The sequence below is a fragment of the Lytechinus pictus genome, chromosome 17, assembly GCF_037042905.1.
Source record: "Lytechinus pictus isolate F3 Inbred chromosome 17, Lp3.0, whole genome shotgun sequence".
In the NCBI taxonomy this organism is placed as follows: domain Eukaryota; kingdom Metazoa; phylum Echinodermata; class Echinoidea; order Temnopleuroida; family Toxopneustidae; genus Lytechinus; species Lytechinus pictus.
The window spans coordinates 11,289,420-11,418,694 of record NC_087261.1 but is presented as its reverse complement, the minus strand read 5'-3'; the positions used below and the strand labels follow the sequence as shown (position 1 = coordinate 11,418,694).

Sequence of the window (129,275 nt, the reverse complement as noted above, 5' to 3'; positions counted from 1 at the left end):
ATACAAATACAATCCTAATGGAATAGAAATCAACCTTGTTATCATTCTTTAGAGTTATAGCTATTTTTAAAGTATGAAAATTGTTGTCAAAATTGCAGTCAGATCTGTCAGAATTAGTCCTGTCATCATATAACAATAATCTTTACATAATCATGATTACTATCATTATTATTAGTATTGTCATTATCATCATTAGTCATGATTACAACACATTACCAATAAATAATGTTAGTTTTCATCACTGCTGTTTTCTTTGTTACATATCTTGATAATTCTTGATGGTGACAATTACATTTGATAGCACTGCTAGTACACTTACTACTGGTGCTGCTACTGCTGAGTGATAGTATTGACCATTATAATGTCACTAAATATACAGGACAAATGAAACATTTATAATTACTTATATAAAAACAATGCCTTAAAAAGCCTTGAAATTGCCTTGAATTTCAAGGCTCAAATTCCTCAAGGCCAAGGCCCTCTCAAGGCCAAGGCTTGAATGTTCAAGGCCAAGTAGGCCTTAAGGCGTCTTAAGGCCAAGGCCGAGCATCAAGGCACCACAACACTGAAACTTATTGATTTGAAAGAGGAAGAAAATAAAATATTATTTAAAACACAAAAAAGGATGCTCTAGGCTAAAGATATTTATGACTCAATAAATAGAGTAATATTAACAAAGCGGTGCCAGGTAAAAATGGCAGAGGTAAAAATGGCAGAGGTAATAACGGCACAGGTAATAATGGCAGAGGTAAAAATGGCAGAAGTAATAATGGCAGAGGTAAAAATGGCAGAGGTAAATATAACCATAGGTGTTTCTTAGGTACCATTCTATCGACCTGTTTTGAAGAAGTTCACCCTGACAAATGGTTTACTGTAAAAATAGCAGAAAAAAATATATTGGTGAAGGTTTGAGGAAAAGCCATCATAGATTACGAAAGTTATTATGAATATTAGTTTTTTTTTTTATCTGTGACGTCATATACAAGCAGCTGCCCCGTATTTTATGCACCAAAATGTATACTTTTCAATTTATTAATCAGTGGGTCATGATTGCTAAAAAATCATTCAGGAACGGATGTGAAATGATTTGTATGTTGATATACTTAAGGTATAATCAAAAACTTTTTTTTTTGAAAATGACATTTCATTGATATTTTTATTACACCATATATGGGAAAAAACTGAACGCAAATTACGTCACCATTAAAATATAAAATTCTAATAGCTTTTTAAATCTTTGATGGATTCCCTAAAACCCTCACCAACATAATTTTAATCATTTTATGCTATTTTTACAATAAAATTTATGTCAGGGTGAATTTCCCCTTTAGTGAATTAAGTACAATACTTGGGATCCAAAGTGTGCTTCAAATTTAAATATCAGAGGAGCGATTTGATATGAGAAGGCCGTGCATGTAAGTCGAGGATAAAAAATGGAAATACCAACTCAAGTGTTATCAATTTGGTGCAGAAGATCTACAATGTGATTTAAAAATGCTACCCTTTCAAATTCAAATTCAATTCAAATTTATTTATTTCACTTCCATCAATTGTACATACATGAATTGTATACCATATATAAACATAAATATTTGTATACGTTGCAAAAAAAGAAAATAATGATACATATGTTGTGAAAAAAAAAAAACACTTAGACAATTTGGGCAACACATTGTAGGTTTTAAATAAGTATACTATTTTTCAATAGAAATTAAATTAAGATGGAAATGGAGGGACCCACTAAAAAGCAATGCTTGTACAATATGGGCCCCTCAAAAAATAGATAACACAACAAATAACAAAATAGCAAAGTATAAATACAGATAATCAAATGAGAAAAAAATCAATAACTGAGAGGGAAATACTCACAAAATAAATACAAAGTTATCAAAAATATACAGTTAGATAAAGGACAAAACAACCCGTCCTAAAAATATCCACCCTTCCCCACCCCACCCCCCCCCCCCCAGAAAAAGAGAAGGAAAAAAAAAGAAAAAAAAAAGAAAAAAAAAGGGGAGAATGCCCTGAGAAGATGGATGGGTGTTGTTGTATGTAGATAGAACACATGCCGTCGTGGACTCAAGCAAACTGGATTCAATGATGTGTATAAAAGGAGAAAAAGTATATAAAATAACCTGGAAAGAATATAATGCACGAAAAATGTGATTGATGCCGTAAACAAATAACCGGTAGGAAGGCGGATAAGCGGACAGGAGAGGAGAAAATAGAGGAGAGGATAGACACAATAATGTATGAGGTTCAATAATGAGCACATCGGAGAAGGACTTGTGTCAGATTTTTTTTTAATAAAAAAAGGATAATAATTATTTTATGTTTTAATTGTAGTCTTTAAAGTAATAATGATGACTTGACAGAGATGATGAATTAAACTTAATTTGGGAGTATATTATAAGGTTTTCCATTAGTTCAACATTATAAATCTAATTTTCTTCTCAGAACATTTATTTAATCTACTTTACATGGAGGGGCTTTTGGATTTTTTTTGCATGGGGGTTTAAGACTGGTCATTTATACCTCTGTCATTTTACCGCTGTCATTTATACTTCTGCCATTTTTACCTCTGCCATTTTTACCTTTGCCATTTTTACCTTTGCCATTTTTACCTCTGCCATTTATACCTTTGTCATTTTTACCTCTGCCATTTTTACCTCTGCCATTTTTACCTCTGCCATTTATACCTTTGTCATTTTTACCTCTGCCATTTTTACACCGAGAAAACAAAGCAAAATGCAGAAAATTTGATCAAAATCGGATAACAAACATGACAAATAACGAAGTTATTGAATTTTAGGTGAAACAGTTCTAGGCATGTCTTCATGAATATTCATTAGGTGGGTTGATGATGTCATATCCCCACTTGTTCTTTTGTATTTTGTTATATGAAATAATAATAATAATGATAACAATAATACCATATAAATAGTCTCTAAGCGTTTATCCAAAATTTTCTACCAAGAACTAAAACAATTGGATTGACAATTGATAAAGTGCATTAATTATTTATTGCTGCAATATATTTCATCATAATGGAGACACATCAGTGTATGAAAAAAATGAAACAATTATGATTTCATATAATAACATAAGAAAAAGGAAAGTGGGAATGTGACATCATCAGCCCACCTAATGAATATTCATGACGACGTGCATAAATAACTGTTTTTCACAAAATATTGCTAAACTTTAAAATTCAATAACTTTATTATTTGTTATCCGATTTTTACGAAATTTTTAGCATTTTGCTCTATGAATTTTTATTATATTTATTTAAATATAAATATGTTCAGCCGGAGCATCCCTTTAAACTTTCTATACCAAACGTACTGAGGTAACAAGAAAAGTATATTATAAATATACGGCCCAATCTGGCAAAAAGGGGTCTAAGTGCAACGTTTCATGTTTTTCAGTTGATACTTAGGGTTTTTATGTCAAAACTTTGATCTGGTCAACTCTCAGTTGGTCTTGGACTATCGTTCTCGAGATACCAGAGGCTACCGGAATCAAATGTCATCATACATTAGGCATCTGTACTGCAAAACGGCACCGGTATTAATGTAACATTAAGCCGATAGCTAGGCCTATATCTATATATAACGGTAAACACCAGAGAAAAAGTGTTGTAAAAAACGCCAGTTAAGATTCGAACCCATAATTTTTTAGCACTAATTGGTATTGCTTAAATGTCTATCTAGTTTGAGTCTAACGCCAGTATTGTGCTGTTTCGACGCATATCAGTTTCCTATACCGGGCTGGTGTTTAATTAACACCAGCATTTTTGCAGTGTGGCAAAAAGGGTGTATATCTGCTCACAAATATATTTTTTGATCGGATCGATAAATCCATTACTAAAATTAAATGCAACTTAAAATGGCAAGGCAGTGTTAAACCCGATCCTTGTATTGATGGCATATAAATTTAATTCTTCAAGTTAATTCAACTGCACCAAATATCATGTGTTTTGTGATTGCGGCCTTAATCAAATACGACTACACTCTACAAAATAGGACTGTACTCAACGGAAGAAGAAGAGGAAGAAGAAGAAGAAGGAGAAGAGGAAGAACAAGAACAAGAACAAGAAGAAGGAGAAGAGGAAGAAGAGGAAGAAGAAGAAGAAGTACCCAATAATGCCAATTTATTTCAAATAATTTGATCCAAAAGGTCAGATTCAATGGTTTCCTTATCCAATCCATAAAATAAACATATTTAACTCCAATTCAATTTAATTGATTAATGCAAGCAAAGTAAATTCAAATGGAATTCAATCGAATTCATTTTGTGCATATTACTTCCGATCCGATTCCATTTCATTAATTCCTTCATTCCATTTAAATTCAATCTTTTCAAATTCAACCTAGTTAAATTCAATCCTCTCGAACACAATTCAACTCAATCCATGCCGATCTCATTAAATCCGGTCCAATTCTATTCAGTCAAATTTAATCATACTGCTAGTGCGACCACGCAGAAAAAGAAAACTCACGATTAAACTTCACAATGATAAAAAAAAATGAATTGCAAATTTGACACCCATAGTAAAAGTGACATATATTTTCTTTGATTTTGAGACCAAAATCGTTCACGTTGGCAGATCAAAAACCAATGAATATTGTGGCATGTCAAAAACGATAATCGCAGCAACACAAGCCTGAATCCAATTCCACTCTCATATGGTTAGAGAAACTTAATAGAGAATAATAATAAAAAAAATTCTATGATGACTCAATAGTGTGGTCAGATTTAAACCAAACCTTCACACATTTTCCTGCGCAATTTAGAAATTTGAAATTTAAACTTCCAACTTTTCTTGCTCATCTATATGCGTGATTTATAATATCAGATTCATATTCATAATAACGAGGAAAATCATAAGTTTATGATGATTTTTTGAAATATATATTTAAAAAAATATATCAGTATGTTTTATTGAGTAATCAAAACAAATTACAGATTAATATCCAGTTTATATATTTTATGATGATATTAATGAAATACCAACATATAAACCATTTGATAATATTGTTTAAAAAAATAATATAACAGGGAGCCCCCGTTTTTTTTTTAAACTTTTCCTGTGACGTATATACGTTTAACACAATATTATAACATTCTAAACACAGGCTCGCCTATGCGGCCTGTCTAATAATAAAATTAGTCCGTGTTTCTTGTTTATGTTACGAGAAGAAAAAAAGCTTAATGAGAATTCGAGAAAAGGATAAAAAGGGAAAATAGGGAAATTGAAGATGAATTACGAAAAGCAATCATGCATCCTTATAATTCTTTAAAAAAAAATCAATGTGAAAGCGTTTCCTTGTATGGAAATTAGCGTATTTCAGCATCGACTTCGCAGACGCTTTCTGCAACGTTCAGAACCTATTGAAAATGCCCGTTAAATCACAATGGACAGATTGAGGGTCATTGTCGAAAGTTGGTGGACCGGGACAGCACTGCATCTTAAGATTCGGACCGGACAACAAAAAATGCAAAATGCCGTTTGTCCAGAGTACAGGACGACTCTGCTGTTTTGATTCACCGATTTTCGACAAAGGCTGCTTTGTTATGAAAGGCTTTTAACAAAAAATTCTCTGCGTTATAGAAAGCGTCTGCGAAATGATTGCTACAATGCCCTATTATCGAGATGAACAAGAACATATTGATTTATCCTAGTTACAACAATGCTTAATTCGAGCAGATTGCAAATCTATTGATTCCGCATGGTTATACAACATGTGAATGAATGCTGATGCGACAAAAAATGGGTGCCGTATATTGATTTCAGCATAAGGTATCGTAGTCATGGCAACAGTTGTTGAACGAATCACATTGGCTGTTACACTGGCATGGGTTAGCGGGATCATAAGATTGGCCACAACGTGAGCTGCACGAGGAAGATCCACCTATCACGTTATAATCAAGAAAATTAAAAAACTTTCAAGTTTAAAGAATGATCGATATATTCTAATTTAACAGAATATTTCGCATGATGATTTAAAACCAGTACTACTTAAAGCAGTTTGTTGTATAGAATTTCGAGCTATTGACCAATTTATTTAATCCATGATTATATCTAGTGTTTCACAATTAAAGAAAAATGATATGTGCCTGTCAGATCACATGCATCCCATATTTTTAAGAATTGCTTTTTCATAAGTTCATTCAATACCGACACCATTAACATGATTAATATTATTCCAAAATTGGCAAGAAAGAAATAAAACGTTTACAATGACGTATTCTGGCACGAATAGGCCTATAGGCCTATCTTACTTCGGATTATGTTAAAATTGAATGAATTTGAAACATAACGGAATATATTTGATCACTGAATCAAAATTTGTAATGGCCCGAGTAGTTTCTGTCACATGGAAATTCCTAAGGGTAAAAGAACATACAGTAATAATACTATACAACACATGGGGCCGGTTCATAAAGCTGTTCGTAAGTTAAGAGTGACTTTAAGAACGACTGGTGAACCTCTCTTCCGCACATAACCATCGCCAATAAATATACCATTTACCACAAGAAAGGATCACCAGTCGTTTCTAAAGTCGCTCTTAACCTACGAACAGCTTTATGAAACACCCACCTGGGCATGCAGTCTGGTAATCAATACAGCAATCTCCGTGCGTTAAGCATTGACTATTGCACTGGCATGGTTTGGTTGCGTCAAATCCACATCTCCCGACACATGAATGGTCAGCGGCTGTCACGTTACCGGAAATAGAAATAAAGTTATTAAAAAAAAGAAGAAAGAAAAAAAAACACGCTAATAATGACGCCTTGGGTCACAACGCCTCCTGTGCGTGTTTTTTCCCCTTAGTTGAACCCCCCATTTTTTTTTGCTTGTCAAATTTTTCCTCGGGAAAATGTGCCCCCCCCCTTTCGAAAAAATCCTGGATCCACCCCTGATGTCGAGTCGGACCTTTTAACACTAACAGCTGATATTGTGATACATATAAATTATGACAATATCTTTGGGTAATTATCAATGGACACTGGAGTCTATGTGGTGATAAGTAGGCCCATTAATTGGTGAATAGCAGCAGGTTATCTATTGAACGAATACACCCTTAAGGCCTAAAAATACAAACAGAAACAAAACGACTATCATTAGGATATCATTTACAGACCTAGTGTCGTGGAGGCCGGGGTTGTAGTTTCTGCTACAGTCTTGAGATGTTCAGTAATCTCCGTAGTAGTTGTAGCAGGTACAGTCGTTTCTTCTTCTGTTGTCTGCAATGATTCTGTAGTCGCTTCTTCTTCTCCTTCTTCTGTTGTCGTGTTTGTTGTCTGTAATGATTCTGTACTAGTCCTTTCTCCTGTTGAGATTGTCGTATGCGTAGATGATTTTCCTTCTGTTGTTGTGGCTGCTGTTGTTGTCTGTAGGCCTAACGTTTTTGTAGTTGATTCCTCGGTAGTTGAGTCGTTGGTGATATCGACTTGAAAATGATGAAGAAATGGTATACTAGTACACATTTAACCAACTGCATAAAATTTAAGTTACTACTGTGTCAACTTTACTATCCAGTGCTACTATACATTTTTGTAAAAATGCTTGACAGCCAATCATGATCATGAAGTTAAGCGATTAAAAAATACTGTTGGCAAAGTTATACAATTAGTAAAGCTTTAAACGGGACCAGGGTTTTTTTTGTGAATAAAAGGGAATTTCATTGTACTGTAAACTATAATGAACATTAATACAGAAGCAGAAAAATCAATGAAAGAAGCTGAAATAATTATTTCCAAGGCTATATCAGTAGGCCGAATATGGATACAGGAAATCATGGGATTTCCTTCCTACACTCTAAAAAAGGTTTACACAATATTGGGTTAATTGGGTACATGCATGCTGGTTGGGTAAAAAGATTTTACGCAATGTTGTGTTGAAATAGCCCAATATGGGGTGAAAAAATACCCAGCAAACATGCATGTTCCCTTTTTACTCAATATTGGGTAGAATTTTACTCAGTGTTTTTAGAGTGTAGATGGATTGGCCAACACTGCCTTTCATTAGACATGTTAGACCTAACAAATATACTTGTTTTTGCCATGGTTGAAAACACAATATTAAAGCCAGAGTGGTATCAATCATAGACAATACCAAAGTTGTCTAATACTACTAAAAATTATTATAAAGAACTAACCCCTGATTGATGTCAAGGTTGCAGCAGTACTGACAGGTGAAGTCGTGTATTGATTGGTTGAAATATCAGTAAGAGTCGTCGAATCGCTGACGGTTGTCCGGTGTGGCGTTCCTGTTGTAGCAGCTTCCGTCGTCAAGTTGGTGATGCTGGTGGCTTCAGCTGTAGACGAAGAATAGATGATACATAGAACTAGCAATAATAGTATGATAATAATATCCAAAGTCATTTGCAAGCAAATATAAACGTTATGTTATAAAATGATATGCATTATACATGCAGTAACTGTGTATTGTTGTTAATACCCATAATATCAAAGGTAAAGGTGGATTTTTTCCCCAATTTCAATTCAAAATTTATTTCAATCAATCAATTATAAAAATGCAGGTATATACAATTTTTCCATCGAAAATGGAAACAGAAGAGAGTATGAGGATGTAAGCCTGCATTTCGACAAGATTGGCAGAGTAAAATTTAGCAGGCTTTCAGAATTAGAGAAATTAGGGTGATGAGATGAAACGGTATAGCATATGTATTAGAAGAGTTTATAGGAATCAAAGGAAATGTCTGGAATCAACAATGACACTCACTTTGGGTTGAAACGTGTGTCGATGTCAGCGAAACAGACGTAGGTTGTCCTGTCCCAGAAGTTTTAGTTTGTTCTCTTGATGTTATTGTGTTTGATTTGGTTGTTGTTGTTGTTGGTGGTGACGTATTTCCTGTCTTCGTTCTTGCAATATTATTATTTTCAGCCCCACCTGCAAAAAAATTACTGTTATAAAATCATTACACTATATATAGCCAGCCATATGTCGGATGGGGAAGTGGTACCTTTGCAAGTAATTATGATATAGTTGTATCCGTCTGTCAATTAAATGGGCTAAAGATTATACTTCTTCCAGTTAAGGTTAAAAAAATTCTACAATTACATTACTAAATAGTATTAAGATGTAAATAGTCAAAAGAGGTCAATATGGTAGTTCTCATCGCATTGTGTACCATGACATTAACCGACTGTAAGTTTTAGTATAGTCCTTGATGATTTTACAAAACATGTCATACACCTAATATCTGGTCTCGTGACATGAATGAAAAAATATTTGCAATGAAGTTAATTAGTTTTTATCTTTCTATTTGTCTGCATTTCTAAGTAAAGAAAATAATAGACATTTGCAAAACATATATGATTCGAGACCACAATAACAGCAACAAATTAGATTACCGTTTTCACACTGGTCACCGTGGAAACCGTCCACACATGCGCAGTTGAATCCAGTCCTTAACTCCGTGCAGGTTCCTCCATTTTGGCAGGGTTCTGATAAACATGCTATAGAAGTATGAATCAAAGACATGGAAGTCAGTAGCTACCACGCCGCAACAACAATAAAAACAACAATAGGTTCGGATAGACAATATAAAAATCAGTAGCTCGTGGCTGCCACACTGCAACAAAAATAACAACATCATCAACAACAACAATGGGTTCGGATGAAAATGCTAGCAAGGGAAGCAAATGTCTATTTACGACTTACCAGGTAAGGTACAGTATTCCTGTCTGACTCCTTTGATATTTCTTACCACCCCAGGCTGTCCTTTTGGTAGAATCATAATGTTCTCTGGCGGTATGATTTTCTTCACCAGTTTAATGACGTCACCAGATGAGGGGAGCTTCAGGTATGAACAGCGTGGCCTCAGATCGAGACCTTCTTCCTGCCCAAAAGAAATTGCTGGCAGAATTTCAAACATTAGACAGTGTGAATTTTGATCAGAATTAAATCATAAAAAAAAAATCAAAGTGTAAAGTAAAAAGAAATTCACTCATACAATAATTCATATGATATTAATATAAGCTTATCATATATCCATGGTATAATTTGTTTATTAAAATCAGAAAATCCTTGTATTCCTTATTATTATCATTATTATTATTATTATCATTATTACTATTATATTTTCATTATTATTATTATAATTGTTATCATCATCTTGTTTCAAGCCTACCTGAAATTTCTAGAAGAATAAGAAAAGGAAAGACTAATCTCTCTTGAAGTCGCATCTGTAAGAGACAGACAAATGATGATTTTATGACTGAAATGCCGACATCATGAAAGGGCTCTTCAATGAAAACATATAAATAAATTACAGGGGTCGAGGGGGTGAACCCCATGATGCTATATTTAATACGAAACCTTTTAATCGGCCCACACTGATATACAGTGCGTATCAAAAAAAAGTTTACACTTTGAAAAAGCCCTGGGAATTAAAAAATATACAACATGTGGGTATTTTTTCACATATAATCTTGGGTTTCGGTCTCATCTCTATCTAATGAATGTAAAAGTTTTGACAGAATGTTACACTTGAGTGAGCACTGTCCATTTTTGTATACCTCGCAGAAATCTGTTTGCGCAGAAATGCTCGTTTGTACGCTGTGTCAAGGGGAAAGGGCGAAATCAAACTTACCCTGCGAAACATTTCTCATACATTTCCCTTGCACTTTTAGTCAATTGAAATAAAACGGATACATTCAAGCATTTTCTAACAATTTTGCCACCCAAATTGAAATTTCAACACTTAATAAACACAACCTTTACCCTTTTTGTGCCAGCTGAATCTGAGGACATAACTGAATCTGAACAAAAGTTTATAACAGACATCTCTAGCATTTTTTCACAAAGTGTTTATCATTTAAAGTAGGTTTACATTTCATTTTTCATTTAATACTTGTTTCTCCACACTTTTCCCAAGCTTGACAATAATTAACAAAATGAAAATCAGGCCTAAGCCATTTTATGTAAATCACAGCTCAGTGTAAAGCAAATATCGTAACAATGCCCTCGGTGTGTGGGGGAGTGGGGTGGGGCGCAATGCACTCCTCGAAGTGGTTTGGGCAAAGAAACAAGTTAAAAAAGGTAAAAGATATCTTCAAATCAATTTTACTAGCTAAATTCCACGTGTACTTTATTCATGATCAAGGTCTACTTTTATTCGCATAACTATTTCAAAGTTCTCCTCTGATTCTTAGATTTTCAATTAATATGTACACAAATCAGGCACTACAGGTAAAATGGGGAAGTCAAAAGTCTACTAAGTTTTCTGTAAGTAACGGAGTAAAACAAGCAGGAGTATTATCTCCCATTCTGTTTTCTGTTTATGTGAATGATCTTATTGTAAAACTTGAAGAAGAAGGAATTGGTTGTAGAATTGGTAATTATTTTGCGGGATGCTTAGCATATGCTGATGATATCACTCTTATGTCACCAACAAAGAAAGGATTATAAAACATGATAAAAATATGTGAGAACTTTGCCACAGATTTTGATATTACTTTCAATGGATCTAAAAGTCAATTTCTTGTCTTTCCAACTGGTGGCGACAACAATTCAAGAGAATATCCTGTTGTTATTAATGATACTAATGTGTCAAATATCAATAGTGGGGTTCACTTAGGTCACCATATTTCAACTATTGACAAGAATAGCTTGGTTTCATCAGCTACTGCTAAATTCTGGAAAAGTTTCAATATCATTGTGATCTGGTAGCTTTACTGTCTGATTGTCAACCTCTTGAGAATGCTTTAAGATATAGATTTCAAAAGTTTAATAACATAATTGTGAAGACTGGTTCGGGATTTATAAGAATGGTTTTGAAATATGCCAAAAGGAACCCTTTTTCAACTTTTTGTGATAATTTAAATGAGGTGCAATATTTTCTCAGTGAATGTAATAAGAGTAAGGACTGTGATGTCCCGGCTTGTAAAGAACTGGATGTGAATGTTCTGAAAGAACTTATAGCAGTAAGAGATCAGGAAAGTATCTGCAACACATTAACAAGGGAAGAAGTGGGTCAGTTGATTGAATTCCTATGTATTTCTTAGCTTCAATTTAATCTATCTTCTCTCCCTTTATTTTATTAATTGTGATTTATTGTGTACAATTTTTTCTCTCTTTTTATAGAAGTGCCACATATATGTTACATGTATATTATTTGGTGAATAAAGATGATATATATATATATATATATATATATAGATCTAATCAAAATTCAAAACATTTTTAAAATATTTACTTTCATTTTTGATCCACTGCACTAGAGTTTAAACTCTGATTTCATTAGCCATAAAGAGAGAAAGATATGATTAGAGAGAACGAAAGGAAGAATAGAAGGAAAGAAAAAATAAATAAAATGAAGGGAAAAGAAAGAAGGAACAAAGAAAGAATGGAGGTAAGGAAGAAAGGAAGGATGAAAGATAGGAATAAAGAAGAAAGGAATGTAGGAATGAAGGAAAAAAGAAAAACACTGAAGAAAGAAAGAAAGAAAAAAAGGGGGAAAAAAAAGAAAGAAAAAATAACGAAAAAGGAGGAAAGGAAGAAACTAGAAAGAAGCCGAAGAAAGGAAGAAAAGAATGAAAGATAATAAACAGAAAGAAAGAAGAATGGCGAAAGGAAGAAAGAAACAAGTTAAGAAAGAAGTCGAAAGAAGGAAGGAATGAAGGTAAGAAAGAAAGAAAGCTTAGAAGAGAGAGGGAAAGAAAGAAACAAGAAAGAAAGGCATAAATAAAAGAAAGAAAGAAAGAAAGAAAGAAAGAAAGAAAGAGAGAAATAAATGAATGAATAAAAAAGAAAGAAAGAGAAGTAGAATTCAGCCTATCATTAGTATCGTGTTGCAATTCGTCCGTGTTTTATACGCATCACTTGAACGCATATTTGCAACAACACGTTCTGCACTCGAAAATATGAAAGTGCATGGGGAACTCAAATATTAATTTCTGTTAAAATATCATAATACAAACAAATTAAAAAAGAGAAAACTATTCATGAGAGCCTCATTAGAAGATAAAGGCTACATGATCTGATAAACCGTACATGCGAGCTTGTACAGCATATGGATTAATTATGAACAATTATTGGAGCAATGCTCCATTAGTTATGTTAGTTCAATGAGAGTAAATAGCGTAACGTTTGCGTACTATTCTAATAAATATCAAGGTGAAGTATTATTCCAAAAATCCGATAACATTTCACATTGTAAGCATGTGTCTTTATTACAATCAGTCTAGAAATAAACTATGCCCTAGTTCATTTAATAAAAGGTAAATCTTCAATATCATGTTAATTGAACAAAATTCTTCCACTGAAGGTTATGGTTTCAGAACTTGTTTGTTCCCAGGAATATAATAAAACTTTAATATTTACTGCTATACACCCATCTCGTTATTAATAAAATCAAGATTTAACCAAACGTCTGCTCCCTTCTGCCACATATAGAACTACAAATATACGAATTGATATAGTTTTATAAATAATCTAGCTCCTTTACTTGTGTGTGTGAAAAAGAATGATGATGATGAGAAACCCATCATGATAATGATAGATAACAACAACAAAATAGTGATGATGATGATAACATTGGCGTAGGCCTACTTACCCAAACGTTCGATGAGACACAGTATTGCGGCTGCGCATATGGGGCAAAATTTCCAAAAAGTCTTTATAGAACGAGCGAAGCGAGTTAGCGAAAATTTGCACCTTTTTTTGGAATGAAAATCTAATTTTGTGGACCAAACGAAGTTTCATGTTTGCCCAAAGCCCCTCCCCCATCTCCAAGCAAGTGGATGGCAATAGTAGTAGTAATAATAAAGATACCAATGATAACATGATTTGAATAATATCAATAATCGTACTTCTACTTCTACTACCACTACTACTACTACTACTATTTCTACTACTACTACTACTACTACTACTACTACTACTACTGCTACTACTACTACTACTACTACTACTACTACTGCTACTACTACTACTACTATACCTGTAGTAGTAGTAGCAGTAGCAGTGACGTTAACAATGTTAATCCCTCTATCAAACATGATATTAATAATTGTAGAAGCAATCTAACTTAATTAATACATCTACTTGTTGATGTTTTTCAGAAGCTATGTTTTTTTTGTCAATGGACACATGTTTATCATTCCCGATTTATTCAACAGATATCTAAAAGGCACGTGCATATGCACAAGAACTGTATGAAAACATATACGTACCTTCTATCTCCGAGAATGCAAATTGAGTGGGTGCTGAAACAGGCTGGTAGCGAAGTCAGTTGCTGTGCTAACGTCGTTGTTAGAATAAATTTAAACCTGGGGAGTGTTTCATGAAAGGAATGACGGGTGTTTTATCGACAAGTCCCGTTTTATCCGACGGTTACCATAGTAACACTGATTCTCAGCCAATAAGAATCAAGGAGAGATGTCAGATCTGACAACTTGTCGGACAAAAATGTTAATGAAACGCACCCAGAACTTGAAATAGACAACGATGGTCGTAATATAGTGTCAGCCGATCTCATTGGTCAATTATGCAGCGGCATCTGGCCAATGAGCATTGAGAAAGGGGAGGATCGAGTGAATGATCGAACGCTGACGTGGTTAAAATTAACGTTGAAATTAATTAACACATCGATCTTGTATCGACCAACTTAGTAATTAATCTAATAAAGACATCTGCCCCTTTTACAATGAGCTTTTCCTTATGTGCCCTTCTCTCATACCATTCTCTCTCTATCTCTCTCCTTTTTTTTTCTTTCTTTCTTTCCTTCTTTTTTTCTGTTTTCTTTCTTTCTTTCTTTCTCTTTCTTTTTCCCCTTTCTTTCTTTCTTTCTTTCTATATATCTTTCTTTCTTCCTTCCTTTTTATCTTGTTTTTCTTTCATCAGCAGACTGCAGAATTTTTCATGCATGCATTAATTGTAAAATCAGCTCTTCGTTCAAATTGTGTGTTCCTCGGCTTTTATTTTAACATTACCTAAAATAAAATAATAAACCATGGCCAGCACCTCTTTGATAAAAATTTAAAAAGAATATAATTTAATCATCATCAATTTCTTCCACTTTCATTTTTATTACATGTATTTCTTAACGTATCGCTTGATAGTACATGATGTAAGATTGTGAATCGCATGTGAAACAAAATGCACTTAATATATTAAAAAGATGAACAAACTTGTAGTCGATATTCACAACAGAAATTATCCATCATCAATGGCCTTCAATTTATGTTCTACAAAAACGAAACGTGACTGGTCAGAGAATTGATTCAGATTAATTTCATGGTCGATTTGCCCATTATATTCCCTCGTGTTTCAACAGAATGGTATGCATGTTATATCACGATCAAATCAATCCGTGCTATATTCATTAGGCAAGCGTAACCTATATTCATATTTACTTGTTTGTCTTATTTCACAATGGACAACAAACTTCAGCAGTTACATTTCTTACCTTGAAAAATATATCAAAATTTGGACATTTTTTACCTTGTCAAAATCTATTAAAAAAATCGATTTCTGTATGAGATAAAATACAATTCTAGCTCGCTCACTGCACTTCGCACAATCGCAGCTAGTGCCCCGTACGCCAAGCTTCTGTCACAGGTTCATTGCGCTACTGATGGCCTGTTTTAATATTGATAATCACTAGCTTGTACCACCAACATGAATAGTTCCACTTACTGATAATTAGTTGTAAATTATATCTTTAGATACTAGTAAGTATTTTTTTCAAAAATATTTTTTTGCTCACATACTCTCTATATTTTGAACCAGTCCCAGTCTCCATGCACATTATATCAAAAGTGTAACCGCTGAATGTGTGATCATAGTTACTTAATAGGCATGCACTGGTCCCGGCACTGGTGTGGGCGGTGGCGGAGGTTGCCCCCCCCCCTCAAAGTACACAAAACTTGGTCCCATATTTAGCACTGTCAGTAACTCTTGTTTTTTTTGTCTGCACCAGGCTCGCACCGGGCTCGCACTCATGATAGTCCGCACCACATTTTCGAAAACTGGCTTTTGGCGAAGAATAGCGCCGCCCAGGTGAAAAGAAAACAATTTGCATGAAACCAGCAGTGAATTTTAACTGGTTTCAACTGGATGAAACTGGTATCAGTTGAACCCAGTTGGCACAACCAGTGTCGTACGCAGGATTTCTGAAAGAGGGGGGGGGGGGTTCGAGTTGACTGAAAATTTGACAAGCTCCCCCCCCCCCAAAAAAAAAAAAAAAAAAAAAAAAAAAGTTTTCACCAAAAAATAGAAAAATTAGATCTTTTCGTAACAAAAAAAATTGACAAGCAAAAAAATCAGGGGGGTAAACTCCCATTACACCAGTATATTCTAGTTGAAACTCGATCATTGACCCAACTGGCACATGCTGGAAACATCCTAGTTGATTCCAGTTTAAACCAATCATACTGGCATAAATCAGTACACCAGTTAACAGCAATCATGCCAATAGCTAGGCCTTAGTTTATCTATACCAGTAGATTCCAGTTTAAAACCCATAAACCAAACTGGACCATTTGATGCCAGTTGGAACCCATATAAAATCAATCGCCCGTATTCTGAAGTCAGGTATAACTTAGACCATGGTCTAACACTGTGTGAAAATTATGGGAAGCCAAAAGTGTCAAAATTGTTATTAAGTTGTATGTTTCTTGTATTTATGTGCTCTTTCCAATGGTGAAGACAATCATCTAATTATATTAAGTTAAGCCCGACTTCAGAATACGGGCAAATGGGTGTATTTACCGTCTGATTCCACTTGAAACCCATTTATCTTACTGGTACATCATTAATTCAGGTGATACCAGTTAGAACCAATAGGCCTTACTGGTATAACTACCAGTTGATTCCAGTTTAAAACCCATAAAGCAATCTGGACCAGATGATACCATTATTTGGAACCCATATAAACTCAATGGGTGTATTTACCATTTGATTCCACTTGAAACCCATTAACCATACTGGAATATCATTAAACCAATTGATACCAGTTAGAGCAAATACGCCTCACTGGTCATGCTGGTATGTCTACCAGTTGATTCCAGTTGAAATCCGTTGGTCAAATTAGACCGTCTGATACCAGTTGATTCCAGATGAAACACAACAAGTGTGTTTACCTGTAGATATTCCACTTGAAATCCATCAACCATACTGGTATATCATTAGACCAATAGATACCAGTTGAAATCGACAGGCCTTTGATTACTTGTATCTACCAGTTGATTCGAGTTGAAACCCATTGATCAAATTAGACAATCTGATACCATTTGGCCTTTCTGGTTTACCTACCAGCTGATTCCAGTTGAACCAATTTGTCAAACTGAACCATTAGATACCAGTTCATTCTAGTTGGAGAACATTGAAACCCGATGGCCCGTATTCTGAAGTCGGGTTTAAGTTAAATTCAGGTTTACAGTTGTGGTTTAAGTATGGGAAGCCAAAAGTATAAAATTTGTTATTAAGTTGTATGTTTCTTATGTTTACTGTGCTCTTTCCTGATTCATCGATGGTGAAGCCAATAATCTTTTTATACTTCCTAGACAATTATGAATGATTTGAGAGCCAAATGAGCTGAAGTATGATATCTCTACTGTTAGTGATTTATGTAACAATTGGCTCGCCATACTTAAACCACAACTTTAAACCTGAGTTTAAGTTAAACCCGACTTCAGAATACGGGCCAATAGGTGTATCTACTACTTGAATCCACATGAAACCCATTAAACATATATCACTTGACCAGTTGAAACCAATATACATGGAACCTATAGCTCCCGTCCTTTCCTTTTTATGTTACGGTTTTCTTTTCACTTTTTCATTTCCCTTTCCCTTTTTACCTTTCCTCTTTTTCTTCCTTTTCTTTTCCTTGACCTTATTTTCTCCCTTTTCCGTTTTCTTTTTATTTTCCCTATGATCGATCTGCCGGGGGGCCCGGGGGGGGCAGCCCCCCGCATGCAGCCCCGCCGGCTATATAATAACACGCCACTTCTATAGGCTACGTCTTGCTCAAGAGCAAAAGTGCTGTGAAAGGCTTTGAACCGCGAACTTTAGTGTTTGCATCACTGGCGTAAATCCCGGGGGGGGGGGGATGGGGGGATATATCCCCCACTTTTCGAGGAGGGGGGATGGCCTGTACAAACATCCCCCCACTTTTTACGAAAGAAATGGAAAAAAAATCACAAGAGATAATTGTATTATTGATGAAAATTCTTCCTAAAATACCGCTTAACAAATAAAACAATATTATTGAATCATAAAATGCAAATAAAGAGCCATTTCACCATTTCCAAACGAAATACTTATGTCCTTAAATAACATTGAAGAGAAACCCCCTTTTTCTTCCAATTCATCAATGTTGTGGACTTTGGGAAGGGATTAAGATGGAATGTCAAAAATTTTTGAATGTAATCTCTAATAAAACCATTAAACCATCATGGGGTAAAAAAGATAATTATATTGGAGGGGTATTTGCCATATGGACATACAGTGGCGTAACTAAGGGGGGCATGGGGGGCACATCCCCCCCCCCCCCCCATCGGCTGACCAAAAAAAAACGGGGAAAGGGGGAAAAGGAGAAAAAAGGGAGAAAGGAAGAGAAACGTAGTGGGAAAGAAGAAAATAGTATTCATTATAATGTTATATTATATTATAATTATGTTATGTTACATTACAACTTTATGAAACATAATTTGCCCAGGGCCTACGTCTTTTTTTTTTATTGTTCCTGGTGCTCGCATTGTCTATTTAACGAGATATATAATCCTGTTGTACTAAAACATCCCGTTTTCAAGTCAATATAAACCAAATATATTTCCTAGCACTTGAGTTATCATTGTTTTATATAGTGACATATCCTGGACATATGCTTCTTTTTCATGACTCAAAAGTGATTGCCCCATGTTAAGGTCTTCGTATATATGAAACATTTCCTGTCCGTGATTACGTTCGCATTAGTGGATTGGTGAGATATGTCTGCTCTTCATGAATTTCTAAAATCAGTCCTTAAAATGTCCCTTCTTCTGATCTGAATATCAAAAATTTTCAGCTCGTGCTTCGCGCTCGCATCATTTGGTTAATGAAATACGTATGGTCCTAGTTAATTCCTACAAAGAAACCTAGAATGCCCCACTTCCCAGGTCTGAATTATCTAAGTTTTCAGCTCGCGCTTCGCGCTCGCATTGTTTAGCGAGACAGGTACCTATCATGATTACACAAATTTGATTATATTGTCCCTTTTATAGGTGTGAATATACAAAAAATTCAGCTCGCGCTTCGCGCTCGCATTATTTGATCAGTGAGATACATATCCGTTTATGACATTGTCCTTAAAATGTCTCTATTAGGTCAGTATAACTGGCAACTTAGCGCGCTCACTAGCGCACTCACTTAGTGATTAAAAAATGGTGCCCCCCCTCCCCAATGCTGTGACCCACGGTTCGTAATAGATATTTAAGTCATCCCCCCCCACCCATCAACACGGATTTACGCCAGTGGTTTGCATTCTACTAACGGGGCAGTGAAGTCTGTGCCCCTTAAATTTTTAGACCAGAGTTTAGACTGTCAGAATTAAATGCCTTGTTATACCTCGGTCACATTTGCTCTACGGCGGCCGTACGGCGAGTCAAAAACAGCCGTTTTAACATTTTTGTAGCAGCTACATATCGATTGTTTGAATTAGAAGGTCATTTTCGTACTTCCAAAGACAGGGTTTAAACATAAATGATTTTCATTTGATAGAGTCAATTTATAAAACTTTTCCAGTCAGCTGGAAACGAAATATGAAAATAGATAGCGAAGAGGCTTCTCTTAGGGAAGAAATATCATTTATATCTGGAAAAAGAATTTTGTCAATAGAGGAGTTAGTATCTAAAAACATTTATGCAAATTTTATGAAATGTAACTTCGCAATACCTGATGTTTTCGAAAGGTTAAAGAACAAATATAGTTTTTCTTATGAAAAGATTGAACACATTTTTATGAGACCAAGACAATGTACTAGCTCTGAACAGTAGATTAAGAGAGTTTCAGTTTAAAATGTTACACGGCATTGCTTATACAAATCATCACTTGTTCCGTTTTAAAATCTCACAGAATAATCTTTGTTGTTATTGTAAAAACGAGGAGGAAACATATCGCCATCTATTTTTGGAATGGGAATGTGCTTGTCTGGTTTGGGATAATTGTAAGGAGATGTTTGGTTTTATTTCGACGGGCAATTTAAGCTGGGAGGAAATTCTTGTAGGAGTAGAATTAAAGGACGAAGGAAAGGAACGTTTAGTCAATCATTTTCTAATCTTTGTTAAATTTTTAATCTTCAAAGGGAGGGAAAAGGGTGCACTTATAACCATGGATGAAATTAAAAGGAAATTTAAAGAAGAAGAATGGGAAGAAAGAAGGCTGGCGCTAGGTAGAGGTAAGATGTCTCTACAGTTAAGGAAATGGGAAAATCTGAATTAAAAGAATATATAGGGAGAGTGAGGCAAAAGTATATATACAACGAGAGACAAAACCACACAAAAAAAATGAAAAAATAAATAAATACGGAGAATTGTAGTCCCTTCCATGTAGAGTAGGCATAAAAAGGGGAGGGTGCTCCTAACCTGGGGACGGGGGGGGGGGGGGGGGGTGGGAGGTAGAACAACACTTTCTTTCTTTTTTTTCTCTCTCTTATCATTCATACATCTTGTTAATATTTCATTTTGTAATTGCTGAAACGCATTAGTATTAATTTCTAGTATCTTTGAAGTTTGATGTATAATTTGTATAATTATATTTGTTATGGATTTATTGTATAATTTATAATCATGTTTCAAATAGTTTGTACAACTTGCTTATGGAATGTGAATGTTCATTTTGATTTGAAAGAATACAATAAAACATCCTTTAAAAAAGAATTAATAAAACGGCTGATTTCGACTCGTAGGGCCGCCGTAGAACAAATGTGACCGAGTTAAAACTAGAATATTGGCGACACCCTATTAAACTCACCGGCAATTAATTCGGCGGACATTTGAAGTGATTGAAACTGAATCAGTGAATGCCATGAATCAGCCTTAAAAATGAGTAAAAGTGGAAGGAAACCGGACAAATCCCATGAAGCTCCAAGAGCATTTAGATTATAAGTATAATTTGTGTGTTATTTTTGTTCTTCAATGTCAGTTTATTTGTCAGAATTAATATCGGTTTACAACAAATAGAATTTCACTTCAGTCCCAGACATTGACCATCACGTTGGGTAAATTACAGCCCCTGTCTAGTCTCTCGTCTCGCCAGTGTTTATTTTTAATTTTAGGCGGGAGAGAAAGATCATTTTGATCAGGAGAAAATACACCTTTTTTAGCGAGAGACACAGATTCAGGCAGGAGAATGGGAGATCTTTTACAAAATGAGCTTTTGCCTTTGGCACGGGGTCTCATGAATTCTGGCCTGCATCACTCCTAGTAGTAGTACCAATGAGGTCCAACATTACATGTATGGACCTCAGTCATAGGCGACATCAGTAGTATTTTTGGTTAGAAATCTCTGAGAACAGGATATTTAAACATTATATCACAAGTACAAGCTATAATTCCTTTCTCTTATTTAAATTATAATTTTATACTAGTGTAAATGCATCGTTAGCAACAACAAAAAATGAAAGAAATGAAGGGGAACTTACATTTTCACGGCTTTTTCCTGATTTTCTGGGCAGCTGCTCTTCTCTTCTGACTCGCGATCGAAGCTGATATGAAGATCACGTGATTCGCGTTCTCGTCAGCTGATCGGTTGGTTATTCTTTTCGTCAGACGTTAATAATATATATTTTATAATGCTAGCATTCATCGCTAATTTAGGTGAAAGAGATTGAAGTTAAACAGCGCCAGGTCGGAATCATAATTATTTTGGAAGAGTGTATTTATACACTCGATCTCATACCTGACGTAGACGGCGCTATTCAACAAATGCACAATCTTCAATATAAAAAATAAAACAGAAAGAACGCCTTGAACACAGGCCAAAATGCCTAACGATTTCTCCGCGGCATTAACAACTATCGTAAAGGGCGCTCCATTTATCAATAAAGATGGACGCTAAGCTGTCTATGGCGACAAAATTTGCCGCAAATATTTACGAAGAATTGTGAGAAATGGTCTGAAAATGCAACAAAAGAACCGGTGAGTACCGATTAAACATTATTAAATTTGTAAATAGATTATACATACCTTGTACATTTAGTTTTTAAGGTGATATTAGTGCTTAGTTCTAAGCTAGGGAGGCCCAAACGCGCGTGAGTGGAGTCCCAGTTTATTAGCACGGGTAAGTATTGGGGTGTCGCCTAGAGTGGCCTGCATAGACTGTCTGAGACTGTAGTGTAGACAGCCGTCTGTTTCGAGGAGTTTTCTTAACATTTTTGATTTTTTTAATTTCTCCTCGTACACAGACGGCTCACTATTGTGCAGCCACCATTAGGGGGTTAACAATGCAAAATCCTCCCGACGGGGCTCATTCAAGACTCATTGATTTTTGTCTTTATTTCATAAAAATATATAAAAAATAACTACCATAAAAGTACCAAAATAAAGATTATTATTCCATTTTAGCCTGAAATGCACCAAACGGGGAAAAATAAACTTGAAATGGGGAAAAAACGATGACTTACTTCGGCTGTCGCGCAACTTCACTTCCTGTTTTATCGGAACATAATACAAAAACATATGACCATTGAGTCCCTGTACAGATCGAGCTAGAACTTCGGTCTCTGTTTGGTGAGTGGAGCCAACGGAGTTCAGCGGAACAACCAACTGACCAACATAACAGAGACCGAAGGCGAAGCTTTTGGTCTAGGCCTGCGGAGCTGAGCCAAGACCAACCCCCGAGTCCTGCAATTTGCAAATCAGCAATTGCAGCGGAGAGAATTCTTAAAGTTAAAACTCTAATCTTGATCCCGTCTCTTTAGTTTGAAAAAAAAAATCAGTATTTCTGTGCCTAGCTGTACATAGACTCTACTTGCATTGTGAGCCTCGATAATATTGGTTTGATGTGTTTTTAAACAAATTTACTGATGTGTATACAATTAATTATACTAATAGATATAATTCAATTTAAAAAAATAAATTTTGATTAATTGTAATTTCTAGATTATATCGGAAAATTTGCAATATTTTCTCAGTGGTTTTCCGTGAGGGCTCGCATGCCTCTTGGCAACAGTATTGAATTTTATTTTTGCAAGCCCTGGCCCATGGAAATCCATTTTCTTTCTTTTCTTTCATTTTACTTATTTTTCATGTTTAGACTTTATATTCAATTATTCACAATTATTCAAAATCAAATTGTATAATTTTTGTATTGTACAATTTCTTTTTTTTGCTGAATAATAACAATGAAAAATGTGAATGGGAAAAAGTATAACACATTTGAGACACAAATCACAAATTAATACCACTCATTCAATGAACAAGGTTATGATTTAACCTTGTTCTCTCTTAGTACTCCATGACTATGTGTGGCAAAATAAGGTTGGCAATGTTTGTCTTATTTTCTCCTTTTCTTTAGAACAAATGCTTGATAGTATGACACTGTCAGTTTCCAGTACAGCTAATCATCATAGAACTTGGCTCTTAAGAAAAAAAGATTATTGTAAAAATAGCAGAAAAAATAATAAAAAATTTTGTTGAAGGTTTGAGAAAAATTCATCAAAGAATGCAAAAGTTAACAGAATTATACTTATTTGATTTGTGACGTCATATGCGAGCAGCTTTCCTACATATCGTATGGCAAAAAATCAATGAAATGTCATTTTCTCAGAAAATTGAAACTGATTTATTACTGTACCTTTGGTATATCAATAACAGACAATCATTTCATTCCCATTTCAAAAAAGAAAACCCAAATAAGTCATCACGAATGATTACACAATTGAAATTCATGCATTTCATATTAGATCTACATGATATATGGGGCAGCTGCTCTTTTATGACGTCACAAATCCAAAACTTGAATTCTAATATCTTTCTTAATCTTTGATAGATTTTCCTCGAACCTTCACCAATGCTTCTTTTGATTTTTTCTGCTATTTTTTTAACAAACTTTTTTCAGGGTGTACTTCACTATTAATGCTAGCCACCCTTACCAAAAAGAAAAATAATAGTACATCATAAGGCCATATACCCAGTCACCATGTCAGTGACCAAGTTCAGTTTCTTGTTTGTATCACTGGCGAATTCAGGGGGGGGGGGCAAAGCTGGCCCGTACCCCCTTTTGAGAGGCACAATTAAAATCTGTATTGTTAAAATGCCATTAAAACAGAAGTGTGCCCCCCTATCGAAAGTGAAGACCTTTTTTTTTTTTTGCTTGTCAAACTTTTTCTTGGTCGAAATGTCCTAAATTTTGGTTAAAACCCTTTTTTTTTTGCTTGTCAAAGTTTTACTCGGGAAAAGGTGCCCCCCCCCCTTTGAAAAAACGTGGATCCACCCCTGGTTTGTATTGTAAAAATTCACTATTGTGTGGTTTGATTTCAATAGAATAAACGCTATTGTCAATATTTATAGCTAAGAATATTCTTAATATTGGCCATAGAGAGTGGGATTTGAATGTGTGTCGTACAACAATGCAGTGGGTTTGAGCATGATGTGTGTGCCACTAACGAGTGCAACTTCTGGGTTGCATATCATTTACAGAGCAAGTCAGTGGCTCTCACTGTAGTCTCACACCCATGAACTTTTTAAACAATGGGATGAGCAATGCGGTGAGGGCTGTCGAATCACAGCCTTAAACTTTTCAATATATTTTAAGATTTTATGAAATATTGAGATGTAAGTTGAATTCTGTATATTACTGGAAATAATATTTAGTGAAAGGAGAGTTGAGATTAAAAAAAAATATTTCAGAAAATTTTAACCTCTCAAATCTTGGGCAGTTTAAGATTTTGCTTATTTTTACTTCATGAAATATTATTTGTGTTTGTATTTTTCTTTACGAGCCACCAGATATTATGCATAACAGCGATCAACTTCAACCGGAGGTCCATTGTTGTAAGTATACTATCTGAAACCTACACCAGTAATCTTTTGTAGAGTACAGTCGTATGTGATCTGTGTGATGAACCAATTAGCGGTCTCTGAATCGCTGCTGTGAGCTGTGCGGAGCTCAGCTGTTTGTGCTACACAGCCAATGGGCAACATTTATATGTGCGGTATACTCTACAAATACTTAAATTCCTAGTTGCTTCACCGCATTGGACTGTGGTCTGGCGCAGAAAAAAACTATTAAAAAATCAATTGCAAGCCAAGGCCCAAATATGTGTACTATCAGTAGGTTGAAAGTCAGGTTATGTTTGATTTTTGGAGATGCAATTGATCATAACTCTTTTCTGTCACATGCCCAAGATCACAACAGAGGACAACTGGGGCCCGTCTTACATAGAGTTGCGATTGATCCAATCAATCGCAAGTATGGAAAGCCAGTCAAGTCAACAGACAAAATGCATGCTTGTTCAAACAAAAATCGAGATGAATGTATATCCATAAATTCCTTGATTTCTTGACAATTTGGTGTGTTCTCCTTTGTTTACAAAGGACATTTTGCAAATTTCCTGTAGAAAAAATCATGACACTCATGGATTTCCATAGAGTTACGATTGATTGAATCAATCATAACTCTTTGTAAGACTGGGCCCAGGAATACATGTAGAATATCACATGCATGTTGGCACCTGAACTGACAGCACCAAAAGTGTAAATAATGAAATATGCGATACAAATGTGTAGTAGGTTAGATTTGGGTAATTTTTCCAGGCATATCTCCATTATTGTGGATAAATTGTTCTTTTATGCTACCCCATTAAGATTTTATTACTTTTGTTGATATTTTAAAGATTTTTTTATTAACAGTAATAGAAGGTATATGTATTATAATTTATCATAGTGTTACCAATGTGCTCTATTTCTTTTTTGTGTGTGTATTAGGGATACACCGAGTTACATCTACTGCCTTTGAGAGCTGGAGCAAACCGGATTAAACTAAACTGCAAACAATGCAATATCCTTTGAAATTATTTATCTTCATCACCATCATCATCATCATTTTCATCATCATCACCTCATCATCATCATCATATTCATCATCTTCTTCTTTTTCTTTATCATCATCATCATCTTCATCATCATTATCATCATTATCGTCATCATCATCATTATTGTCATCACTATCATCATTATTGTCATCATCGTCATCATCATCATTTGTTATTCCTGTTAAAGTGAATCATAAGGCAGACTAAAATTTTGTTTGTTGCTTTACACATTAATGATTGACAAATGTTATATTACTGTATTTTGGTTTATATCATCAAAATTCTTGAATTTCTGTAAAAACGATCCTTGACCCTTGACCTGGGGTTTCTTGAGCACTGGTTTACAGGGTTGTAATCAATGACCACTGGGATGTGACCAAGACCATCAGCTACAACGACCCAACCCTCTCAATATGCCAACATGAGATGAAACAGTAAGTCATCACACTTCTACTTTTGAAATGATTCTGAAAATAATGATAGTGTTTTGTTCTGGGACCTGTAACATAAAGCTTAGCAATTCGACATTTTGTAGTTCCATTCTGCGCACGATCAGAAGAAGATCATTGGTATTAAAGTGAAATGGTAGTCTATCATTTAATGAGATAATCACCATCTTTGATGTCTTGATTATTTCTTTTGAATTGTGTTTTTCATTAAATCCACTAGCAATGGTTGTTTCCATCTTTCTCATACATTTTGTTTATCCTTAAAAGGCAATGGCAGCTTTCGATTTGTGAAGCTAGGTGACGCATAATCATCCATTTTGTAAATCTGCTATAGATTTTGTGAAGAAGCAATTAATATAGTATTGTCCTACACTGTATTTTGCAAGGAGGATTTCTTTGCACATGTCCATGTGTTTAAAGTGATCATTTCACTTTGTTCTGATTTAAAAAATTCTCCTTTTGGTTCCTGAAAATGGGCTAAACATTAGGCTTATAGTGTAAAAATACCATCCCAAAAGTTTCAAAGTATTATATTTACAGGATCAATTTTAAAACCTTGGAGATGTAAACCAAAGTTTGAAATAATTGGGAGTTGGTTTCAATGACTATGTGTATACAGGGAATCTGTGCACCACAACACATTAATTCTAGATGAACACAGCATGACCTACATACAGTGTGTACAAGGTATACACTGAATGTACAGTGCAGCTAATAGTGTGTGTATATGAGATACACACAACAGAAGGCAGTCAAAATAGCCAACAGACTTTTTTAATTGGAGAAAACTGGTCATAAGCTGAACCTGTCTACTAGACGGTTCTCAAAATCAGGCTAATAAATTGCTACTTGCATCTAGATTAGAGTTTTTCATCCTATATTGTGGTCTGTTTCAGGGTTTTTGAGGACAAATACAGGCACTCATACTCACGCTTCAACTCAGTTTGAGAATTTTTTAAATCAGCTGCTCACAAAGTTAAACGATCCCTTTAGTATAAATTCAGCAAGTGTAAACCAGTTTAAAATGCATGTAAAGGCTTTTTTCCTTTTGGGAAATACAGTGTAGCCAACGCAATGAATTCAGTCCATACTAAATAGACAGATTTATTTCCTGGATGATTTTAATAGCATAGATTTTTAATATTTTTAATTCCCAATTCTGTATCGTGCTCATGTAGGGGACAGCGCATTTCACTTCAAACAAATTAGATGAAAACAAATTCAATATTGCTTATAATGCTCAGAAAACACGATTTGTAAATCCTACTACCGATAATCATACATATCTTTATTTCATTCTTTTTTTTTGTTTCCTTCTAGACGGAATCTGGTATTCTTCTCGAACCGCCACCAGGAGGCAGTAGCGTCTGTTTCATCAGATCGTGGATATGGAGAGCTCATCGTTAAGATCCCCAAGGCAGCCATGCATCTAGTCAATGGTGAGCTCTATACAGTGTAATTAAAGGAATAATTTTCCTGGTATCACCTCGCAGTTTGCGCCACATTTTTATCGACTGCTATGCGAAAGAAATTTGGTGTAGTAATTTATTTTTTAAATAGAACTGTACAGAATGTAGTTGAAAGCTTTCCTCTTAATACCAGAAATGCTCATCAAATTTGAGAAGATAAATTGTTCCCAAGTACTGTGTTGAAAGCTTGTTTAAGCAATCCGCTAACACCACCATCCAGCCACAACGTTGATAGACAAAGGATTGACCTCAGATCAGATGACATATTTCCAGCAGTTCGCATTAGGAGCTGGTATTGAATGTTGTCTGCTGAACCAAGTATTTCAATTAATGTTGATGGTCAACATGTAACTTCCTTTAAAAATTCAAATTTTATTGCTAATTTCATCAATTTGGACTCCTGCTATCCATTATTATATGGTTGTAAGTATAAGATTAAATAGAAATCTTTAATTGTTGCCAATTAAAAGATAAAATTGAATAGAAATATTTTCTATTTTTGCCAATTTAAGGATGAAATTCAGGGAATAATTTTCCTGGTACGCATCGCAATTTGCTCCACATTTTTTAAAGACTGCCACGCATAAAGCCTTTTGTATAGCATATTTTTACATAGGACTGTACATTATTTAGTTGAGAGCTTCCTATTTATGACCAAAAATGCTATTCAAATTTGTAAAGCAAAATTATTCGCTGAAATTGAATTGAATATTTTCTATTGTTGCCAATTTCATGATGAAATTAAATAGAAATATTTTCTATTGCTGCCAATTTAAGGATGAAATTAAATAGAAATATTTTCAATTGTTGCCAACTTGAGGATGAAATTAAATAGAAATAGTTTCTATTGTTGCCAATTTTAGGAACAAATGCTAATTAAATCTTGATATCATGAAAGATGTGAACCTCTTTGCAATTGCATGTATTGCAATTTGGGAAAACATTGGATTTCACCTTTATATAATAGTGACTGTAATCAATGTTTTATCCTCCATTCAGATTACAAGACGATAAGAGTGAGCATTGAGTTCTCATTGGAGAATCCGTCCGGTGGTATTCACTTTGTGGTACCTGATGAGGAAGACACGACGGCTGAGGTAAGCCCGAGTGTTTATCATAAATTTACATCTCTACCTGTAGTTGCATTCATCCTGTCTTTAGTTTCCCCTCTGTGGACTCTTACTCTGAATCTTATACATGGAAACTTGTGTTCTTACATCGGTGTTCTCTCAGATATTTCACTTTCTTATTCTAACCTCACCTCTAGAGGGCAGCACACACATTCACATACAGCCATGAGAATTCCCCTCGTCTTTGGTTCCCCTGTGTGGACTCGTTCTCCAAACCTTGCACATGGAGACTTGAGTTTACAGATCAGGGATTAATGTCTTAGAAATTTAATTTTCTCATTCTAACCTGTAGAGGGCAGCACACATGTTCACTTACAGCCATGAGAACTCATCTCGTCTTTGGTTTCCCTGCGTGGACTCGTTCTCCGAACCTTGCACGTGGAAACTGGAGTTCACTGTAGACTCTGCCATGATGGCCGTATCCAGCGGTGAACTGATCGAGACGGTCTACACCCCAGACATGCTGAAGAAGACATACCATTACATCCTCAATGTGCCCACGTCTGCGTCAAATATTGCCCTCGCCGTTGGGTGAGTGTAAACATGAGGCCTGATATTTCTATAGACTTTATGCATATGATGTAATAATCTCATAGCGCCCTCCCTTAGAGGATATAGGAATATGTGTGAACAGAGTTGTCAGAGATGCACCAGCTGTAGATCAACGACCTGTGCAATGCAATGTCCTTAGCCTATAAGGTGGCGGCGAGTGGACATCATTGCAGAAGGTCTATTAATAAGCAAATGATTACTGTTAAGTTGCCGGGACAAACTATCACATCCCAGGCGATTTGGTTGTGAATATCTTTCGCTCATTTCAACTTACTGGTGAAAGGCAGTAAAAGGTGGCAAAAGGCACAGTTTGAAAGGCATAAGCCACAGGTGAAAAACTGTTGATCAGCTTTCAAGGATATTATAATTCATCTTCTTCGTTTGTGCTTTTCAATCAATTAATTGTACTAGAAAGATGTTTATTCATTATATCTACTTTAAGGCCATTTGAGATTGTAGTGGACCCAACGATGCATGAGATAACACACTTCTGCCTACCCCAACTCAAACCACTACTGGAACATACAACAGTGTTCTTTCATGAGGTAAGTGGACGTCCTTATTTAGATCCAGTTTTTGTACGTCTGAACAAGACAGTCATTTCATCAACTCTGCGATCAGTACTACGTGATTTGTTAGAAAGTAATATGAGACAACAATGCATAAACTTTCACAATTATTTCTGCTATTTGATGTATGTATGTTGAGAAAATTCAGATCAAATGTTGTGTTTCTCTCTTTTTCAGTGTCCAGACATCGGATCTCCCATCCAACCATTCTTATTCTACTCCATAATCCTTTTTCTTGTCTGTACCTTCACAATCATGACCTGTACATGTATATTTCTAAGATGGTGATATGGATCCTGATAGAATGATTGGCTGAATCCTATCATGTGACCAGTGTTTTAGTTTGCCTAACATAGCAATTAATTATCCAGTTGTCAATAGGAGCTTTCAGAGATCTAAGTTCCTGCTTGTAAGCAATGGTTCTTGTTCCATATAAGTAATGAGTAACTTTATCACGCAGTTTTAACTACAATGATGATGATGCTAATCTATGAGATTTGTGTGTATTATTTAGTGCCAATGGGCGAAAGCGTCACCTAAATATTTCCCTTGGGGTGAAACATGTTATTTTCTGTCATTGCAGGTGATAGAGTTCTATGAGGAGACTGTTGGGACTAGCTTCCCTTACACATGCTACAAGCAGGTCTTTGTTGATGAGGCGTATGACGACAGCCAAGCGTATGCTTCCATGGCAATATTCAGGTAACACTCTTCTCAGGGTCATGATGTTTGCTTCCCTGGAGAGTAGGGAGTTTCGCTCTGCGACGTACGGAGGGTTCAAGAAATAAAGAAATGTATCGTCAAATGCTCTTCATGACAAAGAACAACCCTAGAAGTCTTTAATAGCCCTTCCTCAGGTTCTTTTCTGCCTTCCACATTGTTTAAGAAATGCGAGGTTCAGTGATGTGATACACTTGCCAGACTCCTGTGTGAAAGACACTTCTCAGACTTCTGTTTAGTTAACTTAGTGTTTATGACTCAATTTTTGCAAGTTGGACCCTTATCTTTCGTATATTTTGAGAGCTTATGCTGATTATAGATATAATCCTAGTGGAAATTTCTTCCTAACATGAGTAAGCTGTGAATGGCTATTCGACCCTCCCTCTCCTAGAATATATTCAATACCTAATATCCTTTAGCATCATTACAATACACATATTTTTCCAATTGTGAGAGTCTTCACATCCCATTATATGACCAATCTTTTTCCTTTTATAATTCTTAGCACCAACCTGCTTCACTCTGCACGCATCATTGACCAGACCTTCGAGACGCGACGTCTGCTTGCCGAGGCCCTGGCCAGTCAGTTCTTCGGCTGTTACATCTGCCCCGAGACGTGGGCCGATGCTTGGCTGACAAAGGGTATTACCAGATACCTGACAGGACTTTGCCTGAGGAAGATGTTCGGAACCAATGAGTACCGGTCTCAGATATATTCTGTAAGTAGGAGGCTTCTGGACCCATTTACAAAAAAGATGCAATCAATCGTACAATTAATCGTAACTGTATGTCTATAATAATGATAATAATAATGGTATATTTACCCAGGGTAGCCACATCAGTTCCGAAAACTGTTCTCCCAGCGGGCCCTGCTATTATGGCAAACCATGTACAAAAAGTTACAAGAAATTACACTTGAAAAATACCTTTAAGGCCAATAACAATCTGAATCACTTCATATAGTCGCAAACAGCCACTGGTTGACATATTTCGCCCAGTCCACCCTCACTTTGTGGTATTATACACCTCATCATATCTCTTATTTTTCCACCGTAGGAGCTAAAAGAGCTCTGCAAGTACGAGCAGGAAACAGGAGGCGTGGTCCTCCACCCCTACCCCATGGAAGAGACATCAACCGGTACCAAAGCTTCCGCGGATTCAGGGGGTGATGGAGCCACGCCCTCTTCCTCCAACACCACCCCGTCCTCGGCCAAGGGCAAGCCACTGGTGTGGGGCGGGAACCTGCACTTCCCCTGTGCTCAACCGCATACGGTCTCTTGGAGACATTGGAAGATGGTCAAGATGAAGTCCCATTTCATCATGAGGCTCATTGAGATTAGGATTGGACAGGAGCTCCTCCTCAAGGTTTGTTCACTTAACTATTCTCTTCTGGAACCACAGGGTTCCTGTGTAAAGCCTATGGGAATCAAAGAATTCGGTAGTTAGTGAGTGAATAAATTTCAAGTGATGAAGGCGTTACTCACTCACGATGATGTTGATTGTGGTCATGTGTAGTTGAAGTTGGATTTGGGGTTCAATCCCTGAGTAACTTATGCCCTTGAGCAAGGCACTTAATTAACAGTGCTCTTCATCCTACATTCAAATAAATGGAAATGCTATATGCATTCTTGGTAAATATGTGTACACATGTTTTTTTTTATTTTTTATTACTAATCTGTAATGTTATTGACTTGATTTTTTCATATCGTTTACTTTAATATCTTTTTTCCAGGTCTTCAACAAACTTCTGTCCCTTGCGACTTCAGCATCTCATCAAAAGTTCATGAGTTGTGCGTGGAGCAACATGCTAATCTCAACATCAGGGGTACTTCAAATAATTCTCTTATAAGCTACCGTAGTGACTGTAAATGAGGATTACATTATTAAAGAGGTTTTTAAAATGACACTGAATAAAGACTTGCACGTGAAATGGAAGCTCATATATGAAGGAAATGGGCAAAAAAATTATTGACTCTGATTGGTAATCAGATGGTACATGTATCAGAAAATCTAGACTTAGTGGCCAACATATATGTACATGTATAGTGGAGCAAATTTTGATGCACTGGCTAACCACGGTGAGAAGGTACATGTACTACACCAAATTGAATTAAGTTGATACCCTTGAATAGAGTCTGTTACATGTATTTATGTCGCCTCGTATATGCACAAAGAGGTTTTGTGTCCATTGATTGTGTTGCATGTTATGATAACTGTTCAATATGTGAGTCAGGATTTCATTACTAGCTAAATTAAGGTTTGCTGCAGAAATTGTTGGTGTTGAAACTGTGGTCAATTTAGAAAATTAAAGCAATTTACTGATAATATAGATACACTTTACTAAGGTAGAGACTTTACACCAATTATCTTTCATTGTCACGTGTTTGGTCAACAAAAGGACCACCCAAACTTCATATTCTTGAAGTATGTTCTTTCTGTCTGATTCTGAAAATGCAAAGAACATACTTGCCTGAACGACAAAATTGGGTGGTCATTTTCAGGACCAAAGAAATGTCCGAGAAGCCATGGAGCCTCATATGTTGATTTGTTCTTGAACCTTGAAGAAGCACTCTCCCCAAAAAGCGTACACGCTGTCCTGGAGAGGAAACCTCTGCCATGGAAACCTTTCAAAGTTATTTAATATGGATACTATCTTAAAACTTCCAGTTCTTGAAGTCGATCTCAACGGTATCAGGCAAGGACCTGAAGCTGTTCATCAATCGATGGGTGTGTCAGGGTGGGATGGCACAGTTCAGAGGTAACTTCCATTTCAACAGGAAAAGAAACATCGTAGAGCTAGAACTTAGACAGGATCCATGTAGGCCGGGAATCATCAAATATGTGGTAAGCTGTTGTACTGAAAATTAATCCATGATGTTGATTTTAAACCCTGCTTCAGTATGAAAATGTTGGGTTTCGGATAGACACCCGACTCAACCCTAGAAATTTCTTCGGTTTCTTAGAACTGAATTTCTTAGTACTTCAGTCAGCACCATGAAGAAGTGTCCATGCTGACCTTTTCAGACCTTGAGAGCAGAGGTTTGGCAAGGGGAAATCTAGGGAAGCTTTTGAAAACTGCAGAATATCCTATGGTCAATTATATTGTTGTGGTGTTGCTGATGTCTTTACCTGAGCAAAGAGAGTAGATTTAAATTCTTGTTTTCAGCCAGCATTCAAATGCAAGATTTAATTATCAAGAATAGATGGGAATTATAGAAAGTTCAGTCCCATTATATTAAAACAGGGAAACACAAGATAAATCATTTAGTGCAAGAAAGGACCACAAATTGTGTGAAAAATCATGCACAACCTACAAACAGCTTTATGAAATGCCCCCCCCCCCCCCAAGCCGTGACTAGCAGTGATCCACAATATCAAACGTAATGGTGAGGAAGGTATGTATGCTCATCAGATTCTGAAAATATACTCCTTTGGGAACCCCTGAATAGCCTGAGCAGTGTCTTTCCTCAGGATACCTGGATGTGGCTTTTCATTATCAATCCTCTGATTTGATTTCACCAAAGACAAAGTGATGGGGAAAGGCCAGTATAAAAATATGCATAGGGACTTTTAGAGGAGGATTTCTGCTAAAAGGCGTGACAAGGTGCCTTATTTAGTGCCTTTCCCACAGTAAAAAATGTGTGTAGCTTTTCACTAACAATGGGGGATGGGGGAGAGCCTCTATGAAAAGTTGCATAGGGACTTTATAGATGTATTTCCTGCTAAAAGACATAGTAAGAGGTGCCTTCTTTAGCGCCTTTTCCACAGGAAACATGCATGTGCCTTTTCATTGCCAATCTTTGCTTCTCAGTGCAGACAAAAGAATGCAGAATGGGGGAAATAAAAGCCTCTACGAAGGACACTTAGGGACTGTTATAGGATTTTTGCTAAAAGATGTGACAAGGTGACATTTCCCACAGGAAACCTGCATGCAGCTTTTCACTACCAATCCTAACATTTCACCTTAGAGAAAGCAATGGGGGATGGGGGAAAGCTCGATGAAAAGATGCATAGGGACTTTATAGATGGATTTCCTGCTAAAAGACATTGCAAGAGCAGACCTGCCAACCAGTACGTTTTAGCCGTATTTAGTATGTTTTTGCAACCAAAATACGGCAGTACGTTTTTTCTTTGAAAAATACGTTTTTTGTAAAAAAAATAAAAAAAAAAAACATTTTTTTATTTTTTTTATTTTAAGAACTAAATCGTAATTTATTGAGAAAAATATTCTCTTCATGTCTCTATTTCATAAAACGTGCACAAATATGGTTATTAGATCAATGTAATTTCAGGTAACTTGTTTTTTTTTAAAATCATTTTGTTCAAACCAGGGTGAAGATATACACATGTTTTAATGTTTTTTTTTTCATCTGCAAGAGCAGTGCGCATTTTAGCTTGCATGCAGCTTGAACGCCGCGATGAGCGAGTGCGCTAAGCATTTTATTATGAAATACACTTTTTGGGGGAAAAATACATTTTTTTTAATCACAGAATACAGTTTTTCATTCCCAGAGGTTGGCAGGTCTGCAAGAGGTGCCTTCTTTAGTGTCTTTCCCACAGGAAACCTGCATACGCCTTTTCATTGCCAATCTTCGCTTTTCAGTGCAGAGAAAACAATGCAGAATGGGGGAAATAAAAGCCTCTCTGAAGGGCACGTAGGGACTTCTTGATAGAAGAACTTGAGAAGGTGCCTTATTTAGTGCCTTTCCCATAAGAAACCTACATTCAACTTTTCATTTAATAGCAATCCTAACATTTCACCGTAGAGAAAATAATGGTGGATGGGGAAAGCCTCTACGAATGACACATTGGGCTTTTATAGGAGGATTTCATACTAAGAGATGTTTGACGAGGTGCCTTTTTTTTTTTTTAGGGTCCTTTAAAGGTCACCATCCAAGAGCTTGATGGATCGTTTGACCATACGCTTCAGGTTGAGGACAACCTAACCAAGGGAGAGATCACCTGCCATTCAAAAAGCAGAAGGTAACCTGGGCCCCAGTCTTACAAAGAGTTGCGATCGATCCAATCTTCTACAAATATGGAAAGCCAGCAATGCATGTTTGTTCAAAATGCTTTCTAGATATGTATATTCCAGGGGTGTGAGAGTTCAGATTTTTATCTGATTTCAGATTTTTTTTGTTTTGATTTTCAGCTTAATTTCAGCTTATTTTTGGCCTTCCTCTATACAAAAAGTATGGGAGCTCTTTCTATTTCAGACTTTTTCAACACTCTTCAGCTTTTTTCAGATCTTTTTATTCGTGACCACTCACACCCCTGGTATATTCATTCATTCACCATTTTCTCTACAATTCATTATGCCCCTCTTTGTTTACAAAAGGACATTGTGCACATTTCTTGAAGGAAAAATTATGACATTGATGGATTTACATGTAGTTGAGGTTGACTGGATCAATCACAACTTTGTACGATGGGATCCAGAAGTTGATGAGCGTAGAGACCTAATTGGTCTGAAGTACTGGATAAATGAAAGATTGTATTGGGGTGCTAATCCATATATGCAACGAAAAGTGAGCAACAAAATCTTACAAGAATATCCAATTTTTTATAGGAAGCCAGTGCAGAGTAATAAAAATAGGAGTTATATGAGAGCGTTTATTTGACGGCGTGTTGATACGAGCCACAGCATTTTGAGCTTCTGAAGCTTTTATAACTGATTCTGGGGTAAATTGAACAAAAGGACGTATTTGCACAAATCAAGACAGGAGGAAATCAAGGCATGTACTCTTTTCTCTGTGGCAGACTTTGACAAATATTTCTGGATAAAACCGATATTTCACGATTTGTACCTTATTGATTTAGAGATACACTTACTTGTATCGGATATTTGAGGAGAAATCGTCAGTTTGAGACAAATTAATTGTATGCCCAGAAAATGAAAACCAATTGACATTCATTTTATTAACCTGCACTTTAGAGCCCAACAAAAAGGTATGATATAAAAGTGGGGGGGGGGGGGGCTGTATCCCCTGACCGCTAGGTCTGGGCCACCAAGCAAACCCTAGACCCCACACTACTACGTTTCACTTGTCTCGCTCAACTTTACATAATAGACAATGGCACAGTGCAGGAGTGTGTTAAAAAAATGTTGGCACCTTTACAAAACCTATTTCAAAGCACCCGATTTAACCCATTGCTTACTGGATCCAAGTGGTCCCTGTAGATAGTCTACGGTAATACATAATCCAGTAGTCCATGGGTTAATGAATTTACTTTTTTCTTTCACCAGGCACAAAAATAATAATAATAATAATATAGGGTATTTATATTGCGCACATATCCACCTTGTTAGGTGCTCAAGGCGCTCCTATATTACCCGGCTAAGCTAGGCGTTCATAGCGCACAGCTTTTTAAGGAATTACTTCCTACCGGTACCCATTTACCTCACCTGGGTTGAGTGCAGCACACTGTGGATCAGTTTCTTGCTGAAGGAAATTACGCCATGGCTGGGATTCGAACCCACGACCCTCTGTTTCAAAAAGAAGAAGATTCCATTGAAGAATGGTAAAGAGATAGATATGGACCTCAGTAATACATAATCCAGTAGTCCATGGGTTAATGAATTTACTTTTTTCTTTCACCAGGCACAAAAAGAAGAAGATTCCATTGAAGAATGGTGAAGAGATAGATATGGACCTCAGTAAGATGGAGTAAGTATGCAGCTTTTGAAGACCTGATTACTATTTTGGATAATTACAGAGAACCTTGCATTATGACTTATTGTTAGTTTAACCCTATCTAGGCCGGGGTATTTTGGGAGTTCATGTGGCCGGGGGGGGGGGGGGGGGGGGGGGGGCTCCCAGGCCCCATCTTGAGATCTCGGCCGTCGACTGCGCGATCGCGCCGAAAATTGGCACGCAGGTTGTCTGGGATATAATCTACAAAATTGTATAGTAATTTATTTCATGCGAATTGTAATTAAGTAATTATGCTAATTTATGCGTAATTAGTATGCGAAATCATACTTTTTCCTCTAACTCCCTAAATAAAGCTCCAAATGTTCTAATTTTTGGCATAGAAACTCTTTGTGGTATTCTTAGCAAGGTTACATGAAAAAAATTGTGATATCAGATCAATTTCTTATGTATTATATTGTTTTTTGCAATTTCTTATGTATTTCTTTGTTTTTTGGACCCTTTGATTGTCATTGTTTTTTCAATGAAATTCGTTGGGGACTCTTCTAAGATCATAAACAGCATAACATACATACATTTAGACCAGCAAAACTAAAAATAATCATACATTTATGATTTTTGGTTGAAAACACAATTTACATTGACTTTGTACACGAAATCACGTTTTTGAGCAATTTTTGGTCTGACATGCACCTACATAACGTTGCTTAATTTTGGAACCGCGTGTCGCAAAATTGGTCTCAAAAGTTACGGAAGACTTAAAAGTAAAAAGTCAGCGAGCAGCGCGGTCAATAAAATTTGAGCGGCGAAAATATCGCGCGACTCGTTGAGGGGGGGCCTCGGAGGCCCCCCCCCCCCCCGGCCTAGATAGGGTTAAAAGCGGTTTTCCATATATGTACATGAATTTAGCAAATGAATGCTTGTGAAACTGTATAAACAGAAATACAACTACATGATACACTTGTGGAAGTAATTGATAAGACAAACAAAAACAGTTTCAATGAGTAACTTCTATTACTATTGGAGCAATCATTCACAATTGCATGGAGTGGAACATTCCATGAATATATTAGGAGTGTAAGTTTGCCTTTTAATGCTCTAAGTTAACTGTTGTTGTTGTTGATATTTTGAATAGGCAAATTAGTCAGTTTTGACTATTGTAGCCTTGTTGATTTGCTTTCCTTTTTTTTCAAAAACAGAATAATTTCTTTGTTGAATCTATATCAGTTAGAAAAAGTAAAGGAAAAAGAGGAAAGAAAAGTTCTTAGGAAATTGTGCAAGACCACCTCTCCTGCCCTGCATAGCACGTTATCCTGACAAGCCTGCCCGTTCTAACAGGGAACTCAGGGCTTATATTGATCCAAGGTCATGGATGCCCTTTTGACCCGCCACAATACCTTGCTCAATGTACTTATAGATTTGTTTGACCTTTCCCTGAAAATACTGAAATTTAAGACCTGGAACTTGTGCTTATTTCTAGTCCCGATTCTCCAGTTCTATGGATCCGGATCGACACTGAGATGACCCTTCTGAGGGAGGTCATCTTCGACCAGCCCGACTACCAGTGGCAGTGTCAGCTGAGATATGAGAGAGATATCGTAGCACAACTGGAGGTGAGATTACTAATTTAGATTTATTTGCGATCCATTTCATACCTTCATGTTAAATACTTGAAGCAGAAACATTGATAAATCATTTCCCCATCTTACAAAGAATCACGATTGGTCCGATCAATCTCAAGTATACGGAAATCCATCAATGTCATAATTTTTTTCTTTTGGAAATTTTCTCAATGTCCTTTGAAAACAAATACAAGCATTCTGAATTGTCAAGAAAACGGTGAATGTATGAAAATACATCATATGTAGGAAATATTTTGAACAAATTTGCATGTTAAATGTTGATGTTGCTGGCCGTCCATAGTTGTTATTGATTGGATCAATTGCAAATCTTTGTACGATGGGGCCCAGGATTTTCTCAGATATTGGGGGTCAGGAGTACATAATAAGTTGAATTGACCTCATTAGGCAGTAGGAGCATGTCAAAAATCTGTACCGAATTTTTTAGCAGGAATATCACTGTGAAGGTGCTATGTTTTTTTCTTAGCGGGTATCCAGCATTCCAATTGCTTTGTCTGTGTAGGGACAGTGATTTTCCGTTTAAAAAAATTGCCTTTTCCGTTTCAGAAAATCTTCCGTTTCAGCATGTCTGGAAACGGAAATTCCTTTTCCCCATAGACTTTGTGTACATGAATAAGTGACAATTACGTTTACATAAAAAAATCAATACGCATTGCATTGAGAAGCAATGTCACAATACTCGCGCTGGCCAAAATTTGTATCTGCTTTAAAAGCCGCATTCATCAATTCTCGCTACCCCAAATAGGAACAAAAATCTCATAATGCGCGAGACGAGATAATTTTCACTCCGTCGGGTCGTCATCACCACTTCCGGTTCAGAGTCATGCTCGCGCGAGATTCGCGATACTGAGTTTTCCACCACGCTGAAATCGATGCCAATCTGCGTAATATGTACAGATTATAATACATGTACTTTTTATTCAATTTGGTCAGTTTTGATTCCATTTGAATTATAAATAAAAATGAAAAATATATTTCACGTCAAAATAATTTTATTCATGTTTTTATTTGGTTATAAAAAAATTAAACAAAAAATGAATATCTTAAAATTTTGCATTTAGCGATCGGCCTGACATCACGATCGTATTCGACTAGACGCTAAATATATACAGCATTCATTCCGTTCAATTTTTCGTCGACCACAAAATGGATAAAAAATCAGTTTCGGAACTTAAAAAAATCTTAACTGACAGAGGAATACCTTGCAATGGAAAGCTTCGGGCAGAATTAGTGACTTAATTAAGCAGAAAAGGCCGTTAAACTGTACCGTGAAAGAGAGGGTGTGATCACGAACTTTCCGAGCGAAAGCAACGTTGTGTTGTGCATGACGGCACTGTTGATCTGAATGGCAAAACAGTGCATTGGACTTCCGAACAGGAAGTTGTAATACCGAAAAGCTATCCCATAATGCAATGCGCATTACAGGGATTTTCCCGGATCTCGGGGAAATCGCTATTTGGGGTAGCGAGAATTCTATATGAGTACATAAAAGATTTTTAGAAACATATTTAGCATGTATACATCCTCACCTTTCAAGTTATTATGTGCTTGCGTCGTGGTCTAGTGGTTCTGACTCGCCTTTCAAACAGAGAGTCGTGGGTTCGAATCCTAGCCATGGCGTGTTTTCCTTCAGCAAGAAATTTATCCACACTGTGCTGCACTCGACCCAGGTGAGGTAAATGGGTATCGGCAGGAAGTAATTCCTCAAAAGCTGTGCGCACCAGAATCGGTAGACTAGCTTAGCCGGGGTAATATAGGAGCGCCTTGAGCACCTAGCAAGGTGGATACGTGCGCAATACAATCCTATTTTATTTATTTAGCATTATTTAAGGGTTGGATGAAATTCTATCGATAATTTCGGGGCTTTTTGGACATCGTTCTGAGCAGTCAACGACTTTCTCATATCCGCCATTTTGGATTTGAGTACCGCGATATCGTACTGCTACATCTTCGAACGTAGAGGGCAGCAATACACGGCAGTATTGCTGCCTTCTACGTTAGTTGGTACTTGTTTTGGTCGCTAAATTCAGCTTGCGCTTGTGAATTTGTTTGATACGATCGAATGATGATGTCGAATGCAGTCATGATGTTTGGTTTGTCATGATTGTAGCGAAGTGAGGTCGTGTTTTGTGGCCAGTAAGTATTTGTATTTTGTTATTAAAGATTTTGGAGTAATTTCTGTACCTTTTCTGTGCATTTTTAGGAAAAATATATTTTCCTTGATTTTCTGTTTGAAAAGCCACTTTCCATTTCAAAAGGCCGTTTCCGTGAATTCCGTCAGTTTTCCGCAATCGCGGATAATCACTGTCCCTATCTGCGGTGAATTGTGAGGATCGGTAATCAATGATAAGTCGCTATTTGGTTCCCTGCATCAAAGATTCTGCCCTGACTTGAAAATGTTCCTTATTAAAGTCAGTTTTCATGGGGAGTTGATAATTATATTTGCTGGCCCCAGACTTTGTGAAAAGCATTTGAAATGCCTACATGTATAATAGAGACATCGTTAGGGGGAAAGCAAACTCGATGCACCAACAAGAAAGTCTTTGGCCAAGCCTGCTTAGCTTCGGGCAGCTGTCATGCAAGGGAAATGACTTTTCCATAAGGCGATTTCCAGCAGCATTACATAATGTCTGCTAGTCATAAAGTTTTTTCTACTCTGAGTGATTTATATCCAAGTGGGATCAAATTCCCCATGAAAACACACAATAATCTCCCTTTAACTTAATTATTGTTACCTGTGACCATTCCCTCTCCTTTAGGCTTTAGAATTTTAGTAAATGTATTGGAAGAAGTGTACAAGATCCTGTTGGGAAAGACTCTGCTCAGACTATTATTTCCAACTGTATTGATTATCTATTTGTAGTTTTTGTCTCGCCTGCATAGCGGCGGCGGTGTCGTCAACATTGAAATCTAAACCAAGGTTAAGTTTTTGAAATGACATCATAACTTAGAAAGTATATGGACCTAGTTCATGAAACTTGGACATAAGGTTAATCAAGTATTACTGAACATCCTGCCTGAGTTTCAGGTCACATGACCAAGGTCAAAGGTCATTTAGGGTCAATGAACTTGGACCATGTTAGGGGAATCAATATTGAAATCTTAACCAAGGTTAAGTTTTTGAAATGTCGTCATAACTTCGGAAGTATATGGACCTAGTTCATGAAACTTGGACATAAGGTTAATCAAGTATTACTGAACATCCTGCCTGAGTTTCAGGTCACATGACCAAGGTCAAAGGTCAAAGGTCATTTAGGGTCAATGAACTTAGACCATGTTAGGGGAATCAATATTGAAATCTTAACCAAGGTTAAGTTTTTGAAATGTCGTCATAACTTCGGAAGTATATGGACCTAGTTCATGAAACTTGGACATAAGGGTGATAGTGTATCATTGAAGATCCTGTTTAAGTTTCAGGTCACATGACCAAGGTCAAAGGTCACTTAGGGTCAATGAACTTTGACCATGTTGGGGGTATTTGTGGAATCGTCATCATAACTTTGAAATTTTATGGATCTAGTTGATGAAACTTGGACATAAGAGCAATTATGTAACCCTGAAAATCCTGTGCGATTTTCAGGTCACATGACCAAGGTCAAAGGTCATTTAGGGTCAACGAACTTTGATAATTATGGGGGTATTTGTGGAATTATCATCATAACTTTAAAAGTTTATAGATCTAGTTCATAGATATTTGGGACATAAAAGTAACCATGTATCCCTAAATATTTTGTGTGTGTTTCAGGTCACATGACCGAAATCAAAGGTCATTTAGGATCAACGAACTTTGATAATGTTGGGGATATTTGTTGAATTGGCATCATAACTTAGAAAGTTTATGGATCTACACATGTAGTTCATGAAACATAGACATAAGGGTTATGGTGGTGTTTTGCACATGTCTGAGGTCACATGGTTGCTTGCTTACAAGCATTCATGCTTTCTTAGCAATCAGGTAAAAAAATCACCACCAATCAATGATCATGGTCAAAGGTCATGTTGGGTAAATGGACATAGTATTTTATTATCATATGAGTGTATTCGTTTATGAGTAATTATTTAATAGCTGTTTTCAAAGTCAGCACTGCTGGTATATCAGATCGCGTAATGCATGCAGGCGAGACTGCCAGAGGCGTTCCACTTGTATGTACAGTGTATGATCTAATTAATAAAAATTTTCCACATTTACTGCTACAATATTGTTCACTAATTCAACATAGATACAAGGCAAAAGGAAGATGAGAATCTGTATGTACCAAAGGTTAGGACAAGCTTGGGAAAGGAGTGTTTATCTTATGTAGGCACAACTTCTTGGAATGAGCTACCAATCAAAATCAGAAAGAAACCATCAAGATCAAGCTTTCGTAAAGCTGTTGTTGAACATCTGTTGGAAAAATGAATTTTGTTATCATCTATACGGTATTTTTGTTATCATCTAGATATTTTTCCTTTGTAAATACTGTTAACTTTTGTTAAATTGTTATGTAGTCATTGTTTATATATATTACAGAGTATATTTAGTAGACTCACGATTGTTCATTCTTAACTAACAAGTAAAGAAACATGTTTCTATCTATCTAGACTAGAAGGGACCAGACTTGACTAGCATTCGTGCTATTTTCTGGTTGCTATTATCCTTGCTTTTATAAACTCCTATCATATTTTAATGTGACCAATCATTCTCCTGTAGGCTGTAGATTATCTAAAGAAGTTTGCCAGCTTGGATACTAATAGTGCATTGAGTGATATCATACTCCAGTCTGGGTGTTACTACAAGGTCAGAATACAGGCGGCTTTCTGCTATGCACAGGTACGTGTAGGTGTTATCTTTGCCAATCAGATGGAAGTATTTCAGTAGCTTGTAATAAGGGTCAGTGAGATCCTCTGAGAAATGACTTTATGAAACACCTGGGGCCTGTTGCATAAAACTTTTTACCTGAGAAAACTCTGGTAAAAACTGAAAAGTAAGGTTAGTCTGATTTCTGCCATTGACTTTAACACACGGCAAAAACTCTGATAAAAACAACCTGAGTTTTCTCAGGTAAAAAGTTTTATGCAACGGGCCCCTGTGATATTATCAGGAAACATTTTGGAACTGTTTTCACAAACCGACTTTGAGACGAAGAAATAAATGTACGAACGTGATACTGAACGAGCGGTGTCACCACTTCCGGTGAACTAGGACTACGTTGCAGTCGCAGACAATCGAAAGCTCCTTAATAATAATACACTGTCCCACATGTGCTTATCTGTGTTGGTCATCTTCGGTGTGATTGTTTTCCAGCTTAGATTTCATAATCTCCATGTAACTGTACCACATCTAGATCTAGGATGATACAGAGCTGCAAACTATTAAGCAAAAGTCATAATTATTCAGATTTTCATTTCAAATTATGCCATTATGCTTTTGACCTTAATTATGACACTTTTGAGTGCAAATAAGTGTGTTAACATTTATTATTCTTCTTCTTTTTATTTTCATAATGATAGGTCCCAATGAATGTTGTAATGTAACCTCTTGAGAGAGTTTCATAAAGTATATGGATTATCACTGATGCTGGGATTTCAGTAGATTGTAACAGTTGGTCTTCTGAAACCACCAACTGATTCTTTCATGAAGTGTTCCCCCCCCCCCCATTGGAATTGTCTACCCTGCTGTGAACTTGGAGTAAACCTGAACCCTATCTAGGCCGGGGTATTTTGGGAGTTCATATGGCCGGAAGGTTGAGATCTTGGCCGTCGACCGCGCGATCGCACCGAAAATTGGCACGCAGGTTGTCTGGGATATAATCTACAAAACTGTATAGTAATTTATTTCATGCGAATCGTTATTAAGTAATTATGCTAATTTATGTGTAATTAGTATGTGAAATTATACTTTTTCCTCTAACTCGATAGATAAAGCTCCAAATGTTCAAATTTTTGGCATAGAAACTCTTTGTGGTGTTCTTAGCAAGTTTACATGAAAAAAATTGTTTTTTATTGTTTTTTCAATGAATTTCGTTGGGGACTCTTCAAAGATCATAAACAGCATAAAATACATACATTTAGACCAGCAAAGCTAAAAATAATCATACATTTATGATTTTTGGTTGAAAACACAAATTTACATTGACTTTGTACACGAAATCACGTTTTTGAGCAATTTTTGGTCTGACATGCACTTACATAACGTTGCATAATTTCGGAACTGCGTACCCGGGTGATGCAAAATTGGTCTCAAAAGTTGCGCAAGACTTGAAAGTAAAAAGTCAGTGAGCAGCGCGGTCAAAAAATTTGCGCGGCGAAAATATCACGCGACTCGTTGAGGGGGGACCTCGGAGGCCCCCCCCCCCCCCCGGCCTAGATAGGGTTAATGGCTTTATTTCTCCTGAAAGGCAAACTTTGTCAATGCTATGCATCAGAAAATGCTAATAAAGATTACAAAAATTGGTGTGCAAGGAGTTCATCAAAATTGATCTTTTTCCTTCCAGGTATCCAACGAGCTTGCTGAAACATTCAGTGGTCACACCGCCCTCATCGCCATGTTCAAGAAACTCTTCAGTTCTTTCTCTTCAGAGGACATCGTCAGGCGGAACAACTTCATGGACTTTAGGACCTACCTCATCCAGAAGGTAGATTTTGATATCTATTTCTCTCTATCGCCAATAACCAAAGTTCTCGGTTGTAGTGCACAGCATGAAATTGTCATTCACTTTGTGCATTGAACTAGAAATTCCTCTTCTTCTTCTTCATTGATGTATGACCCAACAACTTCTGGGGGGCGTTTCATCAAACAATTAGTCGGTGGTTTTCTCCGACTAAATGTGATTTTCACCGACTAATTTCATTTTCACCGACAATTTTGCCATCACCGACTAAATTCCATTTCATGAAAATTTGTCGGTGATTTTCTCCGACAAATTATTGGAAACCACCGACTAATTTTGTCGGTGGCCTTCACCTACCGACAAAACTTATTTTCACCGACTAATCAGCCTTTTGAGGGCCTTTGCAGCTAAAATCGATCAATTTCAGTTGATTTTGAATGTAACATTTTAATAAATTGCTTATTTTTCATTTCATTGAGAAAATTCATAGAAAATGTATTTATTTTTAGTCAATGACAAATAAAAAGTAGACATTTCAAGAATAATATTTTCATCTTTAAAACTATATTATATCAATCAATACATAGGAAACATCTTCAAATGTACACATTTTTTCAAACATAATTTTCTTTAACCCAAATAAATCATTGTGCATTTTTTAATCAATAATGTCTGATAATGTCTGAAAAATGCGACCTCATTGACTTTTGTACAAGTTTTTTCAATGTTCATTAGTGTTGTTGGTGTTGCTGCTGCTGTTGTCATCGTGATTGCTGGAATTGCTGTTTGTTTTTGCTGCTCTTGGTGTTGTGGGTGTGGTTGTTGCATCTCCTGGTGCAATTAGTTATTTTTGCTACTGATGTTGCTCAAGGTGGTGCCTGTGTGGTTGCTGTTGTCATCGCTGCTACTGCTGCTGTTTACGAGTGTGGCTGTTGCATCTCCTGAGGCATCTATTGATGTTGTCGCTTGTGTTGTTGCTTGTATGATTGCTTGTTAGAATCCTTGCTGTTTGCTTTGTTTCTACTGTCGTTGTTGCTACTGCTGTTGATGTTTACCACTGTGGTTGTTGCATCTCTTGATGAAGTTATTTATGTTGCGCCCGATGTTCCCTGCATGATTGTTGGAGCTCCTGCTGCTGTTGATGTTGTCGGTGTGGTTGTTGCATCTCTTACTGCAGTTGTAGTTTCAGCTGCTGATGCTGTTGTTGCTCCTGCTGCTGTCCATGTTCATGGAAGTAACTGAAATGGATTTAATTTATAGAGCATGTGATATTTTATTAATAAAGATATCAATTTCCATCATTATTGATATCAGTCATTTATTCTTAATTTAATTATCATTGTTAAAACATTTTTTTATTTCTAATGTTTGAAATAAGAACTTTAAGTTCTAAATGGTTAAAATATTGTCACCAAAGCCTTATTAAACAATGAAAACAAAAAAGTTAATAACAAAGAAATGCATAAGAAAATGATTAAAATTTCCTCTTTTTTTATACACAATTGATTTTAATGACTTGGGTTTTTCTCATTGGTTTACAAAAGAAAGGGAGTCAAAATCCAAAATTATCACATTTGGTCTTTATTTCTTGAGCCAAATGCTGATTTCATGCAAGAGTCATGTTATCATATTAAATTTAAAAAAAAACAACATCAGGAACAGCAGCATGATTTCTGAAGCGAGTGCACAATCAACAGGCAAGATCCTGAGGCACCCCCCCCCCTACCAAGATCATTTGAATTAATGAGGTTTCATGACTGCTTTTGTAGGCATTAAATTTATACAGGCCTACAAGAGATATAATTTTTTTTTTTTTTTTTTTTTTTTTGGGGGGGTAATCTTCCAGTGTTACTCCCATACAAAGCAGATGGTGATGGGGCGGGGGGGGGGGGTCTAATAGGAATGCAGAACAATGGAACATTCATTTACTACTTTGGCAATAGAAAGCAAGTCACACCATCTAGCATTGATTGATATTGGTTGTTTTACAACTGTCCAATAAATATCACCATTAATCAATTAAGCATCTAAGCACTTATAGATGTCATTGTTTTCAAATATTTGAGTAGAACAAATAAAGAAGAGAGCAGTACCAGTAATTTAATATTTTTTTTAATGTGACTTTACTTTCTTCGCCAAAGTGAGGCAGTCATAATTAAGAGTGTTTTAACTTACAAGTGACATCACATTTCCTGCCTTCTTGTCTGGCTCTCCTAAACCTTCAACCATTTATACTTGTGTAACTTTGTATCTCATGTCTGTCTGAAAAGTTTGGTTGAAGCCTCCACCTGAAGGAAAAATAGTATTGAAATAACTAATTAAAATATTTGCCATAATCTGGTATTTCTTCTCACATGTATATGTACATGTCTAAAAACAGGAAATAAAACATCTTTTGATTACCAGGTTTCATATAGAAGGGGGTAAATAAAGGGTTCAAGTTTTTATTATGTTAATAAAAAATACAAACAATAGTAAAAATGACATATGCTCTGGCTGAGAAACTTAAAAAGTGAAATTATTCCTCACAATGTAGCTTGTATGTACATACACATGAGCAAGTAGTGCTAAATGGATTGAGGGGTGAGAGCAGGGGCTCCGGAAACCGGCGGGGGGGGGGGGGTGCATGTTAGCTGCAGGGTCAGCGGAACGGTTTTTACAGTGAACGGGCTGACCATGCAAAAAATCGTAACCAGATGGTCATTTCATATTTTTCAGCCCCCGCACTGTTTTCCAAAACCATGTACAAAAATGTAAAATTGACCATCTGCTTATGATTTTTTGCATTGGTCAGCCCCCCCCCCCCCCTTTCGGCTCAGCCCCCTCACTTTCAAAACCATTCTGCTGACCCTGCAGCTAACATGCAAAATATATTGAATCTATTATGTCTTTCATGCTTATGTAATGTTTGCATTTCAAACTGACTTTAAATAGAAAATCCGGTCACAGTCCGATTTCATTGTCATTGATGTGGGTTTTTATGATTTTACATTCTGCAACCAAAACAATATCCTTCATTATTTTTTAATCATTATCGCATTTTACTAGTCTACATGTTACCTGTGGTTGCATTTCAATCTCAGTATTTCTTCACCCATTGCCAAATCTTCTGTCACATGTTCATCAAATTGGCCGCTGGCACATTCCTTGCTGTAGTAGACCAGTCAGAGCCTTGCTTTCTAGTTCCAGATCCGTCTTCTTCTGCATACTGTTCAAATGTCCATAGTCTGAAATTAAAATATTAATAATATCACATTGTTATACATGTAGCAAAGAAAATATGTAGATTTACAGTGATCATTGAAAAATACTGCACTTTCAATGAATATTGTTGACATTTCATAAAGGGGAATGATCGAATATACCAATCATTTTTCTTCTTTTATTATCCTGAAATTTATAGAATTTACCAACAATCGGTCAACAATTTATCCTTGTTAATTCATATAATTTTCACTTGATTATAAACAAGACGGTAATTAACACATTAACCATACAAAATAGTAAAACAGCTTTTTCAATAATTTTTTTTTTTAATTAAAAAATAAAAATAAAAGTTTTTTTCTAACTCAATAGCACTTGGATACCTTGCTGGTTAAAAGCCACAATCAAATTAATAAAAAATATGAATAGGCTCCTAATTCATAACTGCAGCAAATTGCATCCCCATCAAACCATCAAACTGTCAACTATTTCTGGACTGTGACCTTTGTTCAATGGAACTTTAATATGAGATTCAAGGCAGAAAAATACTTGGGATTGATGAGATCCATTCCATATTCTCCTATATTTTTTTCTAATGAAGAGACCTTTAACCTTTACATGCTATTTAAGGTTAGGTATGACTAGACTCTAACTTTATGTGGTACGACAGTATTTTTCAAAAAATAGATTAAGAGACATTATCAACAATAATTTAATTTATTTACCCCAATAACACCGATGCTATTGCAGATTCATGCTAAATAGTAATTTGTCTAAAAAATTGACTTAGAAAAATAAAAGCCAAACAAACTTCATAATCGCACACAAATGAAGAGCATTATTTCGTCTCCCCCAAATTGGACGATCAATATTTTTTTTTAAAGGGAGCTATGAAATGGCTCATTTCACTTGGGTGCGCAAAGTCAAAGATAATTTAAGATAGATCTAGGCGGTAGGCCTATAAGCTATACCAGTACGGCCACGGGCCGGTTGCACTATTTAAAACTTAGATCTAATAATTTTTTTATATCTAGATTTTAATTTTTATTGGGTGTGAACGCACCTCTGCCACAATCGCATCACCCCCCCCCCCCCCGCCCGAATCCTCGACAGCTGTCGAGAGCCTTCACTTCATTCGACTTGTGACTTGCTAAGGCTAAGCCTACATTAATAGTTGAGAACATCCACTTTACAAATTTACCACTCACACTATTACCATGTGATTTAGCTCCTGTTCAATTCCAATTTCTGTAACACAGAATTAGGATGGCCCCATTGGATATGTGTACATTTACAATTGCACACGCTGGTTTGCCTGGTGATCAAGCCAATCTCCGACTACACCGAGCAACAAAATTATTACAAAACCAAAGGCAAAGGAAATGAAAAAATATGATTTGCAACATAGAATGACATAAAGGTAGAACAATATAAAGAATTCTCTTTGCAAAATTTATAACATTGCAGCCATGTGCGGATCATAAAAACGTGACAGCCGTGAGCCGTGTCGTTAGTTTGGACCTGAGATAGTTCTACAGACACAGAAACACGGGTATGGGACTAGACTGGATTTTGTACTGTCAAGTTCACCGATCGTATCGACAGGGGTCCTGCCAGAAGATCCTCTTTTCTTGTAATTCATTTGATAATCACGCACAACGAATAATTCAATCACCTTACATACAATATGAACGACATTTTGAAGGGTTTTACTTACGGTAAAATCCTCATTCACCTCTACGAGGACCTTCGCTTCTTCTCATTTCTTCGTTTCATTTCGAATCGTCGTGGCGAAAACATCAATCAATTTTACCTTTTTTTCACGACTTTGGGAGTGGGCGTGGCCTAATTAGTCAGCGAACCTCGTTCAAGACGATTTGTAAAATAAAAATTCTCTGACAATAGTCAGAGGAGCTCCGAGAGTTTGATGAAACGAATTTTTGTCAGCGCTGACTAAATTGTCAGCGCTGACAATTTTAGTCAGCGCTGACAGTTGTCGGACGAAAATATTGATGAAACACCCCCCAGGTCTACTCGTACCGTAGCTAGCGCAAGTCTAGTTGCATCTGCTTTCACACAGCGTTCTCAGTCTCTTCACATTTTGAGAAGGAATCGTCAGAAAAGTTGCTACTTGTGTTATCCCTCTTGCTGTATACTTTTCATACCTTCAAGCTAGGGGAAGTTACCTGGGGCCTGTTGCATAAAACTTTTTACCTGAGAAAACTCAGGTTGTTTTTACTGGAGTTTTTGCCGTGTGTTAAAGTCAATGGCAGAAATCAGACTAACCTTAGTTTTCAGTTTTTACCAGAGTTTTCTCAGGTAAAAGGTTTTATGCAACAGGCCCCTGGTCACACAAATAAACGGTGTGAGCTGCATCCTGGAACTTCTGGTTATTGTCGATGGCGAGAATTACTTTTGGCATTTCATAATTCTATAACAAACTTACCATCAGCCAATCAGAAAGAAGGATTTCAGTAGCCTTTAACCGTTATTGAAAATCTGTTATTTTAACAGTGTATCTCATATCTGAGCTGACACTGCCACTGGTAGTCAGGCTGGTCGAAGATGACCTCCCTCAGAAGGGTCATCTCAGTGTCGATCCGGATCCATAGGACTGGAGAATCAGGACTGGAAATAAGGGCAATAAGTTGTGCCCTTACTGTGACGTCACCTATTCACATTAATCCTGAGAGTTTGTTTGAAAACAGTGTACTCAATAGCATGCGTTTATCACAGTTTTTCTACTTCAAAGTAATTACCAACCTCATTTAAACAAACATTACAATTTTCTTGAGATCTCACTTATGGTTCTATTGATTAATTATACCTATTCTCCCCGTGCTTTGGATTCATTATTGACTTAAATTATATTTCTTTAATTTTTGAAAAATTTTGATGCATGCATTTTTGCATGGTAGTGGGATACATGAAAAAAGTTGAATGTCACATGATGTGTTTTGACCTATAATGATACTTGAAATTATATACTTGTATTTTTTTGCAGGCCATACCGAAAGCCATCGGTCTGATACGGAACATCCATACCATGTGTCCGAGAGAAAGCTTAGCGTTCTTGGTTGATCTCATCAAGTATAATGACAATGCCAAAAATAAGGTGAGGAAATGTATGAACTCATGTTTACTTGCATTATGTCTATGTTTTCTTATTGCTGGCCTAAGTGGCAGAAAACAGCATGTAAACATGTACATGAAATATGAAAATTGTTTGAGATTTCATGATTAAGGATGATTTAATATACATTATTCATGTAGATTGACTTTTTGTGGTATTACAGCTAGCGAGAATTAGATATCAATATAAGTGATAGCAAACAGCCTCACTCCAGTGGGTCGTCCATAACTTCAGTTATCCGCCTAGCTCGCAAATCTTACTTTTCTGATAAAATTGAAAATAACAAAGATAATAAAAATTCATTATGGAAATCTGTAAATGAGATATTAGGTAAGAAAAAAGAAAGCTATGATAACATTAATTTCGTAGAAAATGGTCAACACTTGCGAAACCCAAGTGATGTTGCTAATGCCTTTAATAATTTCTTCAATAATATCGGTCCAAATTTAGCTTCAAAAATAGTATCTAATGATAATGACTTTTCTGAGTACTTAAACGATTTTCCGGAAAATTCTTTATTTTTTAATCCGACTAATACTCATGAGATCTTAGAAATTGTTAGGTTTTTGAAACCGACTAAATCTTCAGGGCATGATGGAATAAGTGTCTATTTATTAAAACAAATAATTCACTTTATAGCTTCACCGCTCATGCATATTTTTAACCTTTCTCTGTATCATGGCATTGTTCCCGATCCACTTAAGATTGCAAAAATAATACCAATATATAAGAAAGATGATCCATGTCTTACTTCCAACTACCGACCAATATCTTTATTACCAAGTATCTCTAAAATTCTTGAAAAAATAGTTTACAAGCGATTGTATTCTTTTTTTAACAATAATAATATATTAATTCCAAATCAATATGGTTTTAGAGAGAATCATTCAACCGATTATGCTATTTTACAATTATTCGACAAAATATCTGATTCTCTCTCTAAAAAAGAACACACTGTTGGGATTTTTATGGATCTATCGAAAGCATTCGATACAATGGATCACCGCATTTTACTTTGTAAATTAAAGAGATATGGAATCAGGGGGGTGGTTTTCACTTGGTTCAAAGATTACTTAAGTAATCGACGCCATTATGTTTCTTTCAAATCAAAAACATCCAATATTTGTACAATGAATTGTGGAGTACCACAAGGATCGATTTTAGGTCCATTGCTATTTTTTATTTATATGAATGATATTGTAAATGCATCTCGAGAATTAACTTACGTTTTATTTGCAGACGATACAAATGTCTTTTATTCCCACAAAGACTTAAATATACTCGTCCCGACACTTAATTTCGAATTAAAGAAATTATCAAAATGGTTTAAAGCTAATAAACTCTCCCTAAATATAAGCAAAACAAATTTTATGTATTTTAAACACATTCAAACTAAACACATGTTCCTTAATATATACATAGATGACATACCTATCATTGAAAAACAAGAAACCAAATTTTTAGGTGTATGGATTGACTCAAATTTAACGTGGAACAGTCACATTCACAATATTTGCATGATGGCATCCAGAGGAATAGGAATTTTGTTTAGATTAAAATATCATCTCTCCAAAAAATCATTATTTATGCTTTATAATTCGTTCGTTTTATCCCACTTATCTTACTGCAACTTAGTATGGGGGTATAGTAGTAAGGTAAAAATAGAAACAATTTTCCGTCTCCAAAAGAAAGCACTCCGCATATGTACTCATTCACATTTCATTGCACATACTGATCCAATATTTCACAACTTAAAGACATTGAAAATTGAAGATATTAACATTTATCAAACGGCCATATTTATGTTTAAATTTTCATCCAATATTATCCCGATTCCATTTCGCAATTTTTTTGTTTACAACAAAGACATTCACAAATATCCAACACGACATTCAATAGATCTTCACTTAACCAACCCAAGAATATTACTCGCTCATAAGACAATACGCCACCATGGCCCAGATATTTGGAATGCATTGCCACAGAATATTAAACAATGTACATCTCTCTATTCGTTTAAAGCTTCGTTGAAAAAATTTCTTATTTCTAAGTATACCTAATTTGATTCACCTGCACTCACCCACATGCACACACTTGCACTTCTTTTTACCATTTTTTTCTACCAATATATATATATTTTTTAATCTTATATTTCGTGACGATCAATTTATCAAATATGATTTATGATGGTTTTCATGTAGCCCCCTCTCCTGGCTGCTATTGCTTCAAGCACCTCTGTGCTTATAATAGCTGGCCCCTGTATTTTACCGAACTTTATCACATGCTTAGGTATGATTTAATTATCAGTCTTTTCTGTATTATTTACAATGTATCTCTTTAATTGTCACATTTAAATTGTATTCATTCAATTATGTGAACATGTTAATTTATCATTGATTTATGAATAAAATGCAGAAACTCCTGCAAAAAAAAAAAAAAAATAAGCTACGCACATCTTTAGGCACGACGATCAACCCTTAGTGATAAATTGGATACCCCAATTTTGCTGTTTCTGATAAATACTTCAACCAATGTGAACACCTAAACAATTGTAATTGTATTCAAACGTCAATAATCTCGTCTTCATACAAAGTCTTCTGATTTCTAAACTCTGATCATGTCATTAGTTTTACTTTATTCAATAATGGATTGTTCCCAGTGTCACATGTGTATTTCTTGATAGCACATGACTCATCCTCTGTCGTACAATCGCTGTTATTAATGCCAAACAAAAAAGGGAACAGAAACACTTCCTTGAGGGAGGCCTACCTTTGTTGTAATAAAGGAAAAACTATGGAAATGATCATAAGAATCACTATGTATAAGTTGAGAAAATTGACGTTTGTAACTAATATTTGGTTACTCATACTGATTGAAGTAATTTTGTTGAGCTATGCCACTGGACTGATTCAGATTCATCTCCTTATGCTTATCTCCTTCATGCTCTGATAACTTTTGTCACTTTTTTTGTTCTGTATGAATTTTTTCAGTTCTCTGACTGTTACTACCGAGCTGGTCTGATTGACGCTCTGTCTAATACCATCACTCCTGCCGTGGCCATGGTCAATACCAGTGTAGAAAACCTCTCCCCTGAAACAAAGGTATGTCAGTGCATTTTGTTCTGAAGTCTAGTCTAAAGGTAAATGCCAGTTGTGGTAACGATTTCATAATGAAGTCATACAGAATCCACTAAAATGATCACCCAAGTGATTGTATGCATGAATAAAAATATGTGCTAAAGGATTCTGGAAAAACTTGTAATTGCTGAGAAATATGGAAAATAAGCACGACATTTCACCAATACATGTATGATGGGTCTTTTTCCAAGCGATAATAATACACTGTCCCACATGTGCTTATCTGTGCTGGTCATCTTCAGTGTGATTGTTTTCCAGCTTAGATTTCATAAGTTCATAATATTCATGTAACTGTACCAAATCTAGATCTAGGATGGTACAGAGCTGCCAACTATTAAGAAAAAGTCATAATTATTCAGATTTTCATTTCAAATTATGCCATTATGCTTTTGACCTTAATTATGACACTTTTGAGTGCAAATAAGTGTTTTAACATTTATTCTTATTATTATTAGAGAGTCAAAAGGGGCCTAAGCTTTCAATCATAGCAGAATCTTCGTCGGAGGCAAAATGACAAACATATAAAGTGGAACAAACATAATATAGACCATAGACATGCAACAGCAACACTAGAAACAAGGAGACAAAAAGGGCATTAGAGAGTTGTGATGATTATTATTATTATTATACATTGGCAGTGGTGAACTCATTTGAAGTTGGCCAATGATGCTCATTATTTGCATGATTATGTATCTTTGTTTTATCGCTCTGAATGTTGTCATTACATGCCTAGATACTGACTCTGTCTTGTGGTTTTTCTTCCTCCTGGATTTACATGTATAATAGATTTACGCAAAAGAGAGAGTACCAGAAATGATTCTGAATCTGAGCCTTAAAAGAAAGAGGATTCATTTCTTTTTAAAGAATCTGTTCTTTATGATTACTTCTTCAAAGAATTTTATGATACTGCGTGGCACATATATAATTATAACTTTTATGCCAAAATTATGACTTTTTAGCTTCTGGATTACTACTTTTTACTTTCAAAGGTTGGCAACTCTTATGATATGTTCACAGTTAACCTTGGTTTTACTGACGATCATGAAATCAGTGTTTACTGCAACTACTTTCATTTATCTTTGAGTTCTGTCCAGCGATGATTTATGAAAGACTTTGCCATTATTTCCTAGATGGTTTTGGAGGAGGTAACCCGATGTTTGAACCTTGAGAAGCTCTTGCCTTGCTACCAGCACACCGTCACAATCAGCTGCCTCAGGAACATCCGTCTTCTGCAGAAGAACAGCCACCTACCCAGTGAACCAACGCTCTTCCAGACCTACGCTCAGTATGGCCATTTTACCAAGGTCCGATTGGCTGCACTAGAAGCTCTGGTGGACTATGTCAAAGGTATTAGTTTTATTAATGAAACAAAATATACATATATGTGATTATAATAAGAACAGCCACCTACCCAGTGAACCAACGCTCTTCCAGACCTACGCTCAGTATGGCCATTTTACCAAGGTCCGATTGGCAGCACTAGAAGCTCTGGTGGACTATGTCAAAGGTATTTATTATTGTTTTATTATTGATATGAAATGTATGTGATTTTAATAAGAACAGAACCAACCTAGCGAACAATGCTCTTCCAGACCCATACTCATTATGGCCATTTTACCAAGATCAGGCTGGCAGCACGAGAGGCTCTCGTGTCAAAGATATACCCAAAGCACATCTCATTTTAGTCTTTAGTTTGATGATTAGCTAAGTGAAATGTATTTGATTTTTGGTGAAAAAAAATAGTCACCTACCCAGTGAGCCTACATTCTTCTACACTTTTGCTCAGTATGGCCATTTTACCAAGGTTAGACTGGCTGCACTAGAAGCTCTGGTGGACGGTGTCAAGGTATACCCAAAGCATATCTCATTCCATTTATACGTTTGAATATTTTTAAGAAATACATGTATATGGTCCGAACAAAACGTCACCTGCCCAATGAGCCAATGCTCTTCCAGACCTATGCTCAGTATGGCCAATTTACCAATGTCTGATCAGCAGCACCAGAAGCTCTCGTAGACTAAGAGTAGAGTAAGAGTTACACCTTGCATTCCATTAGATTTGTGTGTTGTTTTGGTCATTTATTGTATAATGAAAGGGTGGTCTAGTTTTCTTCCCTCCCCCTTATTATCAAGTTTTCACTGATGTTAACATCAGAATAAAAATCGTTCGCCGGAGATGAATCATAAGGTTTTCATTTCATTACCCATCCTGTCAATCCTTTAGATATAACTGATAATTGTCATTGGATACCGGGGAGGATCCAGGATTTTCCGAAAGGGGGGGGGGCACATTTTCCTGAAGAAAATTTGACAAGCAAAAAATAAAAGGTTTTCACGAAAATTGTTGGTCATTTCGTCCACGTAAAATTTGAAAAGCAATGAAAAAAAAGGTCCTCACTTGTGTATGAAGGACATATTATTATTAAAAATATATGCTGTGACTTTTAAGGGGTGGGGGGCATACTCGTATAAGAATGGCATATTTACATTAAGAATTGATTGTCGCTCTCAAAAGGGGGGGGGGGGGGCACGAGCCGGGTGTGCCCTCCCCTGGATCCGCCAGTGATTGGATAGCACAACTTTTCAAACATTTGAGCCTTATACATGTAATATTGTCTGACATACATGTAATCCGCAAGCGATTCTGTGAAACAGTACTTGTAAATTTCTTCAATTTGCTGGGTTAGCTGTCCAAGCAAACGATGTCTGGATATAATACTTGTTTGTATACCCATTGTTAAAAGCTCACACCTGCCAACCAGTACGTTTAGGCGTATTTATTACGTTTTTGCAACCGAAATACGGCAGTACGTTTTTTTCTTTTAAAAATACGATTTTGTAAAAAAAATTATAATTTTTTTATTTTTTATTTTTACAAAATCGTTATTTATTGAGAAAAATCATCTCTATATGTCTCTATTTTATAAAACGTACACAAATATGGTTATTGGATCAATGTAATTTCAGGTAACTTGTTTTTTTTTTTCAATCATTTTGTTAAAACCAGGGTGAAGTTTTTTTTTTCATCTGCAAGAGCAGTGCGCATTTTATCTTGCATGCAGCTTGAGCACCGCGATGAGCGAGTGCGCCAAGCATTTTATTATGAAGTACACTTTTGGGGGGAAAATACATTTTTTTTATCACAGAATACAGTTTTTCATTCCCAGAGGTTGGCAGGTCTGAAAGCTGTTGTTAAAGGGAAGCTCCGGGATGAAGATATTTATATCTAAATATATAGAGTAAAATTCACAAAGCGAAATGCTGAAAATGTCATCGAAGTCGGATAACAAATAATGAAGTTATTGCATTTGAAAGATTTGCATTATTCTGATGAAACAGTTCTAGGCATGTCTTCAAGAATATTCATTAGGTGGGCTGATGATGTCACATCCCCACTTTCCTTTTTCTTATGTTATTACATGAAATCATAATTGTTTCATTTTTTCATAAATGTGTAAATGATGTGTCTCCATTATGATGAAATAAGTTGGAGCAAGAAATAGCTAATGCACTCAATCAGTTGTCAATCCAATTGTTTTAGTTCTTGGTGGAAAAATTTTGAATAAACCTAATTTCATGTAATAAAATACGAAAGAACAAGTGGGGATATGACATTATCAGCCCACCTAATGAATGTTCATGAAGACATGCCTTTAACTGTTTCACTGGAATAATGCAAATCTTTAGAATTCAATAACTTTGTTATTTGTTATCCGATTATGATCAAATTTTGAGCGTTTTGCTCTGTGAATTTTACTCTATTTATTGAGATATAAATATCTTCGGCCCGGAGCATCCCTTTAACCCCAGTGGGTTAATCAGTACAATGATGTGAAGTATTTTTTGTGATTTTCTTGTTTGTTGCAGTTGAAGCCAGTGCTGACATCTTTTCTTGGTTGCTAGACATCGTAGAACAAGATCCTGTGCCAGTTATCAAGTAAGCAATCCTCATTTTATTCCAGCCAAACATTGTTTTTTTTTTCAGTGATGCAAAAGACTATCACAGCTTCAAGATTTCTTGTAATTTTCAACTTTTCATTGTGCACTCTACATGTATTTGTTTAACTCCTACCAAATTTACAAGTAAGGCATTTGCAAATATGTAGTGGAATACCACCCCCCCCCCCAAAAAAAAAAAAAACACCCAAAACTCTTGATTGTTTCTATATTCAAATGTTCCCATATTTAATGTTTGTGAATATTTTTTTTCATGGTCCAGATAATAAAATAATGATATTGATAATAATAATAATAATGATGATGATGATGATGATGATGATGATGATGATGATGATGATGATGATAATAATAATAATAATGGTGGCTACTTATATAGTGCACAGGTCCACCCTTCGGTGCTCATGGCGCTTATGTAAATGGTGAGTTGATGGATGATGGGGGGGGGGGTGGGAAAGGGAACAGAATCAATCTCTAGTTAGTAACATGTCAAGATATTCTTGTATGATTAGGTTAAAGACTGAAATTTCATATTGAATGTGTGAATAGATATAGAGATAATGCTAGGATGGTTAAAACAGATGAATGCATGAAATTATGCTCTACTTTTAAAACATTTTCGATGGACATGAACATGGCTTTAACTTGTCAAATATCTTTTCCAGGCACAAGTTGCTGCGGATGCTCATAGCCAACCCACCATTCAAGTACAAGGAACAATCCAAGCTCAGCACAGAAGAACTGATAGAAAGACTCTGGGCTTATATGAAGTAAGTGTCATGGGAGGGCTTTCACAAAGCTGTTTGTAAGTTATGCACAAATTTATGCATTATGGATGACCTGTTCTTTTGGTACCTTTTTTCCCTGTTTTGAATTGGAAGTGCACTCTGACGATAAGTTGGTTTTAATAAAAGCAGAAAAAATATATATTATATTAGATATTGGTCAAGGTTTGATGAAATTCAATTCAATTAAAAAACGGTCTTTATTGATAATCAAATATGTTAACAATCATACATGAAAAAACAGCAGGAGCTGGAAAAATCATGTTTACAAGTTGGTGTTGGCACAATTAAAAACATAGTAAAAAACATAGTAAAATGCATTAAAAAGGCTATTCCTTTAAGAGTTAATACAATTTAGATAAAGCATAAAAGGCAATGAAAGAATGAATGTAACATGATAATGGCAGACTTGAAGGAGAGGAGACTGACACTTATTTAAATGACAAAAATAATTGTATTGTGGCTTGGGGATGATCATTTTGCATTGCCTTTCCTTGTCAGCACACTCATCTTTTGTTGAGTATGTCAACCAAAAAAGGCAATGGACTGTTTTTAACTCTTCTTGTTCTTATTGGAAATTGTTGATAGTTGTTTGTACAACAAAGAGATATGTTTGTATGTTTTTTCCGAAGTAGCCATGTCTTAAACAGAAGATGAGTTGAAAGTGATTTTGCAAATTTTTACACAGTGCCAGTCTTCTCTCCTCGATTGTTGGTAAATTACATACCTAACATGCATTTGTGTATGTGATGTAATTATGTCCTAAGATAATTTTACATACTCCCCGTTGTATTCTTTCAATAGTATTATTTTGTTTTGCTGTAAGACTGCTATGGAAAACTGGAGCACAATATTCTAAAATTGGTTGTATATAACCCATATATATTGTCACTAGATCCTTCAAAGGTAAATTGAACTTTTTCAGTTTCCTTAACATATATCATTTTCTATTGCACCTTTTAACCAAGTCATTGACATGTAAATTCCATTTTAAATCAAATTTATGCATTCAGTCAAAAAATAAGAGTTATGTTTTTTTATAGTTTTGAATTTGTGACGTCTTAAGCAAAATTGAGAAAACGGTCCATCCTCATTAGCAAAAATATCAATATACAGCATATTGAATTCAGGGTGCGAACTGATTTCAGTTGAACCACAGTGCTAATTGTTAATGTTTGCATAGTTATTCCATTTTCTGTTGGTTTCTTTGTTTCAGCTCTGGTACATCTCATGATGCCAGGCTTCGTTGTGACGTGGTGGATTTCTTCTACTGCCTCTACGGGAAGACCAGACCCGCTTGTCTACCATTGCCTGAGGTAAATAATATAGGGTATTTGTACAGCGCACCTATCCACCTCATGCTCGGGGAGCTCCTACATTACCCTAGCTAAGTACCGACTCCTCAGAATTACTTCCTGCCGGTATCATATACCTCATCTGGGTTGAGTGTAGCGTATTGTGGGTCAGTGTCTTGCGGGGATTCGAACCCACGACCCTCTGCTTCAAAGTCTGAACAATAATCCACTGGGCCATAATGCTCCACAAAATTTCCTATGTCTTTTAAAATGAACAAAGAGTGACTTGAAGTCATGCTGAAGTACTGTTAAGGCGACCGCACACCTTACGATCGGTCTGCGACTCAATTTTGGAATAAGACGTAGTAGAATTTGATGCTAATATTGAGACTTGGAATATCCTATTGTGTAATGTTCGAAATCATCGTACGAATACCTATTTCCAAATCTGTGACTATGCTATCATTCTTCTTAGAATAAAAGCAAATTTAATATTTAGTCGTTATGACGTCATAGCAGTCGTACGATTGGCTACGATTTGAAACTAATTTGGCCTTTACTCCAAAAAAAAGGCTTACAATCTTACAAAATGGTTTTATTAGTATTCTTTCAATTAATTTTAACCTTGAGTAAAATGATATGTTCCATTCACATTTTCAGAAAATGAGCAAAATACGATTTGTTCCAAAATCGGATCGCGAACAGTAGTAAGGTGTGCGGTGGCCTTTACACACATGGTATTTAATACGTAATCACATTGGTTGATACATGTACTCGGTAGCATGGCTGTATCCCCTGAGCTTGGTTTGATCAATGTACAATTTATACTCCACGGAACTGCATTGGAATTTAATTGTGACTTTTTGTCGCACTGAAATCTTTGTGAAGCGCCCCCAGGGGAGCGTTTCATTAACATTTTTGTCTGACATGTTGTCAGATCTGGCATCTTTCCTGGATCTCGATTGTCTGAGAGGCATTGTTACTTACGTAACTTTCGGATAAAACGCCTGACAAATCCTTTCATGAAACGCTCCTCAGAGGTCTGAAGTAGATAACACAAATTGTTCAGATGTCTGACCCAGTCAAACTAAAGAAGAAAAAGTACTTTTTTTAAAAGAATTTGGCCAGTGGAAAATGTAGTTTTTCAAGGATTTTATCCATGGAGAAATAAGTACAATTCCACCAAAAATACAGAAAATACAGTGCTAGCATAATGATTTTGATGACAATAGCAAAATATTAACCTTTTCAGCATTCAGAGAAATGAGCATGTATTAGGGACTTATGTATGGAATATTATTATTTATTTTTGTAGCTTGGTTTTGTGGTGAATCTCAAGGAGAGAACAACGGCGGTAAATCCAGCCATCATGCCTGACGAAGCCGATGAAGAAAACTTTGATGACGATGACGATATGGATAGTGTAAGTATTAAATGGTTGGTTTGGGAATGGTATTTGCATGTATTGGCGTTAGGATATGCCGGGGGATGGAGTACTTGCATGCATTGGCATATATGGGATGTGCCTCCCTTAATTGGTCACTTTTTGGTGAAAAAAGCCTTAAAAATGGAGTATGGTTTTTGAGCTGGAATATCCCTAATCATACATTCCCATTTATTTTTATCTTGACTGATGTCCTTTGTCCGTGCTTGTCAATTTTATTTTTTGCTTTAGGAATAACTGGAATATTTTAAATTTTGGTGTAAGTATCCTTAAACAGTGGTCCTTTTTGGGAGAAAATCCTAAATAATTGGTACTACCCTTTTCTTGAAAAAAATCCCCATAAACCTAGATTTTGGTTTTTTTATGGGTTGCCTGGAGTTCGAAGTGAATCCCAGCACATCTGTCTTCTATCTTAATCAAGGCAAATGTAAAACATCACAAATGAATTATTCCCTAGTTTCACATATACACCTGTATTGACCTATAGGACAATCAAGGGGACTCCTTCGTTGAGATAGAAGGCATGAGTGATCCGTTGGGCGCGGACCGAAGCTTATCTCCAGACATGCTATCTCCCAGGATACTTAAAAGAGAGTCTTCATCTCCGATCCACGTGGATGTCGAAGGCGAAGATGATTTTGCCTCCTTGATAAAGGTATGTTCATCTTTTTATATAACAGTAAATAACCATGCAAATAAATGCCTCTCCAAAGGGCACTAGCACACCTAGTGTTAATCAAATCCGGGTCATCGGAATCCGAAACCCCCGCTGTACCGACTGAGCTATCGCGCCTCCTATTGTGGCTTGAGCACCCTGCAAATGAAATATATGAAAGTTATAATTTTGTGACCTTCCATCTTATATTTCTTTGTTTCCTTCCTTTTAATTTCATTTTTCAGAGGGAGAGACGAGGTAGCGAGGAAGGTGAATTTGACCCTTCACCCCTCGATCCTGTTAAGGTCAAGGGTGAGATCAAAGAAGAGGAATCTCCACTGTCACCCTTAGAACCTGGTAAGAATCATCTAGATTGATTACATGTACCCATCACTATTTTTATTTATTGATTGATTATTATGAGTGAGTATATCCTCGAGCAGTAGTGATGTCAAGAATAGAAAATATAATATATGTGTCTCATTGGAAAGAATTTACTTCTTGAAATAAAATCACTCCCCCAAATTAAATGCATTGGAAATTCCAGATATAATCTTTGTGACTTAATGATTTGCAATGATTTTGTACGATGGGTTGCTTGAAGGTCCCCTTTTAAGAGAAAACAATAACAATATTACCCAGAGAGATTGCAATATACCAGGAGGTCAAAATTCAAATTTTAACTAAGTATCAATGGTTCAAAAAGATTCAGCAGCCACTGCAGTATTGTAAGATTGTTACATGATACTTGTGTATACATGTAAGTCACATTACCTTTTATGACCCTTTCCCAAAGGTGGTGTGGGGCTTTTGAACCTATACATGTAATTCACCTATATTTTATCATATGTTTTTTTTTCCTTTAGGTGAGGTGGATGACAGTTCCAGAGACAGCTTCTCTGGCGTTGCCAAGGATACGTCCATTCCCGGTTCCCCATCCTCCTCCTCCCATGCAAGCCTGCAGAGAGATGACTCTCGCTCCTCATTATTCAGCGATCCGGGCAAGATGTCTTCTCATCAGCATCATAAGAAGAAGAAAAACAAGCACAAGCACCGGCATAAACACCGGCATGAGAAACCTGAGAGAGAATTACAGCGATCCACCACTCTGTGATTTTGAGCTCATCCCTACTCTAGAGAGGACAGCTTAGTTACACATGGATGAAAGACTTAGAGCAATTCATCAGCGAGATTTTGAGCTGATCTCCATCATCGAGCATTGAGGGGACAATAGGCGTACAGCAATTCATCAACTTGTGATTTTGAGCTGACCTGTATTGTAGTTGAGAATGTCACACATGGACTGTACATGTAGATTTACTGCAATCCAAATTGTTCAAGCATATCCCTATCATAGAGAGGACAGATCACACATGGACTGTGGACTTACAGCAATCCATCAACTTGTGATTTTGAGTTTATCCCTACCATAAAGAGGACACCCAGATCACACATGGACTGTTGACTTACCGTAATCCATCAACTTGTGATTTTGAGCTGATCCATATCGTAGTTTGGAAGATCACAGAGGGACTAAAGAATTACAGCGATTCATTAACTTGTGATTTTAAGCTCATCCCTACCAGAGATGGGCCAGCTCACAGGGACGAAAGACTTTCAGCATTCTTTTAGCAATCAATGGCTTGTCATTTGCAGACCTGCCAACCAGTACGTTTTTGGCGTATTTAGTACTTTTTTGCAACCAAATTATATGGCAGTACGTTTTTTTTGTTTTTTTTTACAAAATCGTAATTCATTGAGAAAAATCATCTCTATATGTCTCTATTTCATAAAACTTACACAAATACATGTATGGTTATTAGATCAATGTAATTTCAGGTAACTTATTTTTTTCAATCATTTTGTTAAAACCAGGGTGAGATATACACATGTTTCAATGTTTTTTTTCATCTGCAAGAGCAGTGCGCATTTTAGCTTGCATGCAGCTTGAGCGTCGCGATGAGCGAGTGCGCCATGCATTTTATTATGAAATACACTTTTTGGGGGGAAAATTTTTAATCACAGAATACAATTTTTCATTCCCAGAGGTTGGCAGGTATGCATTTGAGCTTATCTCTATCATAGAGGGGACAGCTTCCAGCAATCCACCAATTTGAGCTGATCCCTAGTATAGAGGGAGAGCTCACACAGGAACAAAGACTAAACAGCAATCCATCAACTTGCAATTTTGAGCTTATTCCTACCATAGAGCGGATAGCTCACACAGGGACGATAGAGCAATCCATCAATTTGAGATTTTAAGCTGTTCCCCATCATAGCTCACACATATGGACTGTAGACTTTAATACCGCAACTCTTCATCTAGTGAGTTTGAGCTTATCCCTATCATAGAGAGGACAGCTCACACATATGGACTGTAGACTTTAATACCGCAACTCTTCATCTAGTGAGTTTTAGCTTATCCCTATCATAGAGGGGACAGTGCACACAGGGACTAATGAATTACAGCAATCGACTACATTGTTATTTTGAACATATCCCTATCATAGATAGGACAGCGCAGACAAGGGCATATGACATGCTGCAAGAGTGGTGATTGATCCAATCGATCACAACTATGAAAAGCCAGTGACCCCAACATCTATAATGCATCATACTTTCAAAGTGTACTCTGAATATGTCGTGCATGTATCAATATCCTGACAAACCAGTTTGCTGTGGTTTGTTTACAAAGGGACTATGTCTACTTATTGGCCCGTATTAAACTCAGGTTTAAAGTTGTGGTTTAAGTATGGATAGCCAATTGTTCCATAAATCATTAACAGTAGAAATATCATATTTCAGCTCATTTGGCTCTCAAATCATTCAGAATAATAGGAAGTATAAATATATGATTGTCTTCACCATTGAAGAATAAGGAAAGAGCACAGAAATTATAAGAAATATACAACTTAATAAAAATGTTGACACTTTTGGCTTCCCATAATTCTAGTACAGAGTTGGACCATGGTCTAAGTTAAACCTGACTACAGAATACGGGCCATTGAGCGGAAGTGCCGTGGTGTAGCGGTTCTGACTCTCGCCTTGTAATCAGAGGGTCGTGTGTTCGAATCGCAACATGGCTTGGCGTCCTTTGGCGGGGCATCAATCCACACTTTGCTACTCCCACCCAGGTGGGAAACCGTCATTGTGGTTGGTTTAGCAAGTGGGCGCCTAACAGGCTTCTAAAAGCTACATGTACATGTACCTGTATGAATCCAGTGACCTGATAGTAATAATTGTGAAGTGTTTTGAGCATTCCTAGATTATTATTATTATTCTATTTGAAGAAATATGACATACAGGTACATGGATTTCCATGTTTGAGAATGATCAGATTAATCACATCTCTTTGTGAGAGAAAGCCCTGCTTTACCATCCCATTGCATTGATATTATCAAAGAAAAGATGAATTAATAATCATAAGACATGCTGACATGATTCTTGGCAATACTTTGGGCAGTAGAGGGGTTATTGTTGTACCCTTCCTTTGAATGAAACTGTTTTTATGATCAGTATCAATGTTCCCACGAGAATGCAGGCAAGAGCACATTAACGAGATGTTTTCCTACAACTGTCATCACCATCATCGTCATCAGCATAATAATAATAATAATAGGCATTTATATAGCGCCATCTATGTAGAAATGTTCTATTCCGAGGCGCGTTCTTATTATCATATCATTAGCATCATCATGAGCATCATTATCACCATCATGACCATCTTCATCGTCACCATCATTGTAAATGAGACCTTTACTACAATAATCAGTCATCACTAATTCAGACAATTTCCACACCTTTTCTCTCACTGCATGGAACCAGGACCCCATCTTACAAAGAGTTACAATTGATCCGATCAATCACGACTATGGAAAGCCAGCAAAGTCAACATATAAAATGCATGTTTGTTCAATAAAAATTCTAGTTATGAATGTATATCCATAAATTCATTGACTTCTTGACAATTTGGTGTGTTCTCCTTTGTTTACAAAAGACATTTTGAAAATTTCCTGTAGAAAAAATTATGACACTGTTGGATTTCCATAGAGTTACGATTGATCCAATCAATCGTAACTCTTTGTAAGACTGGGCCCAGTTCTCTTCCAGTTAGCATTATTTGTTATCTTTTCATCAATACACCACTTTACTTCTGTACTTTTTCTGGGCCCTGTGTCATAAAAGATGTGATTTATTTTATCAATCATTCAATTAACCCTATCAATCAGGTCTGGAAAGCAAGCAGTGACTCAACCCTAATGGCCCGTATTCTCAAAAGAGGTTTTAATTGTACCATGGTACAAAACCACAGACTATGCAGATTTATTTCATTAACATACTTAATTTTACGCGCACTTTGCCCAAAGCGCACATTCAATTGGATTTAGCTTTGTGTACGCGATGAAATAAGCGTAATTATGTTTACAAATCTGCATAGTTCATGGTTTTGTACCATGGATTCAGCCCCCATTGACATTTCTCAGGGTAAATCTGCCGCCAAATTTTTTGACCGTGTCACTCTCTGGCTTACAAGTTTCGCGCAACTTTTGAGACCAAAATTTGGACCCCCGGGTACGCGGTTCCAAAATTATACAAAATTGCACAAAACATGAATTTGTGTATGAATCCAATGCAAAAAGTGTTTTTAGCCCAAAAATTTATAAATGTCTCCTTATTTTTCCTTTTACTGGTTGAAATCAATTAATTTCATCTTGTTTATGGTCAAAATAAATTCCCGACAATTTTCATCGGAAAAGTTGAAAAACAAAGAAATTTAGAAAACAATAAAATACATAAGAAAATAAATGTGATGTTGAAATTTGTTTAAAGTACATGTAGGTGAATGCACTTATCTGTTTGTACACAAAAAGGATCACACAGAGGAACCAAAATGATAACAATTTGTCATATTTAGAGGATAAGATTTCAAAGTGCATACCAGACGGTGGTGTTGGAGGCTTTCCATAGATTAAGATTAATTTGATCAATCACAACTTTGTGAAATGGGGCCTTGGCATTTCTTCTTGCTCCCATTCTCAACGTGAAAATAAGATGGAATAATGGAGTAATGTCTGCAGTAATTACATGAATAGTCTCTTGGATATTTATTTATTCGAAAATAACCATCATATGTACCACCAGGCACCGGCAAAATATGAAAATCACATTTAAAAAAACAATCACATAGATATCATCATTAAATATAATGTACACAGAGAAAGAAATGATCAGTAGTACGTAGTCAATATCATTGGTATGTGTAATTAAGTACAAATATACTAAATGAAGTACTTTATAATTGTGTCAATTTTTGGTCATCATAGAAAAAACAATGGAAGTCAGTGTTTGAAAGGCAAATAAAACACACAAAAATCATGATGCATTCATTATACATATCTTTTTTATGTACAAGATCAATTCAATGTTATTTCTGAGGAGTTGTTCCATGGTTTTTTATCCCAACTATGAGTATAGCATGGTCTATGCTTAATAGTAACAGGTTGATAAAATCACTATTACCTATCCAATTAAGACATGCACTTACTTGCACTGCTTTAAGGAAACGTGACATCGCTGCCCTGGGGGCCATTTCATAAAGATGTTCGTAAGAGCGACTTTAAGAACGACTGGTGATCTTTTCTTGTGGTAATTGATTTACCATTAAATGTGCATTGGCGATGGTTTAGCGCATAAGAAAGGATCACCAGTCTTTCTTAAAGTCGCTCTTAACTTACGAACAGCTTTATGAAACGGCCCCCAGATGAATTGTCGGGTGTATGCCCTTTGATAAACAACCTTTGCATGAAGGCAATTCCATGAAGAATGAATGTCTGATTCGCTTTCTAGTTCATACCAAAATATATACTGCTTTCAAACTCTAAAGGCTTTAGCAATCCATGAAGTCAGTGGCGGACCGTGACCCGGAGGAAACAAAGAATTGGAGGGGCACAGCATTTTTCACAAACAATACAGTGCCCCTCCAATCATTGTCTGTTCCGGGTCACGGTCTGTCACTGCATGAAGTTAAAAAAAAAGGGGAATGGGGTGATTGGTTAGTAGATGGAATTGCCCAAAATATTCCTAAATGGCTCACAGAATCGATACTTGTTTCAAATTGATCCTTTTTCAAAGTCACCTGACCTGAAGTCATGTTTGTGAACTAAGATTTTTTTTCGACCTCGGAGAGTACTGTCTATATACCGTATCGTCGTAAACGATTAAGGTAGGAGAGGGTAGTCGCGTTTAAAAACAGCCACTTCGTGCTTACTCTATTGATCACTACAAGTACTTGGGTGTGACAATATCAAGGGATCTACGGTGGAATACACACTGTCAGCAAATCAGAAATCAAGCAAGTCGCACGCTGGGCTTTCTCAGGAGGACTCTATCACCTTGCTCCAGAGAAATAAAGATCAGAGCCTACCAAGCACTTGTGAGACCCCAGCTAGGATACGGAGCTGAGGTCTGGAACCCTCACACAACCACCAGTGTTGAAGATCTGGAAAGGGGACAGAAGGCTGCTGCACGCTTCATCAACCAAGATTACAGGAAGAGCACATCTTCATCACAACTAGCCTCCACCCTCAACCCTGATTTACTCCACTCTAGCCGTCTTTATGCACAATCAAATATGGTCTTCAAAATCTATCATAAAATTGTGGATATTCCACTCCCGATCAACATTACAGCAGCTCCCTTCATAGGCAGACGAGATCATCCTCTCAAGCTCACCATACCTGATGCTTCCGTAGACGCTTTCAAATACTCCTATCCTCGTACTGTTAGAATCTGGAACAGACTTCCCTATGCAGCTATCAACACACCTTCCCTCACTACATGTACCTTCCAGGCGGCTCACTGCCTTCCCAGTTATCAGAAGTTTGCAGCCACCTACTGGACTTCGGTTATTGTAAACTGAATGGCCATGATTTTACTTGCACCCTCCACTTTTTATTGTAAATAACCTCCAACGTCACTGTCGGCCATTGACTGCACATGCACCCATCCCAGTTTAGCTTCCAGTATGAGCTGCAAAAGGGATTATTACTTCAAGGTTCAAGGTATACGAGTTGTGTCTGCAGGCTGTAGCAGAGCTGTTGATAGTGTAGTCTTTCATGAATGTGATATTGATTCCAAGCTCTTTCCCTCAGAATCATCAATTCAGACATCCATTTCCACCCTGGCCTGGGTCACGCTAAAAACCAATTCGTGTGAAAGTTGAGATTCTGGCGGAAATTTTGATACCCATCTCATTCTTGCTCAACAATAACGAAAATGGTGAAAAACTGCTCCAAAGTTGACGATATTTTTCAATGTTTCACTTGCGCTCGCTGCGTCTCATGACTTTCACAAAAAGGTGAGTTTTCCATCGGAAATCGCCTCTGCCTGCTCTAACTTTGAGCATGCACTAATTAATTGTAGTCCCATATACATAATTTTGCAAAGGTGGTAACTTTCCTTATACATGAAGTAAAATCTGAATCACATTCTCCATGAATTTAGTGCATTCACTAGACTTGCAGTAAAAGGTAATCTATAAATGTGTGATGTGTATTTTACTTCCAAATCATGCAGTACTGTACGTGTCTCAAATGTTAATCACAAAATCTACATTTAATTTATTTCAGCCTTCATTTCTTGAGCGGTATACAATCCGTAATTGATATGGCAAGATTAAAAAATCATTCAGTCTATATTTTTAATTACTTTTTCCTGATCTGATATAAATTACATTTTGTATTAAAGCAAATGATTGTGTAATTTACCACTGAGATCATTATCAATTTCCCAACATTTAAAAAATATGTGATTCAATTCTAACTTCCGGTTGTCCTTGACTTAAATTTTTGAGCCATGATCAATTTCAATTAATCAACAACAATTTATATTCATGAAATACATCATTATTAAAGTGCAAAGAATAGTATTACATTGTACATGTAAGTAGCATAATCAAAGGATGAGCAATCTTAAAGGCAGAATAGAGTCTTGTAAACCAAATAATGTTAATCTGAGTAAAGCAATAGTTGGAATGTTAGATAAAAAAGGCATTTGAAAGAGTGTCTTTTGGGGGAATAAGTTTAGGTCCATACATGTATTATATACAAAGTTACACTTACAGTTAAAATTGTTGAGGATATTGATATAAGAACCATTTTTTCCATTACTGGGCAGTGCACTTTTTAGCCCAGAATAATACAAGGCTTTATAAAAAGGACAATGAGGGTGATTGTACATATTCTGTGTACATAATGCAATATATTTACTTTGTCATTGATTAATGTACCTCAAGTCAAGATGATACTGAATATCTAAAATGGTACAATCGTTGTCATTAAACATGAAAACAGAGCTAATTTTTTTCCTTAATTAATGATTATCTCCACAACAGTTCCCGATCTTGCAGGAACTATCTCTATGATTCATTGCAATGTTCAATTCAATTGATTGATTCACAGTTTTAAAACAAACACAAATTCTTTTACCATCCATTATATCATATCACCAGACTTGTTTACTTGTTTAAATCTCTTCCCTGCATCCCATTATTTGTTTCTTTGCAAATTTTAGAGTATAGATTGATATGAACTGACATCTTCCTTGGACAAATATGGAACAGATGTACATGCATTGCTGAAAAGCAAAGAGATATGAACGGATATATTTTTTTACGAAGAAGAATTTTTAAAGCAACAATCAAACTTACACCCAACAGCATAGAAAGACCACCTGTCTATCAAAACCATGAGTTTGGTTCCCCTGATATATATATATTTCATTTAAATATATCTTCCAATCTAATACATCTAACTATCTATTTATCTGTCTTACTGTCATGAAGACATTAAAGATTGTAAACATTGTTGAAAATGGATGCTGTATTTATATGGTTACATCAGTGATTCTCTGACTTCATACATGTACATGTACTATACTGGTTCGACCGACCCAACACTTTCAAGATGTTGGTCTTGTAATTGCCACACAGAGCTTTGGAAAAGATTTAGCAGACCATACCATATGGGAGGTTAGTAGGAAAGTGGTCTAATAATGACTAGTATTTCTAAATTCTGTACATGTACAGTATGCAGTGTTGAAATTACTTTTTTCACGATCTTGTTTTCTTGCAAATTTAGGATGGTATCTTATAAATTTAATCCAATAGAAAAGGAATTTTTTTGCTATCAAAGTTACGGCGAGACCTGGGGAGCGTTTCATGAAAGGACTTGTCGGACGTTTTATCCGACAAGTCCCATTATATCCGACAGTTACCATAGTAACAGTGCGGCTCTGCCAATCAAAATCAAGGAAAGATGTCAGATCTGACAACTTGTCGGACAAAAATGTTGATGAAACGCCCCCCTGGTGCCGCAAAGCATTTTGAAAAAATAGTATAAGAGATATCGAGAGTTTGAAACTCAATACGCATTTTTCTGAAGCGCCGCGCCCGTGATTCTAAAATATCCACTCAGTTACACGTCAGAATGCGACGATGCATGAAAGTAAAAACTGCGGCTGCACTGGCCTGGCTGTCTGACTACTAATAAGCAGTCATAAATGGAAGACTGGACGGGCGCGGACAGAAGCGATTTTCATGTTGGAGTCGCTCGGTACTTGGCAATTTTGGGCAGTTGCAAGAGCGATTCCAAAGCACACAAGGGCGGAATCGCTCGTCGCTCCCATGTATTTTCAACCCTGCATGTATGTGATAATCAGATATCCACAAGATGAAAGTGTCAGTTTGAACCAGTGTAGTACATGTATGGGAAATAATTATTAGACCATATCATATAGGAGGTTTAGGACAATGGTCTAATAATTATCTCACAAACTCTATACACTTTTTAATTCCTTTGAAAGAATGTTGCAAAGTTGATAAGCATATGTCATTATTTTCTGACCCACATAGTCAGTAACACATTCACTCTCGCTCTGCAATACTTCAACTGAAACAAAGTATCTTCTCTGTGGAAGGAAAACTGTCAATACCACTTAAAAGAATAGGAATGAATAAAATAGGGGAGTACTTTCAAGATTCTGGTTTGAGTAGGCCTATACATTCAGACACAAATTTGCCTAGCTACATATAAGCTCTTATTGTGTATAGTACTACATATAAGTTCCAGTGATTATCAATAGTCAGCAAGAAACATGTTAAAAAAAAGCAGTGCCTTGCGAAATCTGGACTGATTTCTCAAGATCATGGTGCTTTTGATTCTGTCGAGACTTTGACACTTGACACAAAGTTATCGTAGATCATGATCTCGAAGGTGTCAAACGTTTTCCTAGATATCAAATCAATGTGGTATGGTAACTTCAAACGTGATGACTAAAATCCTTTAAGATTATGACACAATTATAGGAGTCATCCAGAAAACCTTAGACAAGTCTCATCGGTGTTATGAATAGAAGTTTTTCCTCGGTATCAACACCAATTAGTACTTCTTGAAGGCACATTTTAAATCCAATCGGATCATGATACTCCGGCTCCAATCACACAAAGCAATCATCAAGGATCTTGAGGATATTCCCAAAGGTGTCGTACATATCAGAACCAAGGAGCACTTCTTGAAGGCACAACTAAAATTCCACAGGACCATGATATCCCGGCTACATTGGTACAAAGTAATCATCCAGAAAGTTGAGGATAGTCTGAAAGATGTTATGCATGTGAAAACCAAGGAGTACTTCTTGAAGGCACAACTAAATTCCCACAGGATCATCATACTATGACTTGAAACAAAGTATTTATCAAGGAATTTCTTTAAACGTGTTCTGCATAGAAGCATTTTCCTAGATAACACAACATAGGATTGCCTCTTAATGTAGAGTCTCACACATAGAGCAGAAGCATTTTCCTAGATGTTAAAACAAAGGATCATTTCTTAAGAAGTCACAACAGAGGTCCCTCATGATCAGGATACTCTGGCTCCGTTGACACATAAAAGATGCTCCAGGAAGTTTAGAGTAGTCTAAAAGGTGTCTTCCTTATCAGAACTAAGGAGTATTTCTTGGAAGCACAACTAAAATTCCACAAGAACCATGATATTCCAGCTTTATTGACACAAGTAATCATCATCAAAGAACTTCTTTATAGTCCCAAAATGTTCTGCAAAGAAGCATTTTCCTAGAAAATACAACCTACGATTACCTCTTATCGTAGAGTTTCAAACATACGAGCATTGGCATTTTCTTTCATGTTAAAACTAAGGATTACTTCTTTCACAACTAAAATCAGGATCATGGTATTCTGGTTATGTTGCACACAGTAATCATCAAGGAAGTTGTAATAAGTCTCAAAGAAGTCCTGCACAGAAGTAATATCTTAGATGTTAAAATTCTTCAAGATCATAGTATTCCTTTGACTCTCTTTGTTGAAACAAAGCAATCATCAAGGAACTTCCTTATACATGTAGTCTCAGAGGTTTCCAGCATAGAAATATTTTCCTAGATATCGAAACTTCTTAGAGTCACGACTAAAATCCCTCCGGATCATGGTATTCCGGCTCCGTTGACACAAAGTAATCATCAAGGAAGTTGTAGAGAGTCTCAAAGGTGGGTCTCTGTTGTGGCGATTCATTCCAACATTTCATCATGATATCATAGAGAGAGTCGGGGCAGTACATCGGCTTGGGCATGCGGTATCCACTCTTCACTTCTTGCAATGCTGTCTGGTTGTCCATACCTGAACAAGAGAGAGAGAGTGAAAGAAAAATAAAGACAAACAGAGAGACAGAGAATAATATAACCCCAATTTAAATAGAGAGGGAGCATGCACTTACATAATGTTGCATAATTTCGTAAACGCGTACCCGGGCATTGCAAATTTGGTCTTTAAAAAGTCAACGAGCAGCACGGTTGAACAATTTTGCGCGGCAGAATTATCATGAAAAAGAGGGGGGGGCGGAATCTACCCCCACCCCCCGGCCCTTTTAGTATTGACTTTAAAGAAAATTGATATAAACCAAATTATGGTTACATGTACATGTAGATGTAGAAATTGAAAAGGTAGATGGAATGCCAAATATACATGTAGGATCTAGAGAGAACTACTTGAATAAATGGGATCCCCACTTAAAATACAATACAAATATGCTGAAAACAACTAAACACTAGAAAATAAAAACAATTGACAACAAATAATACTTTAAGTCATTAAAACCCCATTCAACATACTTGAGGTTAAGTGCAGATATCCCGGTATAATCTTTAAAGGACAAGTCCACCCCAACAAAAAGTTTATTTGAATAAAAGGAGAAAATTCAAGAAGCATAACACTAAGACTTTCATCAAAATCTGTGGTAAAATAAGAAAATTGTGACATTTTGATATTTCGCTTATGCTTCACAAACAGTTATTATGCACAACTCATTGATATGCGAATGAGAGAGTCCATGATGTCCATCACTCACTTGATCTTTAAGGTTTGAGTTTCATAACATTTAAATTTTTAAAGATTTGACAATAATGACTGACTTGACTGAACCAAAATATAATTGCACATGTTCAAGAAGGAATAAAACTTTGTAATAATAGCAGGGCCCACTGGGAGAACAGTTTTCGGAACTGAAGTGGCTACCCTGGGTATATATATCTTTATTATTATTATTATTATTGTTTCACATGAGAAAGAGGATACAATTGAAATACTTCATATGCCATATAAATGAAATAGTGAGTGGATGATGTCATCAGTTCCCTCCTTTGCATACCGTCCAGGATAAGCATGACTGTTTTGTGAACTTCAGCGAAACTTTAAAACTCCATAACTTTATTATTTTACATCTGACTTCGATGGAACTTTAAGTGTTATGCTTGTTGGATTTTCTCCTTTTATTCAAATCAACTTTATGTTTGGATGGATTTCCATGCAATAAATAATAGCATACATTATAGAATAGGTACTAACATCCCTGCAATCTGATTGGTCAATTGTCATGCATTGCATGCATAAAAAAAAAATCGATCCCAGGGCCCGGGGGGGGGGGGGGGGGCAGGGACAGTTGCGGCCAGAAATTTTGTAACTCGTTTTAAGTATGTACTTATACATGTAATTATGTTTATAATGTACGGTATATTCAATTTTACCTTCAAGATGCCCATCCGATAAATTATGCATGTCCCCTTGCAGATAACATACAATGATATACATGTATCTTCCATCATACCTGAAAATTTCATAATATTTGTGATTTTAGGACGATTGATGACACTTTCACCAAAAGTGCACTTGGCATCCGGCCGTACGCTATTTTTGGGCACTTTTGCAAGACTTTTAGCTGGGATGCCAAGCAATAACATATTTTGCCGTCCAAAGTATAAAAAATCATTTTGGCCGGTCTACTATCAAGGGTCTGCATTACATTTTAGAAATTTCATGCATCCAGTAAATTTGCCATGCGTCGGTAATTACTTATGCATGGCTGTAAAAAAAAAAAATGTGCCAAAAATTTTGCCATTCTATAAAACGAATGATACAAAGGTTTGTTTGTGCATCGGTAGGACTAGTGAGCATGAGGTAACTATGGAAACTAGTCTAAACCCATAACAAATTCATAGTTTATGCTTACAAAACCTACCGATGCACTCACATCTGTGCATCATTTGTATCCTATTCCGCATGTGCTTATCTGTGTTGATCTTTACTGTGATCATTTTTTTTAGCTTAGATTTCAGTATTTACAAAGTCCAGTACCTGGGGCCCATCTTAAAAAGAGTTGCAATTGATCCTATGATCCTATCAATCGCAACTGTGGAAAGCCAGCAAAGTCAGCATATAAAATGCATGTTTGTTCAAAACATTTTCTAGATATATATGAATGTATATCCATAAATTCATTGATTTCTTGACAATTTGGTGTGTTCTCCATTGTTTACAAAGGACATTGTGCAAATTTCCTGCATAAAAAATTATGACACTGATGGATTTCCATAGAGTTACGACTGATTGGATCAATTGTAACTCTTTGTAAGACGGGGCCCAGATCAAACTTTCCCATGAAATCAGAGTTTACTACAGCAACATTCACTTATCTCCAGGAAACATTTTATGCTTCCAATTTACCTGGGTATGGGGTCTTGCCTTTAGTAGCAATCTCCGAGAGCAGAATACCAAATGACCAAACATCAGACTTTATACTAAACGTCCCATAGAGGGCAGCCTCCGGAGCGGTCCACTTTACTGGAAATTTACTCCCTGTTCGGAAAATCAAAATAAAACAATTGTTGGAGAATGACATATATATACATCTGTGGGCGCTTCACAGAGAGTTAAGTGTGTCTTAGAGGTGGCACAACATTTGCTCTGGGTTAGGGTTCCAATTGGGTTTTATTTTAGGTTTAGGTTTAGGGTATGGTGTCACAGGGTTCCCAGCTTTTCAAGAAAACAAAATTCCCTGATGAAGTTAAAAAAATCCCTGCTAATTATTTAAACCCATTCCCAGTTTCACACATTTTCTACAGTGTACATGTACGTTGTTGCAGTGAATTACAAGTATTTTCAGTATAAAAACAATCATGTAAAACTAATTAGTACTATTACACATGCATGTAATGGCCTCCCTTCTCCCCACACAGCCATCCACCATACCCCATAACTGCCATAACCAGTCATTCAATGGATGTTGTTTTGATATCTAACAAAACATAAAAGAGTCTGACTGACTACCGTGCTTTTGACTTTTGGGCTGATCAAAATTCCCTGCTTTGTCCCTCATTAAGGCATTTATCCGATTTGAGGTATTTTAAAATCAAATTCCCTGATTTTTCCATGACTGGAAAAAAGTAAAATAATTTTCCCTGATGGGCTGTGAACCCTGTGTCAAATCCAGATGTTTAAAGATGCTTAAACTCTCTCCTGGGGGTGTTTCACAAAGATAAAAGTATGACTTAAATCGCACTTAAATGCCTACGCCTATCTGAAATGCAACGCGCAATCTTATTGATCAATACGCAGTAGTGCGCGTCCTCTTCGCACGATCTGACCAATGCTGCGATGCCTTTTATACCGCGCGCAACTAGACATTTAAGTGTGACTCTAAGTCATTCTTAAATCTTTGTGAAACACCCCCCTGGTTGTTTGACTGTAATTGAAAGCAAACTGCAGGCATGCAGATTTCTTAGATGTAATCCCTCTTCAAAATTCAAGTCATGTATTCACGTCCTAATAGAGAGGGGTTGAGTTCAAAGTTTTCGTCTTTAATTTCGTACCATCTACAAGAACTGATTATTTATTTCGTACTTCACTTACCATCATGAAAATTTACTAAACTATCTTTGTGAATATTGAAAAAAAGAAAATGTATAACTTCTTTCTATCTGAGGCAAAAAGAAGCTGCTGAAAACTGCTTATCTAATAAAAGAGAGCCAATGGAGTAAATTAGAAAGTAAAAAGGGGCCTAAGCTTTCGATCCTAGCAGAATCTTCGTCGGAGGCAAAATGACAACAACAACAAAAAAAAAATCTGTCTGATACGGGTTCTGAAAAATTCACAAGTGGAGAGGCACATTATCCTTTTCCCCATCTCCCATCAATGAATGAAATGATAGCCAATCAGCTCACCTCTTCTAGCCACATAGTTATCATCCTGCACCAGCTTGGCCAATCCAAAGTCGGCTACCTTAGCCTCATTGTTCTCTCCAATCAGCACATTCCTAGCAGCCAGGTCTCTATGAACATAGCCCTTCGTCTCAAGGTAATGCATCCCACTGGCAATCTTGATAAAAGAGCAAAAATTGGAGATTCTTGCTTGCATTATATAAATGAATATAGCAGCAGTGATGACTTTGAAAATAAATAGAATGAATAATTTTCACAAAGGGAGAAAAACCCCATTCATTTGATAACAACCTTTGACCTATTTTTCATTTTTCATTTTTCATATCATTTATTTTCCACAAATCAATCAAAATACAAAAACATATAACTCATTCCGAAATAGTATGCATAATTACAATATAAATGCAGATTCAAAGTGGATGGACCTAAAGTAAAGCAAAAGCTTGTTGTGGACAGGCCCTTAACAAATAATTAATGTGTAATCATTGATAGCTTAAAATAGTTACAGAAAAAATAGAGCTGAGCTCTGAGAAAGTTACAGAACTGGACAATTAAAGACGAAAACAGAGAACGTTACAAAGAACAGGGACACACAGGTTACTAGACAAGACAAGGAAGACAAAGCAAAACATAAAAGAAAGAAAGAAGGAAAGAAGACCCGTCTATTATATTGCTGTTCACCATTATGACATGAAATATTTTGACAGAATTGGTCATACATGTATGCCAATGAAATAGAAAATAGTAGACAAGTCCTTTGTAAGGGTATCTGCAGCTGTAAATATGAATATATGTAATTTATTTACAGTGACAAACATATACGGACATAGTGAGGGGATGGAGCACCTGGCAGACGAGGAAAAGAAAAAAACTTGATAGTTGCTAGGTGAGAAAAAGTATCAAAGGAAGCAAAACTTAGAAGAGGTACATGTATGTGGTTGATAATTTCCTTGACTACCAGGTGCCCAATCCACTCTCCGACCGTCCTAAAAGTAATACACAAATGAGTACAAATGGATAAATATATATTGTGTATTTTAATAAAGCGTACAGTTGGGTTCTATGAGAAGTACTGTACATGTAATATTGTCTCAAAAGAGACGTTTTCAATTTTCTTTTAAATGCAGGTAAGCTAACAGATCTTTTTATATCGAGATTAAGAGATTTCCAATATTTGGGACCTGAATAAATAATAGTATTGTGGGCAAATTTTGTTCTGGTTTTTGGAAGATGAAATGAAAATGCTTGGCGTGTTGGATAGTCATGCAACTGATTGTTTTTTATGAACATATAATTAAGTGCCGGAGGCAAGTCATTATTGATCAATTGAAACATAAAAGAACCCAACTGCAGATAGAAAATATCAGAAACTCATAAACACCCTTTTCTAAAAAGAGAGGACCTGTATGAGCCCGAATATGGGCATTGGAAATTATACGAATTGCTTTCTTTTGGATAACCAAAATTTTATCAAGTTGAAGCTTACTAGAATTTCCCCAGGCTAGAATGCCATAGTTTAAATATGGGAGTAATAAAGTAGAATATAACATTTGCATAATATGGGGTGGAAACATTGATTTAAGTTTATACATTATACCAGTATTTCTAGATAAAATTGAGCAAATGTGGTTTGTATGAATTTTCCAGGTCATTTTATCATCAATAAAAAGTCTTAGTTGATTTTACCCTACTGATCTGGACATCATTCAATAAAATATTGTCAGGTAAAGTTGTAAGAGAGTTACTAAATAACATAAAATTTGTTTTGTCAAGATTAAGAGAGAGCCTATTGGAAAATATCCATTCACAAATACTTTGCAACCCGGTATTAAAAATCTCAACAAGCATTTGAGGGTTTTTATGCGAGAAAAATATACTTGAATCATCTGCATATAGAATAAAAGACAAAAGTGGAGATGAATATTGAAAATCGTTTACATATATGATATAAATCAGGGGGCCAAGGATACTCCCTTGAGGAATACCGCAAGTAACTGGTTGGCTTTTAGATTCTACTCCATTCAATGAGACATATTGTTTTCTGTTTGTAAGATAACTTTTGAACCACTCCAAGGCCTTCCCCCTTACACCACAATGATGCAGTTTATAAAAAAGAATACTATGATCAATGGTATCGAAGGCCTTGGAGAAGTCCAAAAATAAACCAATTGTATGGCAATGTTTGTCAATAGCAGATGAAATTTTATTAATAAAATGAAGAATTGCACGTGAAGTTGTATGTTTTTCTCGAAATCCAAATTGATTATCAGATAAAAGTTCATAGCGTATGAAGAAATCTATTGTACGTTTATATACCAGTCTTTCTAAATTTTTTGAAAAAGCAGTTAGGAGAGAAATTGGTCTATAATTATGATACTCAAGTGGATCTCCTTTCTTAAGGATACATGTAGGTATCACTTTCGCTATTTTCATTTTATCTGGTACAATACCTTGTAAAATTGACATGTTGAATATATGATTTAACGGTACAATGATTTCACCGATGATGGTTTTAACCTTGTTGTTAATTTCATATTGTTTGTCAGATAAAAAAATTATCTCATCAAAGTTTCATTTAATTTGGTTTACTATTTTCTAAATAATGAACAAAATGTTAATTCTTGATTTTAAATGATAATTTGACCAAGTAGGCGTAAAGGCATATGCCAGTGGTAACTATTTCAAAACAAGTTCATACAAAATCCAATCTAATGACCGCCCAAGTATATGAATGATAAAAAAATATTTGTGCAAAAGGATTCTGGAGGAAATTGTGCAACTGCTGAAAAATTTGCAAAATAAGCATGAATGAAGACGTTTTACAGGCTAGCTGTCAGACTCGCTGAACACTTTCGTTTTGGTGATGATCAGCCATGCATGAAGTCTTTTGTTAAAGGTCAAGTCCACCCCAGAAAAATTTTGATTTGACTCAATAGAGAAAAATCAAACAATGACGCTGAAAGTTTCATCAAAATCGGATGCAAAACAAGAATGCTTATTTTTCACAAAACAGTTGTATGTACAACTCAGTGATATGCAAATGAGAGAGTCAATCATGTCCCTCACTCACTATTCCTTTTGTTTTTTATTGTTTGAATTATATGGGCAATTCCATAAAATGATCAACCTTTTTGTACATCCAGCCCCCATTTTTCTCACGTCTTACTTTGCTTCATAAACTGACCAAGTCATGGTCATTAGAGAATTACATTATAGACTGTCAAAAAACCAAGAAATTTTCATGAAGGTCCCACATATAGGGGGTCGGACGTACATATTTTATGGAATATTTCAATTTTTACTGATTTGACAAATTGTGTAAGAACAGCTGGCACCAAGAATTTCAGTTTAGACTAGGCCTAGTTTTGACAGACATGGTGTATTATTATTATTATTAGCATTACCACTTTACAATCTACCAATAAAATATCCGTCAGTCATCTACTTGTGTAGTGTTTAAAGTGTGTAAAGTGTTTTCCCTAAATCAAATGGTGTAAGAAGGGTTGGTGCCAATTAGTGACAGTTATTCATTATTATTGTTATTATTTTCATTACCATTCTATGTAGCCATCAGTCCTCTATTTAAAGTGTTTTCCCTTATCAACAGATACCCTCTGAAATTTTTGGGAGTACATGTATGTATGTGATAGGGCTAAGTGCATAAGGAAAAAGGAATAAATAGGAGTAGTTTGGTCTCAATCTTATTTATATCACACTTTGGAAAGAGCTTTCTGTCTTCACGGGGTTCTCCAAGGAAACAAACGGTAAATGGCCTAGAATAATCAGACTTTAACTTGCTTTTCAGATAATAATCAGAATTTAATTTCGCTTTAGATAATAATGATGATAAAACCTATCGGGAGAAGCCAAAGATACTACAACGGGAAGATTGGACACTTCAGCGATTTTTTAAAAGCTCGATTAATGCTTATGGGGAAAGGTTGCCCACTAGCGTTGAGTATAAAGTAAACCATCGCCGCTGTGTATAAAACATATGGGGAAAATGAGAGAGGGGATTTGGGAGAGGGCATAAGGGCAACGCATGTGGATAATTCCACCTTTTATTAGTATTGCCCAGAAACCTCTGAAATATATTCATCTTTAATTTAAGAAAAAAAATTGCAGGGAATAAATCTTAAAATGCAATAATTGTCTATTCCTTCACCCCTTCACCATTTCTCTCATATGTTTTGTACACAACCATATCGCGATACGCAAAGGTTAAAAAAAGGACGTTACTTACTCAACGCTGCAGGGTGCTCTTCCCGAGCGTTTCATTGCGCTATATCTTCCACTTGTGTAGTATCTTTGGAGAAGCTGACCAAATTATTAAATATGTACTCATCTTGAGATTCAGGCAATATGAGACTACTTTGGGAAATATATATTGCATCTCCCTCTAAGCCAATAAATATTATACAGATATTGCCTACCTAGAATTTGAATATAACATTTCCTCTCCCCATCGGAGTTATATTTTCCCAAGGGAAAATATAGCTTAAAATGTTATTTATTCAAAAGATAGACCAGGCAATATCTGTTATCTTATATGATCAAATTCAAGTATGTGGACCATGGCCTTATGCAGAATACTTTTCCTGGGGGCGAAAGATGTGAAAAAACTTTTGAAGAAAGCCAAGGGGGGCTTTTTCATTTTCAAAAGTGAAATTAAAGGATTTTGTGCACACTTTATGGTGAACTGTTAAGTCCCAGTTTTTGCCTGTGTAGGACATGTTATTAAAATGTTCTGTAGAAATTGTAACTGAAAATCATTATTTGGTGCTAAAAAAAAGTTCTAACAATGTACAAATGACCTGGAGTCCGTTTCATAAAGGACTTACAACTGTTGTAACTCCGCCATTATGGTAACTACCGTGGTAACAGGAATCAGCAGCCAATAAGAATCAATGTTTCCATGGTTGTAAGTTGTAAGTCCTTTATGAAACGGGCTCCAGAACCCCCATCCCAATTGTAATCCATACACATGTACTATAAATTATTGTCCCCGGAAGAAAAATGAAATGACTTTTATGACTTCCAAAACAAATAAGATGAATAATTGTTCAAAAGAAAGAAAACTATATTAACTTTATATAAAATACTAAATTCATTGACCCTCAGTCAGTCTTTGAGTAAAATTGATTATTCTTGTACCATGGAAAGAGTAAACGTTACTTTTTTGTATTACTTATTTCTTTTGAATAAAATATTATGATAAATAAGTGAATTTCAGGCCTGAAAAGATGCCTCAAACGGAGTTTTCTTCCTCTGTTTTCTCTTGCAAATTGTGCAAAATTTTGTGTTTTAGGCACAAATATTATTTACATGTATATCATCAGAAAGCTCAAACTCTATACTTTCATACAATGTTACTCTTGATATGTGACACCTTTTAGATGGGTCAGCAGCCAGCATTTTCCATCAAGATGCAAGATGAGATTTCTGGAATTTCTGAGTAGCTTAAAATCTAGAGTTCTGATTGGCTGTATAAGGTTTTCAAAACAACAGGCGCGGGTAATTTGAAGAGATTACCACATGGTGAGTGTGACCTTGCTGAGATATATGCTTGATATCTAGTCAGCAGGGTATCAGGATATTTGGTACTAAACGATATGACAAAATTTATGACTGCTAGACCCTGTCATAAATTTTGTCTTATCTTTTGCTCGTATATTGGGATTATACTCATTAAAGAACCGCGTAGAGAAAAAAATTATGACAAGTTTTATGACAAAAAAATTATGACATCGACAAGAATACCAATTCTGTGATATCTCTGAGAAAAGACAAAATATTAAGAAAAGACAAAGTTTAGAATACCGCCCCAGGGTCTTCCGCTTTAAAGGTGCCTGAGAATTACATTATTACATACCTGAGCGGCGATATCAACAAGTTCCCTCAATCCAAGAAAACGACCATCTCCCTCTCTTAAGTAGCCCAGTAAACTACCATTGACCATCAATTCTGTGATGATGTAGATCGGCTCCTGTAAGTTGAAAGGCCATGTAAGAGGATGAAAATAAATACAGAAATAAATGTTACTCATTTACCTCCAAACTCACAGCAACACACACAACTGTTGTATGATAAATGACTGCTGTTGAATATTTCATACACAGAGAAGGGCTTAAACCAACACACAGTACACTGTATGTTAAAAGGTATTAAAATGTAACAAGATGAAAATAACAACACAGTATTAATGTTAGCCATTTGTCTCTGTTAACAATAATACACACAACTGCTGTGTGATACAGAACATGTTTGCTGTGAAAAAATGATAGGCACAGATTTGAACCCACGGCCACTGCATTGCTAGACCAGAAACCACACGACCACTAGAATGCTCTTGGATATAAGAAGAGAAAGATGGAGCAATATGTAGTTAGGAGAGATATAGAAAATGCAAAATAAAGAGAAGAATTGGAAGACATCTGGGGAACATTTTTGTCTGACAAGTTGTCAGATCTGACAACTTTCCTTGTTTCTAATTGGCTGAGAAGTACTGTTACTACGGTAACTTGTCAGATAAAATTTTTGACAAGTCCTGTCATGAAACTGAAATACTCCCCAGATGGGGTGGGAAGGGAAGGAATGAAAATGGAAGGGCAAAGACAGACCAAAGAAGGAAAATGAAAGAGAATGAAAAGATGGAAATGAAAACAACTAGGACAGTTCCACATAATGTATACAACTCCCCTGTACATGTATGAGCAGCTTTCCTGAAATGACTTGTCTTGATTTTCTAGTTCATATGAAAGTTCATATGTAATGCTATAATAGTACCTTGACTTGAGCAGTACAACATGTAACTTTATAAGAACGGTTCATAAAGGGGGTCAGGTATAACAAAAGGTTGATAATTTACAAGTCAGTAAATATTTGAACAGGGACAAAAAAACTATTAACAAAAAGTAAAGATGATAAAATTACTGCACCATCATTAAAATTCACATTTAATTCTATTTTAATATGTTTATAACTGATATTGATATAATTATAAAGCAAAGCAAAAATGCACATGGCATCTACAGCAAATATTTTTCTTTAAGAAATTCAATGACTACTGACGTTTATTATACGCATCTAGACGTTCTATAGGGTTCAGCTATTTCTAGTCCTCAAGAAGGGCATAGATTTTAATGATTTAAAATCATTCAACATTGATGTTCAAACAGAGATTATACAGCAATTAACCCAAGGGCTACTAGGACTATACCTCATCAGAACAGATTCCATAGAGATTGACCAGCTTATCATGTCTAAGCTCCTTCATCAGGTTTGCTTCAGCGAGAAATGCTTCTGGTGACATCGTTCCTGCCCGTAACGTCTTCACGGCAACTTCTACCTTGCCGTCATAGATACCTACAAGAAAGTACATAAATATCAACACATGGGACTACTGTCGTGTTCGGGATCGGTAATTATAATTTAGTAGGGAAGCGTAATGAAGAAACTTTGGAGAAAGTCCAAAATCACAGGGTATTTAATCATCAGTTACAGTTTACAATTCGAAGTACAGTACATGAAGATTCAGATATAACAGGAGACGAAGAATAAATTAATTTCGAAGTATCAGATTGAGATTGTGAAGTTAAATTACATGTAATACTAGATGGAAGTCTACGTCTTGATGTCAGTCAGTCTATCTGGATGAGTGTGGGTCTATTATTCTACTGCATATCTTTCAAATAATCAAGAAGTCTTATTTATATCATTAGTTTTGGGGTGTAACAATTTAAGGTGGGTGTGATCTTCATCTGATTGGTCTATCCAGGTAACTGTCTATCAAACTTTCTCTGGTATACATGTAAGGGGTGTGATGATGCTCTGTGCAAGTGACTAGGGCTGGAAGTGTGAGTCATACTTCTTAGAACTTTTGTTCCTTGAATTTGGCTGACGTCACTGAGGGTTGGTCTTTATGGTCAAGGTTTAGGAGTTAAATGGTATTGGGGGGTTTTGGAATTCTTAGATGACATTGGGGGAGTTTGAACTTTTTTTTTTTTGGGGGGGGGGGAGTTTGAACAATTGAACATTGATCATATTGACATACAATATTGTGTATACTCTTAAAAACAAGAAAAATCAAATACATTCCTTATTTTTCAATTTAAAAATAGCACACTAAAAGAAAATTTATGTTAAGCTGGGACTTTTTTAGATAAATTGAGTGAGACATAAGAAACATTGAAGAAAACAAAATACATGTATCTAAGATTTCAAAAACGACAAGTCCACCCCAACATAAAGTAAATTTGAATAAAAGAGCAAAATACAACAAGTGAAACACTGAAAACTTCATAAAAATCAGATGTAAAATAAGAAAGTTACATGTATGACATTTTAAAATTTTGCTCAATTTCACAAAACAGTTATACGCACATCATGGTCGGTATGCAAATGAGGAGACTGATGATGTCATCCACTCACTATTTCTTTTGTATTCTATTACATGAATTATGAAATATTCTAATTTTCTTCTCATTGTCAAGTGAAACAACGATATTATCCCTGTGCATGTGGAATGAACATTGTTTAAAACTATATGATTCAGTCAAGTTGCATTGTTTAAAACTATATGATTCAGTCAAGTTGCATTGTTTAAAACTATATGATTCAGTCAAGTTGCATTGTTTAAAACTATATGATTCAGTCAAGTTGCATTGTTAAAAACTATATGATTCAGTCAAGTTGCATTGTTTAAAACTATATGATTCAGTCAAGTTGCATTGTTTAAAACTATATGATTCAGTCAAGTTGCATTGTTAAAAACTATATGATTCAGTCAAGTTGCATTGTTTAAAACTATATGATTCAGTCAAGTTGCATTGTTTAAAACTATATGATTCAGTCAAGTTGCATTGTTTAAAACTATATGATTCAGTCAAGTTGCATTGTTTAAAACTATATGATTCAGTCAAGTTGCATTGTTTAAAACTATATGATTCAGTCAAGTTGCATTGTTTAAAACTATATGATTCAGTCAAGTTGCATTGTTTAAAACTATATGATTCAGTCAAGTTGCATTGTTAAAAACTATATGATTCAGTCAAGTTGCATTGTTTAAAACTATATGATTCAGTCAAGTTGCATTGTTAAAAACTATATGATTCAGTCAAGTTGCATTGTTTAAAACTATATGATTCAGTCAAGTTGCATTGTTAAAAACTATATGATTCAGTCAAGTTGCATTGTTTAAAACTATATGATTCAGTCAAGTTGCATTGTTTAAAACTATATGATTCAGTCAAGTTGCATTGTTTAAAACTATATGATTCAGTCAAGTTGCATTGTTTAAAACTATATGATTCAGTCAAGTTGCATTGTTTAAAACTATATGATTCCGTCAAGTTGCATTGTTTAAAACTATATGATTCAGTCAAGTTGCATTGTTTAAAACTATATGATTCCGTCAAGTTGCATTGTTTAAAACTATATGATTCAGTCAAGTTGCATTGTTAAAAACTATATGATTCAGTCAAGTTGCATTGTTTAAAACTATATGATTCAGTCAAGTTGCATTGTTAAAAACTATATGATTCAGTCAAGTTGCATTGTTTAAAACTTTATGATTCAGTCAAGTTGCATTGTTTAAAACTACTGTATATGATTCAGTCAATTTGCATTGTTTAAAAGTATATGATTCAGTCAAGTTGCATTGTTTAAAACTATATGATTCAGTCAAGTTGCATTGTTTAAAACTATATGATTCAGTCAAGTTGCATTGTTTAAAACTATATGATTCCGTCAAGTTGCATTGTTTAAAACTATATGATTCAGTCAAGTTGCATTGTTTAAAACTATATGATTCCGTCAAGTTGCATTGTTTAAAACTATATGATTCAGTCAAGTTGCATTGTTAAAAACTATATGATTCAGTCAAGTTGCATTGTTTAAAACTATATGATTCAGTCAAGTTGCATTGTTAAAAACTATATGATTCAGTCAAGTTGCATTGTTTAAAACTTTATGATTCAGTCAAGTTGCATTGTTTAAAACTACTGTATATGATTCAGTCAAGTTGCATTGTTTAAAACTATATGATTCAGTCAAGTTGCATTGTTTAAAACTATATGATTCAGTCAAGTTGCATTGTTAAAAACTATATGATTCAGTCAAGTTGCATTGTTTAAAACTTTATGATTCAGTCAAGTTGCATTGTTTAAAACTACTGTATATGATTCAGTCAAGTTGCATTGTTTAAAACTATATGATTCAGTCAAGTTGCATTGTTTAAAACTATATGATTCAGTCAAGTTGCATTGTTTAAAACTATATGATTCAGTCAAGTTGGTCCCTATTGTCAAATCTGTAAAAAGTGAAATATTGTATAATTCAAACAATAAAAAACAAAAGAAATAGTGAGTGACGGACATCATTGACTGTCTCATTTGCATGTCACTGAGTTGTGCATGTCATTGTTTTGTGAAAAATAAGTGAAACTTTAAAGTGTCATAACTTTCTTATTTTATATCCGATTTTGATGAAATATTCAGCATTATGCTAGTCTGATTTTTTCTCTATTTATTAAAATCAACATTTTTTCTAGGGTGGACTTGACCTTTAAATATTAACCCAAACTTTAGAACTGAATTGTACGTTATATATAGTTAAGGGTATGTCTTCAGAGAACAAAATGAAATATCAATTATTGCAGGAGGTGTACCCCAAACATTCAACACCATACAGTATCTTAAAGGGATGGTCCGAGCTGAAAATATTTATATCTTAACTCATAGAGTAGAATTCACTGAGCAAAATGCCGAAAATGTCATCAAAATCGGATAACAAATAATAAAGTTATTGAAGTTTAAAGTTTGGCAATATTTTGTGAAAACAGTCATCATGAATATTCATTAGGTGGGCTGATGATGTCACATCTCCACTTTCAGTTTTCTTACGTTATTTCATAAAATCATGTTTTTTTTATTATTTCATACTTGTGTGAATAATATGTCCCCTTTATAATGAAATAAGTTGCAGCAATAAATATCCAATGCACTAAATCAGTTGTCAATCCAATTTTTCTAGTTCTTGGAGGAAAAAATTTGAATAAACCTAATTTAATTTAATAAAATACAAAAGAACAAGCGGAGATGTGATATCATCAGCCCACCTAATGAATATTCATGACGACTGTTTTCACAAAATATTGCTAAACTTTAAAATTCAATAACTTTGTTAATTGTTATCCGATTTTGATGAAACTTTCGACATTTTGCTCAGTGAATTCTATTCTATTTATTAAGCTATAAATACTTTCAGCCTGGACCATCCCTTTAAATGAAAATGATAGTGATCATTACCTTTCCATACTGCTCCAAACTGCCCTTGACCAAGCTTGGTATCGAGTTTGAGAGAAGAACGAGGGAGCTCCCAAATCTGATGGCCAAGGGTCCGTGTGTTGGGGGTCTGTTTGGGGCAAGGTTTGATGAGCTTTGAGCAAAGACCACCCGGTTGACCTGTGGTGTACAAATGACAAGAATTGAATTGAAGTTTGCTTCTTTGGTGATAATTCATGGAATCTACAAAGTTGATGTCTAAGAGTCAATGTGTTGTTCTCCTGTTTGGGGAAAGGTACATAAAACAAAGACCATCTGGTTGACCTGTTATACAAAAAAAATACTACAACAAGGAAATGCTCTGAGGTATTCAACTTCCTATAAAAAGTCAGTCCCTTTTATCCATGTCCATTTGCAAAAATCCTCAGCATCTTTTCCTTCCTAATTTCTCCATATGTTTGATACAGGAGGATTAGAAGGAAAAGATGCTGAGTGGGATTCCTGGGTCCCATCTCACAACCAGTTGAGATTGATTCAATCAACGTCAACTATATGGAATTCCATCATTGTCATAATTTTTCCTACAGGAAATGTGGACAAATGTCAATTGGTAAACAAAGAGGAGCATTGTCAAGACAATGATGGATGTATGAGTTCATATCATACATGTATCTAGAAAACATTTCGAACGAAAATGCATCTTAAAAATTGACATTGCTGGCTTTCCATAGTTGTGGTTGATCGGATCAATCACTATTCTCTGTAAGACGGGCCCCTGGTGAAAGAAAAAGCCAAAGGCTTCGCTCTGTCTTCAAGAAATATACCTGAATATGATAGGTTTGTTTACGTGGTAAATTCTTTAATGAAGGAAGTTTTACGACCAAAGTTCATTTCAAAACAAGATGACTGAGACAAGAATGTGCCTGATAGACTGGAGATGCTTGATTTGAGTCTCAAGAAAGCTCCCAGTAGGCAGCTTGTCAAACTTGCATCTTTCCTTCAGTCTAGTCCCAATTGTTTTATCAATGGTGACTGTGATGATTTGTAATGAATAGCTGCTTGCAGAACTCTTGTATGCTTTTCACACTGAACTTTTTTTCCTTAACCCCGGGAAATTGGTGGGGCTAAAGGGGAGGGGGGCCTTAGCCCCACCAATTTCCTGCGGTTAAGCTTAGCCCACTTCGTTTTCACACAACGTTTTAGCAAAGTGGGCTAGCATGGTACATGTAAATAGTACGGTACTACATCTATCTGGCCCTGCAAAAAAGCACGGTTAGCCGGCTTATTGTGGTGCTAGCACCATAATTGCGGTGCTAAGAGATGCAGTGTGAAACGAAACTGGGCTGAGGAAAAGTGGGGCTAAACATTAGCCAATCAAAGAAGTCAAAATTGCACGTTAATCGCGCTCTGTATGGTAAAATCATCAATATTCATGAGCTGTGTGATAGTCCGGGGTTAAGGCGCTAACCCCGGCTAAGCAAATAGTATGGGTTAAGAAAGACAGTGTGAATAAAAAAAAAGATAGTATGGGGTTAAGGATAGTCTGGGGTTAAGGATAGTATGGGGTTAAGGAAATACAGTGTGAAAAGCATATTGCAGAAAAGACGTGTGTCGTGGCACGGACGTTTGACAAGGTGCCTTATGTAGTGCTCCTCCTAATTCATAGAAGTGAACTACAATATAAAGAAAACTGCATTCCTTGAAGCACTAACACGAATGAACTACAAACTGAAAACCAGTCTTTCCACATCTATGAAGAACAATGGATCTACTCACTTGAATGAAACTTGACGACATCAACCACGGTCATGAATTTCCTCTGGGGATTAATAAAGAAGAGTTCGCTGCCATCTTTAGTCTTATCTATCCTGTAGTTCTTAATTGTCGGTGGGCGACCGTTGTCCGTCTCTCTCACTGTGAGTGCATATGTACCTGACAATTTCAATAAAAACAACACAATATTGTTCATTAAGATGTGTTTAGCCCGATGCTTTCTTTCAGTACAGCAGTAGAGGATAGATGTGTGGAAGACTTGCTATCTATTTAATAGCATAATAGACTTGATTGAAAAATATGTCATGTGCACTTGATTTATTTTCTTCATGGAAAAAAATTGTAACGTAAATGCGAGAGATGCCAGAATTTTCCAATCAACCACAAAATAAACACAATTTGATATACTGAACCTTCAACAATTCAAGTGGAACGCCTCTGGCAGTCTCGCCTGCATTATGCAATTCGATATAGCAGCAGTGGTTCCTTTGAAAAACAGCTAATGAATAATTATTCACACAAGAAAACACTAATTATGTCCATTGACCCAAAATGACCTTTGACGATGATCATGTGACCTAAGACATGTGCAAAACAATCATTCATACTTGTTTACCCTTACATGTATGTCGATGTTTCATGAGCAAGTACCATAAACTTCCTAAGTTATAATGCCAATTCAACACATACTCCCAACATGGCCAGAGTTCATTGACCTTGAAATGACCTTTGATCTTGGCCATATTACTGAAACACACACAGGGTATTCAGGGATACATTGCTGCTCTTATATCCAAGTTTCATGAACTAAATCCACAGACTTTTAAAGTTATGATGACAATTCCTCAAATACATATACCCCTAACATTACCAAAGTTTGCTGATCCTAAATGACATTTGACCTTGATCATGTGACCTGAATCCAGCACAGGATGTTCAAGGATACTTGATTGCTCTTATGTCCAAGTTTCATGAACTAGATCCATAAACTTCTAAAGTTATGACAATTCCTCAAATAACCCCAACATGGCCAAAGTTTGTTGACCCTAAGTGACCTTTGACCTTAATCATGTGACGTGAAACTCAGGCAGGATGTTCAGTAATACTTCATTACCCTTATGTCCAAGTTTCATGAACTAGGTCCATATACTTTCTAAGTTATGATGACATTTCAAAAACTTAACCAAGGTTAAGATTTCAATGTTGACGACGCCGCCGTCGCCGTCGGAAAAGCGGCGCCTATAGTCTCGCTCTGCTATGCAGGCGAGACAATATCTCTATTTTATTTCTGCTTTTATCAGACCAACAGGATGAACTTCCCCTTTAAAACATAACTAACTTAGATTCATAAATTTCTTTGTCAAATTTCCTTTTGAATGTAGATTCTTGTTTATTTAAATAGTTCTGATACTCACCTGGTCTTGTTTCACTTTCTCTAACGAGGAAGGTTCCTTTCGGTAGATTGTCAGCTTGTAATCTTATGATGGCTTCACTCCGTGTACACGAACCAAAGAACCAACTGAGATGGAGAAAGAGAGACAGACAGAAAGAGAGGTAGCCAGACAGACAGGCAGAAAGATAGAAAGACAGATGGAGAGAGACAGGAAATAAGTTGAGAAAATGGGGACACATGAGAGCAGACATTCATTATCAAAAACCTAAAAATATAAATACATGATTAATACCTTCTTCACATTTCCACTACGGTGGTCATATGGTGAGTCGAAAACAGCCGTTCTAACATTTTTGTACCAGTTACATGTACGTAAAGGTGGTTTGTATAAAAATGAATAAATCAGCTGTTTTCGACCCGCCGTACGGACGCAGTTGGAGAAATGTGACTGAGGAATTACACACTACATCAGTACATGTACAGTGGTGCTCAAAGTTAGCGAACCCCATCAGAAAATGAGTTCAAGATCTGCCATGTTTTAGATATTCAATTTTTGAAGGCAGGTGATCAAATACTGGAGACAACATTCAATAAAGTTTGTTTCTCTGGGCTCGGCAAACATAGTAGTAATTGTTGTCTTCATTCAACACTCGGCATGAAGGAGAAAATTTTGTGGCGGGGTTCACAATTTTTGAGCACAACTTTACATCATAAAAATATATGAGCAACCCACTTCATTATATGTTAGCCCTGGCCTTGTGTACACTATTAAAGGACAAGTCCACCCCAACAAATTTGATTTAAATAAAAAGAGAAAAATCCAACGAGCATAACACTAAAAATTTCATCAAAATCGGATGTAAAATAAGAAAGTTATGACATTTTAAAATTTTGTTTATTATTCGCAAAACAGTTATATGTACATGTACATCCTGTCCGGTATTCAAATGAGGAGACTGATGACGTCATCCACTCACTATTTCTTTTGTATTTTATTATATAAAATATAAAATATTCTAATTTTCTCCTCAATGTCATGTTTGACAACGATTAATTCCTCTTGAACATGTGGAATTAGCAATGTTTAATACTATATGGTTCAGTCAAGTTGGTCCAAATTGTCAAATCTGTAAAAAATATTGTATAATTCAAACAATAAAAAACAAAAGAAATTGTGAGTGAGGGACATCATCAACTGTCTCATTTGCATGTCGCCGAGTTGTGCATATCACTGTTTTGTGAAAAATAAACAAAACTTTAAAATGTCATAACTCTCTTATTTTACATCCGATTTTGATGAAATTTTCAGTGTTATGCTTGTTGGATTTTTCTCTTTTTATTTAAATCCACTTTTTGTTGGGGTGGACTTGTCCTTTAAAGGGCCTTTTCACACATGAATCTTGAATCATCAAATTTGTTGATGATTGCAATTCGTCTTTAGAATCATGAAACCTTTCACACGCTTACTCGAAAACTGTGATTTGAATTTGAATTCCCGAGTGAAGGTGGTATGTGTCATTGGTGACTTGTCAATCAAAGTACTGCATCGATTCGATGAGTGCATGACAATTTTACTACATCTATCTATGGAAGTGCTTGAAAGGACACGTAAGCTCCACCCCAAAAAGATGTTTTGGAAGTCAAGCCTTTCACACGTAAAATTTGTACCACATTTGAGTGAAACTTAACTAGAATTCACCTCCCGTGTAGAATTTGAATTCGTGATTGTGATTGGCGTTTGTGATTCTAGTTTGGTTTCACTCACTGTGCTAAAAATTTGTCATCAGCCTATTTTTCACTGGAATCATCATTCAAATTACGATTCTTTTTTACCGTGTGAAAGGGCAGAAAGAATGAACTTCTTTTCAATTCATATTACAGGTGGAAATAAGATCATCGATAATTTGATTAAACTATATTTCTCATCAATTTCAGGTTGACTAAAGTTGAATACAAACATTTGCTCCATGAAATTTCCTCAAAATAGTTGTTTGATCCCCGAGTACAATCAGACTGAGTGAGCCATGAAAAACATAAACATCACTCCATTGGAGAGCAAAGTCCAAACAGACATTAACAAGTTGGCCTGCATGTAGCCATGTATATCCGAAAAATTGCAGCTAGCTCTAAAAACTGGTAGTGATATAATAAAAGGGAATGTAAGCAGTCAATGAATGCTACTAGATTAAAAGTAGATTTACAGATTTTCAATAAAGATTGTTTCTCTGGGCTCACCGAACATTTACACCGAACGATTTACAGATTTTCTACAGCAATTTTCACCACAGTTCATACATCAACCCTGCCACAACCTAAAGTGATTTGTTTGTGATCTGATTTCAGAAATATATCAGAATAGCTCAAATTTTCATACAAAAAAAATATAGATCCCTTGTTTGAATTTGAAAATGTGTGCAAACCTCTGTGTAGAGTCATTGCAGAGAATGAAGTATCTACATTTAATACAATAACATGACTAGGCTGTGAAGAGTAAACTCAATGGCCCGTATTCTGAAGTCATGTTTAACTTTAGACCATGGTCTAACTCTGTGCTGAAATTATGGGGAGCCAAAAATAAAAAAATTCTGTTTATATTGGATATTTCTTATGTTTACTATTTTGTTTCCTTTTGCTTTCAAAATGAAGAAAAATGCTTTGTATCATTCCCAGGCAATTATGAACAATTTGGGTGTCATATGAGTTAATAAATTGAATGTGTAATGTAAGGGATTTGTGCCCCAATTGGCTCTCTATAGTTAAACCACAACTTTAAACCAGGGTTTAATTTAAACCCAAGTTCAGAATACGGGCCAATAGGTCTACAGCAATTCTCTTCTCACCAGGACCCCATTGCATTAAAAGTTTAATGGTAACTTTGCCATCCAATGGTAACTTCCCTGAAATCCTTTATTCTGATTGGCTAACTAGCATTGTTACCATGGTACATGTAGTTACCACTGGATGGTAAAGGTAAATAGTAAATTTCACACAACGGGGCCCTGAACCCTAAAAGATATTCATATTTTTCATAGATCTACAATGTTATGTATATTGCTAGTCTGCACACATTTCTATATCCAAGACCATGAAATTTTAATTCATAAAGATTTATGGTCTCCTAGGGCCCGTAACAAAAATCTTAGCAATGATCACAGAACATTTTCAAAAGATTGATTGCAATGACAATATATACAATCAATCATGCATATAAAAGTATCAAACATAATAATAATAATTTCTATAAAACTTTTTTTTTTTACACAACCCTGGATAAAACTAAAATGCTGAACTTGAAAGCGCCAGTGGGAGAGAACACCCATGGGCACCTGAAAAGCAGTACACTGCTGAGATGCAGGAGCTACAGTACATACAGACCTGCCAACCTCTGGGAATGAAAAACTGTATTCTGTGATAAAAAAAACTGTATTTTTCCCAAAAAAAGTGTATTTCATAATAAAATGCTTGGCGCACTCGCTCATCGCGGCGCTCAAGCTGCATGCAAGCTAAAATGCGCACTGCTCTTGCAGATGAAAAAAAAAACATTAAAACATGTGTATATCTTGACCCTGGTTTGAACAAAATGATTGAAAAAAAAAACAAGTTACCTGAAATTACATTGATCTAATAACCATATTTGTGCACGTTTTATGAAATAGAGACATATAGAGATTATTTTTCTCAATAAATTACGACTTAGTTATAAAAAAAAATATATATATATATATATATATATATTTTTTTTTTTTTTTACAAAAAACATATTTTTCAAAGAAAAAACGTACTGCCGTATTTTGGTTGGAAAAACGTACTAAATACGGCTAAAACGTACTGGTTGGCTGGTCTGTACATATGTAGCAAGCAATGCACAGCATTAATTTAAATATTCCATTTCTTATACAAATGATCAAGTTTCAAAGGCCATGTCACGGTTTAATGAAAGCAGTACTCCAGTGTATGATCTACATACCAAAAGAAGGAAGGAAGGAAAAAGAAATTGAGGAGCAGGTCCTACACATCCTGCTTCAAATGTAATACAAGTGAATTTCATTGCAATTTGTTTTTACATGTAAGTTTACCTAAATGTTAAAATGAGTACTTAATATAAGCCATAAAAAAATAAAGACATCGTTAAAAAAAACTATTGTATAGAAGAGGAGGGGGTTTTAGAAAGATACTGCAACTGCAGTACTGCACATATGCATGAGCCAGCATTTTTTTCTTAAATGAAGTTCTTCAACCGGAACTCGCCCTAATAGTGACTTCAGAATACATGTAACCATCATACGCTATATATGTACTCAAAAGAACCATGTTTCTTTGTATATTTTATGGTTAAGTGAATATAATGAATGAACTACATGTATGCCAGACAGCTGGTAGACTTCATAATTAACAAACCCAACATGTATATAAATGATTTGATAGCAAATCATTGGTACAGTACAGGATACCCTGAATAGCATCTAGAATGGATACATGTCATAAATAACTAAAATGTGTACCAGTGTACAGTATCAGGAAACATTGCTAGTATAAATCTGCATTTTATAAACAGAGTACAGATTCAATCTTTTATATTATTATATAGATCTAAATTGTTATCAATACAGCTGAAAATTCCTGGGGGGGGGGGGGCACTCAACTATACATGTATTGCTGTACACATGAGCGACCATAGGTTTTACACCCCCCCCCCCCACAAATTTTATCCACTGGTCAGTTTTCTCCTGCATACCCTTTTCAAGTATTTTTGCAAGCATTTTTGACAATTTTGTCCCCTTAACATGTACATGTATAACACTTTTAAAAATATACAGGTTTTACCCTACAACCATACCATTTTTGCCCGATTTTGGCCTATATGACACCTTTCTAGGCGTTTTTTGGGGGGTCCCGCATGTGTACAGTGCATAAAGTGAAGTGCCGCTCCCCCCGGCATACAGTGTAAATCATTTAGGGGCCTACCAAAGAAACCGGATTATTGCTGCGGTTAAAGAATGAATTGTAGCTATGTCAGGAGAGATCACTTGATGTCAATGGCCCGTATTCTGAAGTCGGGTTTAAATCAAACTCAGGTTTAAAGTTGTGGTTTAAGTATGGGAAGCCAAAAGTATCAAATTTTTTATTAAGTTGTACGTTTCTTATGTTTACTGTGCTCTTTCCTGATTCACCAATGGTGAAGACAATCATCTATTTATACTTCCTAGATAATTATGAATGATTTAAGAGCCAAATGAGCTGAAATATGATATCTCTAGTGTTAGTCATTTATTTAAAAATTGGCCATCCATACTTAAACCACAACTTTAAACCTGAGTTTAACTTAAACCCGACTTCAGAATACGGGCCAATGGCATCAAAAGTAAAGATAACCAAATACTCTTGTGCAATATAACACATTAGAGCAGCTACAGTACACGTACTTTTATTCGCATGATTAAAAATCCCTTTCTTTCAGTATAAAACACAGACAGGATGTGCAAACATCAGTCCTAGAATTATCACTTCTGCGTGGCTGTGTGTACTTTCATTTTGCTATTGACACAAAAGAATTCACTGGAAATATGCAAAGTTTCCACTTTTGGTCCGAAAGTTTGAGGGCACTTGAGAATCATGACCGGGAGTTTCAGACAAACAATAAATAAATAAGATTGAAATCAAAACAGTCAATATTTTTTTTGGGGATCCTTTTTTTGATGTAAGTGCTGGGTATATCATATAGAGTAGTCATTCACATGCAATGTTCAGTTCACAACAAAGATTTTGTTCCCAACTACCATACTACTATTTTAAAAAATAAATTCAGAGTTTTTGGACTACCAGAATGAATGCCTACATATGTAGGGTCACTCCCCCCCCCCCCCAAAAAAAAAAACCCAGAGTATTTTAGGTAATTTGCAATACTTTTTTTAATTACATCATTGATAAAACTAAATACATCTTCCCCACAAAAATAATACCAAGAAACCACCATTGAATTTTAAATGTGTTTTTTTTTAACCCATCATTTTAGAATTTGTGCATGTTTTTGCAACAAATTTGGGTCAAATGTGAGGTATAACTTACATTATCTAAAAAGTGCACTTTTCCTAGAATGGTCTTAAGTACTTTCAACAAATGTTTTTTTTTAATAATGAATATCCCCATGAAGTGAAAAAAAAATATGGGGGAGAGGATATGAAAATCTGAAAATCCCAATATGGAATAGAAAAAAAGTTTACTATAAGTCCCTTTTAAAATGAAGAAACAATCGTGATTGCTGGAATGTCAGAGGCAAACTTATTCTCATATTCCATCAATCCCTGTTGTAATATGCATAAAAAATATAGGATAATACACTGTTACATGCATATTTCCTTCTGTTCCCAGTGGTATAAAGTTCACTTCCTCTTTCCAAAATGAACTCCTGCACGACTTATCAGTATTCAGCATTGAACTACACTAAATACACAATGAAATGGAAAAGTTTCCAGGATGTTATACCATCCAATTTGTGTAAACCACATGGCTTTTAATTTGGATTTAATTGCACTCAATTTGGAGGACATGGCTTTTGAAGTGAAAACAATGACAATCCATGCATGTATGTAAATTTTGAAAAACATTAATTGCCATTGTTTCAAAAAGAAAGTCCATAAATGAAATTGGTGATTCGGTACAGTGCAACTTCAAGGCTTATTCCTACATGTACATGTACATTTTAGGGGTTTATTTCCAATTTGTGTAAACCACATGGCTTTTAATTTGGATTTAATTGCACTCAATTTGGAGGACATGGCTTTTGAAGTGAAAACAATGACAATCCATGCATGTATGTAAATTTTGAGAAACATTAATTGCCACTGTTTCAAAAAGAAAGTCCACAATGAAATTGGTGATTCGGTACAGCGCAACTTCAAGGTTTATTCCTGGGCAGGTCCAAGCTATTGTCCCCTCTGAAGCCAAAATTAAATCTTTGCTTGAATCTAACATATCGTATGTAATTTTAAAGCTTATACTCTGAAGTTTTTTGCCCTATATTTTTTTTCTTCTGAAAACGTAAAGTTAATGAATGCCAAGGTCAAGATTCCAAGAAATCATTAATTAGCGTGACGTACGGGACATCATATTTTTCGATCTGCAGATAATGCAAATTATATATTTGAAAATATTTCTGTGGGGACTTGTACTGCTAAGTTAATGCAAACATTTGAGAAAAAAAATTATTTTGAAAATTAATTAAGTTAATTATCTGGTGTCCAACAGGCAGTGTCCCGTACGTCACAATTTAGCATATGGTTTTTTAGATTCTAATTAAGGAAAAGTTGAATAGTTTTCTTCACACTTTGGAGAGTTCTAATTTATATTATTATACATCCAAAAATTAAAGTGAATTTACTGAATCAATTGCATGCTTAATTATATCAGCTAATTAAGCTTTGTGACCTACGGCACAAATGTGTGACGTACGGGACACACCATACTTTATACATAGGATTTCTATGTAATTCTAATTAGGGTTATTTTTCAATTAGGAGCAAAGATAAAGTTACTTGAGATAAATGATATTATTTCAGTGGTTGAATATTGGTAAAAGGCTGATAATAAAATAATGATTTGTTAAATAACGAGGGTGCATATATTTAGCATGCTTGTATTAACATATGTTATAAATTAAAATATATCATAATTATAAGGTCATAAAGTTTTTTGTGTGTTTTGTTTAATCATATACTATAATAGAAATATATATCAATCATAATAATCCATGTAAAACTTACTTACTTCGGTTTACATCCAGTTAATTGTAAGTTTTGATGAAATTTCACTTTCCCCATTTGTTTAACACATGGAATTATTTGCAAGACATCTTTCATAATATTCATAAGGTCGTAAGTGTTTGCTATGTTTTGTGTCAGTGTATGCTATTAAAGAAATATATTCAATCATGATAATCCATGTAAAACTTAACTTACTTTGGTTTACATCAAGTTAATTATAAATTTTGATGAAATTTCACTTTCCCCATTCGTTTTACACATGAACAAATGTCCCGTACGTCACAGCGCAGATGTTTATATTTTGAGCTATTACATAATAACAACAATGAGTTTTATCATTTCATTCATGGCTAATGAAACTTGATAAGATACAAGATGAAAACATGATAATGAGAGATTTCCAGCTTATTCCAATTCACAGAGTTTTAATAACAAACTTTTTTTTTTTTTAAATCAGCTTTTGTCTGGTCCCGTACGTTACAGCGCATATTAATTAAAATATTACATCGTTAATGGAATTGTAGATCACTCATTTTTTTACTGAATAAAGAGGGCACAACTGGCCTTCCAAAATCCATAAAAGATTCTCTGTTGTGCATTTATTTTTAATGTTACACAACTTTAAAGTCTCTATATTTAATAAAATGTCCCGTACGTCACAAGTCAAATAGCTTGGACCTGCCCTCCTACACATTTACATTTTAAGAGTTTACATGACTGTATTACCAATTCGTCTAATATCATTTGGTCTACCATCATATCGTCCACTATCCACATGGTCTAATTGCCAATTTGTCCACTCACCATTTCGTCTAATAACCAGTTGGTCCAATGGCCATTTAGTCCATATACCATTTGGTCTACTCTAATTGGACTAAGTGTTCATTGTGCAAAATGAATAAAAATGAAATGAATATTAGACCAACTGGTTATGAGACGAAATGGTCATAGACGACATGGTGATTAGACAAAGTGATGATTGGACCAAATGGTTATTGGACGAAATGGTTGTTAGACGAAATATTGATAAACAGGGTGGCATTAGACTAAATGAAAGTAGACCATGTGGTGAGTGGACGAGTTGGCAGTAGACGAATTGACAGTTTTTAAGTACGCAGGAATCTTTTGGTGGTTAATCCCGACATGTCACCACTATAAATGATGGGTACTACATGTACATACATGTATACAGGCACATGATAGCAAGTACACTGTGCTAATTAGGGACTGATCCAGGATTTTCCAAAAGGGGAGGCACGTTATCCAAGGAATAATTTGACAAGCAAAAAAAGAAGAAAAAAAAAGGTTTTAACCAAAAATTAAGGACATTTCATCCACAAAAAAGTTTGACAAGCAAAAAAAAAAAGTGTGACACATTATTAACCAAACTACAAGGCATATCATACCAATTAGCAACAACAAAAAAGTAAAATAGCAAGCAAAGTAAAAGAGGTTAATGGTCACCACTGTAGAAGAGAAATTGCTTTGGAAAAGATGGTTGTCTCAAAGCATTCCATTTTGCAAATATTAGGAGCAATTTTGGCTGTCTTGAGGGCGGAATCGCCCATCGCCCTCATGTATTGCCTACTGTTTAAAGCTAAACCAAAGTAGTCTACAGCAAAAAATGACTTCATTAGGCATGTCTTTGAAATCAAGCTTAACTGTCAGCATATCGTAGATTTACGTCTAGTAAATTCGCGTAATCCTAACTTTGTGAAATCATGAAATCTAATCTGAAAGCAAGCACACTGAAGTTCACCAACGAAAACACAGTCAGGATTATCAACATGTTGAAAATGACCCTACATGTACATGCGGAAAGAACGTCATGCATAGCATACATGTACATATCTTGCTAAATTTCTCAGAATTTCCACATTTTCTCCAAGAATAATTTGGCACATATTTTTAATTATGTAATGTCTATACAGGTATGTTTATTCTATTAGAACGTGATATGAGATTGTTACAAAAACTGGAAATCATCTCTTATCTTTATAATATCTGATCATTACCCTCTCTAAATTGGCAATACAATGAAGATACTTACTCTTCAACCTCTAATGAGTTGACTGGTGCAACATAATTGCATGGGATGTAGCCTTGGACATTAGTCCTAGTTGAGGAAGCTACCCACCAATCACCACTGGAGAGAGAAAGATAGACAGAGAGAGAGAGAAAGAGAGGGGGGGGGGAGAAAGAGAGAGAATGATGACTGTGATCATTGAATTCATTGATTTTTTATTAATATCAGCTTTGGAAACCTGCAAATGTTTAGTGACAGATAGAGTATCTTGAATGGTTGATTTGCTTTTGATCATTCATTGATCTGTTGCTTGATTGATTGATTGATTAATTGGTGATTTAACATTGATTGATGGTCGATTGATTGACTGATTGATTCATTCAATATTTTCATTCACTGGTTTATTGATTGATTGATTAACTGATTGGTTGATTGATTGATTCATTCACTCACTCATTAATTGATTCATTAATTGATTGATTCATCGATTGATATTCTTATTCTTCCATAAGTTGTTGATTTGAAAGTTCAATGAATTTATTGATTTATTAATTTTTTTATCTTATCGGTTCATTCATTTACTTCATATTTTATATTTGTTAATTGATTGAATGATTGATTGGTCCATCCATCCATTCATTCATCCATTTATCCAGTCATTCATTTTTTCATTTTTTTATTGATTATTAAATAATAATAAAAAAAATAATAACAACGAGTTTACCCAGGGTAGCCACTTCAGCCACTGTTCTTCCATCGGACCCTGCTATTATCATTATCCCCGGCTTTAGCTCGGCTACTTATAGGCGCTCAAGCATTCAAGGAATTTCTTCTATCAAGTACCCATTCGCCTCCCCTGGGTTGAGTGTAGCACAATATACGTAAATTTCTTGCTGAAGGAAAACACCCCATGGATAAGAATCGAACCCACGTTCCTCATATTGAAAGACGAGAGTCACATACACTAGTGCCCCAATTTGATTGATTCATTGATTCATTCAATAAGTTCATTGGTTCATTGAAGGGTTGATTTATGTTCAATTCATTGGTTCACTGATACATCTGCAAATGAAGCCCTGTACTGTGTGCTTTAATACTGCTTAATGATACAAAAATATAAACATTACATCATAGACATTAATTATAATTATAACAATCAATCTTTGAGTGTGAAAGTGAAAATACTTCTGAAGGACTTTGAGTCTTCATCAAGGGGGAAATGAGCAATAGGAAACACATAAGAGATGAGTGCATCTAGTACTATGAATGCGACCAATTATCTGTAATGGTCATTACTGTGATATCACATGCTGTATAAAGTAATGGGTTTTAATGAGTGTAGTGTGTTTAATGAGGCTACTAAAGAGGGGGTGATTAAGTTTAACGACAAAATCAATTATCGCAGGTGTATGCATGTTCAAATACTATTAAAAAGTGGTTTAGATAATAAATGTACTGTCAATTACCATGTTGAATCATCAATCGATTAATATGATACACTGTACATGTACATGTAGCATGTAGGTAATTTTAAACAAGCAAACCTCCAGCATACATGTACCTGTGTCTATTGTACAGAAAAACACAAACAAATCAAGAGAATATCATTCTTTAATACAGAAAGAGAAGAAAATTTATGAGTGTTTATTGTTTTGTATGAGATATGTTATTGTTTTGTATATAAGATATTTGTAGATGACACATGTATCATCTACATCATTTTGATTTTGTTGACAAAGTAGTAGACTCCTGTACAATATTAGATACACATCAATGTCAAAGAAGGATTTCGAATTGTAATGAATAATATTTACAGTACTACAAATTTATTGGAAATTCGAGGTAAAATGAATGCCAATAATTAGACTATTTGCTTCAGGGCAGAAAGTGATGCGACATGTCTATTATTTTCTTGGCTCCATTATAAAACCTGTTTATGTGAGCCTTCATTTTTCATAAAATTTGAAGCAAAGCCACTTTGGGAAATCCAAAAGGCCTAAAAACTAAAAAGTATGCGAAAATTTCATGGAGTTTACTTACGATTGGTCGAATACTTTAAGCACTTCTCCTTTCTGAAACGATAAGTCACCTTCGTTTCTTCCTTGAAATGAATAGAGAGCGATGTAACTTAACTCTGGGGGCCTCCATGGAACAGCTGTTGATATATAGATTCAATGGAAAACAATTTCAAAGTGTGTGCCTCAATCAAGCTGAAGAGAAATATCCAGTATTGTTTTGATAACCGACATGTAATAATCTTATTTTCTTCTAAATGACAAACTTTATAACCAAACAGAGTTGCCCTCAAATTTAGCATAAAAAAGGAACAACAGAGAAAATTATACAATGCCAGGTTGGGGGTGGTGTGATGATAATTACCTGTACTTTTACATTTTGCTCACTTCCATTGAAGAGTGGATACCATGCATGACCAAAAAACAGGTAAAAAGGATCTCTTTTTCAAGATAGGGCACCATACGTACTTAACGTAATAAGGGTGTAAAAAACACTACAATAATGAAAGAAGGGTATATATTTCGCTAGGAAAACTACATGTTTACGGTCAAATTTGCGAGGGTATAAAAAGACTAAAATACTTTAAACTAAAAGTACTTTTTGCCCCAACACTACAGGTACATGTACGTGTCTAGGGTCTGATTTGAGAGAGGTGTGTGGGGTATTAACCAATGAAAGTATTAAAGGTAATGCAGACGTCCGTGACATAACAATTAAGATATCGTTGTACTTGTTTAGGGGGTCAACTCAGGGAATACTTGTCATGGGTACCGTTTCCAATACGTTGCTAAGGGATGCATTTTCAGAACATGGAAAATACATGGTTAAGGTGCTTTTCGAAACCCCATGGTCATGCAAGGCATCCACTCGTCAATGGAAGGAAGTGCCCCCCCCCCCCCCCCGGACAGTGCAGTGTATGTTGCACCACATTGAAATAGCCGAATAATTTATATGTATCGTTACAAATCTACTGAAACAAATCAAACATGATAAACAAAAAACATATTTAATTTTGGTAGAAATGATCTGATATCATTTTATTCTTTGTTTGGCTGGATACAGTAGGTATTAAGAACTGCCCTTGACACTTTCAAAGCATTTTCTGTGGACCAAGACAATTACAATGTACATAAATAATTCTTTACCTGAAAACAATGGAGAAAGAAATGTTAAAAGACTAATATGTAAACATCTATGTAGCTACTGCAGGAAATTTACACTCAATACATGTACAACCCCCCCCCCCTCCCCCACTCACACACACACATCACATTTTGGTTTGGAATAGCCAATTCAATAAAAAAAGGAAGGTCTTAATTAGTCGATTTGACATTTTCCGAACCTAGAAATGTTCTTTCCGATGAAGTTTTTTTCTTGATTCATGTTCCTATGGGGTCCTAGAACAAATTCAGCTTGGTTGCCCAAAGTTGCCGTTTGGGCAATTTTGCTAATTTGCATAAATCCAAAATGGCCGCCACATGCCGTCTTAAAAACCTACGTTTTGAACCACTTGCCCCAAAATGACGAAGAATAACTCCTTTTAGGGGTTTAGAGTTGTGTAGAATCCATTTCTGTTATTATTTTTGTAATATAAGGTCATCTTCATGTCAAATCCAAGATGGCCGCCATCAGATGCCATCTTGAAAAAATAAATTTGAACCCTTTGCCCCAGAATTATGAGTAATACATTTGTTTCGGGGTTTTGGGGAGGGTAGAATCTATTTCTGCTATCTATTTTGCAATTTAATGTCATCTTCAGGTCAAATCCAAGATGGCCGCCAGATGACGCCATCTTTGAATATTAACTTTTGAACCCTTTGCCACAGAATCATGAATAATAACTCTGTTCGTGAGTCATTTGGTATGTTGATTCAATTTATGCTGTGATTTTGCATAAAGGAAAATTTTCAGATCAAATCCAAGATGGCCGCCAAACGCCATCTTGAAATAATACATTCCGAGGCTTTTACGTGTAAGAGCTAATGTAAAGGGATATCAGTAAGAATACTCATTTGTTTTGTTAATTCCCAAGTCTTAGGTCAAGGTGGAGTCACATCTGAGATGTCAGATTTCGGCATTAACTGCTCACCTTAGAATGAACCCTCTTTAGGTTTGGACTATGATCCATTTCGCGTATATTTTTAGTTGTTTAATGTCCATCCATACTTTTGTACTGAAGAGGCTTTTAGAGTCTTATTTGAATTTAAAAGTATTTTCTCCATATTTTTCCGAAATCAATGTGTCAGATGATTGGTAGGCATCAGTTCGTCTTAAAAGACGATGGTGTAGTGCTAGGTCTTACATTTTCAAGAATGGCTTTAAGTGGCAGTCTCTAGAGCAAATTTGTGCAGATGAGGGAGAATGACGCTGAGACAGGTTTAGATGGAGATGCTGTCCTAGCCTTCCTCCTAGGTCTATGGTCTGCCAATTTAGCATTCCGATTATTTCCTGACGTCTTGACCCCTGTACTTAGTAGCTCTTCATAGAATGGTGACTATCATATACATCTTCATAAGTGTTAGTGTCTATGCCGGCAAGTTTTATGTCACGTTTGCAGGTGTAGCTGGGATGAGGCCAATCACACAGCTCACCTTACCTGGGCGAATCGCTTCTGGGATTCGCCAATGTTTCATGCGGCGAACATGCCCCAACCACTTGAGGCGCCTTTGACTAGAGAGCGAGAATAAAGTGAGGATGCCAGCACGTACGCTGAAGGCCTCTGAATTTTTTTTTACTTTGTCCTGCCATTCAATGTGCATGATACGTCCGAGGCAGCTGACATGAAAGGTGTTTAGCCGCTTTTCTTGGTCGGCGTACGTTTTCCGGGACTTACTTCCGTACAGGAGCTTTGCCATGACTGTGGTGGATTTTCCTATTCTGGTGCTTATCTCATTGTCCCAGGGGAAAGAAGCTAGAGACAGATAGTCGATCCAAGGTAGGTGAAGAGTCCTCCACACCAGACGAGTGCATGATGTTGATAGAGATATCTGGAGGACAGTCAGTGTCTTGAGTCGATCAGGATTTCTGTCTCACAGGCTGATGGGTGATCCAAACTCCTTACATGCACAGGACAGGCGGCTGTATGACTATTTCTTGTACTCCCGCTTCTTGAGAGGCAAGGGCGACATCGTTTCCGTACAACATCTTACGAATGAGAACCATCCTGACCATTGTTTTGGCACGCAGTCGGTCTCTGGTACGGATATAGAAGCCTTCTGTGAATTCGCCAAATGCATACTGGTGAAGCATGGAGAAGAAGATCCCAAAGAGTGTCAGGGCCAGGCGCAGCCTTGCTTCACGCCACTGCTCACAGGAACTGAGTGAAGTTACCAGATGTTCCAGCGTTGTAGCAAACTGTTGTCATGGAATGATACGACCATGGAACAGTCTTGGGGGAGCCTATCTTCTGCAGGAGGCTAAATAGTGCACTCCTGCTGACCAAGTCAATGGCTCTTGTCAGGACGAAAAGTCCGATGATTATAAAGGAAGGTAATAAGTTAACTAATTATCTGAAAAATCACTTTTTAATTCAAATAACACTTCGAAGTCCTTTCACTAGAAAAGTATAGTTGGACGTAAAAAATGATATGGACTCCCGAAATAGATCATAGCCCGAACCTTGAATTGTTTCAATCTAAAGTGAGCGCTTAATGACGAAATCTATCAACCTTCTGACCATCTTAGACATGACTTAACTTCGAACTAAAGATGGAGTGATTAAAAGAAATGAACCATTTTACTGCAATCCTCTTAAATGAGCTCTTACACATAATAGCAACCTCTTCAGGAAAGCGTGTACGCTTTTAGGGAGAGTACTTCTTTACGGTTCAATAGTCTCGGGAAGTATTTTTTTAATATTGCGTTTAGCGGCCATCTTGAACATGTTGGATTTGATCTGAAGATGATCCAATATTGCAAAATTATTAACAAGAATGGAATCAACATACCAAATAACTCACGAAAAGAGGTATTATTCATGATTCTGGGACAAAGGAATCATAAGTTAATTTTTCAAAATGGCATCATCTGGCGGCCATCTTGGATTTGACATGAAGATGACATTATATTGCAAAATAGATAGCAGAAAGAGATTCTACACATCCCAAAACCCATAAACAGAGGTATTACTCGTCATTCTGGGGCAAGGGGATCAAAAGTCAATTTTTCAAGATGGCATCTGGCGGCCATCTTGGATTTGACCTGAAGATGGCCTTATATTGCAAAAAATTATGATAGAAATCGGTTCTACACACCCCTAAACCCCTAAAAAGAGCCATTACTCATAATTTTGGGGAAAGGGGTTCAAAAGTTAGGTTTTCAAGATGGCATCTGGCGGCCATTTTGGATTTATGCAAATTAGCAAAATTGCCCAAACGGCAACTTTGGGCAACCAATCTGAATTTGTTCTATGACCCCATAGGAACACGAATCAAGAAAAAAACTTCATCGGAAAGAACATTTTTAGGTTGGTGTATTGAGCCTATGGGACTGTCAAATCGACTAAATTGTAAATCTACTGGAACAATGTACATGTTATGTATGATGGTTCATTTTGGGAGCCTGAAGTGCATGTACTCTGAGTCAATGATTAATATTTTAGATGGGCTTTTACCCGCCAATTTTGATATGATCCCATTTTCATGACATATGCAGCTACATACATGTATGGTATGATCTGAAAAAAAAATCAATGGACTATGGAACGATATGTGCTTTGTAAATATTTGTTCAGCACTTTGGGTCATTGATAAATGTCTGATCATGTTAAATATATGCATTTTATATACATGCAGGACTTTGAATTTTACATGGCATTATTCTTTTTATCTCGTTTATCTCCTTCTTTGAAAAACAAGAGAGAAATCAGTGGAACATAGGATGTACATGTAGAGACAGACAGACAGGGATTACATGAACCATATTAGGCTAACCATAGTACAGTGGATATTCCAAATGACTTCCCTATAAAGTGAATTACCTTTAAACACTCAGACTTAGCTGCTACATTAACCCAAATTAATTCCTTTTTCTGGAATTCACATTGAAAACAAGCTCACAATCAGGAAAAAAAAATTAACAGGGGCTCATGGCAATTTCGTCTCCAAAACGCACAAAACAGCCCTGAAAATTGAAAGAGAGACCCCCGAAAATTCCCCCTTCACTACAGTGTTAAAACTTTTAAAACTAATGTTGCAGATTTTAGGCAATCGAATGTGAAAAGTAGCCCCCGAAAATAATTTTTTTTTTGCCTGCTCAATGCTCACCATCATCACTTTTTACTTCCCAATAAATTAAACTTTCCATCATTTGGAAGTTACTATTAAAGGTTCCCCCACCCCACACACGACCAAAAAAGTGGTAGGTATGTGCCGAGGCCGAGACAAAAAACGGGGCTTGGGAGCGGGCTTATTGTAAAAGGAGGGTCCTCGGAACGGGCCGCCTGCGTGTGAGTGCGTATACATCCCTATGCAACGGGCATAAGTGCATGCAGCTAGCCCGGCAGCACGGGCGCCGGGTGCGCTCGCGCAGAGTCGATGGTCGGACAGCTACAGCGCTCTCACCAAAATTGCAGCTCATTGTACATGTAGCGGATCAATGTGGCCGGAACAGCGTAAGGAAAAATATGCTAAGCTTTGGAACAGATTTCTTTCTACTTTTTTCTTGATGAAGAAGAAAATGCTATGATTTGGAGCGGCTTTCTTTGTTTTTTCTCAATAAGATAAAAATGCTTTGCCTTAAAACAGAAATTTGAAGGTAAAAATGGGGGTCCCCTCCAAGGCACATACCCACCACGTGCGAGTGCCCCCCCCAAAAAAAAAAAAAAATTAAAAATAATATTCCAGCTCGTCCAAAGAACTAACAGATATTTCACACTGATATTTCACATTTCAAACAAGAAAAATAACTTGAAACTTACGAGGAGGCTGGTCAGCTGATGATTTCTGAGGCGAATGTGTCGCAACATTTTGAGTTCTTTTTGCTTTAGGCTGTGTTGTGTTAGACGAATCTGTATTATTTGAACCTCCTAACCCGAACAATTTTCTTAGAGCATTGCCCATCTCGAGTCTTTGTAGTAATTGACGGAATCAGAGAAGTCACTTTACTTTCAAAAATCCCTTTTCAAGGCAAAAGTCATCTGGACAACTGGACAGCATCAATTGTTTGTTAATACCCCTTCTGGTTGTAAAAATTTATTTGAGGTCAAAGGTCATCTCTTCATCAGTACGAGCCGTGTCATGGTTACATGGTTCTAGGAGAAGCCACTAGGAGACTGGATAACAGCATCTGCAAGAGAGAAAGCAAATGCATTAAAAATGATCAATTTGTATTTTCATGAAGAAAGACAACAGATGTATTCAGACCGCCTCAATCATCAGAGTACCTGTAATAAAAGAACTTGTTCAGACCTCAAAATACCATTTCCAACATTCACACCGACCAAAAGTTTTCAAAGTTACATTGTAGGAGAACACGCAGTATAGTCTGATTAGCAGGCAAGGGGCATGATTCAAAATCATTAGGTCAGCAGCTGTAAATGTACGACGCCTGCGTCCAACTACTCGCGGGGCTGATAAAATACTCGTTATAATTTGCTTTCACACTGCCAAAATACCTGGTAAATCCCTGCGATTTAGCAGATTTTCTTTCGGGAATATTGCAAGAAATTTGCTTTCACACTGCCAGAAAATACCTGGTACTTTCTGACCAGGGTAGATAAGGGCGAATGTCCTGAACAGAAAATACTTGTTCTAACAAACTTCGAGGTGGTCTGAATACGCTTGGCTTATAGTTAATATGAAGACATTATAAACTAACAACTGCTTTCAACACCACATGCCAACTGTTAGCTTTTCATTGATGTCATACGGTAGCTGTTAAAGGTCAAGTCCACCCCAGAAAATGTTGATTTGAATAAATAAAGAACAAGTGGAATGCCTCTGGCCGTCTCGCCTGCATCACGCGATTCAATATAGCAGCAGTGCTGATTTTGAAAACTACTATAACTCGCACAAGATGTTCAGTGATACTTGGTTACTCGTATTTCCACGTTTTATGAATTAGACCAATACACTTATAGAGATACATGTATGATGGCAATTCAACAAATACCCCCAACGTGGCCAAAGTTCTTTGACCTTACACAGGGCTCGACACTAGCGCCGGTCCGACGGTCCCAGACCGGTAAAAATCACTGTCGGACCAGTAGATTTTCAGAAATAGCAAGATTTACTGGTCCGACATGACCAGTAAAAAATATCATTGTCGGGCCAGTAATTTTTCCAAAAATAGCAAGATTTATGGGTCCGACATAAACAGTAATAAAAACTATTGTTGGGCCAGTAACTTTTTCAGAAATGGTCAAATTCGCTAGTCCAACATAAACATGAAAAATATTCCATGACTCAAATTGCGAACCATTTTCCTCCCGTTAAATTCTGGCATTCACACACAGAACACACACAGAATGAATCGCATGCAATTTTTGATAGGGTAACATACAGTGTACACGTGGCTAGCCAGCCACACAGCCCACATGGTAAATTTCCTACTGGCTGCACGAACGAAGCTTGGCTAACCTCTGGCAGAAATCTCTCACAGAACTGGCAAAATTCACATTTCACACTAATGAAAAGCTCTTATAATGTCCATATTTCCTAAAAATTTGCCAAAATTGGGGTAACTCTGTCATTTGTAAGCAGTAAAAGGAGAAATTTTCACTTCTGTTTTAGTTCAAAGAGATCGGGTTTCGAGTGATATCGTCTGAATACATGATAGCCCCACATATGCATTTGTGTGTGTGTTGATACACTTGGTTTCTTTCGTAGCTAGTACTAGTATATTTTAATTGAGCCAAAAAGAAACTTATAATTTATTTATGATGATAGTTTTAGCTTTCTTCCTTTGTTATCTTTCAATCTTTCTTTCCTTCTTTCTTTTCAATCTTTCTTTGTTTCTTCCCTCTCTTCTTTTACTGTCTTTCTTTTTTAATTTTCCCTTTTTCTTTGTCTTTTGTTCTTTCATTCTTTCTGTCCTGTTAATATTTTTCTCTATTTCTAATGCTCTTTCTTTTTCTTTCTTTTTTGATTTCCTTCTTTCTTTAATTCTTGAGTCCATCCATCCTATATTTATCTCTTCTTTCTTTCTTCATTTCCTTCCTTCTTTTCCCCTTTCTTTCCTTCATTCTTTGTTACTTTCTTTCTTTCCTCATTCCATCCATCCTTTCTTTACCCTTTCTTGTTTTTATTCCTTCTTTCAGCCCTTTCTCTCTTTCATTCCTTCCTTTCTTCTTTGTCTTTTGTTCTTTCTTTTTCCCCTTTGTTCCATCTATCCTTTTACCTTTTCTTTCTTCCTTTTATTTACTGCTTGCTTCCTTTCCTTTCTTTCTTTGAAGTTTGGTCTTTCTTTTTTGTTCTTCCTTTCATTTATTCTTTTACATTTTTTTTTTTTTTTTCATATTGCTTGCTTGCTTCCTTCCTTCTTTATTCCTTCCCAACATTCCTTTTTTCCTTCTATCATTTTCCCTTTTCTTGATTTCTTCCTTCTTTCAATCCTTTCTTTCTGTTTTCCTTCTTTCCATCTCTCCTCTTACCCTTTCTTTCTTTTTTTATTCCTTCTTTCCTTCTTTCTTTCATTACTTTGTCTTTTGTTCTTTCTTTCTATATTGCTTGCTTCATTTCTTTCCTTCTTTCCTTCATTCTTTTTTTCTTTTGTTCTTTCTTTCCTTCCTTTCCTTCTTTGGTTTTTTTTTCCTTCCTTCACATTTTTTCTTTACTTTTTTCTTCCTTCGTTTCTTTTATTCTTTCTTTTTTCCTTCTTTCCATCTCTCCTTTTACCCTTTCTTTCTTGTTTTATTGCTTCTTTCCTTCTTTCTCTTTCTTTCTTTCTTTCTTTCTTTCTTTCTTTCTTTCTTTCTTTCTTTCTTTCTTTCCTTCCTTTTTTTCTTTCGTTCTTTCTTTCTTATTTTTGTTCTTTCTTTCCTTCCTTTCCTTCTTTCTTTCTTTAGTTCTTTCTTTTTTTCCTTCCTTCACATCTATCCTTTCTTTACCTTTGCTTTTTTCTTCCTTCCTTCCTTTCTTTTATTCTTTCTTCCTTTCTTTCTTTTTGTCTTTCATTCATTCATTCCTTTATTTTTTTTGGGGGGGGGGGTAACAAGAAAGGACAGCAAAATAAACTCACGCCTTTTTTTAATGTTTTCTTTATTTTTTGGGACCAGTAGATTTTAGGTTCGGACCAGTAAAAAATTGAAAAACTGGGTATCTACTGGTCCGACATGAATAGGTTGGACCAGTAGAAAAAAAGGGTTAGTGTGGAGCCCTGCCTTACATGACCTTTGACCTTGATCATGTGACCTGAAACTCGCACAGGATGTTCAGTGATACTTGATTACTCTTATGTCCAAGTTTCATGAACTAGACCAACACACTTTCAAATTTATGGCTGTAATTCAACAAATACCCCAATTTGGCCAAAGTTCATTGACCCTAAATGACCTTTGACCTTGATCATGTGACCTGAAACTTGCACAGGATATTCAGTAATACTTGATTACTATTATGTCCAAGTTTCATGAATCAGATCCATAAACTTTCAAAGTTATGATGGTAATTCAACAGATACCCCCAATTCGGCCAAAGTTAATTGACCCTAAATGACCTTTGACCTTGGTCATGTGTCGTGAAACTCATGCAGGATATTCAGTGATACTTGATTAACCTTATGTATAAGTTTCATGAACTAGGTCCATATATTTTCTAATTTATGATGACATTTCAAAAACTTAACCTTAGGTTAAGATTTTGATGTTGATTCCCCCAACATGGTCTAAGTTCATTGACCCTAAATGACCTTTGACCTTGGTCATGTGACATGAAACTCAGGCAGGATGTTCAGTAATACTTGATTAACCTTATGGCCAAGTTTCATGAACTAGGTCCATATACTTTCTAAGTTATGCTGTCATTCTGCTATGCTCATTTGCATACCGACCAGGAACTGTTTTGTGAAATTATGCAAAACTTCAAAATGTCATAAAACAGTTATATGCACATCCTGGTCGATATGCAAATGAGGAGACTGATGACGTCATCCACTCACTATTTCTTTTGTATTTCATTATATGAAATATGAAATATTCTAATTTTCTCCTCATTGTCCAGTGAAACAACGATTAATTCCTCCATGAACATGTGGAATTAACATTGTTTAATACTATATGGTTCAGTCAAGATGGTCCTTATTGTCAAATCTGTAAAAAATGAAATATTGTATAATTCAAACATTAGAAAACAAAAGAAATAGTGAGTGAGGGACATCATCGACCGTATAATTTGCATGTCACTGAGTTGTGCATATCATTGTTTTGTGAAAAATAAGCGAAACTTTAAAATGTCATAACTTTCTTATTTCACATCCAATTTTGATGAAATTTTCAGCGTTAGACTAGTTTGATTTTTCTCTATTTGTTCAAATCAAAATTTTTCTGGGGTGGACTTGACCTTTAATACGCAGCAAGTGCACGTCCTCTTGGCATGAATACCAATGAGGCCATGTCTTTGATAATGATGCAAAAGTGTGAAACACCCCAGGTCCAGAAGGGCTAAAAACTAAAAATTCTTATAGAAAGTGAATTTTACTGTCACTGAACTAAAAGATTTTCTATTATCATCTACTTCTGAAGAACTGCTGATGAACAAAAATTCACTAATATGGAAATTGTTCAGAGCCCTCTATTCCTGTGTCGTTGACCTCAAATACAGGCAAGATTTTTAGCAGAAATTGGTTACCACACTATACTGTACCACTTACATACATGTAGGAAATTGGAGAGCTAGTGCAGTTTCCTTTTAATAATAATACGGGCCACACATTACAGTAATTTTTAAAGATGGAAATTGTTCATTTTGCCTCCGACGAAGATTCTGCTAGGATCGAAAGCTTACATGTAGGCCCCTTTTTGACTTTCTAATTTACTCCATTGGCTCTCTTTTATTAGATAAGCAGTTTTCAGCAGCTTCTTTTTGCCATTAATTTTTTAAGAGTTAAGTTACTTGTTCTGTAGTGTAACCAACAATTATTATTTTTTTTAATCAAACTTTTTTTCGAGGTTAAAGTACATAAAATCTACCTTTTCATTTTCCGGGTATATGTACATTGTACATATACATGTAATTCATATTGTGTTTGAACAAAATTGCTATTTGTGTGTGTAGTACATGTATTATGTACAAATGTAATTTTGTGGCCTCACATAACAAAGAAGATCTTTTATGATCCCGCATACATGTACATGTATACTATAAAGTTTTAAGATGAGAATATGACACAAAGTAGGCATTCAATTAAGCATTTTACAAGAAATTATTTGTAACAAGTGGATCAATGCCCCTAGCAGTCTCGCCTGCATACACAATTCAATATAGCAGCAGTGCTGACTTTGAAAACAGCTATTGAATAATTATTCACAAAAGAAAACATTAATATGATAATACAATACATAATGTACACCTGTATATATATCCATTGACCCAAAATGACACTTGACCTTGGTAAAAAGGTGACCTAAGATGTGTGTAAAAACAATCATTCATACTTCATTACCCTTTACAACTGTACATGTATGTCCAAGTTTTATGAAATAGATCCATAAACTTTCTAAATTATGCCAATTCAACAATTACCCCCAACATGGCCAAAGTTCATTGACCTTTAAAAATATCTAGGGATACATGGTTGCTCGATTATGTCCAAGTTTCATGAACTAGATCCATAAACTTTGACAATTCCACCCATAACTTTACCAAAGTTCTTTGACACGAAATGACCTGACCTTGGTCATGTGACTGAAACTCGCACAGGATGTTCAGGGATACATTGTACTTGATTGCTCATATGTCCAAGTTTCATGAACTAGATCCATAAAATCTCAAAGTTATAATGACAATTCCACAAACACCACCAACATGGCCAAGGTTTCTTGACCCTATTGACCTTTGACCTTGGTTATGTGACCTGAAACTAGGGCAGGATCTTTTATAGTGATATACATGTACTATTATTACCCTTATGTCCACGTTTCATGAACTACATATAGATCCACATACTTTCTAAGTTATGATGACATTTCAAAAACTTAGCCTTGGTTACAATTTTGATATTGATTCCTCAGAACATGGTCTCATTTTATTGACCCTAAATGACCTTTGACCTTGATTATGTGACCTGAAACTCAGGCAGTATGTTCAGTGATACTTGATTACTCTTATGTCCAAGTTTCATGAACTAGACCAACACACTTTCAAATTTATGGCTGTAATTCAACAAATACCCCAATTTGGCCAAAGTTCATTGACCCTAAATGACCTTTGACCTTGATCATGTGACCTGAAACTTGCACAGGATATTCAGTAATACTTGATTACTATTATGTCCAAGTTTCATGAATCAGATCCATAAACTTTCAAAGTTATGATGGTAATTCAACAGATACCCCCAATTCGGCCAAAGTTAATTGACCCTAAATGACCTTTGACCTTGGTCATGTGTCGTGAAACTCATGCAGGATATTCAGTGATACTTGATTAACCTTATGTATAAGTTTCATGAACTAGGTCCATATATTTTCTAATTTATGATGACATTTCAAAAACTTAACCTTAGGTTAAGATTTTGATGTTGATTCCCCCAACATGGTCTAAGTTCATTGACCCTAAATGACCTTTGACCTTGGTCATGTGACATGAAACTCAGGCAGGATGTTCAGTAATACTTGATTAACCTTATGGCCAAGTTTCATGAACTAGGTCCATATACTTTCTAAGTTATGCTGTCATTCTGCTATGCTCATTTGCATACCGACCAGGAACTGTTTTGTGAAATTATGCAAAACTTCAAAATGTCATAAAACAGTTATATGCACATCCTGGTCGATATGCAAATGAGGAGACTGATGACGTCATCCACTCACTATTTCTTTTGTATTTCATTATATGAAATATGAAATATTCTAATTTTCTCCTCATTGTCCAGTGAAACAACGATTAATTCCTCCATGAACATGTGGAATTAACATTGTTTAATACTATATGGTTCAGTCAAGATGGTCCTTATTGTCAAATCTGTAAAAAATGAAATATTGTATAATTCAAACATTAGAAAACAAAAGAAATAGTGAGTGAGGGACATCATCGACCGTATAATTTGCATGTCACTGAGTTGTGCATATCATTGTTTTGTGAAAAATAAGCGAAACTTTAAAATGTCATAACTTTCTTATTTCACATCCAATTTTGATGAAATTTTCAGCGTTAGACTAGTTTGATTTTTCTCTATTTGTTCAAATCAAAATTTTTCTGGGGTGGACTTGACCTTTAATACGCAGCAAGTGCACGTCCTCTTGGCATGAATACCAATGAGGCCATGTCTTTGATAATGATGCAAAAGTGTGAAACACCCCAGGTCCAGAAGGGCTAAAAACTAAACATTCTTATAGAAAGTGAATTTTACTGTCACTGAACTAAAAGATTTTCTATTATCATCTACTTCTGAAGAACTGCTGATGAACAAAAATTCACTAATATGGAAATTGTTCAGAGCCCTCTATTCCTGTGTCGTTGACCTCAAACACAGGCAAGATTTTTAGGAGAAATTGGTTACCACACTATACTGTACCACTTACATACATGTAGGAAATTGGAGAGCTAGTGCAGTTTCCTTTTAATAATAATACGGGCCACACATTACAGTAATTTTTAAAGATGGAAATTGTTCATTTTGCCTCCGACGAAGATTCTGCTAGGATCGAAAGCTTACATGTAGGCCCCTTTTTGACTTTCTAATTTACTCCATTGGCTCTCTTTTATTAGATAAGCAGTTTTCAGCAGCTTCTTTTTGCCATTAATTTTTTAAGAGTTAAGTTACTTGTTCTGTAGTGTAACCAACAATTATTATTTTTTTTAATCAAACTTTTTTTCGAGGTTAAAGTACATAAAATCTACCTTTTCATTTTCCGGGTATATGTACATTGTACATGTACATGTAATTCATATTGTGTTTGAACAAAATTGCTATTTGTGTGTGTAGTACATGTATTACATGTATGTACAAATGTAATTTTGTGGCCTCACATTACAAAGAAGATCTTTTATGATCCCGCATACATGTACATGTATACTATAAAGTTTTAAGATGAGAATATGACACAAAGTAGGCATTCAATTAAGCATTTTACAAGAAATTATTTGTAACAAGTGGATCAATGCCCCTAGCAGTCTCGCCTGCATACACAATTCAATATAGCAGCAGTGCTGACTTTGAAAACAGCTATTGAATAATTATTCACAAAAGAAAACATTAATATGATAATACAATACATAATGTACACCTGTATATATATCCATTGACCCAAAATGACACTTGACCTTGGTAAAAAGGTGACCTAAGATGTGTGTAAAAACAATCATTCATACTTCATTACCCTTTACAACTGTACATGTATGTCCAAGTTTTATGAAATAGATCCATAAACTTTCTAAATTATGCCAATTCAACAATTACCCCCAACATGGCCAAAGTTCATTGACCTTTAAAAATATCTAGGGATACATGGTTGCTCGATTATGTCCAAGTTTCATGAACTAGATCCATAAACTTTGACAATTCCACCCATAACTTTACCAAAGTTCTTTGACACGAAATGACCTTTGACCTTGGTCATGTGACTGAAACTCGCACAGGATGTTCAGGGATACATTGTACTTGATTGCTCATATGTCCAAGTTTCATGAACTAGATCCATAAAATCTCAAAGTTATAATGACAATTCCACAAACACCACCAACATGGCCAAGGTTTCTTGACCCTATTGACCTTTGACCTTGGTTATGTGACCTGAAACTAGGGCAGGATCTTTTATAGTGATATACATGTACTATTATTACCCTTATGTCCACGTTTCATGAACTACATATAGGTCCACATACTTTCTAAGTTATGATGACATTTCAAAAACTTAGCCTTGGTTACAATTTTGATATTGATTCCTCAGAACATGGTCTCATTTTATTGACCCTAAATGACCTTTGACCTTGATTATGTGACCTGAAACTCAGGCAGTATGTTTAGTAATACTTGATTACCTCAATGTCTGAGTTTCATGAACTAGGTCCAAATACTATGATGACATTTCACAAACTTCATGATTTCAATGTTGACGACGCCGCTGCCGCCGTTGGAAAAGCAGCGCCTTTTAGTATCGCTCTATGCAGGCGAGACAAAAATCAGATAAAGAGTGTGATTAAGTGTGTCTTGAGTTAAATTGAAAATAAAATAAAAACACAATGTAACTGTACAAGCAGGTTTTACTTGGGTAACAATTTTAAAAGAATTACTACAGTTGTACATACTGATACATATATATACACAAACTTCTTTTCTAGTTACATGATCAGGGAAAAATAACACAGGGGGGGGGGGCAATTTAGCCCCTGAAATGCTCAAAAGAGATCCCATTCATTTGATTGCAATTTTTTTTAAAGCTTATCCAATGTAGAACATTTGTGAAAAGTAGCCCCCCAAAATTGTTTGCCTGGTGTATACATGTAATTCAGAGATGCCAATAACTTGTAGGCCTATGCAATTATTGTTGGCCAAAAGAGGACCCTTTTATGATTCATTATGGCTTCCTTTCCTATCACGTTTAGACAAGAATAATGTTTGGAATAGGATACACCAAAGAGGAAATGTCACCACAAACGTAATCAGAGCTCCGGACATTGCATAGTCTCCCTAACCTCTGGGTATTGTTTGAAATTTTCCATCACATATTTCTATCTCTCTTCTCTAAATTGAATTTTTTTCTAATATTCTAATCTTTCAAAAGAATAGATCTTAGATGATGTTCCTTATGACTGCTCTCTGCTATACAAAATTTGTAATTTTTGTTGTTGTTTTTTTACATCTAACTGCACAGAACACACACTGTAGTTGAATGTTGCATAATTTCGTAAGCGCGTACCCGGGCATCGCAAATTTGGTCTCAAGAGTTGTGCGAGATTTGAAATTAAAAAGTCGGCGAGTGATGCTGTTGAAAAATTTCGCGCTGCGGATTTATCGTGAAAAATGTAGAGAAGGGCTGAATCCCCCTCCCCCCTCCTTGGCCTTTTAGGGTTAACTTTAAAGGAGAACTTTGCCCCGACAAAAACTTTATTGTCAAAATAGCACAAGACATTAAAAAAATATATATTGATGAAGATTTGTGGAAAATCTATCAAAGATTTAAGTTATTCAAATTTTTTATTTTTTTATTTGTGATATCATATGCAAGCAGCTACCCCAAATTATTAAAAAGAAATAGATGAAATATAATTTTCTAGAAAAAAAAGAAGAAAATAGTTTCTATTGTACCTTCAGTCAACAGGCAAATCTTATCACACCCATCATCCGCTCCCGAAAGAAACAGATACCAGTAGTCTTCAACTCTTCATGAACCATTAAAAAATTAAATGTAGGCCTATAGATGTATGTATTTTATATTAAAATCACATTTGGGGAAGCTGCTGTATTATGACGTCACTTATCAACTTATTATTTCTCTGTTTATTTCTACAACAAACTTTTCATCAGGCATGTCAGGGTGAAAGAAAGTCCCCTTTAAAGTTTAAATCAGCCAGACCAAGTGAGAGTCTCACCAAGTAACAGTTTGTTTTTATCATTGAGTGGGATGCAGTTCTAAGTAAACACCACACACAAGAATGTTTTTACTATTAATACACATCATGTTTATGTTCGCACCTGTACAAGAACAAGAGCTTAATTTACTATGAAATAACAGTATATGTGAAAAGTTCCACACATACACACACAAGTGACAAGTGAGTTTATTTATCTTCATCACCTTGAAAGTTGAAGCAGCACTTACTCTGGAAGAAGAAGAAATTCACTATTTTCTGGTCTAATTTCAACAGAATATGCCAATTACCATTTGAGTTTAAAGGGATGGTCCAGGCTGAAAATATTTATATCTTAATACATAGTGTAGAATTCACTGAGCAAAATGCCGAAAATTTCATCAAAATCGGATAACAAATAATAAAGTTATTGAAGTTTAAAGTTTAGCAATATTTTGTGAAAACAGTTGTCATGAATATTCATTAGGTGGGCTGATGATGTCACATCTCCACCTTCCGTTTTCTTATGTTATTACCTAAAATCATATTTTTTTCATTATTTCATACTTGCGTGAATAATATGTCGCCCTTATAATGAAATAAGTTGCAGCAATAAATATCTAATGCACTAAATCAGTTGTCAATCCAATTTTTCTAGTTCTTGGAGGAAAAAATTTGAATAAACCTAATTTCATATAATTATAAAATACAAAAGAACAAGTGGGGATGTGACATCATCAGCCCACCTAATGAATATTCATGAGGACTGTTTTCACAAAATATTGCTAAACTTTAAAATTCAATAACTTTGTTATTTGTTATCAGATTTTGATGAAATTTTCGGCATTTTGCTCAGTGAATTCTACTCTATTTATTAAGCTATAAATACTTCCAGCCCAGACCATCCCTTTAAGATGGACACTCTAACGTTTAACAGGGCCCAATTGCAAGGGGTTAATTAGGCTAAAATAAATCAAACAATATGTAGATTGTAGTCAATGGCAACGCCTCTAATCTCCTGACTGCATGAAGGGAGTTTTTTACTTTTGCCTTGGCCTGCGGCCGGGCCTTGGCTTGGTTTGTTTTGAGGGAACATGGCAAGATCATTCCTAGAATCATAGAGTGATCACGAATTTCCTTGTTGACCATATAGTAGATTGCGAGACAAATTAATACCCTCTAGCAATCATAGAGTATCATATGCAATAATACATTGTTGTTGAGCTTTTCTGAATTCTCCGAACATAGCAGTGTTTCTGCCATTGATTATCCTGGTGTAGTAAATTTGCCATGTACCTGTAGTACCCTACATGTATTAGTATGTGTATTAGTCTATGTATTGATCTATGTTCATGTATATTAAGTTTGTGTGTGTGCTGTGTGTATGCGAGGAGCGCTCTGATTGGAGCAACCTTGATATGCTCCTACGCCTGCTACGTGTGTGCGTTGCACAGCACGTACACAAGCTAGTGTCAAGAGAGATTGGACCCAGACACCAGAGAGAGAAGACCCCGAGACGCCATCGAGTGAGGACATGCATCCCAGCTGCTCTCCACTCGGCGCCATGGTCTACAAAGTAATTAGAAGTCTAGAAGAAATCTGTTATCTACCGTGTGGCATCGTTTGTGCAAGTGTCAGGTGGAGGATTCAATACCGCCAGAATCTTTGCCAAGAAGCTGATGGTGTTTGTCTGTAGGTACCAACAATCCACCATTGACTATACCACATCGCAGCTGATGAAATCATTGTGTGCTACTTCACCCCCTTCCAAACATGTCAGCAGCTATTTTGCTCCCAAAGCAGATGATGACTTTGTGGGTCAGTCTGTAACCGAGTCAGCCCGCAGGAAGAGGAATAAGTTGAAGAAAGTTGCCAAAAGAACAAAGACAGAGGCTACTGGATTGAAAGAGAAAAAAGTTCTCTGTGATGATGTGATAGAATCTGTAGAAGAGGCAAAGAATGATCAGGATAAACATGAACATAAAATGGCTCTGCAGTCATCATCATCTGATGAGCTTATGATACCAAGCTTTCTTTATAGCAAGGCAACACATTCAACTAAGATGAAAGAGTTGCCGCTGTCCAGTAGTAGTAGGCAGAACAAACTCAATTCCCCAGGGATGAAGGATAATGTTATAGTCATCTCCGATGATAGCTCATCTGGAGATGATGAAGCCCTGAGTCACCACAAAGACAACACCATCTGTTTACCAAACGTCAGGCTGGTGAAAAAGTTGAAGATCAATGACATGGTGTTAAGGACTCATCGAAACAGGCGGTATTTAAACGAAGTCTTTCTAGGCCAGAGAGCTTGTGAAAGGCACCAATGTTACAAGAGAGGTGGGCCACAGAGAATTGGAATGGGGAGTAGCGTTAGACTGGGACCATTCTCAGAAGATCAGATGGATGCAGTCATGGGGGAACTGGTCAAGATTTACTGCAACAAGCACATTAAGTATCTTGATTATGTATCTAAAGTTCTTGTACCAGAGGCCATGACAAAAATATACATGGATGTGCATGGGGTTAGCCACACCCATGCTGAAGAGGTCATGAGAGGGGTGAAAAAGGAGTATCCAAGGGCTTCTAGCTTATCCATCTAAAGTTCTACATGAGACTATCGTTAATGTATGGTCACAAATACCTACGGACAGCAGATGAACAATTATTGTCTCACCTTTTTGAAATGACAGCATAACTTCAAAAGTATATGGACCTAGTTCATGAAACTTGGCCATAAGGTTAATCAAGTATTACTGAATATCCTGCCTGAGTTTCAGGTCACATGAGCAAAGGTCAAAGGTCATCTAGTGTCAATGAACTTAGACCATTTTGGGGGAGTCAACATCAAAATCTTAACTTAGGGTTATGTCTTTGAAATGTCATCATAACTTAAAGATATATGAACCTAGTCATGAAACTTGGCCGTAAGGTCAATCAAGTATTACTGAATATTTTGTTATGAGATTCAGGTCACATGAACAAGATCAAAGGTCATTCAGGGTCAATGAACTTTGGTCAAGTTGGGGGTATTTGTTAAATTACCATTATAAGTTTGAAAGCTTATTGGTCTAGTTCATAAAACTTGGACATAAAAGTAATCAAGTATCACTGAACATCTGGTGGAACCAGAGATATGTCTGTAGTTTAGGTAACAACCCATTTCTTACATCTTGTCCTTGGCTCCTTCCTCCCTGGCCACCACCCCAAGAATGGAGTAGTATCTCCTTGATCAGTTGCTGAAAGTCCTGCAATTGAAATTTCTGTTATACATTGTATTTCCTTTAAATAGTCACTGAAGGTGAGGGCACACTTCTTATTTTTCAATAGTTTTTACCTCTTCAGGTGACATATGAAGTAATAGGTGCAAACACTGGTTATGCAATAGATAGCTCTTTTATATTTATATTTATAAGATATAGATATTTCAACCAAAGATCTTTTACCTTGTTTGCAAAGGCTTTATAAACAACCCTGGATGTGTTGTCATACAGGATGTTAAAATAGTAGTGGTTTTTTCTCAAGGGAAAATACTATGTATGTATTTCAAGTCCAGGTTGTTATATTTATTTGCACCAGAATCTGGTTGAAGTATCATTACATTACATGCTTTTAAGAGTTCAAACATATTACCAATCATCATATTTGTAAAGGTCACATTGTACAGGCCTATATTAATTGGTAATAGAGCTTCAGCCAAATTGGCTTTATTTCATTGTTATTCTTGTTAATAGTACAATATACAACTTAATATAAAGAACAGACTAAGAGTCAACTTTAAGAATCTATGTCAAGTAGTGCACTTTGAAGGATGAACATACCTTCTTTCAGTCATTCAGACTTGCGCTAAATAAGAAGATAACCTTTGTATCAAGACATAGACAAGACTGGGCCAGCCTGGCCAGATTAATACTTACCATTAACTTGTTCTTGTTTCTCCAAGCGTATATTTGCTGGTCTCAAGTAATGAGATGTTTAATTTTGCTGGACCAGAAATCTTTTTAATGAACAAGTTAAGAATAGTTCATATCCTCATATCACACTTTTTGTGTATTTGAGGTACTTTATTGATGTCATGTATTTAATCAGTTTTAATCATATAGGCATATATTACATTCTTCTGTCAGAGTTCTTCATATCTGTTTATATCTATTGAGATTGCACAATATAGCCAATTCGTAGATTTGTCAATATATGTCGCAATCTGATGGAACTGGGAGGAATGTAGTAAATTTGCCATGTACCTGTAGTACCCTATATGTATTAGTCTGTGTATTAGTATATGTATTGATCTATGCTCATGTATATTAAGTCTGTGTGTGTGCTGTGTGCATGCGAGGAGCGCTCTGATTGGAGCAGCCTTGATATGCTCCTACGCCTGCTACGTGTGTGCGTTGCACAGCACGTACACAAGTTGGTGCCTGGTCAGTGTAAAAGAGATTGGATCCAGACACCACAGAGAGAAGACCCCGAGACGCCAACGAGTGTGGACGCACCAACACAGCTGCTCCCCACCCGGCGCCGTGGTCTACTAGAAGCAACCTTATTGTTATAGAAGTCTTATGTTATCTGAGCGTGTTATCTACCGTGTGGAATCCTGAGTACAAGTGTCAGGTGAGTATTGGTTGTTGTCACTGTCTTGTACCGTCGGTAACCCATTCGTGATACTCGTGAGTCGTAACCCTTGTCAGTGTAGTACTTGTATTTACTAACCCACTCGTGCCATCGTAACGTACGTGTCCGTGCATCATCACATCATCAGTAACCCTCTCACCACATCATTTATTTTTTACAACACTGGTTTAAGTCACCACACCATTCACTGCCGTTCATTTCGTCAGCGGCGATGAGTTCTTTCCTCTCAATCTCATATTGACTTTGTCTTTGAATACAACGAGCGCACACACACTGACACACACAAGAAGAGAGGTGACTTATTTCAGGATAAGGCCCCATTTTTTTTGCCTTTAACATGTCCCTTTTAAAGTTATGAAACCATCCCCACCCACGCCACCTCCATCTCCATCTCAGCTCAGCTCAGCTGCGAGGCGCCGCAAGGCAAGGCGCGACTACTAGTACTACGTCTACAGACTCACCCGTCGTCGGCAGCCCGTGCAGTCCCGATCCCGGTACTTGTCGCGCCGTGCAAAAAGCTTCTCACTTCCACAGAATTGAATCATGCATCCGATGCCTTTCTCAAATAGTTTCGAGCAGTTTATTAATCCACATGCAGGATAACTGGAGAGAATCGTCCCTTGAATCTGGTAGGAGTAATTAATCGTCCAACAATTCAGAACACTCGAATATCAAGTACCGGTAGCACGAAAAGTTAAAGACTTCGGATAAATATTAAAGGTGCTCGTTTGGTTTTGACTACCAGCTGATACGATACACACTGAACTACACTCTCTCGCAAAGTTTTTTAGACAAACTCCACTTCCGCATCGATGTTATTGTCTAGTCTTTTTCTAAGCTGATTAGCCCAAATCATTGACTCACATTAGTTTTTGAACTTTTCTTTTTGAGTATCTGATTCCGCCATAAAATTCCAATCACGAATCTAAAACAATTTTTCTTGATTAACTTGTCATAAAAACAAGAAAATTATGAAATCCGGAATTTCATAAATAAGCGTAATAAGTTTGACTTGACACATATTCATTTTTTAAAGGGGAGTTCGCATTGACGTACAAAAGACAATACCTTTCATCCCTTTCTCTCTATGATCGTGATTATGGTAAATGGTGATTTTTTTTTACCTGATTGCTTAGAAAGCATGAATGCTTATAAGCAAGCAACCAGAGTACCGACTTATTAATGCCTTCTCCGAGGAACATGTAATGATCGGATTAATGCATTACCAATAAGAGAGCACTAATTAGCGCACCAAGTGGGAATCAAACTCAGGTCACCGGATATCCGAAACCCCTGCCTGCTCCCGCGGGCCTCTGCGCTAAGCTATCGTGCTATGTGCTAGCATCCCAATATAGGAGCTGGAGCGCTGAGACACCCCCCCCCCCCCCCACACACACACACACATTCAGGGGCCGTTAAAGCGGGGGAGGGGCTGGGGGCTTCAGCCCCCACTTTTTTCCAAAACCGTGTACAAAAACGTAAAAATGACCATTATGATAGTGATTTTTTGCATGCTCAGCCCCCCACTTTGAAAACCGTTCCGCGGCCGCGGCCCCTGACATTGTCGCCCCGCGGGTTTATTTCTATAGGGTTTTAGTTAAGTTAGTTTATTCAAACTTTCCACAACAGAAAATGCGTAAGTACAATAAAATATAATAATTGCAATGCAGCAACGTACTAGCTGTAGTTTGCAATTAAGACATTCAAATAAATTAAGATAGTTTAGGAGAAATAGCCGCCTCATAATGTCGATCGGTCGGTCTTAGAAAAGCAAGCTTATATAATTTGGGGACGAAAAAGAAGCATTTTCAAGAGCGAATATAACACTTGATAAGTGAATAGAAGGGGGAATATATAGGCCAATATATAAGTTTCTATATATAGGCGGAGCATGGGGGTGGGGGGGGGGGGGCTGCATGGTCATCTACACATTAAAACTTTTAAAAATAGCAAGGTTAATTTTTTTGTGGGGTACGGTATATAGTCCAACAGACAGAAGTTATCTAGCAGGGGGCGGGGGGGGGGGGCTGGGAGGGCTTCAGCCCCCCCCCCCCCCCCACTTTTTTCCAAAACCGTGTACAAAAACGAAAAAATGACCATATGATTGTGATTTTTTGCATAGTCAGCCCCCCCCCCCTCCACTTTGAAAACCGTTCCGCGGCCCATGTCTAGGGTATGTACTTTTAAGCTTTATTCTTTTTTTAATGAAGAAGGTCCAGGCTGAAAATATTTATATCTAAATATAATAAAATTCACAGAGCAAAACGCTGAAAATTTCATCAAAATCGGATAACAAATAACAAAGTTATTGAATTTTGGAGTTTATACATATTTTGTGAAAACGGATACGCTCATCGTCATGAATAGGAGGGCTGAGTTCCACATCCCAACTTTCCTTTTTCTTATGTTATTACTTCATGAAATCATAGTTTCATTTTTTCATACATGATATGTATCCATTATGATGAATTAAGTTGGGGCAATAACTAACGCACTTAATCAGTTGTCAATCGAATTGCTTTAGTTCTCGGTAGAAAATTTTGAATAAACCTAATTTCATATTGTAAAATACAAAATAACAAGTGAGGATATGACATCATAAGCCCACCTAATGAATATTCATAAATACATGCCAAGAACTGTTTCACCGGAATAATGCAAATTTTTTAATAACTTTATAATTCGTTATCCGATTTTGATCAAATTTTCAGCATTTTGCTTTGTGAATTTTACTC

At 36.0% G+C, this 129,275-nt stretch overlaps 3 protein-coding genes and 1 long non-coding RNA gene across 6 annotated transcripts; 1 reads left to right on the top strand and 3 right to left on the bottom strand.

The window, feature by feature from the left end:
* Window positions 1–5,071: 5,071 nt before the first annotated feature.
* Window positions 5,072–9,217, bottom strand: LOC135157241 (mucin-13-like). Its single transcript, XM_064112211.1, has 6 exons — window positions 9,211–9,217; window positions 8,753–8,920; window positions 8,166–8,324; window positions 7,149–7,457; window positions 6,605–6,721; window positions 5,072–5,915 (listed from the first exon to the last, which is right to left on the bottom strand). The coding sequence occupies exons 1-6, from the start codon at window positions 9,215–9,217 to the stop codon at window positions 5,794–5,796; spliced, it is 882 nt and encodes a 293-aa protein (XP_063968281.1). The 3' UTR covers window positions 5,072–5,793.
* An 11,747-nt stretch (window positions 9,218–20,964) lies between these two features.
* On the top strand, window positions 20,965–68,812 carry LOC129280306 (transcription initiation factor TFIID subunit 2-like). 3 transcript variants are annotated; one of them, XR_010296190.1, is made up of 29 exons: window positions 20,965–21,123; window positions 24,960–25,011; window positions 25,945–26,017; window positions 26,389–26,485; window positions 27,821–27,939; window positions 28,969–29,066; window positions 29,392–29,630; window positions 30,094–30,196; window positions 30,804–30,922; window positions 31,446–31,659; window positions 31,997–32,305; window positions 32,673–32,765; window positions 33,608–33,784; window positions 35,814–35,923; window positions 37,543–37,608; window positions 39,074–39,206; window positions 43,924–44,043; window positions 45,707–45,847; window positions 52,032–52,142; window positions 55,151–55,261; window positions 56,428–56,644; window positions 59,165–59,234; window positions 59,920–60,024; window positions 61,256–61,355; window positions 62,650–62,757; window positions 63,266–63,433; window positions 63,679–63,790; window positions 64,300–66,631; window positions 66,739–68,812. XR_010296190.1 is itself a non-coding variant. In XM_064111825.1 (28 exons), exons 1-28 carry the CDS (start codon window positions 21,095–21,097, stop codon window positions 64,545–64,547), a joined length of 3,642 nt encoding a protein of 1,213 aa, XP_063967895.1. In that variant the 5' UTR covers window positions 20,965–21,094; the 3' UTR covers window positions 64,548–68,812. The 3 variants fall into 3 exon arrangements, 2 of the variants coding, with proteins under 2 accessions (XP_063967895.1, XP_063967894.1); XM_064111825.1 differs by having other exon boundaries at window positions 64,300–68,812; XM_064111824.1 differs by having other exon boundaries at window positions 20,996–21,119; window positions 24,957–25,011; window positions 64,300–68,812.
* Window positions 46,366–50,835, bottom strand: LOC129262309 (uncharacterized). The gene is made up of 4 exons (XR_010296191.1): window positions 50,745–50,835; window positions 48,884–49,050; window positions 47,999–48,111; window positions 46,366–47,061 (listed from the first exon to the last, which is right to left on the bottom strand). It is a non-coding gene; the product is annotated as an uncharacterized LOC129262309 (long non-coding RNA).
* A 4,781-nt stretch (window positions 68,813–73,593) lies between the features above and the next one.
* On the bottom strand, window positions 73,594–111,527 carry LOC129280308 (tyrosine-protein kinase SRK2-like). The gene is made up of 11 exons (XM_064111826.1): window positions 111,159–111,527; window positions 105,266–105,380; window positions 103,250–103,345; window positions 93,462–93,565; window positions 92,050–92,205; window positions 90,298–90,453; window positions 86,211–86,356; window positions 84,864–84,977; window positions 78,995–79,148; window positions 77,499–77,630; window positions 73,594–75,119 (listed from the first exon to the last, which is right to left on the bottom strand). Exons 1-11 carry the CDS (start codon window positions 111,298–111,300, stop codon window positions 74,911–74,913), a joined length of 1,524 nt encoding a protein of 507 aa, XP_063967896.1. The 5' UTR covers window positions 111,301–111,527; the 3' UTR covers window positions 73,594–74,910.
* Between the last annotated feature and the right edge of the window lie 17,748 nt (window positions 111,528–129,275).

Bases quoted from the DNA above. Each gene is read 5' to 3' on its own strand.
- LOC129280308 (XM_064111826.1), bottom strand. From the start codon at position 111,300: ATGGGCAATGCTCTAAGAAAATTGTTCGGGTTAGGAGGTTCAAATAAT. The intron at 90,454-92,049 runs GTGAGTAGATCC...TGTACACCACAG, and splicing joins TGTCGTCAAGTTTCATTCAA to GTCAACCGGGTGGTCTTTGC. The intron at 84,978-86,210 runs GTATAGTCCTAG...TTCAACTTACAG, and splicing joins ATGGAATCTGTTCTGATGAG to GAGCCGATCTACATCATCAC.
- LOC135157241 (XM_064112211.1), bottom strand. The intron at 8,325-8,752 runs GTGAGTGTCATT...CTTCGTCTACAG, and splicing joins GACACACGTTTCAACCCAAA to CTGAAGCCACCAGCATCACC. The intron at 6,722-7,148 runs GTCTGTAAATGA...GTAACGTGACAG, and splicing joins CCCGGCCTCCACGACACTAG to CCGCTGACCATTCATGTGTC.
- LOC129280306 (XM_064111824.1), top strand. From the start codon at position 21,061: ATGAGTAAAAGTGGAAGGAAACCGGACAAATCCCATGAAGCTCCAAGA. The intron at 56,645-59,164 runs GTATTAGTTTTA...TGTTTGTTGCAG, and splicing joins TCTGGTGGACTATGTCAAAG to TTGAAGCCAGTGCTGACATC. The intron at 62,758-63,265 runs GTAAGTATTAAA...ATTGACCTATAG, and splicing joins ACGATGACGATATGGATAGT to GACAATCAAGGGGACTCCTT.